The sequence below is a fragment of the Rana temporaria genome, chromosome 3 (genome assembly GCF_905171775.1).
Source record: "Rana temporaria chromosome 3, aRanTem1.1, whole genome shotgun sequence".
Taxonomy (NCBI): domain Eukaryota; kingdom Metazoa; phylum Chordata; class Amphibia; order Anura; family Ranidae; genus Rana; species Rana temporaria.
In genome coordinates, this window is record NC_053491.1 from 361,220,269 (window position 1) to 361,328,860 (window position 108,592).

The following is a 108,592-nucleotide window of genomic DNA, read 5'->3' on the forward strand; positions in this document are numbered from 1 at the left end:
AGTGACCTCAACATCATCATCCCCTCCATCCTCATCATCACTTGAGCCAACTTGGCAATACGCTGCGGCTGGGGGGACATGACTGCCAATTTGTTGTTCATCAGTGTTATCCCCTCTCTGTAGGCTCATGTTCCTATCTTCCTCAACCTCAGAACCAACATCAGAATCAAGTAACGTCTGTGCATCCTCAAGAAGCAAGTGTCTGAAGCTATGTTCAAATAATTCGGCCGACTCCTCCATGCAGAATGCTGGGGCTATAGCACGAGTAGCTGTGGACAAGGAGGCAGAATAAGCTGCTCTGGCAGCTGCGGTGGACTGCGCACTAATGTCAGCTTGGGTCATTTTGGTGTTTGGTGCGCTTTTAATTGAGGACTGGCGCTGACAGAAACTTAAAAATGTAATGCAATCAAAAAAACTGCAGCTGACAATTAAAAAAAAAAAAAGGGGGCAGAGAGGGGGCAAAAACCCCATGCAGCAACCATAAAAAAACAGGTATATGTCACTGTATACAGCACTAAGGCCCAGATTCTCAAAGGGCTTACGACGGCGCAACGCCTTTTGGGCCGTCGTAAATCCTAATCTGGGCCATCGTATCTATGCGACTAATTCTTAGAATCAGTTACGCATAGATATCCCTTAGTTCTGACAGGCGTAAGGCTCTTACGCTGTCAGATCTTAAATGCAATTTTTTTTCCCGCCGCTAGGTGTCGCCTCGTCGTTTTCCCCATCGTCTATGCAAATTAGCTATTTACGCGAGATTCCCGAGCGGACGAGGCAGTGAATTTACGACGTTTACGTAAGCGTTTCGCATTAACAACTAATGCTTAGTCATAGCTATGACTAAGCATTAGTTGTTAATGCGAAACGCGTCAGCTGTCTATCCCACTGTATGCTGTTGTGTGCTGTGCATTTTTTCCTTTTTACAATAAAGAGCACGTCTTTTTTCAACAAGACTTTTTGGAGTGCGGCTGTCCATCCATTCTCCCACCTGCTTAATTCTATGCATTGCCAGCACCCGTGTGATTCCTGAGTGGACATTGATTACCTGCCTGTGCTCACCTGGAGCGGCGGTCTCCCTACCTATACTAACACTACACTATACTGACACACTATACTAACACTACACTATACTGACACACTATACTATACTGACACACTATACTAACACTACACTATACTGACACACTATACTATACTGACACACTATACTAACACTACACTATACTGACACACTATACTAACACTACACTATACTGACACACTATACTATACTGACACACTATACTAACACTACACTATACTGACACACTATACTAACACTACACTATACTGACACACTATACTATACTGACACACTATACTAACACTACACTATACTGACACACTATACTAACACTACACTATACTGACACACTATACTAACACTACACTATACTGACACACTATACTATACTGACACACTATACTAACACTACACTATACTGTCACACTATACTAACACTACACTATACTGACACACTATACTAACACTACACTAACACAATACTAACACTACACTATACTGACACACTACAATAACACTACATTATACTGACACACTATACTAACACTACATTATACTGTTACACTATACTAACACTACACTAACACTACACTATACTGACACACTATACTAACACTACATTATACTGACACACTATACTATACTGACACACTATACTAACACTACATTACACTGACATACTATACTAACACTACACTATGTTATACTAACACTCTACACTCAGAGTCACAATAAGTGAACACATTAACTTGCTAGTAGTAGCAAACGAATGCTGGCCATACACTCCACAAAAAATCGTCCGAACAAACTTTCGAAAAACGAACGTTCGGTCGTGAGCGCAAACTATAGTGCCATCATGTAATGACCGATAAAACGTTCAGTGGTCATAAATAAAAAAAATTGGTTCGTTTTTTTTTTACATATACCTAGTGCAGAAAGTTCGGACGGGAGACACATTAACCTTCCGATTTATCGTTCGTTCGGCATAAAATTTGCAAATGTGTCCTTCGTTTTTTCGGCTCAAAAACGTCCCAACGATTATCGATTTTGTGCCCATTAACTGGCCGAAAAACGAAAGAACTGTCTGAGCGACCGATTTTCGGCCGAATTTTCGTATAGTGTATGGCCAGCATTAGCCTACTCTACCTATCTCCACTCAACACAATGCAATGGCTTGCTATAGGAAGTTGCCTTTTATAGTGTGGGTGGGACTTTAAGCACTGAGCCACGATTAAAAAAAAAATCATCATCAATTTGTCTAATCAGGGCTCTGACAGTGGCAATTGGTGAAGCAGTGGTCAGGTGCAAGGCTTCATCCAATTAGGGCCCTAGAATGCACTGTAAGGCTGGGTTCACACTACTACACTACTTTCATCCTACTTTGCCCTGCTACATTGGTCCTACATTTATCCTACATTGGTCCTACATCCATCCTACTTTCATGAACAGGATACTACTTTGGTCCGACTTCAATGATATTCAATGGGCCTGAAGTAGGATCAATGTAGGACCAAAAGTAGTACAGGGAGCATTTTCAAAGTCGGACCGACTTGTGTAGGACGCTACAAGACACTCTCATAGGGAAACATTGAACACAGAGCAAAGTAGGATGAAAGTAGTGTAGTAGTGTGAACCCAGCCTTAAGCGTGCAGTGCATTGTGGGGCGACCCCGCAAATTCAGGTATTTGCCGATTGGGCGAACAGGCAATGTTTAGACTGAACTTTTGCTTGGCTTGAACTGTTCGCTCAATACTAATTGTGACATGTAAGCAGAGCTTTTTTTCTCAGAAAATAGGTCCAGGAACTCAACCACGACCCGTTCAGATTTCACAAACAGTAGAAGGGTCTTAACCACTACAGATCCGCGCTATAGACAAAAGACGTCTGCAGTGCGGACCTGAAGTGCCGAGTGGACGTCTTTAGACGTCCTTTGTTTACATTACCCGCGCGCGCCACTGGGGGGGGCGCAGTGGGTAAACACTGTCCCGGCGCATGGCTGGGAAGCCGATGCGTGTACCTGGCGGCCGCGATGTCCGCCGGGTACACGCGATCGTCGGTAGCACAGCAGGGACATGGAGCTCTGTGTGTAAACACAGAGCTCCACGTGCTGTCAGAGGAGAGGAAACCGATCTGTGTCTCTTGTACATAGGGACACAGCATCGGTCACCTCCCCCAGTCACCCCCCTCCCCCCACACAGTTAGAACACACCCAGGGAATACATTTAACCCCTTCCTCACCCCCTGGTGTTAACCCATTCCCTACCAGTCACATGTATACAGTAATTAGTGCATTTTTATAGCACTGATCGCTGTATAAATGTGAATGGTCCCAAAATTGTGTCAAAAGTGTCTGATCTGTCCGCCGCAATATCGCAATAAAAAGCACAGATCGCCGCCATTACTAGTAAAAAATTAAAAATAAATCATAAATCTATCCCCTATTTTGTAGGCGCTATAACTTTTGCGCAAACCAATCAATAAACGCTTATTGGAGAAAGGGAATAATAAGTTGCGCTGATATAGTGAAAATTGAAAAATGATATTTCAATATTGTTAAGACCAGACCATCGCTAAAAATTATTGTGTTTTTTTCAAAATTTTCTGTCTTTTTCTGTTGATAGCGCAAAAAATAAAAATCGCAGAGATGATCAAATACCACCAAAAGAAAGCTCTCTTTGTGGGGAAAAAATATAATTTGGGTACAGTGTTGTATGACCGCGCAATTGTCATTCAAAATGCGTCAGCGCTGAAAGCTGAAAATTGGTCTGGACACGAAGGGGGTTTACGTGCCCAGTAATGAAGTGGTTAAAGGGGCATTAAATACCAGAATTGCATTACATACAGAGTGCAGTGTTCAGGGGGTTACAGAGCTGTCACTTGTAAACACAGAAACCAGACCTCTGTGTTTACAAGTGACTGTGGTGAGCAGACACCAAAGGGTCTGAGCTAGAGGTGGTGGAACTGAGTTCCCCCAAGTTCCCCCTGAAAAAAAGCCCTGCATGTAAGGAAATTATTTCTGCAGACTTGTAAGCTTACTGAGAGGTAACGTTTACATTTTACCAGTCATGAGAAAAAACAAAACAATGATAGTACTTTCAGCTCTCTTAAGGATTTCTAACACCCCCCCAAACTTTGACCATTTCATTCTGTGGGGGCTTCCTGGGAGAGTGAGTGCCTGTGTTCCGTCAGATTTCGTAAAGGAAGTGACGTACTGTCACGGCCATCTTGGTACACCCCGCACTAAGCCTACAGTCTGAAGTCGCCAAGCGGACATCTTTTACACCCAAAATCTTGCATTCCACACTTATTTTTACAAGAAACCTGAGCTTATATCATGAAGGACAGTATTTAGAAATCCTTGACACTGTTTTGATGTTGAATTTTAAAAGCTGATCTCGCAGGTTTTCTGACCACATAGAACAACGCTGCTTTTAAAATTTAACATCAAAACAGTCAGACGGATTTCAAAATACTGTATTTCACTATATAAGCTCAGTTTAGTCATAGAATTAAGTGTGAAATACAAGACTCCGGTGGGTGTAAAAAGATGTCCGCTTGGCGACTTCAGACTGTAGGCTTACTGCGGCTGAGAGCGGGGTGTACCAAGATGGCCGCGCCGGAAATTCATTTCTATTACAAGTTTTGATGGGTCGCCTAATCTCACGGAACACCTGTCCTCCCTTGTTTTTGATACATTTTGTTTTTTTATTTTCTTTAAATCTCCTTTAGCAAACAGAAGTGCCCCTTAAAATACAAGTCCACTTGGAAGGTGATGATTAGATGAATAAAAAATAATAATGCAAGCTCCATCCATCTCACAAGGGAAGAGTCGTTGTAGCCCTAGCAACAAGTCACGTGGGGCGGAAGCCGCTTAGCCAGCTGTTCATTGGCCGGGGCATAGCATGAGACTAAGCGACCTTGTCCCCTTCCTAAACAAATAGAGGGGGCGGAGTCTGGAGGTAACGTCTTCTCCCAGCGTGCAGCGCGGAAGAGGGAGTGGCTGACGGCCATAGTCTTCTCATAGATTTTTGTAAGGGGCGCCCTCATTGGTTGGGGCGGCCTCGTGCGATAGGCGTCATGGTGACGCTGCCAGGCAACCCGGGGAGGCGACATTAAGAGCGAGAGAAAGAACGAGCGGGGCGGCCCGGGACACCGAGACAGGTGAGGAGAGAAGAGAACGCTGTTTGTACTGAGCCCGCCCCCTTTTTCCGGCCATATGGCCCTCCTCTGTGCCCGGCGGCTAACCCGGATGTCCCTCAATACCTTTACCTGACACCTAAACATTTCCCTGCCAGTCTACTGTCACCCACCCTCTCCTACATTGTTAGCCTTGTACTGCCAACTATCATGCCCCCAGCATTCTCCATAGACCGTCACTATCCATACTACCCCTTCATCCTGGCACTACTCACCCCCACTTTGTCACTATTACCCCCTCATCAGTCACTCCTGCCCCCCCCCCCCCCTTACTGCCCCCTCTGTTTCTCTACTGTCCTTTCTCTGCCACTCTTACCCCCCCCCTTCTTTGCACCCTCATCTCACTCTATTTCTTTCTGCTTCCCCCTCCTTTCTGCTCTGCCACCCTTATCCCCTCTATTGCCCCCTTTCATCACCCTTATCCCCTCTATTGTGCCCTCTCTTATCACCCTTATCCCCTCTATTGTGCCCTCTCTTATCACCCTTATCCCCTCTATTGCCCCCTCCCTTATCACCCTTATCCCCTCTATTGACCACCCTCTCCTGTTACCATTATCCCACCCATTGACTGCCCCCCCTCTCCTGTCACCCTAATCCCACCCTCCTGTCACCCTAATCCCACCCTCCTGTCACCCTAATCCCACCCTCCTGTCACCCTAATCCCACCCATTGACTGCCCCCCCTCTCCTGTCACCCTAATCCCACCCTCCTGTCACCCTAATCCCACCCTCCTGTCACCCTAATCCCACCCTCCTGTCACCCTAATCCCACCCTCCTGTCAACATTATCCCACCCATTGACCCCCCTCTCCTGTCATCATTATCCCACCCATTGACCCCCCTCTCCCGTCATCATTATCCCACCCATTGACCCCCCCTCTCCTGTCACCCTTACCCCACCCTCCTGTCACCATTATCCCACCCATTGACTGCCCCCCCTCTCCTGTCACTTATCCCACCTATTGACCCCCCTCTCCTGTCACACTTATCTCACCTATTGACCCCCCTCTCCTGTCACACTTATCCCACCCATTGACCGACCCCCCCCCCCCTCTCCTGTCACCCTAATCCCACCCATTGACCACCCTCTCCTGTCACCATTGACCGCCCCCCCTCTCCTGTCACCCTAATCCCACCCATTGACCACCCTCTCCTGTCACCATTGACCGCCCCCCCTCTCCTGTCACCCTAATCCCACCCTCCTGTCACACTTGTCCCACCCATTGACCCCCCTCTCCTGTCACTGCCCCCACTGTTTTTTCCTCCTTACTTTCCCTTTCTCTCACTCCTCTGCTGCCCCCTCGTCGGTCACTCTTATACCCCCTACTTCCTGCTCTTCTGACATCCTTATGCTCAGCTATTGCCCCCTGTGGTCACTGTTAGACCACCCATCCTTCTGATCCCTTCTCTGTCACCCCCCCTCCTCTATACTGCTCCCTCCTCTGTTACTCCTGACTGTAACTTCACCCTGTTGTCATTTTTACTGTCACCCTCTACTACCCCCCTCCCCCAGATCCATTTTCCTGTCACCCATAACCCTCCTGTCACTCCTGCTCATTCTTCCCTACTGTCAATGTCAACTTCCATCCCAGCCATACTGCCCCATTTTTTTTTTTGTCTCTTTCAGTACAAACCTCTCCTTCTATGGCCCCTCTCCTGTCACCCCCATACTGGCACCACCTGCACCCTGTGTGCTCATGCATGTTCTAGGCAGTGTACAATGAGGGGGAAAAGTATTTGTTGCCCTGCTGATTTTGTATGTTTGCCCACTGACAAAGAAATGATCAGTCTATAATTTTAATGGTAGGTTTATTTTAACAGCGAGAGACAGAAATATTCAGAAAAACGCATTTCAAAAAAATTGATTAATGTCGATGATCTCAAGGCAGCAGGGACAATAGTGACCAAGAAACCAATTGGTAACACACATTACGCTGTGAAGAACTGCTCAAGAAAGCACATGTACTGTCCCATCTGAAGTTTGCTAATGAACATCTGAATGATTCAGAGGAGAACCGGGTGAAAGTGTTATGGTCAGATGGCACCAAAATCAAGCTCTTTGGCCTCAGCTCGCTGTGTTTGGAGAAGATGGGAATTCTGCCCATGACCCAAAGAACACCATCCCCACTGTCAAACCTGGAGGTGGAAACATTATGCTTTGGGGTTGTTTTTCTGCTAAGGTCAGGACAACTTCACCGCATTAAAGGGACGGTGGAGGGGGCCATGCACTGTCAAATCTTGGGTGAGCACTAAGGATGAGCTCCGGCATGTTCGCATAGCCCATGTGCAGAGCCTGCCAGGAAGTTGGCACTGCGCTACGTTAATCACAGGCAGTGAGACATTTCCTGATCTCTGCAGCTGCGCATCGGGACAATGTCTCACCGCCTGTGATTAGCGCAGTGCCAACTTCCTGGCGCGCTCTGCACGTGGAGTGTGCCATCACGCCCGAGCTCATCCTTAGTGAGCACTAGGGGTGCACCTAATGGAAAGTTTGGTACCGAAAAGGCAGGATGCACTTAGCCAAAAATGACAGGTTTTTAAAAAATATTTATATTTCTATATATAATTTATTATCATCGATTTAAATCAATATAAATTTGTTGGCCATTATTGGCACCTTTTAAGTGCAATAAAAGCTCAAGAAAATTGCAGTCTGCAGTCTCTACCCATCTCTTGTATCATGTCTGCAATCTCTTAAACACACAGCTAATAGTATCAGCAACATTTCCATTTGGTGCACCTCTAGCAGACATGATACAGAAGATGGTCATACTGCAGACATGATACAAGAGATTAATGCAGCCTCACCAGTGCCTGTCAGATGCAGCCTCACCAGTGCCTGTCAGATGCAGCCTCACCAGTGCCTGTCAGATGCAGCCTCACCAGTGCCTGTCAGATGCAGCCTCACCAGTGCCTGTCAGATGCGGCCTCACCAGTGCCTGTCAGATGCGGCCTCACCAGTGCCTGTCAGATGCGGCCTCACCAGTGCCTAAATCAGAGCAGCGATCTCCCTGTGTCACGGAGCTGTCCAATGAAACAAAAACAATGTTCCGCCTCCTGTGAAACATCACTGATTAAATTTCCTGGCATTGGATCAGTGTGCCGTCTATCACAGGAGGTGGGACATTGTTACTGTGGCTTCTCAGACAGCTCTGTGACACAGGAAGATTGCCGCACTGCAGGTTGAGGAAGGACTTGGCCTGGTCACCAGGATGACCCCCACCTCCGCAATGTGCAGCAGCACCTGGGGCCGACCCCAACACCTTTTTCTTCTTTTGGCCTAACGCCAAAAACAGTTTTCGCCTGATACGTTTTGGCGCACCTCTAGTGAGAACCTCCTTCCCTCAGCCAAGGCATTGAAAATGGATCGTGGATGGGTATTCCAGCATGACAATGACCCAAAACACATGACAATGATCTTCAACAAAGGATTGGCTCAAGAAGAAGCACGTGAAGGACCTGTCTCCAGACCTTAATCCCATAAATAACAACATGTGGAGGGAGCTGAAGGTTTGAGTTACCAAATGTTCGCATTGGAAACCTTAATGACTTGGAGAGGAACTGCAAAGAGAAGTGGGATGAAATCCCTCCTGAGATGTGTGCAAACCTGGTGGCCAACTACAAGAAACATCTGACCTCTGTGATTACCATCAAGGGTTTTGCCATCAAGTACCAAGTCATGTTTTGTGAAGGGTCAAATACTTATTTCACTCATTAAAATGCAAATCAATTTATAACTTTTTTGAAATGCGTTTTTCTGGAGTTTTGTTGTTTTGTCTCACTATTAAAATAAAACTGCCATTAAAATTAGACTGATCATTTCTTTGTCGGTGGGCAAATGTACAAAATCAGCAGGGGATCAAACACTTGTTATCCCTCACTGTATATAATGGCTCTTATGTATAGGCAGGACATGTGACTAGGTGATGGTATGCTCTGTAACTCAGCCTTGTGGCAGCTCTTAACATAGTTTGTGGTGCCTGTAGGGTGGTTTTGTCTGTGTAGATACCAGCTGTTGGTCCGAGTTGCCCTGTGGATTAAATGCTGGGTCCAGGTTGGGCATAGTACCCTCTTTTGACAGTTTCCTCAGCTGTGTAGACATTGTCTAGTACTGTGTGGCTGGTGCCAAGTTTGTGATGTCTGTTGTCAGTTTCTTTCCTGCCAGCTCCTCGTCTTTTGTAATCGGACCACCAGTCAGTGATGCCAGCTGCCAGTCTTTCTGTCCCCTAATTATCGTCTTTGTTTCTTTCCTCGTGTCTTACATCAGGGCCGCCAGTGTTTTGTGCATTTCGGTTGGCATTTATTTGAGGTGAATAAGTTAATATAGCATTCAGGAGCCTTTTGGTCCAGCGGTTTTAAAGTGCCAAGGAAGGTGCAGGTTTTTTTCCCCCCCAAAAGTGCTTCCTGTCGCCTGAAAGCTTTTCCTGCTCTTATTTGATGTTCTACGTCAAGGGTGTCAAACTCAAACGGCCCCCCTGTAAACAGTCAATGTTTGGAAACAATGAAACTGATAAGGTGGCAGAGGCTGAGATCATTTGTTAAACTGACTGGGCAGTAAGTAAATTGGCTCTGTGAGTGACCACTCTGCCCGACATCCTTCAACCTCACAACTGAAGGGGCCTGATGTCTGAACAGCGAGTGGAACTTATCGGCTGCTGTTGGGGTATTCTGACATCCATGGGCACTAGCGGTCAGAATATAGTAGCTGCCAGAGGGGACTCATCCGTCCACACTATTTAGATAAGACAGGGAAACATTAGATATTTCGCATTCGGACTGCAGGAGAAAAAAAATGTTTATTGCCAGCTTTACGGTTTACATACCCTTGATGTGTGTGTTTGTTTAAAAAAAAAAAAAAAAAGTACATAACATTTTATGTTTGCTCAGTTTTTATTATTCCAATACCTGACTACTAAACCACATGTGGTAAAGGTTGAATTTGATTGATGGGCTTCGGTGAATTGGGATTGTACATCTGTGGTCTTTGCTGCACCCCTTACATTTGCCTAAAAATACAACCCGACGCTTTCACCTGACAAACGTGTGTGTGTGTTTTCTGCTTGCTTGCAACAGAGACTACCCTTTTCCGCACAACCTACCCATAACCCACTTGCTGTCTATCTTTGCCACTCTAACCCTATTTCTTAAATCTGGAAGCTGACTTTTAGCCATTTTAGTATTGGGGTGAATAGCTGCTCTGCTCTGCCAGTGTTGATACCATTTTTATTTAGAACACTGCTCTGGCAGGAGAGGAGCCGATCAGATAACACCGACCCCTCTCTTACCCCTCTGTCTCTCTGTCCAAGAAGCCTCCGATAAGTAAATGCAGATCTCTGATCTGTGCTGTATCGGTAAAGATCTGTTCTGTAGTACAAAGTCAAAGTAGAAAGATAAAAAACACATTTGAAGCAGAAACCCAGTAAATCAGCTAATTGCATGGTAACAAGCTAAGGTATAGCTGAAGTTTAAAGGGGTTGTAAACCCTCTGTTTTTCACCTCAATACATTCTATGCATTGAGGTGAAAAAACTCTTGTAGTGCACCAGAGCCCACCTTTTACTTGCCTGATTGTTCCTGCACCGGGGACGAGCACACCCGCTCCAGCCTGTCTCTCGGGTCCTGACTGGATTAATTGATGGCAGTACAGCCATTGGCTCCCGTTGCTGTCAATCAAATCTAATGACGGGGCAGAGCCGAGTCCTGTCTGTCGATGGTCGCAGTGGCAGCACTCGGGAGCGCACGGCTGCCCTGCGGGAGGGCGCTTCTTCGGGGCACTCGAAGAGGAGGAGCCAGGAGCACCGCTGAGGGACCCCACAAGAGGAGGACCGGGGCCACTCTGTGCAAAAACTGCACAGAGGAGGCAAGCATGACATGTTTGTTTTTAAGAAAAAAAAAAGGAACCTTTTTAGTTATCCTTTTAATCTGCTTATGTTTTGCCTTTCCTGGTCCCCCCCCCCCCCCTCAACATGTTAATGACGTTTTTAAATAAAACCTTTCCATTTCCATTACATACTTTGTTTTAAACCCAGTGACATCATCGCTGGGTCTCTGTATGCAATGCAGGCAGATTATGGCGGGTGAGGGTTCCTGAAAATGGCAGCCTGCCTCATAGGGGTGCAACGGATCAAAAAACTCACGGTTCGGAACGTTCCTCGGATCGGATCAGCAAAAAAACAAGACAAATGCCGCCATCTTGCTACACCCCACACTCCTGCTCAGTAATGATTGAGTGAGAAGGGGGCAAGCGGACATCTTGTTACACCCCCTGGAGTTTCAGATTTTTAGTTATTTTCAACACAACGGAGCTTATATGCTTAAATACAGTGTTTGTAAATCCAACGGACTGTTAAATGTGAAAATCAGAGTTGTTCTGTCACATTAGCAACCATGTAAGATCCGCAGGTTTGCTGCTGCTTTTAAAATGTAACATCTAAACAGTGCGTCGCATTTACAAATGGCATATAAGCTCCATTTTGTGTTGAAAATAACTGTGAAATCTAAAACTCCGGTGGGTGTAACAAGATGTCCGCTTGCCCCCTTCTCACTCTATCCTTACTGTGTGGGGTGTAGCAAGATGGCGGCGACGATGTAACGGGAGCTAGGCCGAAGCTGCAGCCTTTCCTAAGGCTAATGACTGACAGGGGGGCCCACGGATCGCGTGTGTGTTGACCCGAAGGTGTTGATACGTACGGATCAATGAGGATCCGTTGCACCCCTACAGCCTCAGTACTCTTCTCATGAGCCCTCAGCCCTGATGCAAGCAGTGGGCTGGCTATTGGTAGCAGTTATGCAAGTATCAAAATGTATTGATGGGTGGCTGTTAGTCTGGCGGAGGTAGCATTACTAGGCAGACAGACAGCATTTGCATGCAAACTGCCCTAGGTAGAGCCCACAGGTGATGCTGAGGGTTTATGACTGAGAACTGAAATCCTGGATGCGAAGGGGGTGGGCCAGGATCAGCCAAGCCTGTGCAGGTATAGCTTAGAGAGGTTCTCAAGTCATATTTTTGTATTAAGAGTCACCTGTTGACTTTTATTAAACAGACACTCGCCTCTCCAGGGATCCAGTGATGCCCTCACCTGAGCCGTTCTTTGCATCCATCTTCTTCATCTTATCTGTAGGCTGCCACAAGCCACGCTGTCTTGGTAATGGTTCCGCTGTCTTCTTGGACCTGTGATGTGTCCCAGAAGACTGCAGGGAGGAGGTCAGCAGAAGCCGGTGAAACTTCCTGTTTAGTAAGATGTTTTTTTTTTTTTTTTTTTTTTATGTCCCACTATCCTAGAGATACAACAGAACGTGAGAGGAAATTCCTCCAAAGTGATGAAAAATGTAACCGGTGTCCTCTCACCTCCTGTTCCAGTGATTACGCTAATGTTTTGGGTTTCACGTTGGTTTCTGTTTGTGACAATGGTCCCCGGGACATATAAAGATGGCAAGAGGGCGGTGACGATGTAACGAGACAGCGCCGGCCGCCGCTTATCCTTTAAAGTGCATATAACCCCCAATAATATTTTTTCTCTTATTTGCTCCATTTTGGCCTATTGGGTGTATCATTGAAAGCGCTTTGTTGTATCTGTTTAATAGGGAAAACCGTATCTGATCCTGTCACATCGTCGGCAGATAATTTCCAGTACTCCCTGCCATTGCTACACTGTACTTGCTAGCAGTGTTATCGGCCTTGTCCATTCACTTCTATGTACTATAGAATACACATGGAGAAAAGCAGAGGGGATGGGGTTCTGTAGTGATAACACACTTGCTGCCCTAGGGTGACAACACTGCTCCTATATAGATATTGTGGAGGAGTGAATGTTGTCATCTTAGGGAAGGAAATGTCTTACTGGCAGGTTCACCAGGTGAAAATAAAGGAAAACCTCCTGGGGAAAAAAGAACACGAATGCAGCCACCACATCTAAGGACTGGTGAGCTGCAATCTATTACATTTCTGTTCTTTTGTTTAGATAAGCCGTCGGGTATTCAAGTTTTCCTTTGTAACTGTGTTTAGTCACCATTGTAAGAGGCCTTATTCCAGTTCCCTCACAAAATGGAGCTTCCACTTATTTGGTTCCCTCCCCCCCTCCGATGTCGCAATTGGCACCTTTCTGGGGGGAGCAGATACCTGTCTAATGCAGGTATTTGCTCCCACTTCCAGCGAAAGATACGCAGCGATCTACCTCATGTTCGGCCCCTCCTCTGTCCCCCCCCCCCACTGTCTTCTGGGAGACGCACAGGTCCCAGAACGTGCAGCGTGACTTGTGCATGCGCTGTAAAGCCGCTAGACTTCACTTCCTGAGTCCCTTATTTAAGATGCTGGCGCCTCCGACCGGAGCCGAGGGACGGGTTGGCTTCAGGTGAGGACATGGCTGGTGCCTGGACAGGTAAGTGTCCTTATTTTCTAAGTCAGCAGATGCAGTATTTGTGGCTGCTGACTTAAAAAATGTTTTTTGCAGGCAGAACTCCTCTTTAACCTGTCTGTCCAATAGGAAGTGGTTGGCACATCTGGGGCTGCAGCCACATCTGCTGATACTGAGCTGGAGTTGGACATTTTCTATTCCTGCCTCAGGTGGCAATTTGCACCTCCATTTAGTACGGTATATAATCAAAAAATGTTTTTTATCCTAATTACCCCTGTATAAAAACCGTGATCGCATTTGTTGGAGGAACCTAATTAGTTTTTTCTATATCATTGGAGTTTATCCAGCTTTGTATCTATCAGTTTTTCGTGGCTACAACTTCAGTAACTTCCGGCGACAAGTCAAATTTAATAAACTGACCGCGTCCCCTCAGTATTCTTTAAAGCAGAACTTGACTGCATCTGGGTACATTAAGCTGAAAACGCTATTTAAAAGAGAACTATGGCGAATCGACTCAGTGGGCTATAGCCCACTATTGACTGACGTGGCGGAGCAGCTTCAGACTCTGGAAGGATCCTAACAATATTGTTGGGATCCACCCAGCTGCCTGACAGTTGGCTCCACCTCTAAGCGCAAGGCAGAGAGCCAGCTGCACCCGCCCCTGCCCCAGTTTGGCGCTGACCATCTCTTTCCCCTAAAAGCAGCACACACCTGTCACAAAAATACCAGATAGGCACAATTGACCCTTTGATTGCCCTAGATGTTTAACCCCTTCCCAGCCAGTGTCATTGGTACTGTGACGGTGTGTATTTTTAGCACTGATCACTAATATGTCACCGGTTCCTGCAAAGTGGCCGATTGTCCACCACAATATCGCAGTCCTGCTAGAAGTTGCTGATCACCGTTATTGCTAGTATTAAAATAAATAAAAATAAATGTGTGTGTGTGTGTGTGTGTGTGTGTGTGTGTATATATATATATATATATATATATATATATATATATATATATATATATATATATATATATATATATATATAATATATATATATATACAGGGCCGGACTTACCATTGGCCTTGACTGGGCTCAAGCCCAGGGGCCCCACCCAAAAGGGGGGCCCCTTTAAAAAAAAAAAAAAAAAAAAAATTTTTTTTTTTTTTTTTTTTTTTTTAGGGGTCCGGAGGGGTCCGGAGGTCCCCGGGGGCCCCCAGGGCCCCGGACGGCAACCCCCCTTTTTTTTATTTATTTTTTGTTTTTATATATATAATATATATATATATATGTGTGTGTATATATATATATATATATATATATATATATATATTTTATTATTATTAAAGGGCCCAGGGGTCTCCAGGGCCCCGGATGGCAACCCCCCTTTTTTTTATTTATTTTTTTGTAAAAAAAATGTTTTTTTTTATATATTTTTTATTTTTATATATATAATATATATATATATATATATATATATATATATATATATATATATATATATATATATATATATATATATATATATATATATATATATATATTTTATTATTATTATTAAAGGGCCCAGGGGTCTCCAGGGCCCCCGGATGGCAACCCACCTTTTTTATTTTTTTATAAAAAAAATTACATTTTTTTTATATATATATATATATATATATATATATATATATATATATATTTTTTTTTTATTAAAGGGCTCAGAGGTCCCCAGGGCCCCATGTGGCAACCCCCCCTTTTTTATTTTTTTTATAAATGTTTATTTTTTTATTTTTGTTTATTTTTTTATTTTTTATTAAAAGGCCCAGAGGTTCCCAGGGGCCCAGAGGTCCCCAGGGCCCCCGGGTTTGGCAACCTCCCTTTTTTTTATGTATTTTTTATAAATGTTTTTTTTTTTATTATTAAAGGGCCCAGAGGTTTCTTTTTTCTTTTTATTAAAAGGCCCAGAGGTCCCCAGGGCCCCGGATGGCTACATATATTTATATATATTTGTTTTCTTCTTTATTTCTTCTTTTTTTTGTAAAGGCCCCCCCGCTTCTCAATTTGCGGCAGCCCCCACGCTTCTCAATTTCAGGCGGCAGCACCCCCACCCCCCTAGGTTCTCTGCTTCAGGGGGCCCATGCCTTAAGCTGTGCAAGGGGCCCCAAAATTCCTGATGGCGGCCCTGCGCATACCTCCCAACACGCACGGATTCTGTGGGACTTTCCCGCACAGACAGCTTCTTCCCGCAGTCCCGCAAAAGGGTTAATTTTCCCGCACTGCAAGAGGAGGCAGCACGGAAGCAGGAGGAACCGGAGTGGTGTGTGGAGGACTGTGGCTGCTGAAGGGAAGAAAGCCGAGAGCCGGGCTAATGACAGTCTGTGGCCCCGGCTGTTGGCACAGGTGAGAGGCACTCCCCCCCTCAACAACTGCAAAATCCCCCCCCGCTCAACAACTTTAATGCGCTCCCCCCCGCTCAACAACTTCAATTCGCCCCCCCCCCCGCTCAACAACTTCGATCCCCCCCAATTCTCGGCTCCAGGGGGCCCCTTCAACACTCAAGCCCAGGGGCCCCCACCACCCTAAGTCCTGCCCTGTATATATATATAATTAATTATATTAGTAGCGCAGTGCCATATTGCAAAAGTCTGGGGGGGGTGTAAATCTTCTGGAGGTCCAGTGGATAGTTTTGTCTTTTTTATTCAACCCAGCAGGGCTAAATGGGGGGGGGGGGGGGGAGACTGATGGCTCTGTAGCTGCTGTACTAACCATGCAATATTAGTACAGCGATTTTTTTTTTTTTTTCTGACAAGGACGGCTTCCCTGCCAGAACACTGGTCAGCGCTCTCAGCCATGGGCAGACATTTTTCAGTCATGCCATATCCAAAAGGCCAACTTCAGTACACACAAGATGAATGTTGGCCAGTTCAATAGATGGAACATTTAGCCTGTGTGTACTATCTATGGTAAGTTGTGACTGGGGCCTATAGTGTTGTCCCTGGAGTCTTGTCCACACTTGGCGGAAGTACAGGTTATTTTCTTTGCTTCTGGAACAAAGGAAAGGGGAAGTCTGTGCTGCAGGGGAAAAGCACAGATTTGCTTTAAAGGATATCCAAATCTAAGAACTAGAATATATTGCAACTTTTTGAGGTGGTTTTTATGTTTTTTTTTTTTTCTGTGAACCACAAAACTGCTTCCTATGTAGAAAAGATTAAAAAATTAGAGGTTTGTAATTCAAATGAGACCAGCGTTTGGTGACAACACTGCTCCTCCATAGGCACAGTACAGTCAGTGCTGTTACCCAAGGACAGGAAATGTTATTGGTGGGATCATAAGGTGCAAAGAAACCAAATGCAGCCTACCAGTCCCTTTATGTAGTGGTTTCAATATATTTTTGGGGTTTAGATGTTTAAGGACAAATGCAATAATTGGCATTCAAATACAGTAAAACCTTGGTTTGCGAGCATAATTTGTTCCAGAAACATGCTTGTAATCCAAAGCACTTGTATATCAAAGCATTTTTTTACAGGGTATAAAAGAGAAGAGAGGCACCTCTAAGTGTAGCAATAAGTTGCTAAATGTTATGCCTTCATGAAATGTAACCATATTGCTACACTTAGAGGCTCCTCTCTTCTCTTTCATACTCACTTGTGACATGACGCTACTCTTATATCAAGACATCGCTTGTATATCAAGGCAAAATTTATTAAAACATCTTTGCTTGTCTTGCAAAATGCTCTCAAACCAAGGTTTTACTGTACTTAATAAAAATCCCCCCTTGAGCGCTAGCCAGTGACTTTGCCTAGGCTGAGATGTCTGCAGTCTGCTGCAGGCAGGAAAATGCTTTTCCTCAGTCTCCTCTGTCCCAGTGCCCACACTGAAGCGTAACTTTTGTAGCAAGTGACAAGGTGAGAATCTGCAGCAGAGGCTGATTTGTGTCAGACATTATGAACAGCTGTGAACGGTATCGTCTGAGCTGGCATCTCAGTCCAGGAAGTAGATGTTGACCTTGGATGTTGCAACAATGGAAGATGACGCCATCCTTATGGAGAGAATCCTTGTCAGGGAGGAGTACTGTGATCTGTGAAAGGTAATAAATACCTGGAAGTGTTACTGACACAAACCTGGCATACTGCCCTAAATATGAAGAAATATAGTACATGTATAGCCAAGAGCATTTTATGAAGGCAGTGCTTGTCTGGCCCACAATGCTTCACAGGTAGCTGATCCTTTAAACTGTCTGCTCTTCACTGGCGCTAGAAGGACCTTGACACCAATACACCTGCGGAAGGATTTAGAAGCTTACATGCATACAAGCCAATTAAATGGTACAGCTTGTGCGTGTATCTAGACCAGAAGAGATGTCACAGATCGCTGCCCACGGTCACAGTTCTGCAGCACGTTTTATTCTGCAACAATGCATAGTCGGCCCTCACACTCCATATAATAATAAAACAAATATCCACTCCTGCGTTTTGTTACTTTGGGAGATACAAAATTAAATTCTGTATTAAAAGCAATGGTAAACCCTTAAAGTGGAGTTCCACCCATAAATATAACATTACATCAGTAGTTTTAAAAAAATGTCATTAGTCCTTTAAGAAAAAAAAAATTTTTTTTTAGATGCCTTCAAAGTGTTGTTGCTAGGCAGAATAGTTAATCTTCCCTCTTCCTGCACCTAGGTGCTTAAGCTTCCTAACCTACACCGCACAGACTCCTGGGAATGTAGTGGGTGTAACTTTCCAGGAAGAATCATTTCTCGAAGAATCATGTGACTTGGACAGCACAGGTGCTGAAACCTGATCTGAAACCTATTACACTGCTTGTGCAGCATGTGCGAGATCTGCAAGGCTGAAATCCAGGAAGTCATACAGTCTGGCTTCATGATGCCCACACTTAAGATGGCCCCAGTCAATTTCTCTTTTATAAAGTGTCTAAATGCTGTAACAACCTAACAAAACGGACCTTAGTTTACAGACTAACGTTACTAGAATACATTAAGCTTGTGTATTACAGGGGTATTTATATTTAAAAAGTGAAGTTGTGGCCGGAACTCCGCTTTCAGCAGCCATTTATTATATTGCAGCTTTCCAATTTTTAGATGTAGACTGCATTAGGCTCCATTCACACTAATGCTTTTTTTTGATGCAGGGAAGTTTTTTAACATGGTTTCCTATGGAACATGTTCACATCAATGCTTTTTTGTGCCTCTGCGTTTTTGGAAAGGGTCAGGGACTTTTTTTCCCTGCAAAAAGCAGCGTTTTGCATGTAATAGAATTCAATGGACCCGCATCCAAAACGCAAGTACCGCGTTTTTACCACGATTTTGCCGCGATTTGCATTTTTTTTTAACCTGTTTAATAGCTGGTTGTTAAAGGAAATGTAAAAAAATTTAAAGCGGAGGTTTACCCCCAAATATTTTTTTAACATTACATTTAGCCGAGTTGTCATAATGACAATCGGCTGTTTTTTTTTATTATTTTTTTTATCCCCGTACATACCGTATTTTTGCCGCCGCTTCTGGGTATGTCTTCTGCGGGACTGGGCGTTCCTATCTGATTGACAGGCTTCCGACCGTCGCATACAGCGCGTCACGAGTTGCCGAAAGAAGCCGAACAACGGTGCGGCACTATACGGAGCCTGCGCACCGACGTTCGGCTTCTTTCGGCAACTCGTGACGCGCAGTATGCGACAGTCGGAAGCCTGTCAATCAATTAGGAACGCCAAGTCCCGCAGAAGACATACCTGGAAGCGGCGGTGAAAATACGGTATGTACGGGGATAAAAAATAAAAAAAAACACAGCCGATTGTCATTATGACAACTAGGCTGAATGTAATGTTAAAAAAATAATTTTTTGGGTGAACCTCCGCTTTTAAATTGATTAGCTAAAAAGAAAAAAAAAAAAAAAACGCAAATCGCTGTAAAAACGCACGTCAAAAAAATGCAACAAGCCCCGCAAAAAGCACTGCAAAAACGCTCAAAAGCAACATGCATAGGTGTGAATCAAACCTTAGTGTTTTTTTTTTTTTCTTTGGCGTGCTTTTCTTTTTGCTTTTATCTGGCAGTCCAACCTGTAAAGCCCCTTTCACACAAGTTGGACTTGTGCAGTATGGTATTTGTCCGCTGGACTTGTGCAGTATGGTATTTGTCCGCTGGACTTGTGCAGTATGGTATTTGTCCGCTGCTCCCTGCTGAGCGGGCAGATGATTGGTCTGTGTCCGCTCCATCAGGCACAGCCCAGTCTCCTCTATGGGCAATCGGATGGAAAAGTATTGCCTGTCTGTTTCCACCTGATTGCCAATCCAATCCGATACACTACACTGCAGGGGAATGTATTCCTACCCCTTTGTCTTTAGAGAGATGGATTGGATGTAAGTGGGTGTTAAAGAAGTAAACCCTCTTCCTTCTCTTTATTTTTTTCAAAACGCCCTGCAAGACAAAGGCATAATGAGCTAGTATGCATAGTATACTAGCTCATTATGAAGTACTTACCTGAGATCGAATCCCCGCAGCGGTGCTGGTTGCCCTCCACTGTCGGCGCCATCTCTCCAAGAGTGACTTCCGCATAGTGCGGCTCCGGCACTGTGACTGGCCGGAGCCACGATGACTTCACTCCCGCGCGGGTGCCGCCACTAACGCATGATTGGCGTTAGAAGCGGCACACCTGCGTGCCGTTGTCTACATTCGCTGTAGACATCGGTGCCTTTCTTTTTCAAATATCGGCTAAACCGTGTAGGTTTAGGAGATATTTGTTGCACCTACAGATAAGCCCTAATCTAGGCTTGCCTGTAGGTTAAAGTGGTCTGTAAGTATTTACAAGCACTTTAAACGACACATGTCTGTTTACACCTGCCACTCAATAGAGGAGAATGGAGGGTCAGATGGGGTCTGCCTGAAATAGACAGGCGGACCAGTTTGGACTTTTAGTGTGAAGGGACTAAAGCCTCGTACACACGACTGGATTTTCCGACAATTCTTTGCCGTTTTGTATGCAAGACAATTCCCAGCCAACGCCCTTCGAACAAAAGTCCTACGCTTTGTCTTCAGAAAATCCGATCGTATGTACGAGGCTTAGGAGTGTTTTTTCAACAGAACAAGCTCACCTGCAAATGTAGCATTTAGAATGTTTAAACAAAATACATACCATATTTATCGGCGTATAACACGCAATTTAAGAGGGACGTTTCAGGGGGAAAAAAAGCGCAGAAGTGACGCCACGCGGCTCCAGGCCAGTCGCACAGCTGGAGCCTGCGGGCCCGGAAGGAAGACTGGTGAAGATGAATGCAGTGATCACGTGGGCTTCATTTGCAGGTGAGTTTGCTATAATGTGTTAGTATGCTAAATACTAGCACATTATGCTTTTACTTTGCAGGTCCGGGGGAAAATAAAGGCAGCACTTTACGTCCCTCTTTAAAGAACCTGATCATTCATATTAGACGGTATACTAGATGAGCTTACACTCAGGGGTCACACACTATTATACATTTATATAGCGCTGGCAGAGTCACACACATTGGGGCAGGAGATCTCCCAGCCTGTTCTTGGAGACACACATATTCCTGTCTGTGGCTAGCCCTTCTGTATATAAATTCACTATGTGTTGAGAAATTACAACAAATAAAGTAGGTAGGTTTATCAGTAAACGTAGGAACAGTATAGCACAGTCACCATACAGTATTGCCATGCAATATTCACAAATGTAGCGAATGAATATGGCTGCTCCCATGAGAATATCCTCAGTGATCTCTGAGGTTTTTATTAACGCGTCTTAAGGTTATTTCCATGATTTCTATCCACATCCAATATGCTTTATTGCGGTGAGAGGTAAGGATGTTTCCTGCATTTGAAAATGTTGCTTTCTTCAGTGCCGAGTTGATCCAAAGCGCCCATCCCTGGGGATTACGTTACTGGAGCAGCGTGCGCTGGCTCACTGTCCACTATGTGCTTTTATTTTCGGATTACGTTTTAGTCGCAGCTCCAATGACCTTGATAACCAGGCCTGTGCTCCTTGTATTGAGCTGTGGGTCAGAGGACTTAGGGAAAGTTTTATGGCAGCTTAGGGTGTATGTGTTGGTATAGAAACTATAACGCACCCTGTGTACATTTACAAAAAAAAATGGTGGTCTGCTTTAACTGGAATTGATATCGACGGTCACTAGCAATAATGCAGCAGTTTTTTTTTTTGAGTCCCTCAACAGTTTATTATATAAAAAGTGAAAAAATGCGCATACCAAAAATAAACTCTATAAAGAAGCTGCAAACTCAAAATGTTATACAACATAAAAACGAATAGTGAAAAATAGGAGTTGCGCTAAAAAAACCCTTATATGTAATTGACCATATAAAATAAAAAGAAATTAAAAAGAAATCGTGCTAAAAACACCTCGTAACGATGACCAAAAGGTCAAATGTGTAAATAGTCCCAATACAATGTGAACATACAAAATTAGTGAAAATATATAAGATTGTCCAATCAGTATGAAACGAATCCAATTCCGTAGCTAATGCTGGATCAATATCAGGGTAAACACGTTCAAGCTGACCCTTACCAGAAGAATAGATCCTTATGGATCAAACTAGGCAATCCGTGATGTATCCAATTGAAGATCCAACATAGGTCGGTTGAGAAGCTCCCACATCAATGGACTCAGCCCGGAACTTAGCGACCCTCAAGGGATCATTAATGCATGGTAGTGTGTTACAGCTGTCAGCAAAGAAGCATTCCAAGCTAGTCCTTTCAATCCGGAGATCAGGTAGCCAGGTCCCAATAAAAGATATACAAACTCACATAGTGAAGTACCGTCAGGATTTATTAAAAGTAGAGCAAGTAGAACACTTACGATTAAGAAGTTTTAAAAACAGCAGAGACAGAAACAGCCGGCCGGCAAACAAACGAGGTACGTCCTCAATACGCGGTGACGTCAGCACGTCAGCCTCCCAACGTTTCGTCTTCAGGAAGACTTGGTCACGACTCAACAGTTTATTACCTATAGATCTGTGTATATATATATATATACACAATCATCAAAAAGGCACAGTAACGGTTACAGCTCTTGCATAGATTCAACATTTTTCATAGCAGACATCAACTTTTCCCTGAGAGTAAGTACCCCGGTTCCTCAACGGAGGAACCATAACAAGTGCTCCAGGGTATTCACCGTGGACCACACTGGGCCCCATATCGTAGAAACACCGTAAACAGTAGAAATACCTATCGGTTGTAGTACATTCCACCTGTCCACACTCACACTCTCTCACACACACACACACACCCAAGCAACTGCCCTGGCCATCCACCCCCCACACCCGGATCATCCGTTATATTTCTACTTCCTTTATTAAGGTGACAATGCTGTTTGTGGTGCAGTGAGTTCCCGTTTGCAGCGTTGTCACCCTGTGAACAAAATAGTCTTGCCCTCGGTTAACACTTATGCACTTTTAGTGTGTTTGCAGGAAGTCACTCGAGTCCATTTAAAGTGGTAGTAAACCTCTGGGGGGGGGGGGGGGGAATAAAAAAAAAACACTGCAAGACAATGTGCTAGTATGCATCGCATACACTGTTGACGTCGGCGGCTGCAAGCAGGGTGAATATCTCCTGAACGGTGTACAATTAGGAAATATTATATATATTATTATAGGCTTACCTGTAGGTAAAAATCACGAAGTGAGGTATACAACCACTTTAATGTGATTTCCTATCGATCTAGTTCACATCTGTATGTTTGTAGGAAATGGTCAGGGACTTTTTTTTTTTTTTTAAGCAGCAGATTGCGTTTTGCGTGTAATACACACATGAAAAGTGCAACTGTTGTATTTCAGATGCATTGTGTGTGTGTGTGTGTGTGTTTATTTATTTTGGGCTAATGGGAAAGTATGACCGTTCTGTTCATGGTGTGTGACTTGAGTACCAGAGAGAGTAAAGTCAAAGTTGCACTACATGAACAGAACGGTCATACTTTTAGTTTGAACCCATTTGGGGTAGGTTGGTCTGGGTCATCAAGGCCCGAACTAAATGTATACACTAAGCCAGTGATGGCGAACCTTGGCACCCCAGATGTTTTGAAACTACATTTCCCATGATGCTCCACTATACTGCAGAATGCATGAGCATCATGGGAAATGTAGTTCCAAAACATCTGGGGTGCCAAGGTTCGCCATCACTGCACTAGGCCTTGACAGTTTTCTGTATTGCAATGTTATGTTGTATGAGTTTGATCAAATAAAAAAAAATTAAATTGGGGGGGGGGGGGGGGGGAGAGAGAAACGGTCATACTTTTCGATTAGCCAACCTTCCCCCTTCTGCAATACGTATCAAAAATGTTTGTACAAAATGCACAGCAAAACGCGTCATGGGGAGATTTAACCACAACTTGCATAAATGTGAACCTAGAGTTCAATGGACATGTCGATTTTGCAAGGAAAAAACTTGTACGCACCATATTGGTTGATCTGCAAAGACCACAGTAGGGTCAAGCAAGGCGACGTATATAAAACAAGTATCTGTTTGCCTTGGCGTGCCCCTTCCTGCAGACTGACACTCCTCTGTCAAGGCATTTTGAAAACTGCATATTTGCCTTTTTTTTTTGCTCTGCAGCGTGCTTCAGTGCATAGACTTGAAGTGTCATTTTGTGATGCTTTAATAAAGTTATAAAAAAGATAGGGCAAAAGATAAATGGTTCAGACTTCCCGAAGGAAGCTCGGGTCGGCTCTATTCGGCACCGGCGCCTAATAGAGCCGACCCGAGCTTCCTTCGGGAAGTCGTGACGCGATGTGTGCGCCGTCGTTTAGCATGTCAATCAATTGGCATGTCAATAGGAACGCCCACTCCCGCGGGATTCCCTACCCGGAAGCCACGGTGAATTCCACAGCTAAACGTTATCTACGGAAAAGAAAAAAAAAAAAGGTCAGTGTCATTTTATATGCACAACTGGGTTGGATGCAGTGTTAGAATTTTTTTATAGGGTGAACCTCCACTTTAAGGGAAGGGACTGATGAGCATATACAGTAAGTAAAGTGTTGCTATATGTGTGTATATAATAATAAATCCTTGTGACTGTCACTTTTTCTGGGCATGTAAATGTGGAAACAAATCTGAAGTCATGTGGGGGGAGGAGGCGATTCGCCTACTAACACCAATCATTACAGGGCGTTAACCCACACAGCTAACAAATTACAATATGTTTCCCTAGGGTGGCCTTTAATTGTAGAACAGAGGATGATGCCTGTTTTTCCTGTTGGAGCAATTTTTCCTGAAGGATGGGTAGAAGGTGAGAATATGTAGACGGGACGGGGAGCGCTGAAAAGCTTGGCGCACCACCTGGAATGGCTTGTTTTGATTGGTTGCCTACAGTACGTAGAGTTGTGGCGGAGAAACAGTCTGACTAGAATAGCTCACATTACACCATGTGACATGGATAAGGGTTCCTCGACACATGAGCTCTGGTTGTATGTCTGTTCAGTTTGAGCTGAATGGTGTTCTAGCCCTGGAACATGATTAGGTAAATATGTAAACTCTGAATTTCGGGAAACGTAGAAAAGCATCTCTTGTGCTAAATTCTTGATTCATGGTAGAAAAAATAGCAAATTCCCATGATTTTCTCTACTCGGCTGGTGGTGTTCTGTTACTTGACAATGTGTGGGATGCTTCAGAAATGTCTTTCATCGGCAAGCTCCACAATTAGTCTGTTCTGTACTACTTGCATTGTGTACTTGATACTGAATAAGACCTCTAGAGTACCAACATTTGGGCCCTATCGCAGTGGTGCGCTTGCGTGGTATGCCTATTTGTGTTTTTGGTGGACTTTCGTCTTCCCTGATGCCCAGTATGCACCTATGAAACATGGACATGTGATTTAACGTACAGTAAGGTGACCATATTTTTAAAGTGAAATACGGGGACATATTTTTTTTTTTTTACTAGTAATGGTGGCAATCAGCGACTCTCTGCCCGTCGCACAGCCTCTCAAGTCTTACTCTTCGGGCCCCGGCTACTACTGGATGGGGAGCAGAGGAAGATCACTCTGCCAGGGAAGGCAAGGAGATAGGCAGGTGGCTGGCCAGGATTTGAGCCAAGGCAGAAGAACATGCGAGCGAAGCTGAATGGGCCTGCACCCGAAACTGAAGAAATATTCCCTCCGCTCCGACCAGCACATGATCATCAGAAAGGGGCACAGATAATGGGGGGGGGGGGGCTTGTACAACCCCCCTATGCTAGTAGGCACGGCTGAGTGGGGGTGTAATTCAATTTTTTTTTTTATTTTAATTCTGCACTGACTGTCTTTGAAATTGCCCCTGCCCCCTATCAAATCCAATCTGGGGACAAAACCAGGGACAGACTTGGTACGGGGACAGTGTCCTCAATCAGGGGACTGTCCCCTGAAACTGGGGATGTCTGGTCACCCTAATGTACAACCAAAGCTCATTTGGCTGTACTTTTCCTGTGGATCACAGGAGTGAAGTTCGTTCTGCACTCCTGTGACATGTTTTCATTAGACAGTGGGCTGAAGTCCACTGCTGGCTGACATCAGCCAGTCCAGGCTCGGGCACGAACGTGTCAATGAAGTTGAGATCCACTCCCATGCCTGGACCAGCGCCCAGCTCAGTCTTTCAGCCAGCCGCTGAGAGCCTGAACCAGCCGCTCCCATGCTCCAGTGAGCGAGGGGGGCAGAGCAGACAGCGGTGACTGAAAGTCACCAGCTCAATTCTCAAAGCTCGTTGAGCAAAGAGCGATTGGCGCTGTTAGATCGTTCGGTTCTCACTATTATGAAATGCTTGCCTTGGAACAATGCCCTACAGTGCTTCCCGCGTTCCGCTCCCACGGCCGACATCTTTCACTGGAGTTACTACTGGGTTTGCAGGATCCAGCCCTGTGATTGGCCAGAGCTGCAATGACATCCCTCCTGCATATGCACGTGGGAGCCACCAGTCACGGCACAGGCCCTGGAAAAAAGGTTATTGGCAGATATTTACAGTACCTACAGGTATACCTTACCTGTTGGTGCAAATCGTGTAACAGAGTTTACAACCACTTTAAAGAGTAATAATTTCCATGTCCTTTTGTTGTGCTGGGGGAACCAGCTATGCTTTCTAGGTCTATGGATGTATGCAGTGCCACACAGAATGGAGCCCACACTAGTGCCCCCATAGCAGCCGGCTTACTATGGGGCCACATTTGAAGGGGGGGACGGGGGAGCCAGAAGTGCCGACAGGGGACCCAAGAGCAGATTCAGGACTGCTCTGAGCAATGGATTTGCACAGAGCAGGTAAGTATTTTTTTTTCTCCTTTTTAAAAAAAAAAAAAAAAACGTTACATTCACTTTTAATGATGCTGGATGTCCTCCAGCAAAGACATGAGAAGGGCTCAATCTAAATTCATCTTTTATTGCTCATTGGGAGAAGTTTGCAGTGAAATCGGAGTAAGCAGTATCTGTACAGGAGAGGAGAGGAACTGTAAGGCTGAAGGGTTTTCTCTTAACTACCCACACAAGCTTTAAAGGGGTTGTAAAGGTAAAACATGTTTTTCCTAAATAGCTTCCTTTACCTTAGTGCAGTCCTCCTTCACTTACCTCATCCTTCCATTTTGCTTTTAAATGTCCTTATTTCTTCTGAGAAATCCTCACTTCCTGTTCTTCTGTCTGTAACTCCACACAGTAATGCAAGGCTTTCTCCCTGGTGTGGAGTGTCGTACTCGCCCCCTCCCTTGAGGGGGCGAGCAGGAGAGTCAGGACGCTCTCTACGTTGCCGATAAAGGAGCTGTGTGTCAGTGGGCATCCTGACTCTCCTGTTCGCCCCTTTCTCCTCAAGGGAGGGGGCGAGCACGACACTCCACACCAGGGAGAAAGCCTCGCATTACGGTATGTAGTTACAGACAGAAGAACAGGAAGTGAGGATTTCTCAGAAGAAATAAGGACATTTAAAAGCAAAATCGAAGGATGAGGTAAGTGAAGGAGGACGGCACTAAGGTAAAGGAAGCAATTTAGGATTTTTTTTTTTTTTTTTTTTTTTTTTAGCTTTACAGCCCCTTTAAGTGGCGGGTGGTGTGGTGGAGGCGGTACCCATTATCTTATTTTAAGTCCCTTAAAAGAATCCTGGTGTAATGGGGCACTTTTTAATGCAGCTTTCCAATCAGGCCTGCCCGTTTTTCAGACAGATCTGATCGGAAGCTCTATGGTCAGGCTGATGTAAACGGACTTGTGCCCATTTACACCTGCCAGCTTCTGAGTGCGTCCAGGTCTTGGAAAAGAAAGTGGACTATATCCTTCCAGACCTTAACCAGATGGATTGGACATAGCCTGATGTAAATGGAAACAATCTCGTTTGCATCTAGCTGCCTATAGTTCTTCCGAGTCCACCCGCGTCCGCTGTGTAAATTCAGACAGACTGGAAGGGCAGAGATGTAAAAAAAAAAGCTGCCATCCGTCCCGTTCAGCTCCAATTCAGCAGAGCATCTGTTCATGGAGCCCCTTCTGAGCAGGGCAGATCGGCACCATGTGAAGGAGCCTTGAACCTGGGGGCTGCAGAGAGCCATTGAAATGAATTGATGGAACCTGTTAAAGCACGACTCAAGCCAAAAAAATGTTGCCGTTTCAGAGAAGAAACTTCTCCATCTATATTGGAGTCCCATTTCTTACATGCCGCTTCTTTTTTGGGGGGTCTCCATATATAATTTTTATTTAATTTTTTTCTTATGAACTTGAGCCCCCTTGAACTCTGTGGCCTGGTGTTATTGGCTTTGATTCCAGTAGTAGTTTTCAGCTTCCGGTATTTCATGGTAATACTAATTGGAGAAGAATAAATTAAGTCTTTGATTTATTGAATTTAGGACCAGAACCTAATAATGGAAATGACTATTTCCTTCTCTGTTTTTAATCACTGGGTTTTGATATGCCTGCCCACACAGACAATTTATTGCCCGGTGTGATGGGACAAATGTGTGCTATGCTGGCAGATAAACTTAGGATGCAGAAGTCATATTGGTTTGTTTAAAGGTGGCTATAGTCTTTTCTTCAGTCTTGCACAGTTGTACAGGTTCCTCTCCTCGTATTGCTTGCTCCGATATCACTGCACATTTCTAGGGTGCATTAGAAGCTGCAGCAAGTCATATAAATAAAGCCAGCCTCTTTTTCTGGTTAAGGATGTCCATCATCTAGTTCTTTCCTCCCCAGCCTGACTGTTTCACCCCATTCAATGAAATTCAGTTTTTCCAATAATAGGGACTTGGCATCATATGTGGATGTTCTCTAAGGTGGTCTGCATGCAAATGAAGCCTGCCCAGGTGTGCCCACTCCTGCAGACTTACACCCATCTATCAAGGCATTTTGCAAAACTACATATATGTACCCATGATCTAACCCATTGCTTGCACCAGGGTAAAGAGTGCTGAGACAGGGTTCTGTGATGTTTTTTTTAGGAACATTTATGTTCAGCACCTTGTCGGCTCTTCCCACTTGCTATGATTTGCCTGCATTGCATAGAGAAGCACAGATTCATGATGGGACCTTTGGGTCTAAAACAGGGGTGCCCAACCAGTGGCCCGCGACCTCCTGCTCTGGGATGGAATAGAATACTGTTATTAAAGGTCAGTTTATTACTAAAATCATAGTGTATATATGGGCATATCTGTTCTGCAGTGGTTACTGGGCTGCTTTCAAACTGATCCGCAGGTGCAGAGCATTTTACCTGCGGGGTACCTGCACTGAGCCATACACTTCTGTTCATTACCTGTGAGCTTTCTGAAAGTGCGCCAAACCTGCAGAATATAATATAATGTGCAGGAAAGCCAAAGGTACACTGCGTTACACTCGTGGTGCGGGTAAACTGCAGCGCATCAGTGTAAAATCAGCCTTGGGTCCCCTTTCACATGGTCAGTCTGTCAGTCTGACCAATTGGACCCTCCATCACCCTCTAAGTAGTGGCAGACATAAACCAACTTGTTCTACTTCCAATACGATCCGCTAAAATGTATCGTGGGCTGCATATGCAGAGCGGACATGGACATTCCATCCACCCGCTCCTGATCATTGTGGCCCATGACCGATTACCAAGTCGCTTAAGTGGCCCTCGCTCTTCAAAAGGTTGGGCACCCCAGTCTAAAATAAGGTTTGTAAGAAATGGTTAAATAAAAAGTGTGCGTGTGTGGCTGGCAGGGGGGCAATGTAGGTGGGCCAGGAAATGCAAAATATACACAGATTAAACTTCAGCTTTCTAGTATGAGTTTTGTGCCATGCTGGCCATCGGCAGAAAGATATGTGTTAATCGTTACTTTTTATTGGCTGAATGGATTAATATTGCAAGCTTTTCTGACAGCTCAGGTCATTTTCTTCAGGCATGATGTAGTACAGAAAGTGAAATTTCTTCTAATTTATACACTCTCGCATAGACAAGTATATTCCCCCTCTGCTGGCGTGTATAAATTATGAGACATGTCAGTTCTGTTCTACACTGTGCCCAGAGACAAGACTGCCGCTGTCCACAAGGCTTGTGGTTTTAATCTACTCATCCAGGAAAAGCTATTGCTCTTAAAACTGAACTTAAAGTGACCCTGTGCTGTGCCTGTGCAAGGAATTGGGATTTAAGATTAGTTAAAAGTGTGTGTGTGTGTGTCCAGGCAAAACTTTTTTCATTGGAACCCTGTCCTTTCGGTTTCCATTGCTGTCTGTCCATACTTCATGTTCTCCTTTTTTTTGTATCTTTATATCAAATTTAACCCAACAAGTATGGGAACACCCATGCGATCCGATTCTGCTGTTGCCCAAAAAAGGGTCCTGTGCGAGTTTCGTCTGAATGCGATGCAAATTCAGCCACACAGATAGTCATATGGCTGAATTCCACCAGCTTCGTGATGTCATAGAGGAGTGGAACAGGACTCCAGTGGCAACCTGTGACGCTCTGGTGAACTCCATGCCCAAGAGTTATGGCAATTAATTATTTTCCCACATTTGTGGCTTTTTAAATCAAAATTGGTGTCTGTGTATAAATGGTCAATGGGTTTGTTGGCTCTCACATGGATGCACTAAGCAGGCTAGACACTGAGCTATGAGGAGGTAGAACAATCAAAAGACCTGCGTAGCAAGGTAATTTGGTCCGACTTTGATGCGAGTTGAGGTTTATAGACCTCCAAGTTTAAACCTGAAATCGCGGCTGCAACTTTGAAGTTGCAGTAGTGTGAAAGGGGCCTTTGTGCTCTTAATTTAATACAGGTACTCGCTATAGAGGGATATGCTTTGTTCATATTTCATCAAAATAAACCTGGAAGCTGATTGGTTTCTGTGCAGAGCTGCACCAGATTTTGAACTCTCCAGTTTTAGCAAACCACCCCCTTTTCTCAAAGCGTAATAAAACCCATCGATTTTAACCATTTCCCCAAAAATTGTATTCCTGCCATGTGCCAGGAATGTAACAAATGGTTTTGTTGCTTGTGCTTCCAACCAAACTGTCAAACTATCAAATGACTGGTGCCATAACTGATCACTTGTGCAGCACCATAGTAGTTAAAGTTCAAACCAAGGCCAAGATGGCCGCTTCCTTGGCTGAAAACGATAGGGGGGTTTAGTTCCGCTTTTAAAGTAGAATTCCAGGATTGATTTAACTAATCTTAAAACTGCTGCCACCCACCCACCTACGAACACCTATACCAACTACCCTGTGGAAGAAAGATGCATGTACTTACTAATTTAGAAGCCATTCTGGGCCGATCACCTAATCCACTCCCCTCTGTCAGCTAGCCGATGCTTCAGGGGAGAGGTGACTGTATACCATGTATGGCCCAAAGTAAGCCGAAGGGTGGCCTAACTAACTGTAGGTTGGTGTAGGCAGCAGCAGAGCAATATGTAGATGGAGTATTAAAATATTTTCAGCTGTACAGAGTATTTCTGGAGTAAAAAGTTAGAGGAAGGAGGCAGCAGTGGGGAACATTGTAATAGAGGAGTGTTGGCGGATAAAGCAGAGTTCTCCAGCAGTGAGGAGTATTTTAGGAGAGTTGGGTGGAGGAAGGAGCAGAATCCTCCAGCAGTGGGGAATATTATGAGAGGAGTGTTAGAGGATAGAGCAGAGTCCTCCAGCAGAGTAATTTAGAAGAGTTGGAGAAAAGAAGTCCACCAGCAGTGCAGAGAGAGGAGAGTTAGATGGAGGAAGGAGTAGAGTCATGCCTCGTACACACGGCCTTTTTTTTTTTTTTTTTTTTTTTGGAAGGAAAAAAATAAATAAAAATTTTCCGACGGGATTCCTCTCAAGCATGCCTTGCATACACGCATTCAGGCCAAATACCGCCCGCCCAAAACGCGGTGACGTACACCACGTATGACGACACTATAAAGGGGAAGTTACATTCAAACGGCGCCACCATTTGGGCTGCTTTTGCTGATCCTCGTGTTGGTAAAAGTTTGAGAGACCATTCGTGCTTTTCAGTCCGTTGCAGCGTGACGAATGTGCCATCTCCATTACAAACGCTAGTTTTACCAGAACGAGCGTTCCCGTTACATACTTGATTCTGAGCATGCACGTTTTTTCCCCCTCGGAAAAGCATGCACACGTCCAGTTTTCACGGTGGGAAAAAGACCGCCGGGAATCTCTGCAGGAAAAAGAACGTGTTCTCTTTTATTTTATTTTTTTTCGGCAGTTTTCCTGTCGGGGAAAACTGCGATGGAGCATACACACAGACGGTTTTCCAAGCTAAAAGCTGTCATGGCAGTTTTCCCGATGGGAAAACCGATTGTGTGTACGAGGCAGGAGTAGAGTCCCATAGCGGTGTTTTAGGGCGCTCTTCGAAATCTGATCTGGAAATCTAAAACAACTTCACGTACACCAGAATATCTGCAGAGAACATGATATTTGTATTAAATCCTCTGAATTTTTGGCTTGCGTAGCTTTGGCGATGTAGAAGCGAAAGCTTTGCCTGGGGTGGTTGGAGCGCCATGCGTTGCAATGTAAATATTTTGTTGGCACAGCGTGGGCTTGATTGAGCGATTGGGTTCGGAGATACTGCTGATATTCCAACTCGTCAGCAGCTTCCGTATCCTCGTGATGACAATACATTTGATTATTATCACAGGGGATGAAGCATAAAATGAGATGAGGAGTGGAGGCATTTTATTTCCCTTGCAGCTGATATTTAATAGTGGAGCCGGGCTCTGTGGTTATCATTGGGAACATCTCTCAATTACAGCAATAGAAAACATTCAACACCTAATGTTTGGACTAGGAAATACATGAATTACACGGCCAGTTAAAGCGGTACTAAACCCAAAATAAACATTTATTCTATTACAGTTTACCAATCCTTAGATGAGTGGGTGCATTCGTTTTTTTTTTCTTTTTTATGGATAAAGCCAACCATTTACCACTGTCAGGGGTGCTTGCAATGATCATATTTTTATTAACGTAAAACCTTTTATCCCAAAAGTAAGATCTGGAGTTGAGCCTCAATTTGTGTAAATTTGCTAGTTTATCTATCACTGGAAAGCGACTTTCCATGGGGGCACCGCCGGAAAGGCGAGGCCTAGAGTGCTGGCGGGGGACCCTAGAAGAGGATCGGGGCTGCTCTATGCAAAAGCATTGCACAGAGAAAGTGATGACGTATTTATTATTTTAGTAAAAAAAAAGTGGATTGACACTGGGGAGTTAATTGCCCATTGTAGTCATAATTCCAAGACTCTTCCCACCATAGTTTGAAAGAATACTTTTATTTCCTTTACATTATGCAAAGTCTATAGCAAGGTTATATGATTTCAAAGCTGGCCTTGTCATGATCTATTTTTCATTGTATGTGTAGCAGTGTTCAATAATGTGCCTTAGTAACGCTTCCAGGTATTCGCTCTCAGATCACAGTACCCCCCCCCCCCCCCCATGACAATGCCTCCATCTGCTTTTGTCTCCTGTAGAATGGAGCCATGTTTATTTAGACATCATCCAAGATCAAGATCAAACAATTCAAGCACTTATCTGCATGCTCATCCCCAAGCATAAATTCCCCCTCCTCTCAGTACAAATCTCCCACCTTGCTGAAATCCCCCCACCAGCTCAAATCTTATCTCTCCTAGCACAAATTATCTACCCCTTAAATTTCCCCTCCAAGCACAAATTCTCTACGCACTCCAAATCCCACCCCTTCTAGCACAAATATCCCCCAATCATCCTTACTAGCACAACCCCCCTCACCCTACAACAAATATTTTTTTATATTTTTCCTCCTACCATATTACTTTTATAGCACAAATCTTCCTCCCATATAATCACCACTCCTAGCACACCTCCACTAGAACAATTCTTATTTCCTGCACCCCTTCCCAACACAAATACCCTCCCACAGGGCTCAAGTCCTGCGGGAACGCGTGGGAACGGAGTTCCTGCACTTTTTTCACAGCAGGAACGCAGTTCCCTTTGCAGGACTAGAGCAGCATCTAACAGCCAAGCCGCCCGAGCCAATCCTTCACTAAGCGGTGATGCCCAGCTCGAGTCACTGTCAGGGGCAGACGAACCTTAGTAATCCTTTGTTACTGGCCGCTTCCTGTATATGGATTAATCGGGTAGTGTGCGGGTATTCCGTCACTTCCTCGATGCCGCAATGTCCTGGGAGCTTTTGTCATTGTTCCCAGGAGACATTGTGGAGGTCTACCGCAAGTTATTGTGGGATTTAGAAACAACTTGCGGTTTAGTAATTATGCATATGAGCGTATCATTTTTAATTTTTTTGGTGGGGGAGTGGATCTTGGGTGGGAGTTCCCACACTTTTTCCCCAGGACTTGACCCTTGCCCTCCCAACAATCTCCTTGTGGGCCCCCCCACCTCTTGTGATGGCACAGTGCCCAAGGCAGCCTCTCCTCCTGCCCACCCCTTGTCCCGGCCCTGGGTCTACTTTTACTTTTTTTTTTAAGCAAAGTTTGCACATAACATTTAGGATGGGTTTGGTACCAAACGTGATCTTTGCTCCATTAATGTAATCGGAGCCACCCACCTCACCTGCTGGTGCCGTTTTGCATTCCTCCCTGACATTTGCACTATGTGATGTCATTGTGCCTTGTCGGAGCAGAGGTGATATTTGTAGAATGTAAGTTTGGAGGCTCCCAGAGGTTAGAACTTTGAAACTGATATGTATTGGTGTCTCGTGGTGTTGCACCTTCTGCTCCATTCTACCGTCATGTTTACTTCGGCACACGCTGAAAGTGTATTTTTCTTTTTAAATGAGTAGAAGTTTCCAAGCGTCAGACTTGCGTACTGGAAGTGATAGACTTCACTTGTCTGCTACATTCCAGGGAGGTTAAATAAGATGTTCTGGAGCTGCACATTTCATCACGGCTTTCTCTACTGACATTTTGTTACAGCTTAACCCATAACGCCATGGAATTTCCTCCATATTGCAGACTTCGTCCAGATTCATAGCCTGGTGCCAGTTATAGCAGAATTAAACCCACCAAATTGAGTTTTTCTCAAAACCCTTGCATCAAAGCATGCCATGAACGAGAACGGTCAGTTACTGGTGTGCTTATGCCAGCTTCTAACCGAACTGTCAATCCATCCCGTCAAATGGCTGGTGTCATAGCTGATTACATGTGCAGTACCATGTCCACTGCAGATCAAGCGAGGCTAAGGTGGCAGCTTCTTTGGCTGTAAAGGGTGGAAGGGTTTGGTTTTGCTTTAGTGCCCATTCACGCCACAAAAATGTCCTCCAGATCTGTTTCTGGATGTGTTTCTGCATGTACATTAATGTGTTTTTGAAGCGTTCAGGTGCATTTCTGATGCATCTCCTGGTGCATTCCCCCCAATGCAACACACTGCACTGGTGTACACAATGCCATTAGAACCTACTTCCAATGCATTTTTGATGCAGGAAAAAAAAAAACCTGCACTGCATGTGATGTGAATGGGCCCTTAACGGGGTGGATGTAATTTAAATCAAGTTTAACCACTTCAGCCCCAGAAGATTCCCCCCCCCCCCCCCTTAATGACATGCCATTTTTTTTCCGATACGGCCCTGCATCTAACTGACAATAGCGCAACCGTGCAACGCTTTACCCAAACAAAATTGACTAACAAATAAAGCTTTCCTTTTTGGTGGCATGTGATCATCTCTGCGCTTTTTATTTTTTGCGCTATAAACAAAGAGCGACAATTTTGAAAACGATATTTTGTATTTTTATTTTTTTTGCTTTAAATATCCCCAAATAAAATAAATACGTCTTCATCAGTTTAGGCCAATATGTATTCTTGTATATTTACATTTTTGGTAAAAAAAAGCGTATATATTGATTGGTTAGCACAAAAGTTATATCGCCTACACAATAGGGCATAGATTTATGACATTTTTATTTATTTTTTTAACTGGTAATGGCTGTGATCTGCTTGGGGGTGTTTTTAATATATACATTTTTTTATTATTATTATTCGGGACTGCGGCGGACAATTCGGACACTGATTACTGTATAAATGTCACTGGCAGGGAAGGGATGAACACTAGATGGCGATCAAGGTGTTAAATGTCTGTTTCTAACTGGGGGGTCGGACTGACTAGAGGAGGAGACATATCGCTATTACTAGGAACAGACAGTCTGTCTCTCCTGTCAGAACAGGGGATTTGTGTTTACATACACAAATCCCTGCTCTGGCTCTCGTGCCCGTGATCGGCGGCCGCACGCATATGGCGATTTGCAGGAACGAGCCACTCTGCCAATGTAAATGTGTGTGTGTGTGTGTGTGTGTGTTGGTCGGCAAGTGGTTAAAGAGCAACTTTCAACTCTGTCCCACAGTGGCTCCTCCTCTGACCCGCTGTTGACTCGCTGACAGTCCCATTTACTTTATTGGGACGGCTGGTGATGCAGCGGTGACACAACACGTTGAGGGGCATGGCGGCAGCAGGCGAGTGGATGCCCGCTAACAGGCGCTGCAATTAAGGATCTGAAATGACAGGTGCTCTTTAACTGTGAGGACTTATTCTTGCTGGTAATTAAAATCTTTTGATATTTGCAAATAAAATGAAGGTTTCCTATTTAGAATAATAAGCTGTCAGGATAGTAAAACAGCAATATCGGAAACCGATTCAATCATACAGTTTGTAGTGTACATAGATTTGCAAAACAATGGGATAAAGGAATATTCCTGAACTTTGTTTTATCTCATGGTTACTGTGAAATTGTGTGAATGCATCAATGCAGTGCATGTTATCTCAGCTTGCAGAGCTTGGATTCATTGAATGAGTTTCAAAGGCTTTCAGCAGATCGGGATCAATAAATCGGCTGTGCCTAAAATGGAGAGCAACTGAGCATGTGCGGAGTGGGGTGAGGCAGTTTATTACTGTTTTTTTTAAACGGTATAGGCACTTTTTTTTTTTTATGTTTCACATAGCTATACCTGCAAAAGGGAGCCATGCTTTAGTCATTGAACAGGACTTTTACATTTTTGACTAAAGTTCCTTTTTAAAGCGGAGTTCCACCCATATAAAAAGTCAGCAGCTACAAAAAGTGTAGCTGCTGACTTTTATTAATTGGACACTTGCCTGTCCCAGGATCCAGCGATGCGGGCGTACGAAAGCCCCGCTTCTCTCCCCCTCCTCTGTGGCTCCGGCATCGTGACTGATGGCACACTGCGAATAAGCAGGTTAGTGTATGCTACTGCAGAAGAGATTTAACTTTTGTAGTGCAAGGACCTGCCTGATTGCATGCAAAGTGTTTAGATTTACCAAAGCCATATAATATAAGGGAACATACATGGCATTAACCCAGCTAGTCGATTTTGAAATCCTGAATGCATCTACCAGTTGCTTTTATTTTAGCGATGCGATTTGTCGATCAGGGTCGTTCTATAATTTCATCTTGCTGTGGGACCATACTTGGGTCAACCAGCGCTCTGATATCCGCAAGATCCGTTTCCCCCAATATTTGTGTTGCATGTGAATGATTCATCTTCAACAACAACTCTCCCTAAGTGATCCTTGGGGAAGGCCTTGTGAACAGTTCCTGTTGAATTGACTCGCCTAAGGGCTGTCTGCACTTGGGGAATTGCATACTAGAGTCACTAAGCCTAAAATAAAGGACAGCTTCCATAAACAGAACCGGAAGTCCTAAGTGTGTGTATTTGTGATCAGACTTTCTTTGCGTTCTTAAATTGTCCAATATGTTGGGTGACCACCACCCAACCACGTTTTTCTTCTTAAAGCGGAACTGAAGGCATTTTTTGATAACTTGGCAAGCAGGCTATTTATCGCAGTCCTGCAATAAAATACAACTACCTGCCAGCTCACAGCATTCTGCGCCATGTACACTGAGCTGCACATGCACAGCTCAGCTTGTATTTCTGGCACGGCCCCTGTGTACCGGAATGATTGACTGTGTTCATGTGCAGGAGTTATGTTATCCCATGCCAGCCAATGCCAGTGTTGTGGGGAAATGGTGGATCTACTGGCAGGATTAACAGGCAAGAAGGCTATGTTCAGGGGTATACAGAAAACAAGCTGCTGTGTTTGCTGTTGACGGACTGCAACTTGTCCTGTTTTAGTCTGCCCAGGGTTCCACTTTAAGAAACACTGTTGTGTTTTTTTTTTTCCTTTATGTAAGGGAACATCTCCCTATCTTCCAACATGTCATTAGGTCAAAGTGTGTGACTTTGAGACTAGTCAGCATGTTGGATTATGTCACCTTTTAGCTCTCCTTGGTAAGCCCATTGTGGAATTATTACATCCAGAAAGGCAACTAGCCCAGCATCTCTTTACAGCAACTAGGTTGACAATTGCGAGAGCATGGAAAACCCCCACACTTGGCTTTGAGTCTCTATCTCGTCCTAAGGACTCTTTTCACTTTGCATTTATTTGAATAAAGCATACAGTCAGGGCTCATGTTTCCCCCATCCGGGTGAGGGCTTCCGGGTTCAGATTAGCTCTGTATGCTATAACAATTCATTGTATACCTGTACTGTCGGTTTGTATGACCATAAACATTTTTGTAAAAGGATTATGTCACCTTTTTGCTGTAAACATATTTATGATTTTATGATTACATTTTATTACCATTTGTGTAAACCATACTGTAATTGAATTTTATTGGCTGCGAAAAAGAAAATATCCTGTTAAATGTGTTTTTATGCGAACGCGTTTAATAGGTAATGCTTGTAAAGCGCACAATTTGTGTACAATTTACCACCCTTAAAATTATGTGACTGGATCAGACGGCTAAATAAAAAAATGAAAAACTTGGCCCTTACTATTCTAGCCAAAGGTTTGGCTTTAGATATGTACATTTTCCCTTATTTAGACAGTGGGTCTTATCACTGGGTCTCTCTGATTTTCTTTGTAATGATGGCAGATCATGGCTGATGGTGTGCTGCACATAGCTTTCTGAAAACATCACAGTATCCTGCCTCAGTACTCCTCTGTTCCCTGCCAGCTCTGCAGTGAGAACTGAGTGATCAAACACTGTTGATTGCTCAGTTATCCCCTATACCAGGGATATGCAATTAGCGGACCTCCAGCTGTTGCAGAACTACAAGTCCCATGAGGCATAGCAAGACTCTGACAGCCACAAGCATGACACCCAAAGGCAGAGGCATGATGGGAATTGTAGTTTTTTGCAACATCTGGAGGTCCGCTAATTGCATATCCCTGCCCTATACTCTGAGCCATGACAGTCAGTCACCGGCTCTCTGCTCTAAACTCCAGCGCTCACTTGGAGTGCTGAGCTGGTGGGAGCGGCTGGCTCCGGTTCTCGGCAGATCGTTCAGAGTTTGAGCCAGGTGCTGGTCCAGGCATCTGGGTGGATCCCAACCATATGGTCAGGATCTTTCCTGAGCCTGGACCTACTGTCTTACATCAGCCGACAGGGGGAAAAGAAGATTAAGAAACAAAGTTGAGGTGCAAACCTAAATTCGCAAGGTACCATAGCCTCCGCTTCCAACCTGGGTATTTCAGGGTGCTAAAAAGTTGTAACCGTGGATTAAGGCTCTCTGTTCGGGGAAGGACTTTGAGACTAATGCCGCGTACACACGGTCGGTTTTCGGCATGAAAAGAAAAATACGTTTTTAAAAACGTCATTTAAAATCATTGTGTGTGGGCTTCACATCGTTTTTCGACTTCTGAAAAACGTAAAAAAAAAAATTTCGAACATGCTGCATTTTTTAAAATGTTGTTTTTCGGGTTGTAAAAAATGATTGTGTGTGTGTGTGGGCTAAAACAACGTTTTAAACCCGCGCATGCCTCAGAAGCGAGTTATGAGATGGGGAGCGCTCGTTCAGGTAAAACTACCATTCATAATGGAGTAAGCACATTCATCACGCTGTAACAGACAAAAAAGCGCGAATCGTCTTTTACTAACAAGGAATCGGCTAAAAGCAGCCCAAAGGCGAATAGAACTTCCCCTTCAGAGTGCCGTTGTACGTGTTGTACGTCACCGCGCTTTGTTCATCATTTTTTAAAAACGATGGTGTGTGGGCAACGTCGTTTTTAATGATCAAGTTGGAAAAACTTTGTTTTTTGGACATGCTGAAAAATGTCGTTTTTTTTTTTTCTTTTCATGCCGAAAAACGACCATGTGTACGCGGCATAAGTCCTTCCCCCATACAGACAGTGCCAACCTAAGCGGAGGGCCATCCCAGCGGAAGCAAATCATGTGGACACAGGCAATCTGCATCAGGATTAACAAAAAACTTGTACCAAAGCGTCGCCTCAACTCAAAACAACATCGTATATAACCATAAGGTGCCCATTCAAAATGTGCCAGGACTGCAGACACCCACACCAATCTGGGAGGAAAAAAAAGCAGTAATAAACATAAGCCGCCAAGAAAAATACGAGAACAAAATTTGGGTAGTGGCTGTAGTATCAAGTAGGTAACTTTAGCAAGGGCTCTAACGCCAACAAAGCTACGTCTAAACTAGTCGCCCAAACACTAGAGAAGCACTCCTGTCTGTCCTTGCATGTCGCCACCCACTCCTCCGCATCTATGATTTTTTTCCCCTTGCCTCCCGATTGGAAACCTGAGCCCTTTTCAAGTAAATGGAAATCGGTCTCTTAGCCACATTATAAAAGATGCGGTAGGGCTTTTAATGACCAAGTAGTAGAGTTGGAATATGGAGCAGGAAGTGACCTGAGGACAATGGGCTATCTACATCCAAAACGGCTTTTATCTGACAATAAAGGACGAATCGTGGGACGCTTCGACCACGAGTGCAGGAGAATACCACGCTGGCCACAACCTCTCCAACAAAGACCTGTGCCTGAAGGGTATATGCGTGACAAGGCTGAAGGTACACAATACCAATGCGTCAGCAAGATATAATTGGTCTCCTGAGTCTTCCAGTCAGTAGAGGTAGAGTGCGTTAATTGGTAGAGATGTGTAATTTGGTCATCTGAATACTCTGTTCCAAGGTCACGCTCCCATTCTTGAATAAAAGCTGGTTTTGTGGCAGTGATGGTGTAACTCTGTCGTTTTTTTTATAGAGTTCCGAAACCAGGTGGGTAGGGCTCTTTATAAACAATCACTCAAATGGGGTATGAGTAGAAAGTGTCCTAATAGAGAATCCACAGGTAGCAAAGGAATGCACCTGTGCCACCAAAAATCTATGAGGAAACTTCAAAATCCTTCCCTAAGGGTGCCCAGAGAGCAGCCTGCAGGCTAAAAATTTACCACAGCTAGGGTTGCCATGGTCCAAAAAAAACATGCATTCCACAGGAAGCCACCTACTGGGATACAGAGGGAGCCAGAGAAAACAATTGGTTAAGGCAGTCCCAGACTTGCACAGTGTTAGTCATATTTGAAAATGTCATTGACGGTACCCTCTATTCTTGGGGCAACCATCGGGCATAGAATAGATTACGGCCCACCAGGCATTTCTCAAAGGAGACCCATAGCTTGGTATGAGTGTTGAAGCTCCAATTCAAAATGCATTGAAGAGCAATAGTCCTATAATGTTGTCTCAAGTCATGGAGTACCAACCACCCACCCTTTTGGATCATTGAAGCATGGCCATTGCTATACGTGGCTTCCTCCTCCCATTCCACACACATCCTATGAGCATGCTCTGAAGCTGAGCAAAAGGTTATGGGCAGCATTTTTATAAGGAAGGCATCCTAGGGAGGACATTCATTTTAATAATGGTGACCCGTCCGTCACAGCTACGTGAAGGTCGTGGGGTGTTTTTTTATTTTTTGTCTGTAAATCCTTTCGTGAAAATTTAAACCTTTTTTACAAGTCCTCACCCATGATGTAAGCAGTGAGTTGGCTCTTGGGAGGAGTTGAGCAAATATTAAAAATACCTTGATGGGAGGATTGAGCGTTTTTTTTCCCCTTCTTTTCACCATTTGCATGCAGACTGTCCTAGATGGTGCCCACGTGTGAAGCTGAGCCTCCTTGATTGAAAGCACCGAAATCCAATGAATGAAAGGGGCATGCCAGGGACAGTCGGGCAGTGGGGGAAAGTGATTGATGGGTGTCCTCCAACCAGGAAGTTGAGGCCCTTTCACATAGGGCTGTTCATGTGCAGGCTCTGCTCAGCGGGGATCGCTCCGTCGATCCCCGCTGAGCAGGCAGATGACAGGTCTGTCTCCGCACCGTAGAGTCCGTTCCGTTGTTATCTGATCCGCCAGATGGATGGGAAAAGTAGGGTTTTCCTCCGTCACACTTTGGTGGGTCGGATGTCACCGCTGACATCCGTGGCTCCATAGAGGTGCACGGAGCACTTGTTCAGGTCCGCCTAAAAATCGGACCTGGGCGGTCTGCCCGTGTAAAAGGGCCCTTGGGCAGGCTTTTAATTGCTGCAGTGTCTTATGCACACTGTGAGAGGCCTAGAGTGTGCAGTAAGGAGAGGAACCTGTACAACTGGACTGAAAAGCTGGAGCTCAGATGTAGCAACTTTTCATTTTAAATCTCATAAATTTGAACCAGAATTTATCAGCAGAACAGTTGTGTGAAAAATGAAATATTTAACTTATTAGGTACTTCTATAGCGGCATCAATTTACGCAGCGCTTTTACATATACATTGTACATTCACATGGGTTCCCTACCCTCAAGGAGCTTACAATCTAAGGTCCCTAACTCCCATTCATATATGAATTAGAAGTGTGCTGGATACTCTGAATGTATCTAATTCCCCCTTACAACTTATTGCTGAGCATTTCTAAGTGGCTGTCTCCAACCCCCCTCGCTTCCTAAGCCCTGCCCTGCTCTGCCAGTTGGCTAATCAGCTCTGAGCGCCTTTTCCTCGTTAATGCCTAGGACTTTTCTTGCATATTAAGCTGCTGATTATGAAAGCCATGTGATTCGCGTCCCCCTGGCAGTGCAGTGTGTTTTGGGTATGCCCTTTTCTGCCAGCTCGGCAGAATCTTCTCCGAGGTCAGAGCCTGTGCAGGAGAGGCACTTAGGACCCAGATGGTTGGCTGTGCTTTATCTGAAACAGAGCGTGCCCTGTTAAATGTTTCCCCTTCCAGCAGATGTGTACAGAGACAAGAGAGCACTTCTCAGAACGTCAGCAGACTCGCTTCTCCCAGCAACTCTTCACTAAACCAAAGATTTTTCTTTAAGCGTCCTTTATTTCGTTGCGGATTTACAGAATTTTGCTCCAGGACTGCAAACTCCTTCAGTCACTTTTTCCTCTAACGGATACTATTACTGGGCCCCCCTATACGCCACCATTACTCTGTGATCAGCTGTTTCCTAAACTGTAAAGATGCTAAAATTCTGCCTTTCATGTGGTGCGTAACAATTTTTATTGCTGACTTTTTCTAGATGACTGTAGAATTGTGTTGCGGGGTTGATGTTGCTGTGTACAACCACTCTGGTGTCGTTTAGAAGAAAAGTTTTGATATTTGGCTTTGGCAGGAAATGTCCACAGAAGGAATAAAGCTTTCTATTTTTTGAACTTTTTTTTTTTGTGAGTTCTAGTGACATTGTTTTTCATTTATTTTTATGGTCACCCCAACGCTATATTTTTTTAAAAAGAAATCCACCTTGAGAAAAATGGTTCGTCTTCGGGGGAAGTGGGACAATCCTCAATGCTGTGAGTGAAGACTTATCCGTACGTCATCGCTGTCGTTCTCCCCGCTAGCCACTGATGTATGTGATACCTTATGATTAAAATGTTAACACAAAGCTTCCCCAATCTTCTTTTTTTATTTTTTAATACTTCATGTCGTTTTGAAGTCTTGCCCCCCCCCACATTTTATATTTAAAGGCGGGGGGGGGGGGGGGGTCTGTTTTCAGATATTGTAGCCATAGGTACAAAATGTTCTGACATTCATAACTGTGAAACAAGTCGGTGGAATTTTAATTCTTAAAGTGGGAGTTCACCCGAAAAACAATTTTTAACATTAGATTGAGGCTCATTTTGTCAAGGGGAATCGGGTGTTTTTTTTTTTTTTAAATCTAAGCAGTACTTACCGTTTTAGAGAGCGATCTTCTCCGCCGCTTCCGGGTATGGTCTTCGGGACTGGGCGTTCCTATTTGATTGACAGGCTTCTGACGGTCGCATACAGCGCGTCACGAGTAGCCGAAAGAAGCCAAACGTCGGTGCGGCTCTATACGGCGCCTGCGCACCGACGTTCGGCTACTTTCGGAAAATCGTGACGCGCTGTATGCGACCGTCGGAAGCCTGTCCATCAAATAGTAACGCCCAGTCCCGCAGCCCATACCCGGAAGCGGCGGAGAAGATCGCTCTCTAAAACGGTAAGTACTGCTTCGATTTAAAAAAAAACACCTGATTCCCCTTCACAAAACGAGCCTCAATCTAATGTTAAAAATGTAGTTTTTGGGTGAACCTCCACTTTAACACAATTGGACTAGACAAGGATCAAAGGTATGCTTATAGCCTTTGATGATTCAATTCCAAAGGGGGAAAGGGGGTTCATAAATAGTCAATCAGCACCCCCGATTGATTATAAAGGAACCCCAGCTAGCTGTTCTAACATAGGGCTGTCGGCAGGAAAACGTACCTGGTGTGTACCTACTGCGCATAAGACTTCCAAAGTTTTTGTTTACAGGGAAAGTTTTTAGACCCGTTTTTCATTTTTGTTTTTTTGTTTTGTTTCTTAGTACAGTGCATTTAAAAGTTACCCCTTCCTTGTGTCCAGCAAAATTCGCCACGTTTAGTTGCACAAGATATTACTTGTGTCTTAATGCCATGTTCTTTGTTGTGTACCCCTGTGGGCAGTTCGTTTTTGCGTGCAGCAATTAAAATTTTTGCACTAGAAAAATGACCTACCTCATTGAGAATTGTTAAAGGGGTTATAAAGGTTTTTTTTTCCCTAAATAGGTTCCTTTTTGAGTGAGTGAGAAACTTATATAGTGCAGCACATGCGAACTGAATCGCTAGTGCATTGTTGGTTCACTAACCTTTTTTCTTTCGATTTCCCTTCTAAATGTTTGTTTTTTTTCTTTGTCTGAATTTTTCACTTCCTGTTTCTCCTCGGTAAGCTTGCCCCCATCATTCATGGGGGTTAGTCAGTCAGAACAGCTTACTGAGGAGGAACAGGAAGTGAGAATTCGGACAAAGAAAACAACAATTTAGAAGGGAAATTGAAGGAAAAGATAAGTGAACCAACAATGCACTAGCTTAAAGGAGCCTATTTAAAAAATAAAAAAACAAAACAAACCTTTACAACCCCTTTAAATGGCCCATAGTGAAAATTAGCTTTGTGCTCTGCTCTCCCTCTCCAGTGCTCAATGATGGCTCTGAGTGGCTACATCTGTTGTCATGGAGAGAAAAAGAGGTGGTGTGTCTGACCATGCTCGTTTTACAATAAATCGGCCAGAGTGGTCACTCTGGGGCCTGGTGAGACTGCTTTATATTTGGACACTAACTGGAACTTCAGTTGGGCTCATGCGATTTTTATTTTTTAAACTTCTTGACTTTGTATTTGCTGCTGTGTATAATGAGTACACAGCATACGTATGTATAAAAAATGTGTATTGGCATACGTTTTTTTTTCTTTTTTCTAACCCATTAGCATATGATCGTATTGATTGTTATTCTTAAATATTTTTTAATATGCTTCCTAGGTGACGCATTTTTTATTCTGTGTAAGGAATATTATGAGTATTAATGCACTTTTACCTATTATGCACGACAGGCCGTAATGGTTTAGAGCAGGGGTCTCCAAAATTTCTAAACAAAGGGCCGGTTTACGGTCCATCAGACTTTAGGGGGGCCGGACTGCGGCAATTTGGAGTACAACCATCAGTGGGAGTAAACAATGCATCTTTAGTATAAAGGGAAGGAATATTGCTCCATCATTGGTATCGGTGGGAGGAACAGTGTCCCATCATTGGTATCAGTGGGAGGAACAGTGTCCCATCATTGGTATCAGTGGGAGGAACAGTGTCCCATCATTGGTATCAGTGGGAGGAACAGTGTCCCATCATTGGTATCAGTGGGAGGAACAGTGTCCCATCATTGGTATCGGTGGGAGGAACAGTGTCCCATCATTGGTATCGGTGGGAGGAATAGTGCCCCATCAGTGGGAGGAATAGTGTCTCTTCGTTGGCATCAGTGGGAGGAATTGTGCCCCATCATTGGCATCAGTGGGAGGAATAGTGTCTCTTCGTTGGCATCAGTGGGAGGAATAGTGCCCCATCATTGGCATCAGTGGGAGGAATAGTGTCCCATCGTTGGTATCAGTGGGAGGAATAGTCTCCCATCATTCGTATCAGATGAATAGTGCCCTATAATTGGTATCAGTGGGAGAAAGAGTGCCCTATTGTCGGTGTTAGTAGGAGAAAAATGCCCCATCATTGGTGTCAGTGGAAGGAATAGAACCCCATTGTTGGTGTCAATGGGAGAAGTGGTGCCCCGTTGTTGTCACCACCAAGAATTATGCCCCATTGTTGGTGTCGGTGGGAGAAATGGTGTCTTGTATCAGTGAGAGGAAAGGTACCTCAAGGGCCGCATAAATGCAAGCAAAAGGCCGCATCCGGCCCCCGGGCCGCAGTTTGGAGACCACTGGTTTAGAGCATGAACGAGTATAGTGGGTTATAACTAACGATTATATAATGCTCATGCTCCCTGTGGTCACTGCAAGTGGGGTCATACCTGATGTATTATGGTCATGGGAGGCTGAACGCGTGCAGGCGCAATATGATACACGTCCGGGTCGAAGGACGGACGTAGTATAAAGGGGAGGTTACTAGACGTGTAGCCTATTGGAGAGTGACTAAACTGCTCGGAGTGGTTACACGGCAAGCTATTCATGCTCCACAACGTTCGGACTACTGGCCACCAAGTGTCCAGTGTTTTGAAGTGGAGAGGCGAGCGGAGTGGGGAGTGAGACTTATGGTTTACTCTGGGTCCGCCGAGACCATAGTACATCACGGTGCCACTGCAAGCTTGTCTCTGGTTTTGGATTTTTACTGCTGAAGTGCTTCTATTTGCTTTGATAGATGTGAGTGCAATGTGTGAAGGCTACTTGTGCTGTTTTTAATAAATAGTTTTGATATACTTCACTAGCATGCGAGTGCAAGGCATATCCTATTGGTAGGCGCAATTCCTTGGGGTGTGAAGTCACTGAGCACTTATGGTGTGGTGGAAGGTCTCGAGCAAGATTTTCAAAGCAGATTGAGTGGACACTTTGGCCTGGATTCAGAAAGGACTTACGACGACGTATCTCCAGATACGCCGTCGTAAGTCCAAATGTGCGCCGTCGTATCTATACGCTTATTCAGGAAAGCAGATACGCCTGAATTTTGGCAAGATACGACCAACGTAAGTCTCCTACGCCGTCGTGTCTTGGGTGCATATTTACGCTGGCCCGCTAGGGGGGCTTCCGTTGATTTACGCGTTTGAATATGTAAATGAGCTAGATATGCCGATTCACGAACGTACTTGCACCCGTCGCAGTAAGCTACGCTGTTTACGTAAGGCGTACGTCGGCGTAAGTTTACCCCTCATAAAGCAGGCGTAAGTCATGTTAAGGTATGGGCGCGGGAACAGCGTCGTAATTTTACGTTGTTTACGTAAGTCGTATGTAAATGAGGCTGGGCGCGGGAACAGCGTCGTAATTTTACGTTGTTTACGTAAGTCGTATGTAAATGGGGCTGGGCGTAGGTTACGTTCACGTCGCATGAATGGAGCCGGCGTATCTTGGGGAGTAAATTTGACGTGATTCTGAGCATGCGCCGTTCGTTCGGCCATGCATTTGCATGGGGTCACGCTTCATTATAATACAACACGCCCACTGCCTTGCTACTTTGAATTACGCGGGCTTACGCCGGCCCATTTACATTACGCTGGCGTAAATATGGGAGCAAGTGCTTTGTGAATACTCGGCTTGCCTCTCAATGTTACTTTGGCGTAGCGCTTATAAGATGCGCTTCGCCTATCTAAAGATGCGCCGATCTCTCTGAATCCGGGCCTATGAGTTTAATCACTTGTGGACTTGTTTTGAGTGGTTATCACTTATTGTTTTTTGACCACTGGATGAACGTTATGAACACTTATTAATATTTAAATTTTTACACTATATATGCAATTTTTTTTGTTTATTCAGTATACGTGTGATATACTTTTCACAGGGTTATTTACTCATATACTGAGTTAGAATTGTTCATTCACTGAACACAGCGCTACTATTTTGTGCCACATGACTGATATCCTTGTCAGATTGTGTGTGTGTGTGTGTGGTGACATTTGTACGTTGATGCGTTTTGAATCGCATAGAACATGGCTTGTACAAGGTTTTGCACGATGAGATCGAAACGTGTTGTGTTCTTCTGTGATCATAGAAATGGGTTGAATTATTTTCTTAGTATTTGGCGTTTTTTCAAGCAATTTTATTTTACTTGATTAGAGTACAGTAAAGCACACTTGGGGCAGTAGGACTGCAAGAACATGAGCTGAAGTGGATAAAAATGGCAGTGAGTGTGGCCAGAATATTAATTGCGTGTATCTTGCCACCCAATGGTCTGCTCCTGCCACCTGTAAAATTACAGGCCAGTTTACTAAGCACTTTGACTTTGTGACAATCATGTCATATTAATGTATTTACTGGGTACTAGGGTTTAATGTTGTGTCACCAAGTGCCGATAAGCAGACCCATCATAAAGGGTAAATCAGTAACCTTTATTGCACATCGGTGTGTATATAAGCAAGGTGATGCATGTTCAGTTCTCTTCCTGAGTTGTATTGCGTTCCCCCAGAATGTTCCCGTGTCACCAGTGCCCTGGTAATCTGTTCTGTTTTTTTTGTGTGTTGTATTGCATTTGTTTTTGTTGGCTTGTGTCAGATGTCCTGTTTGTTTTGTTTTTTTGCATGCTGGCTAACAGACTAAACTTTTTTTTTTTTTTTTTTTTTTTCTATTTCAGATCTTCCGCGTGGCGCTGCCCGTGCAAGCAGCAAAACGTCTGATACGGAGGGGCCCCCACATCCCATGAGCACACAAGATCGAGAGGAGGAGGGGAGAGCTGCCAGTCCGGAGTCTGTCCTGAGACTGCGTAAAGGACACATGCCAGTCACCTCCGAGGGCACGGATTCACAAAATGACCAATATGACGATAAGTGTGTCCTCCTGGCCAACTCCCCTCCATCTTCCGACCAGGACAATGTAAGCTTTTTTTTTCTTGCTGTAAAAGGAGTGGTGTTTGTTTGTGTGTTTGTGTGTGTGTGTGTTTGTTTGTTTGTTGCGCTCAACTTTTTAACTTTTTATGTTTGTCTTTCTTCTTTTTTTTTTTTTTTTTTTGATTCTCTGCCAGTTCAGCAGGGACTGGACAAAATTCAAACCATGTATTGGCAGGCTGATTGTACTTAAGTAGATCACTCAATCATCGTGGGTACAATTAGACTGTCGGATTTTTCATGCGATTATTGCCAGCGCCTATTGCTGCTAGCAGTAATCGCTGTATGTTCTCCTGGCCCCCCATATGACCCTTCCCCGGTGTTCACAATGATCACATGACAGTGAGCTGATCCATTGTTTACCCAACTCGTGATGGGGAAGGAGGGGGGCCACTTATGGGTCATATGAGATAATTAGTGGGCTGCATTCATGCTGTGATGAATCAACAGTTGTGGGACCATGAGTCACAGGTGCATGCTTGGAAGTGCACATGTAAAAAATGGCTGTGTGTGTGTGTGCGCGCGTTTTTGTGTGTTTTTTCCTGTGGCTTAAACTGGACGATCGCGTGCACGCGCACACACACACACACAATTTGTCTGATTGTACAATACCCCTTGTTTGTGTAAAAGCCGGTCACTCCATTTAGTGTACAGCCAGGCAGTACTGCATAGCAGTTGTCCAATTTTAAAGAAGCTTGTGCAGTTGTGTATATCTAATGTTTGTGGGCAACTTAGAATCTATTGTGAGGAGTTTTTTTAATAGTTACGATTTTGTGGAAATGATGCCATTAGAGTCTCAAGCTGCAGTCTTATAGCAAAAACTGCTCAGGCTTATTTGGGGTAAAGCTGTCATATAAAGTCCCTGGCTGTCATGCACATTTTATGGCCTCATTGCCTATTGAGTCGCTGACCAAGAATAAACTTGCAACTAGTGAAGGCTTAAAGTCCTTGCCTATATGCCTGTTGTAGGACCACTAAACAGAAAAAAAAAAAAAAAAAATAGTTTTAGTAGGCAGAGCTGTGAATGACCCCTCCTCAGCCAGCCAGTCAGTTATCTGGTTTTTGTCTGGTCGGGCTAATGAAAGCTGCTTTTTGATTGGTTATGTCTCGCAGGTGCACATTTGCACTTATTTTTGTCCAGCAACTTTCCTGTGCTGTTGCCAGCATTTACAGTACTGGTACAGCAAGGCTCGGAGATGGAATGCACTTCTGAGAACGTAATCTGTTTTTATGGTCATGTGAACTTTGAGTACCCTGTGTAGGACAAAGTGCAAAACAGGGACTGGTCAAAGTAGATGGTGTGACTTTGTTGCTGCTTCTTATCTATCGCATGTTCTTGTTGTGTTGAACAAGCTGTACTTCCTGTTGTCCCTTGATGATATTCCCAGAATTTGTGTGCTTTCTGTCCTGGCTACTCCACCTCTCCAGCATGTCACAGCTGGGCACTCCTGAACCAAAGCTTGAGCTGTCATTCGGCACAGTGTAGAAGGTTGGTGCACGCAGGATTTCAGGTACCGTATTGACAAGAGACAATAACCGTAATAATTTAACTATGATAAAAATAATGGCATTGGCTTTGCTTGTCCCTCCTGTAGTATAGTTTTATTAAATGTTGATCCTGCCAGTAGACCTGTTAGATTCTGTTCAGCAAAAGGGACGCAATGGGGGTTGGGACAAACCATATAAGATGTCTGCTTTTATGTTTGGTGTCTTTTTTTTTTTTAAACCCGTTGCTGCTTCAAAAAGTGTTTGTGCACTTTTTAGCCTTTTCGCACCAGATGTGTTGGGGCAATGCTGGCAGCTATTTTCAAAACTTCATACATAGATGAGGCAAAAATTTTGTTTGTGTCTGTTCACAACACTGCATTGCGGTGGTGTTAACTGAAAGTTTTTTTTTTTTTTTGTTTTGTTTTTTAAGTGCAGCAGATTGCAACGCAAACCACTACATTGCAATGTTGCTGCAGTGAATAAAACTGAAATGTCACTTGTGAAAGATCAAAAGAGAAAAAAAAAGACCAGATCTGCGCATCGGCACGGTCTCCCAGTGTATGTCTGTGGCCATCTGTTCAGGGAAGCTTGTTTGTGTGAACAAGTCCTTAAAGAGGAACTGTAGAACTGTAGATGGAAAATTGGATGACGAAGAGTAACCTTAACCCTTCTGTTTCGTGCCAATCGAAAGAAACATCCCGCAACAACATGGACACCCCCGCCCATTCTGGGTAAAATCATCACCCCTAGCACCAAAGTCAAAAGTCTCGGAGTCCTTTTTGACACCTACATGTCAATGGATGTACAAATAGGGTCAGTAGTCAGCGGATCGCACCATCTGCACCATCTGCTGCGCCTACTACGCAGACTCATTCCCTTTATCCCGAAAGAAGACATAGACTTGACTATGCAAATGCCCTTTATCTCGGACTCCCAAAGTACCAAATCACTCGTCTGCAAGTCGTTCAAAATACGGCCGCTCGACTCGTGACTGGGAAATCAATCTCACCTTCTCTGAGATCCCTTCATTGGTTGCCAGTAATAGACAGAATCACTTTCAAGGCTCTGTCTGACGCAAGTGTGTTCAAGGAAATGCCCCCCAATATCTATGCGAAAAATTAAAAGCTCACAACCCCAATCGCGTTCTGCGATCGACTAACCAAAATCTACTCCAGATACCCAAAGCCAGATACAAGTCCAAAGGAGAACGAAGATTTGCAGTCCAAGGACCTAGACTATGGAACGCGCTACCAACCAGCATCCGATTGGAGATGAATTACCTGGCCTTCAGAAAAAAAATCAAAACCCATCTTTTCTGAGGGCAAAAGTTTAGGGAATGGATACTAAGCGCACAGAGGCGATTCAGTTCGCATGTGTTGCGCTATATGTTTCTCACTCACTTACCTGGGCCCCAGGCTATGGCTGAGTCCAAGCTTGGAGCTCTTCAATCAAGAGGAAGAAGTGGCGTAACTAAATGTAGATCTCTGGTTCTGACGCAGAATGGTGTGTGAAACCTCTGCAGAGAGACCACTGCTCACACCTACACCAATGTTCTTTCTCTAGACAGCATGCTGCAAGGAAGCAAACTGTAAATGGTTTCACACCTTTTTTGTTTTGGCGTTTCTGCAATGTACTTAGAAATGTAATAGCTAATATCGCCGATCTCCAGCCTTTAGTGAAGTTTTAAAGTGGTTATGAATTTAAAAGGTCGTTTATGGAGAGGGAAAACCGGTATTGGAGAATGCATCATTTTAAACGCTTGGCCAAATGCTCTCTTCCTGGTCTCAGGAGATTCTGGGAGCAGCATTTGCCATTGGCTTTGGCTGCTGCTAGTCGCCCTGTGAGGGAGTGGGGAGTGTGGCTGAGTTGCATCTATCAATTTGGCTTGGGAGTGCACCCGTACTGGTCAGCCATGACTAAGTCTGAAACGTGTTGGCTGTAATTCATGTTTCAATGAAGCAAAACCGCTGTTTGGAGTTATCCAGAGTGTTGACTTGCACTTGCATCGGTGCCTCCACAGCACACAGCCTGCTAAGGGGCACCAGCAAGGAAGGGGGAGCAGCAGCTGGAAGCGATGTATAAAATGTGGGTAGCTTACGCTATATACAGTGCTGTGTTCTGGCAGCGGGATTGGGGTGGGGGGGCGAGATTCTGACCCTTTCCAAAAAACACCCAGGTAGAAAACGCACAGATGTGTACGTGACCCATAGGAAATCATGTTAAATGGGCTGTAGTGCATTTCTGCAAAAATGAACTCGCTAAAACACAAAGTTTTGAACCAGGCCTAATGCCTGGTACACACGATCAAAATTTCTGATGGAGAAAGTCTGATGGAATTTTTTCATTGGATATTCCGACCGTGTGTATGCCCCATCGAAATTTTTCTGTCTGAAATTCCGACGGCGTTGGAAAGAGAACATGATCCGTTTGTATGGAACTCCGACAGAGAGAAAAAAAAACACTCATGGTCTGAAACAATTCGACGCACGCTCGGAAGCATTGAACTTAATTTTTCTAGGCTCGTCGTAGTGTTGTACCTTACTGCATTTATGACGGACGGAATTTGGCGTGTCCGTGCGTATGCAAGACAGCTTGAACGGAAACCCGTCAGTTTATTCCGACAAAACGCTGATCGTGTGTACAGGGCATAAGGCTCGGTTCACACCTATGCCGTTTACTTTTGGTCATTTTGCAGCGATTTGTGTTTTTTTTTTTTTTTTTGCCAATTTTTGCTGTTCGATAAAAAATAAATAAATTGCGGTAAAATCACTACTACACATGCAATACATGCTTTTATGCACACAGTTTTGCATTTACAAAATTTCCCCATAATACGCAGTAGCTGAGAAAGCATAGATGTGAATGTGTCCCATGGGAAACCACGTTGAATGAACTGTAGTGCGTGTCTGCAAAAAGCACCAAAAAACGCATGGTGTGGACAGGTCTAAGGCTTGGACATGCATTAGTCAAGGTGCGTGTGTGTATGTGTTGCATTTCGGTCCATTTGTGGCTGACTTTAGGCTTTTAAAATCACACGGAGTTCAAGTATTGGTCATAAAGTTATCAGAGTACACCATCTGTAAACTTCGCTGTCTAGTATTTGAGGTCTTTAAATTGTATTCCTGACAAAGCTGTTTGTAAAAAGGAAGAAAATCTAAGTTTTCCCAAAGGCTAAAACCCAGCCACGGATTGATGCGGCTTGGAAGAGATGTGCTGTGTTAATGTAAGCGCGTCCATGGCGTCGGCGAACAAAGGATGCCATGTGTCGCACCCAAGGACCATCGCCTGAGGAGTGCTGGAGGGAACAGGGCTGCAATCTGCACACACAAAAGATCTCATTTTCTTTGCAATTCTCTTCTGCGTTGGGTCTAAAATAGACTATTAGGCAACACAGTTTTCCTGCAAAAAAATGGCATGCTGGTTTTATACCCAGCCCTGTGGGGAAATGATAACACCAGACATTCTCTATCTATTCTATCAATTCATCTACTAAAAAGCAGTAGTCTGTGTGTTCAGGGCAGATTTAGCTGTCCCCCCCCCCCTTTTTTATGCATGTATAGTATTTTAAGCTGGACTCCCAGGCGAAATGCATAGTTTAAATGAATACAAGGGGATGTGTTTTTCCTGCCAACAGATTTGCATTTCTGTCTACCCAGTTCTGAGATTTATACAACTTTGCAAGGCAATTGTTGGTTTACAGAAGGCGACTAGGAAGGAAGATATTTTTAGATGCACCTCACAGGAAGTGACGAGGGCATTGCATTTCTAGCAAGATCAACAAGTATTTGCTGAAAATGTTCTTGGCGTGAAAAAAAGAACAAAACTCGAATGCATGGGTCTTCAAACTACGGCCCTCCAGTTGTTCAGGAACTACAATTCCCATCATGCCTAGTCATGTCTGTGAATGTCAGTGTGTTACAATGCCTTGTGGGATGTGTAGTTCTACAACAGCTGGAGGGCCGCAGTTTGAGGATCCCTGCTCTAATGCATCCACAACATTTGAAGGGCTGCAATCTGCAACATATTGCGTTTTTCATCTTGGGTTTGGTTATCCTTTTTTAAAGCACTATGGTTCCTTCCTTGCTTTCATCATTCTTATGTTTCAAATGGATCCTTTCCATTCCAATCATTATTGGGCCTCTTTGCTTTTCTATGCAGTGCAGGCAGAACATGGCTGGTGGGAGGTACATGGGTTTTCTGATAACCTCACAGCACTTCTGTACTCCTCTCGTGAGCCCCCATCCCTGACACCAGCAGTGGGCTAGCACCTGGGAGCAATTCTGCACATATCAAAATGTGTTCATAGGCGGAGTGTATTTGCATGCAAACCACCCTGAGTAACACCCACACTTGATGTTGAGCCTCCATGATTGAAAGTACAAATGACAGGTTTGGGGCAGAGATGGTCAGGCTTAGGCCCTTTTCACACTGGCTGAGTCTGCCAGCAGATCCGCCCACTCAGCAGGGGATCTGTCCGCTGATCCCGACTTAGCAGGTGGTTGACATGTCTGCTCCGCTGATGCATATGCACTCCACTGACCATGGTGAGGCCTGTTCTGATCATACCGCTGTGTATTCTTGGCCACCTTGCTGCAGATCAGTTTCAGGGTCTTTCCAATCTGGCTTAGGCCATCTTTATGTAGAGAAATTCTTCTTCTTCTTTTTTTTTTTTTTTTTTTTTTGAGCTCCTCGGAGTTCTTTGCCATGAGGTGCCATGTTGAGCTTCCAGTGACCAGTATGAGAGAGAGAGAGAGAGAGCGATGACGCCAAATTTAACACACCTGAGACTATGCAACACGAACAAGTCACATAACAGGGAGGGAAAATGGCTAATTGGGCTCAATTTGGACATTTTCACTTAGGGGTGTACTCTTGTCGCCAGCAGTTTAGACATTAATAGCTGTGTGTTGAGTTATTTTGAGGGGACAGCAAATTTACACTGTCATACAAGCTGTACACTCACTACTATACATTGTAGCACAGTGTCATTTCTTCAGTGTTGTCACATGAAAAGATATAATAAAATATTTACAAATATGTGAGGGGGGTACTCACTCTTTGTAGATACTGTGTGTTTTCAAAAAAACAAAATCCCAAATTTTTAACCATTGAAAAGAGGAAGTAGTTTTGGTGGCACAGAAAGTTCAGGCATATGTCTGGGGGTAAGGATAGGGTATGGAAATAATTCTGGGTAGAAGATCTTGTTTGGCGATGTGGCCCTGGCATTAACTTGCTTGTATCCTTCTTTCCTTTTTTTTTTTTTTAATATCTTTGGGGAAAATTCGATATAAAGGGATTTTATATGATGTGCTATGAGCTACAATTAAAATGTAGTAAATATTCCACAATGGGAGTGTGCCATACTCTTCAGAGGCAGCGTAACGATCTACATGGCTTCAGGACACAAGAATGCCACAAACTAATTACAAAACATTGACAACTATGTTTGAATGTCTCTGAACGCTGTAGCCCAGAACCATATTGGTGTAATATAGAATTCTCCAGAGGAAGGATGTAATATTGGAAAGGTCTCTCACTGTCCTTGTGAACACTTTTTTTGTGTTTTTATATCCCCCTCCCCCACCTGACTGCTGCATATGGAACGGTCACATCTCTGCACTGCCTTCAATGAGAGTTCAAGGTGCCCTTCTCTCTAATGTCCACCAGCATAGCCCTTCATACTGATATTTGCAGAGTGATTGTTTAATACAATTTTCCTGCTTGAATAGCTCAGCCTGGATCCATTAGTTTCATTGTAATCTTCTACGTTTTTTGTGTTCAGATTTTATTATCAGCCACAGTGATGAGAACTCGGTCCTCGCTGCAATGTGCTATAGAGTTGAAACAGACTGCAGGGGGTGGTTCCGCCTGTCCCATTGGGAAGCATTTTCTCTCTCAAAGATATACGTGGAAGCAAATGCATTTTTCCAGGGAAGTTTCCTTTTTAACCTGGGTACACTGCTCAACCAGCTGAATTTCGCGCTGTGTAGCCCTCTCTGGTCAACAGAAGCTGAACGTTAGACAGGCTTCTGTCGGACAGCTCTGCTGGAATACCAGCATTCACGATAGCAAAGCGGGGGGGATTTATTGCACCTGATTGGGTAGCTCTGGGGGAAATGAGTCTAAAAAGTGATGTGAATGCAGGAATCTCCCCCGATACACTATTGTATTCTGACAAAACTTGAAAAGAGGGCATGGACACACACAGTGCGTATACCTGGAGTGGCTATCTTCCCTCTCTTGATTGTATTCGGACAGTGGGGACTTCCCCCATTAAAATAAAATGATGCACCTACGCCCGCTACATATCACAAGGGCAAAGCGATTTGTATGCAGTGCAGGAAATGCACATGGAGCCCGATCTTGATCCAGCGGTGTGCCAGAGATCAGCGGTTCTTTCCTTTATCACTGGGCACATTTGACAGCAGCAGGAGCCATCCTGTGGCTGTCAATCAAATCCTGTAATGTAGGGGGGGGGGGGGTGATCAAACTCGGTGTGTCATTATTAGGAATTGGGTTTGCATGGTGGCACACCAAGAGAAGGAGCCAGGAGTGCCGGTGGGGTACCCTAGAAGAGGAGGATCGGGGCTGCTCTGTGCAGAACCATTGCAGAGAACAGGTATGTAATAACATGTTTAGTATTTTAAAACAATACCCGTTACAATCCCTTTTAAGCCGCCGTCTCTTAGCAGCAGCTTGGCAGCCTGCTGCCAGTGCTCCTCCATGCCTGTCAGGACTTAAGACAGATTTTCATAATTGGGAAGCATTATCTCCGCATTATCAGATTGCAGTAAAATGTGCCATTACTGGTTGGATCTTCAGGTACAAAACTGCAGCAGGTTCACAAAGACTTAATGCCAGACTTAGGATGGCCATACGCTGTTTGAATCTCGGCCGGTTTGAACCGTTGATGGGCAGGCTGAAGGTACCAAGTTGATCTTTTTTGTTTTTCTTCTTTTTCTTTTTTTACTTGGATACATCCAGCCTGCCGGATTCTTTTGCGATTATCGCTAGTGGCTGCTATAGCTGTTGGCGATAAACATGGTCTTTTCCCAGCAGGGGGAATCGAGCCAATTTCTTTCCTTCAGCCCGTAAAAAGAAATTCACTCTGTGTATGGCTGGCCTGGCTGAAAAATAGATTTTGGATGTCCAGTCCAAGTGGCTAGAGTCCTACAAGAACAGTCACTTTCCACTGGCATGTAAATAGAGCTACGTGAGCGCAGTATACCGCACTTGTCAGTGTTTTTGTGACTTACATGGAATGTTTTTTTTTTTTTTTTTTTTTTTATGTGCAGAATGTTGGAGCTGTGACATATCCCTTGTCCTGGAACTGTCCAGCACTGCTGATAAACAACCATGTTTACCACCAACACAGAGGCTGTATTTGTCTGACCTCACCATGGCATTCTGCCTATTCCCCCTCCTTCTGAGATCTACAGAATTCAGAGTCCACATTGGCATCATCGGTTTTTGCTGTTTAAGTTGAACAGTGGGTACTTTTCTTCTGGATTCCAAGACTTGGGGACAAGACCTTGAACCACTAGCATCTTGCCTTGTGACAATATTTGCATTGTTTCTTTTTTTTTTTTTTAACAGCCCACAACTGGTACAAAATAGTACCAGTTCTGGCCAATTCCCTATCCTGCCAAAGTCACAAGATTTAGGGTGTGGGAATTGCATAATCCGGGTCCAGTGACGGCTAAAGTCTAGACATAACCAATTCTTTTTATGGCTTATTAAATCTTATCTGATTTGGAATTGATGACTGGCATAGCCTGGCACACAGCTCTTTGATGGCAGTTGTGCAGTAAACCACAGGACATTTGTGGGCAATAGTCCCTATCATTTTATTCTCCATATAGTGTTGGCTCTGAGCACACTAACCAACAGACATCGAATGTGTTGACAAGAAAAATAAGACCTTCTACAGAACATACCTTGCCTAAAATGGGACATATTGCAGCTTAATATATTTAAACACTCGCAAAACTTTTATTACATTTTTAATGCTTTTTTATTTTTTTTTCAAAGTTCCATCTTCCACTATTGCACAAAAAAAATGCAGTTACAAGCTAGATTTTATTCTTCGCATTAATTGCATTCTGCTGATCCTGCTAGTAACACGCTTCCTGTCCTAGGGTGACAACGCTCTGTACTGTATGAATGGAAGACTGCACTGTATGAATGGAAGACTGCACTCCTGATTTTCAATCTATAAACAGATCCTCTTCTTTACATTGGAGGGAGAGATGTTGGGTTACTCAAGCTAGCTTGGAACATCATTTGAGATTTCGGTTCATTGTACAGGATTTGCAAGGTTAATGGCTTTCTGGCGGGATCAACAGGAATTTTTCTGTACTTGTAGGAGTGTAGTTGACTTGGCAGGAATGGCTGCCATGGCAAGGATTTGTCCATTCCTGATCTATTCATTCCTACCATTTTATTTATTTTTTCTGGGGTCTCCAAACTTGCTAAACAAAGGGCCATTTTATTATTCTTCAGTTTCTTGCATCAGTGGGAATAAACACCTCGACATTTAATAGGGGGAGGAATAATTCCCTCATTGGGGTGTCAGTTGGCAGAATAGTGTCTTGTATCCGTGAGTGGAATAGTGCCCAAAGGGCCACAGTTTGGAGACCACTGACAGTGGATTTTGGTGTAGACATAATTTTTAAAGGGGTTGTAACGCTTTACAAAAAAAATCATAACATGTAAAGCTTTACAACCCCTTTAATTATATCTACACCAAAATCCACTGTCAGAGGTCTCCAAACTGTGGCCCTTTGGGCCCTATTCCACTCACGGATACAAGACACTATTCTGCCAACTGACACCCCAATGAGGGAATTATTCCTCCCCCTATTAAATGTGGAGGTGTTTATTCCCACTAATGCAAGAAACTGAAGAATAATAAAATGGCCCTTTGTTTAGCAAGTTTAATTAGTTTTACACAGAGCCCTGAACCTTCTCTTATGGGGTCGCCTACCAGCACTGTCAACTTCTCTTCTCCATCTGTTGCCATAGAAAACTGTTTGACCATCTCTTGCGTCATGCCCATAGTCTTTTACGGTACCCTATTGTGTCTGACACTGAAGGTTGTGTGGCCCTTTTGGTGATTGTCAAGAGTCGCACTTGAAGGCCTCCTATATCAAGAAAGCTGAAGACCACTGGTCTACAGACACACACAGTACGGCTCGGCTCTGACCCCTCTGATGCCTCCTCACAGGATCTCTAGCACAGAAGGTTTGTTTTACCTTAAAGCAGAGTTTCACCCAGAAATGTAACTTCCACTTCACGTATCGACCCCACCCCCCCCCCCCCCCCCCCCCCCCCCCCAGTCTCCTGGGAAACACACTATTCCTAGGAGAGAGCAGGGACCACTGAGGGCGCGCCGCACTACTCGCGCATGCGCAGTAGGGAACCGGGCAGTGAAGCCGCAAGGCTTCACTTCCTGATTCACTCACCGAGCATGGCGGCGGCAGCATTCGAGGACCGAGCGATTGCTCAGCCTCGTCTGCCGACATCGCGGGTGCACTGGACAGGTAAGTGTCCATTTTTTTAAAAGTCAGCAGCTGCAGTATTTGTAGCTGCTGGCTTTTTAAAAAAAAAATAATAATTTGTGTGGACCTCAACTTTTAAAGTGGAAGTAAACCCTAATTTTCAACCATTTGATGGCTTGACGGGTCGGTTTAAAGCACAAGCAAATGTGACGGCATTCCCTGAATGCTGGGAATGTAACTTTTTTTTTGCCATTAATTTTATGGGTTCTGCTTCAATGCATGAAGGTCATAAAGGCTTTAGAATCACTTTAAAGCGGAACTTTACCCATAACAACTTGCTAAAAAGCTTTGCAAGGAACACACATTCCACATTAATTCTGCTACCAAATGGAGTATGTTGTAAATTGCCTCCAGCATTGTTCTTGTTGGAGGCTGCCATTTTGCTGAAGCCCAGAGCCCCTCAGTAGAAATAATTTATAAAGCAGAACTAAACCCATCAAATTAACAGTTTAAAAATAGTTACATTCCTGGAATGCATATTTGCTGAACCAAACTGTCAAACCATCAAATGGGTGGTATCGTAACTAATCGCATGTGCAAAACCATGACAGTTACAGATCAAACAGAAGCAGCGTCATTGATTGTAAAGGATTAGAAGGGTTAAGGCTGTCAGCTGGTTGGCCTCCACAAAAATGGCAGTGCCTAAAAATGGAGAGCAACTGAGCATGAGCAGGGTGATAGTGTATTACTGGATTGTGCACAGTATAGGCACTAATTGTTAATGCTTTACATAGCTATACCTGCAAAAGGGGCCAGCCTGACGTTATCTAGTAGGACTTAATTTTCTGGCTAAAGTTTGACTTTAAGTCTGAAGTGGGTGATAAACGATTCACCCCCCTCCAATAATACAAGACTGCAAAGCAGATGTATCATGTGTGGCTCACCATACAAAAATGTAGGCCGACACTACTTTAAAGCAGGGCTCAAGTCGTGCGGGAACGCGTGGGAACGGAGTCCCAGCACTATTTTCACAGCAGGAACACAGTTCCCTTTGCAGGACTAAAGCAGCCGAGCCACCCGAGCCAATCCTTCACTAAGCGGCGATGCCCAGCTCGAGTCGCTGTCAGGGGCAGGCGAACCTTAGTAATTCTTTATGTTACTGGCCGCTTCCTGTATATGGATTCATCGGGTAGTGTGCGGGTATTCCGTCACTTCCTCGATGCCGCAATGTCTCCTGGGAGCTTTTGTCATTGCGGAGGTCTGCCGCGAGTTATCGCGGGATTTAGAAAGAACTTGCTTGCGGAAAAAACAAAAACATGCGGTTTTTAGTAATTATGCATATGAGTGTATCCTTTTTTTTTTTTTTTTTTTTTTTTTTTTTTATTTGGTGGGGGAGTGGATCTTGGGTGGGAGTTCCCACACTTTTTTCCCCAGGACTTGACCCCTGCTTTAAAGTAATTGTGAAAGTAAGTTTCCATAGGAAATGGGTTTAAAGTAACATTTTTCTTTTCACACCCTTACATTGTGACCTTGTCATGGGACACGTGGGTCTGTTTTTTTGCTTGGATGGTGCAGAGTTTGTGCTGAGGTTACCAGTTCATATGTAGATGAAGTAATAATCCTAAATAAATGTAAGATCCTTGTCTAATGTCACATTGAAGCAGCGTGTATTGTCTACAAACCAGGTTTAGTCACATTTCTAGAATTTTCCCACCACGCTTTTCAGAATCGTTTTGCTGCAAGATCATTTATTTGGAATGTTCTAGTTCTCCATGGACTGCATGGCCACTAAGGCCCCTTTCACACTTCACACTGACATGTTTTTCATGAAAAATAGCGCTGCTATACCGCCTGAAAAAATCGTGCCCTGCAGGCTTTAATGTGAAAGCCCGAAGGCTTGCGCTAGCAGGACGCTAGCAGGACCGCTCCAAAAGTCCTGCTAGCAGCATCTTAGGAGTGGGGTGTTTACCGCTCCTATACCGCTCCTTCCCATTGAAATCAATGGAAAACCGCGGTAATACTGCCGGCAATGCGCCTCCACCAAGGCGCATTGCCGGCGGTATTGACCCTTCTTCAGCCGCTAGTGGGGGTTAAAACCGAACCGCTAGCAACCGTATATCGCGGTAAATACGACGGTATAGCGGCGCTAAAAATCGTGTCGCTATACCGTCACCGCACCTCCACTGCCCTGTGTGAAAGGGGCCTTAGACTTTATACTCCTGTGAAGAAACTTGGGGATAGTCTTGATCTCCACGTCCCCCAGCTGCATGGGTTGGCTGTGTGTATTGTGTGAATTACAGTTCTTTAATTAACCTCTTTGACTGCTTTGTAGTTTTAGGCAGATTTGGACACCCAGATTAAAAATACCCCAAATATTCGCAACTTGGAACACGCTATCAGCTGGTTAAGTCGCAGCCTCATTCACATTGGTGCTTTTTTGTGGCACATTTTCTAAAGCAAAGAATCTCATTGCTCTCAATGGGCCCATTCACATCTGAGTGTTTTGGTTGCCACATGAACATTTAAGTACAAGAGCTTCCTTGTAGCTTTGTTTGACTCTATGGACTTTAATATGAGCCTCTAAAAACAAAGCATGTGCAAATCCAATTTTTAAAGTCTATGGGGCCACAAAAATCAAGTACAAAAGAAAAAATGTCCTCTAAGCCATTTGGCTACACTCACTCTTCGGTTTCAAATGCCTCTTATGCTTTGACATGCCTCCATAGAACCAGGCTGTCCAGATAGTGTGAACAACTGCTGACTTGGCACCATCCAGGCAGCTCGACTCTTCAATAGGATGCAACCGTTGAATCCAGCGCAATTGTGCTTCGGGTCATTGCCATGGGGAGAGAGGTATTGTTTTTTGTTTTTTCAGGCTTTCTTTTAAGAAAACAATGGCTTTCCTAAGCCCTGTCTCTGCGAATGCCTGGGAGAACGTGAAATAAATAGGGCGAGTCTAGCTAGGACCCAGCTAAGTGGCACGGAGGAGAGGACGTAGGGAGAAACCAAAATCGCTTAATAAACCAGCTGTAGTACCCCAAAACCTCCATTTGATGTCGGCATACTACTGAATAATTTCATAGTAGGTAAGGTTGGATAAAGACCATAGTCCATCCAGTTCAACCCGTGTAGTTGTACATATGTCGGTGTCTATAATTTCCCATATCCCTGTGTGTGTTTAAGATGCACATCCACGAGTCTCTTAAAAATGTCCATACTCTCTGCAGCCACCACCAATTGTGGAAGAGGGTTCCACATCCTTATTGCCCCAACCGTGAAAAACCCCCTGCACTGTTTAAGGTTAAACCACTTCTCCACCAATCTCCTTGTGTGGTCACGTGTCCTCTTGCACGCCTTGACTGAATAGTTTTTTTCCTATGTTGGGATCGCCATTGAGGTATTAACCACTTGAGACCCGAGCTATAGACAAAAGACGTCCACAGCGCGGCTCTCAAGTGCCAAGTGGACGTCTTTGGGCGTCATTTAAAGTGCATTACCCGCGCGTGCCACTGGGGCGGCGCGCAGCGGGTAAACACTGTCCCGGCGCATCGCTGAAGAGCCGATGCATGTACCTGGTGGCCGCGATGTCTGCCGGGTACACGCGATCGGCGGTGACAGCAGGGACGTGGAGCTCTGTGTGTAAACACAGAGCTCCACGTGCTGTCAGAGGAGACCGATCTGTGTCCCTTGTACATAGGGACACAGCATCGGTCACCTCCCCCAGTCACCCCCCTCCCCCCACACAGTTAGAACACACCCAGGATACACATTTAACCCCTTCCTCACCCCCTAGTGTTAACCCCTTCCCTGCCAGTCACATTTATACAGTAATTAGTGCATTTTTATAGCACTGATCGCTGTATAAATGTGAATGGTCCCAAATTTGTGTCAAGTGTCCGATATGTCCACCGCAATATCGCAGTCCCAATAAAAATCGCAGATCGCCGCCATTACTAGTAAAAAAAAAAAAAATAATAAAAAAAAATCATAATTCTGTTCCCCATTTTGTAGGCGCTATAACTTTTGCGCAAACCAGTCGCTTATTGCGATTTTTATTTTTACAAAAATACGTCGAAAAATACGTATCGGCCTTAACTGAGAAAAAAAATAGTTTTTTTTTTAAAAAAAAATTGGGATATTTTATTAGAGCAACAAGTAAAAAAAATATATATATATTTTTTTTTAAATTGTCGCTCTTCTTTTTTTTGTTTATAGCGCAAAAAATAAAAACCGCAGAGGTGATCAAATACCACCAAAATAAAGCTCTATTTGTGGGGAAAAAAGAACGTCAATTTTGTTTGGGAGCCACGTCGCACGACCGCGCAAATGTCAGTTAAAGCGACGCAGTGCCGGAAGCTGAAATTTCACCTGGGCACGAAGGGGGTTTATGTGCCCAGTAAGCAAGTGGTTAACCTAATGCAATACAACACAGAAAAAATACATATACGTGGGAAATAACACTAACTTTGATCTGCATGTGTGTTAAGTATCTGTGGCTAAAAATGCTTGCTGGCCTGCCTATTGCACATATCTGAATGGCTCCAGTGCTGCTTTGAGTCCCTACCCTAGAACAAGTACAGATGTAGAATGTGTTTTTTTTCCCCACCAATATCGAAGCCAGATATTCTGAAGTTCCTATAAATGTACTTTATTATATTGCATTTATTTCGTGCCAATTTATGCAGCGTTTTATACATACTAGGGCCAATTTCAGTTCTAAGCCACTGACTGTCTGCAGCCACATCTGCTAATTTTGGGCAGTAATTGGAAATGTTTGGATTTTCTGTCTCAGGTGGCGGTGTGACTTATAATTAAAAAATGATTTGTATCTTAAATATCCCATGTAATAATGGTGATCTCATTTGTAGGATCCAGACAGTCTTCATGGTATTATAGATAATTTAGCATCATCTCTGCTACAGATCTGCCCATCACTAATTTTTAATAAGCCGCTCCCAGCCTCAAAGTCACACCAGAAGGTTAATGTTGACTGTATCGGCGCTACTAAAATCCACCACTGTTTATCTTTGGTAATACATCTATTGCAGCCAGTTTTTTAGCAGGACATTCACAGTGCTTTTGGATGGTGCACGTTCTTGCCACATAGTGCTGTGCATCCAAAATGGAGCAGGCTGCCCGTGGGTTCATAGAGGGCTAGGGCTCAAGCACAGAAAACCATATACTGTGGTAACGAAAATCGGTAAATTTCTCACTGCGTTCCTTCCCTGCTGAACTCTGAACACTGGCTTTACAAACAAGAGACATATGCAGTACATCTTTACAATACATGCAGATTCCCCCATGATTAATTACCGTATTTATCTACGTATACCGCGCACTTTTTTGCCCTGAAAATCAGGGCAAAATCGTGGGTGCGCGATACACGCCGATACCCACTTTCCTGCGCAGAGTTTGAATACTGCGCCGGCATATACCGAGCGCAGTACACTCGTGTATAGTCGGGCAGTCTCAGGTCCTCTCGCGCTGACGTCCTGTACGTACAGGACGTGAGCGCAAGTGTAGCCGAGACTGCCCGACTATAGACGAGTGTACTGCGCTCGGTATATGCCGGCGCAGTATTCAAACTCGGCGCGGGAAACGAGCGGGGAGGACGCCGCAGAAGGACACCGGACCAGACGAAGAGGACACCCGAAGCCGGACCCGACGAGGCCGCCGATGGACGCCGTGCAAGACACCAAAAAGTACAAAAATCTTTTTTTCACAGGAATTTTGGGGCAACTTTAGGGGTGCGCGCTATACCCCAATAAATACGGTACCTTTTGAACTGCCAGAAATCCAGAGAGCTCCTAACTCCCTGTAGTGAGCCGACATGGCTTTCCCTGCTGCACTGAAATCTCAGCAATGTTATCCGCTCTGCCTAATGGACTAGAGAACTCCATCTATCTCTTTCCCTCTCCCTGCTCAGCTCTGCCTATCCTCTGCCCCATGCTGCCCTTAAAGGGGTTGTAAAGGTTTGTTATTTTCTAAATGGGTTCTTTTAAACTAGTGCATTGTTGGTTCACTTACATTTTCCTTCGACTTCCCTTCTATAAATGTTTTTTTTCCTTTTGGTCTGAATTTCTCACTTCCTGTTCCTCCTCAGTAAGCTTGCCCCCATCATCCGAGCCGTTCTGGCTGGGGGTTAGTCAGCCAGAACAGCTTACTAAGGAGGAACATGAAGTGAGAAATTCAGACAGAAAAAAAAACATTTAGAAGGAAAAGGTAAGCGAACCAACAATGCACTAGCTTGAAGGGGCTGTAAAAGGATTTTTTTTTTTTTTTTTCATAATAAGCCTCCTTTACCTGCAGACATTCCTCTTCACTTCCTCATTGTTCGTTTTTGCTCAGAAGTTGCTCTATTTCTTCTCTGTTCTGTTCACTTCCTGCTTGTCTGATTGTTACTCGCCACCGCGAAGGGAGGCTTTACTGCGGTGGTCAGTAACGTGCTCACCCCCTCCTGGGAACTACATCTGTGCGGCAGAACGCTCTCTACGTGTTAGACTTCAAGGAGGTGTGAATTACTGGGCGTGCCGCAATTCATACTGGGAAATGTAGTTCTTACATGAACGAGCGCAGCAAACCAGGAAGTGAATGAGAGAACAGAAACTAGAATGCCGGAGGTGATATAAATGAAGGAATTGAATAGGTATTTACTTGTTTTTTAACAGAATCATTACACTATTCTGTCTACCTTGCAGACATTGGCCCGGATTCAGATAGAATGGTCTATCTATGGGCGGGCATAATGTATCGCAGATACGGTACGCCGCCGTAACTTAGGGCGCAAGTTCCGTATGCAGAAACAACTCGCGCCCTTAGTTACGGCGGCGTAACGTATTTGGTCCAGCGTAAGCACGCCTAATTCAAATGGGGATGATGTGGGTGTGTTTTATGCATATTAACTGTGACCCCGCGTATTTGGCGTTTTGCGCCGTTCGTGAAAAAATCCCAGTGCGCATGCTTGAAATTACGCCGCAAGTCGTCATTGCTTTAGACGTGAACGTAACTTACGTACAGCCCTATTCGCGAACGATTTACGCAAACTATGTACAATTTTCAAAACTCAACGCGGGAACGAAGTCCATACTTAACATTAGCTACGCCTCATATAGCAGGGGTAACTTTACGCCGAAAAAAGCCTAACGTAAACGACATAAAAAAATGCGCCGGCCGGACGTACGTTTCTGAATCCGCGTATCTACCTAATTAGCATATTCATTGCGTAACTATACGGAAGCGCCACCTAGCGGCCAGCGTAATAATGCAGCCTGAGATACAACGGTGTAAGACACTTACGCCGGTCGGATCTTAGGGAAATCTATGCGAATCAGTCGCATAGATACGACCCCGCAACTCGGAGATACGATAGTGTATCCGGAGATACGCCGTCGTATCTCCTTTCTGAATCCGGGCCATTAATTTTAGGCAACATTTTTCTTTCCTTTACAACTCCTTTTAAAGGAACATATTTAGAAAATAAAAAACAAACCTTTACAACCCCTTTAATCACGAGAAGCTGCCCACATGCTTTGTGTAGTGAAAGGGCTCTTGGGAGATGTAGTTCTGGGGGAGGTTGCCCACATGAAGGGGAACTGACCTTACCTGCAAGAATTTTACAAGTCTGATGATCATGTCATAGAGAATCAAACGCTATGGGACCGAGGTAAAGGAAAAACGAATGACGAGACATCTAGAGGGGGAGAGGAATGCTTTGAGGTCTGGTGCTGGCCTAGATTTGAATCCTTTATTGTTGCTAGATTCAGCAGGCTTTTCAGTCTTTCTTGGTAGAACTTTGGCCTCTTGTCACATGTCATCCCTCTTTGGTATGAGAGGGTGTGGAAACAAAATGGATGAATTTTTCTCGGGGTGAGATTTATTATTTCAGAAATGGCAATAGGGATTTAGTTAAGACCATGATCTGTATAAAATAGCAGGATTTGTATATTAGAATCACTTAGCAGGAAAGCTGCACCAGCAAGGCAAACCTTCATGTATGACCTGTGCATTTCTTTGCATTTGTCCAGCTTGTGTACTTGTGCCATGTTGCTGTATGACCTTGCAGTCCCTCCAGAGTCCAGCCAATATCCAGGAAACCAATATTAATTATTACTAGATCGCTTGCCACTTCAAGGACAGCTTGTGCTGGCGGCATTGTCGGGTTGGCACCTCATCCTAGAGTGGTTTTAACGAGAACGTAACGAAGAGGCAGCTTCGGCTGTGGGAAAATCATTCCGTGGAAGGACAATTTCTTGCTGTAGAATTGGTTTACCAGGAAAATACAATATTGCTGCAGGCTAATTGGACACCTGGGAAGCTCTGGGTAGTGCTGGAATAAATTGCTGCATCAGATCTTTTTCTGCCCTATGGACAAAGCGTTCCAGATGTACTTCTCAGCTTAGAACGCTAAATCGGTAGACCTTTACGTTGCCTTATTTATTATGGCGAAATGCAGTAACCCATAGTGACCAGTTTGCTATTAACTCTTATTGATTAAGTACACATTGTAGCACACTAGAGTCCCCGAGCTTTAGGATCTATGTGTATGATTTGCATTTGGGGAAATGTCTGCTTAAAGTGTGTGTAGCTGGAGAGATCTATTTATTTGTATATGTACATACATAGGAAGTATTGGGTCAGTGGAATACTTCCAATATGTGCAATCCTGTGGGATCACCACCGTGTCAATTCTCGCTAATCTCGGCACACTGCACTGTTCCACTTTTTTATTATTTTTTATTTGATTAACTTTATTGAATGGTCGGACGTTTCTTTAAGCTCAAGTGATGGATACTTGGTGCGAGTCAGTGGATTGCCTTATACTGTGCTGCACTGGAAAAGTGTTCCAACGTGCGACCATTCGATTGACTTCTCTTAAGCAGGAACGGCCATAGATGGGTTAATATTTGACCAGTCCTTGCTATATCGGCCAATTTTTTTTTTCTTTTTTAATCCCTCTATGGCCATCTTAAATCTTGGTCTCTGTGCAGTGTTGACTGTGTTTGGAAATGTCTGACACAGATCAGCCTCTCGCTTTGTGACTGTTGCTCCAATGTTGCAGGGTAGGGCCCGCTTAATCCTCTTGTATTTTATTGTATTGTCTCCTTTTTTTTATATTGTAAAGCGTTGCGCAAACGGTGCTGTAAATAAATCCTATAATATTATTATTTATTATATTTCACTGGGTAGAAGTGGTTGTGGAAATGCTTTCTCCTGCTTGCCACTCACTGATGACCAAGTCACCAGCTGAAGCTCAATGATACTTTTGCTGTATAGTGTGACTTGTCATGACTTTGTGCAGGCTTAGGCCCAGATTCTTGTCCACTGGGCGTATCTCTGCGGCGGTGTAACGTATCCGATTTACGTTGCGCCGCCGCAAGTTTTTCAGGCAAGTGCTTTATTCACAAAGCACTTGCCTGTAAAGTTGCGGCGGCGCAGCGTAAATCACCCAGCGGAATTCAAATTCAGCGGGTAGGGGGCATGAATCATTTAAATGAAGCGAGTCCCCGCGACGAATGAACTGCGCCGTCAGTAAAATATCCCAGTGTGCATTGCTCCAAATGACGTCGCAAGGACGTCATTGGTTTCGACGTGAACGTAAATGACGTCCAGCCCCATTCACGGACGACTTGCGCAAACGACGTTACTTTTTTAAATTTTTGACGCGGGAACGACGGCCATACTTAACATTGGCTGCGCCTCATATAGCGGGGGCAACTTTACGCCGGGAAAAGACAAACGTAAACGTTGTAACATTATTGCGTCGGCCACGCGTACATTTGGGAATTCGCGTATCTAGCTAATTTGCATACTCGACGCGGAAATAGACGGAAGTGCCACCTAGCGGGCAAAAAAAAAATTTGCAGTTTAGATCCGACGGCGTAAGAGACTTACGCCTGTCGGATCTAATGGATATCTATGCGTAAATGATTCTAAGAATCAGTCGCATAGATACGACGGCCCAGATTAGGACTTGCGACGGCGTACATGGCGCTGCGCCGTCGCAACCCCTTCGAGAATCTGGGCCTTAGTTACTAAACATCCCACTTTAAAGCTGACCTGTTCTTTAATCCCCCTCCCACCCAGGATATGCTATTCTTTCCTTTATTCCCATAACAAATATTTCAGCACAAAGACCTGCCCAGTACTTTTGGGTATGGAGCTGCATATAACTGCCTCCATATGACAGAATTGGTCCAATCGGCAATGTCAACAGAAGAGTTTATAGTCCTGTGTAAACTATGACCTCAGCGACTTGAGCCAGTCATAGCTGGAGAAAATGTTATTTTGTTGCATGAAATAAATTGCTTGCTTTCCCCCATCAACACAGTCAGGCCCAGTTCACATGTGAGCATTTTGTTGCAAAAAAAGTATTGTTTTCAATAGCTCAATTGATTAACTTGGGTACATTCAATCTGCCCATATCTTGGCCCGTTCCTGCTGAACTGACCGAACATTGAACCATCTATGGTCGGCTTTGTAGCTTACACAAGACTTTGCTTTCTCCTCCAGTGGCAGAATGCATGATGGGGAAAACGATGGGCATGTAAGAATAAGATGCTGGGGAGTGGGGACTAATTATAGTGGATGTGTAGTTTGTGCTCCTCCTAGCAGGTTCACTTGATTTCCACCTTCCCTCCTGATAAACATCGTTGGCTAATTCACTTCTCACGTAAATACAAAAACAGGTTAGTCCAGTTTCACATTGAGGGCGGGTTTGAAATCCTGCAAGTTCAGCTTAACTCGCACAATTTCAAACTGGCAATGCAGTCCGACTTCGGGGGCAATTTGACAGACATCTGTGCAGGTTCTGCACAGAAGTCTATTTAAATCGCCCCAAAGTTGCCAAAAGTAGTACTGGGACTACTTTTGGGAATCTGTGCAGCACCTCAAAGTTGCCGTTGCACCTATTAGGCTCCATTCACACCTGAACGCGGCGTATTGTCCCGCGATTTGCCGCAACAAAATGCGGCGTTTTTTACCACGGTTTTCACTGGAGGGGTGATTTACACATTGTCGGCTACGGCCGAACCCCGAAGCCGCCTGAAAAAAAGGGTCAGGGACTTGTTTTGAGCTTCAGGCGTACAGCGTTCGGCGTGGAGATGTGAACCATCTCCATAGCCGACAATGTTAAATCACCCCTCCAGCGTATTTCAGGCTGCAATAGTGTCAGGCGTGAAAACGCCTAGGTGTGAATGGAGCCTTAGCCCCCGTTCACACCTAGGCGTATATACGCCTGTAGTGCGACGCCGCCCCTGAGACGCTGGAGGGATGATTTCACATTGCCCTCTATGGAGATGGTTCACATCTCCACGCTGAATGCCGAACGCCTGCCGTCTGAAAACAAATCCCGGACCTTTTTTTCAGGCGGCTTTCGGCGTTCGGCATAGGAGATGTGAACCATCTCCATAGAGGGGGTAAAGGCTGCATTCACAATCGCTGCGTTTTGTCGCCGCAAATCACGGTACAAAACGCCGCAATTTGTCGCCGCAGTTCGCGGGACAAAACGCCGCGATTTTGTACGCCAAGGTGTGCATGCAGCCTAAGGATGGTGCTGTTGCCGGCAATTTGACATGTCAAAACGCACCGATGTGAACGTGGGCTTAGTCCTGGTTTGGCTCCCGGGAACTGGGACGAGACCTTGGGCTACAACTGTTTTCTGATTATTTCATAAATTACTTGCACTCTGCGATTGGTACATAATAATTGAAGTGACGCCCAGTTTTGACAAAATCTTAAGGCAATGACCTGATCAATGTCGGATGACTGCTAAACTCCAGATAAACTGTCGTGTTTTGGTGTATTAAATCTGAATTGCTTGCAGATTATAAATGAATTGTACTCCAGTAATGGCTGGGCAGGAAATGCCATTAGCTGCTTTTTGATGATAAGATTTGTGAGTGAGAACCTTGTATAGCGCAACACATGCAAACTGAATCGCCTCTGGGCGCTTAGTATTTGGAAAAAGAGGGATAGGATCTGACTGGTCTAGACTGAGAAATAGTATCTCTAACAAAAGCACCTCATCCCAAATTTATATATGGGAATGTCGAACAATGGCGGGACTATAGCGGTGCATGCAAAAACAGTAAAGAAAAATAGAACAAATAATGTAAATTTTAATAATTTATTAAAAGACAACGTAGTGTCAGGTTGAAGGACATATCATAGACTCTACAGGAGCCCACTACATAAATCAACAACCTGATCAAATGTAACAAAGTTAAAAGGTTTCCATAACAGACATAAGTACTGTAACAGAGATCACAACCCGGTTGGTAAACCCTATATATTTCGCCTGGTTAGGCTTCTTCAGGGGTGGTTGAGATCAGAGTTTGGATTCTGATAATAACATACAGAGAAAAAGAAGGTTAATAATTTGTACACAAATACATTAGATATACATAAACAATAAATAAAGTCGCTCTGTCAGTGTATATCACATAATGCCCACCTGCTGGTCCGTAGTGGAAGTAAGAAGACAACAGGGTGTATAATACCCTGATACCATCACATGCCTGAAAGATCAGGCCGGATGAACACGAGTTGACAGCCACAAGGGTACCCTAGGCAGGAAAAAGTAAGAAACCGCTGCAGATGGGATTCACACAGTCCCCAAACATCGGAGAGGCAAGGGGCAGCACCCAGAAACAAAGTGGCCAACTGTGGAGAAGAGTAGTAATATAAGTATCTATTGTAGAATACTTAAAAGAAATATTTATTTATGAAAAGTAATAAGATATACTGTACACTCACAGTGCTTAGGTATACAGGTATAGCATCTGTGGAGGCTTGCGCCTAGCTTGAGACCGGAGGCTAGTCAGATTTGTGACAAGCTGATCCAAATATTATGTCAAAGAGTAAAAAAGAAAACAATTAAGAATCAGGCAGAAAAAATGAATAAAAGAGAAAGAGAAAAAACGGGAGACAGAAAAATAAAGTAAGACATATAATTTACTTTAATTCTGTATTATATATTTAAATAATACAATTATCATAATCATCAGCAGAAAGGCTGTTCCATAGTAGGGTAAAAAGATCCACTCAAGAAGAAAAAGTATAGTGAAGAATAATAGCAAGCCAAGAAATTACATAGGAAACATATTTATCTAGTAAGCAGCTGTTAAGTATGGTAAGGAGAGTACCTGGTTAGTCTGTCTTAGCAGCACGAGTTAGCTCCACAGGAGTGCACAACACACTGACGCTCCACAGCAAGACAGAGTCCAGATATACCCCTTAGCCACTCCCACACGTCCGTGCGTCATAGGAGGCGCGGTCGGGCGTGAGCGGACACAGAGTGTCAGTGCACCGACACCCAAACTGGTGCTGGACAAACGGCCTACAATCCCCAGCAACCCCTGGGTTGGAAGGCGTGGACGGCCGGGTAATTGGCCAATCACAGCGCGCCGGGGGAGGGGCACCGCCGTACAACGGAGCGGCCCCTAGGCAAGGAGATAACCCAAGTCCAAGAGCCGGGAGTGGCCGAATCGCCGATGGAGAGGGAGGAGAGTCAGCAAACAGGAGGGGGAAAGAAAAGCACTGGCAAAAACGGGCTCACAAAGTACAGCCCTTGAGTGTCCAAATGGAAGGGGACAGAAGGTGAAAAGTCAACCGCAGCAGCATCATAAATCCTGCAGAGTGATATAGGATAATCCAATGGGCAAAGAAATAGCAACTCGGTAGATCAAAAGGATATGTTAAGGCCCGTACCTTAAAAAAGCAGGGTCATTGAAAAAAACCAGCATGGATGTAGGCAGGGTGGCAGAGGCATATATACAATAGCAGAGCGATTCACAACGAAGTTCAAACAAATAGACAGTGTTCATAGATCAAAAGAAAAATTATATAGTTGAGATCAAACATATCTGGGGCAGTCATATATATAAATAGTATTTCCTGTATACATATTGATTAGCAAAATGCCAGAATAGCCAGGGAACGGAGGTAGACAGAAAAAGGGGAGAAGAACAAAAGAACAGGGGAAAAAATAAGGAAAAAAAGAAGGAAAAAAGGGGAAGACATATGAAGGGGGAAGGTGATAAAAGAAGGAAAGGAAGAAGGGGAAAACAAAGATAGGGCGCTTAGTATCCATTTTCTGAGTGAAACCTTTGCCCTCAGAAGAGATAGGTTTTGATTTTTTCCTCCTGAAGGCCAAGTGGTTTACCTCCAATCGGATTTTGGTTGGTAGAGTGTTCCATAGTCTGGGTCCTTGGACCCGTTCTCCTTTGGACTTGTATCTGGCTTTGGGTATCTGGAGTAGATTTTGGTTGGTGGATCGCAGAACGCGATTGGGGTTGTGAGCTTTTAGTTTTTCGCATAGATATTGGGGGGCATTTCCTTGAACGCACTTATGCGTTAGAGTGTCTTGAAAGTGATTCTGTCTTTTACTGGCAACCAATGAAGCGATCTCGGTGTTTTTTTCCCCGTCACCAATCGAGCAGCCGTATTTTGAACGACTTGTAGATGGGAGGTTTGGTATTTAGGGAGTCCGAGATAGAGGGCATTTGCTCTTCTTCGTATTTGCTCAGTATGTAGTCGCCTCTTTCTGGACCAAGCTGGCAATCATCTGATAATTGGGACAATCCTGGAGCCTAGAGGTGATGTTTAGATGTCACCTGGAAGCCTTTCCTCAAGCGACTATGGGTAATACTCTGGTTTACACATTTCGAAGTGCTCTTTATGTTGTCCTATTGAGGTTTGTGTTCATGGTCCTGTTCTATACTTTGCTCTACTTGGAATCAGGACTAGTAGTCATAAAAGCAGGACTTTCCATGGCCAGACTCTTATAAACTGTTGTGTTGTTGGAGGATGACACAGCACGAGGTCAGACTTTTACTAAATTCCGCAACATTGGGCTGAAAGGCTTTCCCTCGTCATCTGTAGAGAGAATTCTTCCATGTGGCTGTCAGGCAATGTGTAACCTTTATACACACTAACCTCTGTACACATGGTCTGATCAGTACACAGCCTTGTATGGGGCCGGAAGTCTGAACTTCTACCGAGTTTTATGTAGTCTGGGTATTGACATCACAGCTGGCTGTGTCCCTGGACTCCGAACTCTCCCTGATGTTTTACTATAGATAATTTATACTGTACATAACACCACAAGCAAAACAAATTGTATTCGTAAGGCCCTCCCAATTACCGACCATGTAAAATACCTGCAGTGCTGGGGTCCAGGGTTCTGTAAACTAGGTCTTCTTTGTAGCTTTTTCTCTGGGGGGCTCAGGTCTGCTTGGAGAATCCAAAACTTATCTGGATGATTTGCATGCCCCCCTTTTCCCTTATAGGGTTGGTGCAATCTGTGGTATATGACTGTGGCAGGGGAATTGGATGTAAGCTCTTCTGGGCTTGAGATGGATGGGAATGATCGGACCCACCTGAATTACAATGTAGTTATTGTTGACGTTAAAAAATTGGAGTATTTGGAGATCTATACTTCAAGACAAGGATTTTTGTTGCTTGCATATACCAAATACTGCAGGGAAAAGCAATGGGTTCACTTTAATGCCTCAACCCCCCAGAATTCTTTCCGACCTTGCTCCTCACCCCTTTGTTTAGCCACAAGGGGAGAAGAAAATACCCATATGACAGGATTACCAGGTTTAAACAAGTGTAAAAAAAAAAAGTATGCACTGGCTGCATTCATTTTTCTTTAGGGCTTTCACACTGCCACCGGATTTGCCTGCTCAGGGGGATCTCTCCACTGATTCCCCCCCCCAAGCCCACCCTGTGAAGGCAGATGACCGGTCCATGTCCACTCCACAGATGCAGACACAGACGCAGCCTGCTTTCCTCTATGGGTGTTTGAATGTAAACAGATTTCCTGTCCATTTTACATACGACATCGGATACGCCTGATGCATTGGGAATAGATTCGCCCAGCTGTCTGTTTTTAGCAGATCCGATGTCAGCGGGTTTAGACGGACACATGTCTGTTTACAACCTCCGCTCCAAAGAGGGCAATGGATGGTCCAATATAGTACACCTAAAAAACTGACAGGCGGACCGATTTGGCGGTGTTAAGAGAACATTCCCTCCTACCTCTTATTTTAACTTACTAGACAGTGTTTTGACCTTGGGGGGGGGGGGGGGGGGGGGATGTGAGGAAAGAGTCCCGTATCCCTATCTCCTTTCACAATACAAAGACACAACAGGAAAAGTCCCTGCACCAACAACGCTTGTGTTGATGTGGGGATCTGTCAGGTTTTTTATGTCCAACATGCTGGTTGACTGAAATAAAAACTGCGTATACCCCGCTTTACACTTGAGGGCCACGTACTGTAATCTTACAGAGTGGCAGACAAAGCACAGCCTACGATGCTAATCCCCTATCATTGTCTTTGTATTGCTTTATTTATTCTAGGAGTGATCTCCCTAGCCTGCAATGTATTTGGTTTCATGGCAGCTGTTTAACAGTTTGCTCGCAGCTATTAAAAGGATGTTACAAAAACATGCTTATCTCTGTATTTCCTTCAGGAATAATTAGGATTTTGGAGTGTTTCAGGTCCATATTGGAGAACCTTTTTTTGCTCCAGTCCTTTACAGTGTGTTCCATGATGCCCCCTGGCCAATCTGGGGGGAAAAGTGCAACCACGGGATGTATTTTCCTGCCCGATGGCTATTTTTCTTCAGACAGTCTGGTGCCTGTTACGCTTCTCCTATGCCTATCCATAGACCGACATGCAAGACTGCCCAACGCAGTTTCACAATACTTTGTAAAGCATCCCATACAGTAAGCTGGCTGTGTAGATGATACGATTTTCATTCTTGCAACCACGTGTATTGTGGTTTTATAGGGAGAGCATGGGTATAGGGAAAACTCCTGGGGTGGGGGAGGGGGCGAGGCGAGCCGTAGCTGACGGGAGAACACAGTGATTATTGCTTGTGGCTGTAGTCGCTGTCAATTGCATGCAAAACATCTGACCTGCTTTTTGTACCCAAGTTGATCAATGGATTGACTTGGGTACCATCAGCCTGCCCATATATAGTTTGAATCTCGGGTAGTTCTTGCTGAACCTGCCGAGGATTCAAACGTACATGGCCGGCTTTAGTCATTTATTTTGTTCAACCAGCAGGTTACTGGTGAACAGGTTCCTCCAGCCACACATTTGAACGAAATGTGTCCGGCCTTTGCTGAATCGGCTGAATTTCGATCCATGTATGACAGGCTTAAGATCGTTCGGCAGCCATATAGTGTTGGCTGTTGTCCAGTGTCTGGAGATGTCTGAAGAGGCCCTAGAAATAATATGGCAGTAGAAAAAACTATCTGTATGTGTTTATTTCAGTCTCACCCTTGTACAGGGAGGTGGTGCCGCCTTTCCTGTTTTTTTTTTTTTTTATTGTTTTGGACGAGTGAGGGCTTGCAAATCTGGGCGTCTTGTGATTGTCAGTTGGTGATGCATATTGTTAACAAGGCTTTAGTACAGTATGTCTTTCAATAACCTTCAATTGGTTACAGATTGAAAAGGCTAATGTGGTTTCCACCTAGTTCTTGACAAAGAGGACCTGTAGCGCAGGGACTGACGCACTATTGTGGAATGTGCAGTAAATGTCCAAACCAGTTCACCCTCCATATGCTCCCATTGGAGATAAATCTAGTGCACGCTCTATGTGCTTCTCCTGGTTGTCAAGTTTGAAACCACAGGTTGATCATCACAGCCAGAGATTATAATTGGTCTAAAACACCTTTTGGGTGATGCCTTTCAATACTCGGGTTTTCATAAAATCTCTCAAGATCCATTGTGTTTATATTTCATAGTCATAGTCCACCCCACACTCTCGCTTCTCTCTTGGGGAATAATGTGAACCCTGCTGGTGCTGCCCCCTAGTATAGTCACATCATATCCCAGTAGGCAAGAGGTTCCATACCGCACAGGCGCACATCAAGTTCCGTCATTAATGAAGCTTCTCTTTAACCACTTAAGGACCGGACCAATATGCTGCTACATGACCCAAGGGGTTTTTACAATTCGGCACTGCGTCGCTTAAACAGACAATTGCGCGGTCGTGCGACGTGGCTCCCAAACAAAATTGGCGTCCTTTTTTCCCCACAAATAGAGCTTTCTTTTGGTGGTATTTGATCACCTCTGCGGTTTTTATTTTTTGCGCTATAAACAAAAATAGTGCGACAATTTTGAAAAAAATGCAATATTTTTTACTTTTTGCTATAATAAATATCCCCCAAAAACATATATAAAAATATTTTTTTTTCTCAGTTTAGGCCGATACGTATTCTTCTACCTATTTTTGGTAAAAAAAAATCGCAATACGTGTTTATCGGTTGGTTTGCGCAAAATTTATAGCGTTTACAAAATAGGGGATAGTTTTATTGCATTTTTATTATTATTATTTTTTTTTTACTACTAATGGCGGCGATCAGCGATTTTTTTCGTGACTGCGACATTATGGTGGACACTTCGGACAATTTTGACACATTTAAATTGCATTGTTTATTGTGAAAATGACAGTTGCAGTTTGGGAGTTAACCACAGGGGGCGCTGTAGGAGTTAGGGTTCACCTAGTTTGTTTACAACTGTAGGGGGGTGTGGCTGTAGGACTGACGTCATCGATCGAGTCTCCCTATATAAGGGATCACTCGATCGATGCAGCGCCATAGTGAAGCACGGGGAAGCCGTGTTTACATACGGCTCTCCCCGTTCTTCAGCTCTGGGGAGCGATCGCGACGGAGCGGCTATAAACGAATAGCCGCGCCGTCGTCACGGATCGCTCCCCGAGGGAACCCGACCGCCGCAAGTACCGGGGGGGTCCCGATCGGACCCCCCACCCGCTAGAAGGCAAGGACGTATATATACGTCCTTCTGCCTGTACGTGCCATTCTGTGGACGTAAATAGTCGTGCGGTGGGCGTTAAGGGGTTAAAGCGGAACTTAACTTGTTGAGCAATAGCTATGAAAAACACCCTTGCTAACATTTCTAGCAGCAGCCATCTTGAGTAAGGGCAGGTGATGCCTGTAACATTTACTTCCTGTAATCCCTCTGCCCTTATCTCAGGCATGGGGGGGGGGGGTTTTGGCCGAGAAACCCCCTTCTCCCCCCCCCCCCCCCCAAAGACTCCTGGAATGTATGACGTCATTTTGACCTAGGCCAGGAAGCAACTGAAGTGTGTGTAAAAATAAAAAATGTAAATATAATCTATCTTGATGTACATTTACTAATGTTATCAGCGCAAGGATTAAAAATGGTTATTGTTGATTAAGAGCGCTTGGTTACCACCTCTTGTCCTTTTGAACCAACCCGTTAAACATAGAAACTAATGATCAAACAGACGGCCACAAGGGAGAACCAAGGTGTTCCTAATTGACCCTTTACAAATACAAAATCTGCTTGTTAAAAACACACAAGGAGCACATGCAGAATGCGAGACTGTCAGGCCAATTTAGTATTTGATATGGGCCAGGATACTGCAGTCTACTAGATGCAATCAGAAAGTAGCGCAGACATTTGTGCAGCGCTCGTCAGCAGTATAATGTGTAAACGTGGCTGATGTTGTTCTCTTCTTTCAAGATATTACTCATTAGAAGACAGAAGTGCTGAAGGCTGGAAGTCATTTAATAAGACTGATATTGCTAACTTATTGCAAAAGGGATCTCTGGAGTAACGTTAGAGGTGGGGAAAATGGGAATATGAAAAACAAGGAGCAACTGCTTCCTTCATAAGCATACTATGTCAGTAGCTAGCTGATGCCTTGTCTGTGTATTTTTTATTTGGATGTACAGTCATGGCCAAAAATATTGCCACTCCTCCATTTCTGTCAGATAATGCACCACTTCGCCCAGAGAATTGTTGCAATTACAAATGTTTAGGCAATTGTATGTTTTATTGTTTGTATTGGTATGACACAAAAAAAGAGCAGCAAAAAGCCAAATCTGACACCTTTCACACAACTCCGAACAAAATTATTGGCACCCTCAATTTAATATTTGGTAGAACATCACTTGGGAAAAAATAACTGAAATCCAATCACTTCCTGTAACCATCCATTAGTTCTTATAGGAATTTTGGACCACTCTCAGATTGGAAGGGTTACTTTTCACGACTGCGGTTTTGAGATCTCACCACAGGTGCTCTATGGGATTTAGATAGACTCATTACTGACCAGTTCAGTACTCTCCAGTAGACGCGTGCACTGCCGAAAAAATTCATTCGTTTTTCGTTTCATTCGTTCGTTTTTTTTTTTTTTTTTTTTATCTTTTTCCGGAAATTCGTAATCTCTGGAATTTCTCCAAAAATTTGGGAATTTCTCAATTAACGAATTTTGACAAAATTCGTTAAACAAATTGCACATGTCTACTCTCCAGCGCCTTGCCTTAAACCATTTCTGGGTGCTTTGGGTCATTTATCCTACTGTAAGACCCATGACTTCTGACAGAGACCCAACTTTCTGACAGTGGGCCCTACATTGCACCCCATAATTTTTTGGTAGTCTTCAGATTTCATAATGCCATGCACACGGTCAAGACACCCAGTGCCGGAAGTGTTAAAGCAAACCCACCACATCAGTAAACTTCCACCATGTTTGACTGTAGGGACTTTTTTTTTTTCTTCTTCTTTTAAAGGCCTCATTTATTTTTCTGAAAACAATAGAATGATGGGCTTTACCAAAAAGTTGTAATTTTGATCTGTCTGTCCACAGCACATTCTCCCAAACAGATTTTTGGCTTCCTCAGGTAAGTTTTGGCAAACTTTGGTCAATTTTTCTCTTTCGTCCACATCCAAAGATTGGCTACAGTGCCATGGGCTGTAAAATTCTTGACAATGTTGCGTGCAGTGGACACAAGAACAGTAACATCTCTCGAGATTGACTTGAGATTGTCCATGCTTTTCCACCATTTTTGTTCTCCAATCCTAGACAACTCTTTGCTGCCCTTTCTCTTCTCCATGCTTCATGTGGCGCACACACAACCGTCCATTTTTTGAGCTTTTCGTGGAATGTGTAAGATTTGGCTTTTTGTTTCTCCACTTTTTTTTTTTTTTTTTTTTTTTTGTCATACCAATACAAACAAAAGAAGCCTGAATGTCTGTCTAAATCTTTGTAATTGCAATTTTTTTTTAGGATGAAGTGGTGAATTATCTGACAAAACTTGTTTGGCCTAATGCAGTTTTTTTGTTTTTCTCTGGTTGAGCTTCCACATAATTTTATAGACAAACTTCCGTTCAAATATTTGCTTTAGCCAAAGAGGAAATAAATGGCTTTGCAAACCCCGTCAGTAAAAATGGTGACATCATCCCTGTGCTGTGCTTAGTCTTTTTTTAGAGAGCAGAGCTATGGGAGGGGCCCAGCCAGCCCACTGATTATGGGCTGCCTGCAGAAAACTACAGGAGGGGGGCGGAGACAAGACCAGTCACCCTGCACAAGGAGAGAGGGCAGCAGTGACCGGTCTTTATTACAGGAAGCTCCTACACAGAGGTAAAGTTTCACACTGGATTATTGCACAGATCCAAAAGAAATACACAAGGGACACTTAGGTTCTAGTATGAATACACATGCTTCTTTGTATTTACAATATTTGCTTATCCTGGCATTTAGCTTTATGGAGTAAGGTGCGTGATTATTTGTAATTTGTTGTACAGAGACACAGACCGCAGCTCCTGCTATGCCTCTTCAGAACAAAACTGAACACTTTAGTTGAAAACATTGATATTTTATTAGTTATTGTTTTGTCTAATGTTTCCCATGTAAATATTAGGAGGAAAAACGATAATTGTAATTGCAGCAGCATTTAATGGTTTCCAGGTACGATTACTTTTTGGTGGTTAGTTACGGTAATGTACAGCTCGGAGGCTTCGTGTGACTTGATACATGGTGGTGCAGATCTGGTTTCCCTCTTTCGGAGGTTCCTATGGAGGGGGGGACAGCACACCCAACACCATCCTGAAACATTTAAAACTTTGCAGAGTGTATTAGTCACCTGTCCTTTCAGTGGAGAGCTGGGATTATGCCAGTGATATGTGATCCGCCATGTGATACCTACAAATCGGTCGCACAGCCAAGGCGGTGCTTTGTAACTGATACAACCTCCAGTGCTGCAAGCCACACGCTCATGGTCTCTGGCTGTCCTCTAATTATTTACCTGCAAAGTCACACAGCTGTGGTCCATTACTATATGGCACGGTCACATAACCCAAGTTCATTATCATTTTAGAATTCTAGCTGTGTGTGTGTGAAAGATAACCTTCTATGGTGTCCCCTTGATTGGAGTTCTTTTACACATGGGCTGAATTATGCCTGGCCTATCAACACTTGCCCACAAGGGGGAGTTTGTTGGTAAATGGCCTTGCAACATATGACCCCATTCACCCTTGTGAATGGGGCCATTTGTGATTGGCCTTTGGAGACCCAGAAGGTCTGTGTATGATCCACCAGGGGCTGATCATCTGTAAGTAATTGCTACATGAGCAAATCCATGTTATTGTCCGCAAAATGCTCCCGGAGCCATTTTTACACCCACTAATCTGTAATCTGTCTGTCGGGTATTACCGCTGAATGTGCGGTAATACCACATGTACAGTAGATTCGGCTACATACTGTATACCGCGCTGAGCCAATCACGGGGAAGTAATGTATTATATTAATGAATACAAAGCCTGCCCGGATTGGCAGAGGGTGCAACATCAGCCCGCGCCTCTCTGACTCTCAAAGCCAATCTGAGCAGACTTTGTGTTCTTTAATAGAATTGCTTACCGTGTTTGGCTCAGCACGGTATACTGTATGAAGCTACATAAAGTGTTGCCACACATCCAGCGGGCTGACAGCTTGGGGACGTTCGTTTTGGATCAGCTTGGCCCAAATGAAGTAAAGGTACCCCACGTATAAGACGACACCTGCTTTTTGCTGAGGTGGATAACCTAACAGAATGTCTTTGGAGTGTGGGGGGAAATCTGTGCAAAATTAAGGACAACATGCAAACTCCATGCAGGTCGCGTCCTAGTTGAGATTTGAACTGAGAACTCCAATGCTGCACAGCAGTAGTGCTAACCACTGAGCCCCAGTGCTGAATTTCATCGATGTATTTGGCGGTCTCTCTGTAGATATGCTATAAATTGTACAGCATGAATAACCCTTTTAAATACACAGCTTTGAAAACTGGAACGGCGATTTAGTTTTCACCAGAATGTTTAAAAGCTGACATTTAACGCCTTTGGAATTGAGACGCATTGAGAGAGCCGGTTTCATTGACTGACTGTTAATATCTAACATTTAGAAATCCAACAGTTGATGGCCGCCCTGTGGGAATTCGAAGATCCTTTAGATAATGGCCTGCATATTTGCATGACATCAAGAGATAAAGATAGTTCTGTGTTATATAGGATGACGTCGTGCAGGAGATCTGGTGGACAGGTATTCACATATATTTATAAAGGAGCATTTTTGCACACCCCCAATGTCTATGGCAGCCCCCGCTAGCCCTGTTGTGTTTATTGACCCGCTTGATGGTGTTTTCTGCAGAGACATCAGCCAGCCAGGGCCAAATACAGCTTCCCATCACATTAAGTTCCACTTATAGGGACTCTCGTCCTGATGTAAAGCACTTTATTTCTTGTGATCAATCAATATGGATGTCTTGTGGCTTATAGAAGTTTATAGATCCAAGCTCTTTGGTTCTACATGAAGATTGCATTTAGTACACCTCAAATAGAAGGATGTTTTCTGAGCACGTACAACCTACCACCTTCTCCATTTGTGGAGGTTGTGTAAATAGCGGTGTATCTTCCAAAGCTTTCTTTGTGCTGCTTAGGAGTTTGCAAGCTAAAACTCTAGTGCGTTTTTTAGTGTGCATGTGTGTTTGAATTTGTATGGTTCACATGAAATGTTTTGTGTTGCGTTTTTTTATGAGCTTGCTGTGCCATTGTTTTAAAGCGACGCTCCAGGCTACTGCAGAAAAAAAAAAAATGAAGTCCGCAGCTACAAATACTGTAGCTGCTGGCTTTTAATATTCAAACTCTTACCTGTCCAGGAATCCAGCGGTGTCTTCACCCGAGCCAACTTGCAAATCGGCTATTGGCTGCTGCTGTCCCAGCCATCTCCACTAAGGAAAACCTTACTGCGCACGCATAAAGCGCGCTGCACTCTGATTGGGCTGGCTGCAGGGGAAGGGGGGGGGGCTGAACTTCCCGCTGAGTTTGCCTGAAGTGGGAGCAGGTACCTGTCAAAACCAGGCAGATAAGGGGAGCTTCCGCTTTGAGATCCTCATCTCAAGCATCTTGGAATTCCCAGAATACGTAGACAGATTTTTTTTTTTTTCATAGCCTTGGCACATTAAGGGCTCACTCACTATATGGCACCCTGGCACACCTTGCTAACGGAAGTGCGTTCCAATGTGGCACGCTGCCAGAAATGGTGCATGCATGTCAGTTGCAGCATTGCACGTGGCAACACACTAACGTCCGTTGGCAAGGTACAGTGGGGTGCCATTTATAACGAGTCGCACACTTTTAAAGGGCCCTTGTAGAGCAAAATTGTAAAGCAGTCACTGTGCTGTACTACCAAGCAGAAAGCAGTGCCTGCATATTGTATGTACTGTGCACATATCACTACAAGCTATGCGCTGAAAAAGTTTTAAAGTAAATTAAACACTAATTGCTGGTAAACATGATGAGATTATTGTACGAACGATCGTGGCGTTTGTGTGTGTGTGTTTTTTTGTATGCTAGTTTCGTATCGAAAATGGAAGCGTTTTACTAAAGTTATGAAAATTCTCACAGGACAGAATAAAAATCCGGAAGTGATGTAATGTGTTGTAGTATATTGTGTAAAATGACAAATAGTGGAACATTTTAGGGGTATGAATACTTTTCAAGGCACTTTTAAAATGACATTCTGAGATAGGGAGGGGCTGGCGTGTGCAGTTGGGTTGCTCGAACTGTTTATATCCCTGACCCTTTCGGTTTTCTTTGTTGAGCTGATTCTTTGAGGTTCCGCTGCAGTGCCATATCTTACTCTGGCGTAACCCGGTCCCTATTAGAGTTCAGCCTGATCTGTACATATCTGGCATTTCTGAAGTGATGTCTGGAAATGCGCAGAGACACTTCCCTACAGATCAGGGCTGATTGGGGTGGCAGATATGAGCCAGTGTGAACTCCCCTAGCCTTAAATGTCATCCGATAACCACTTTGAAGGCTGGGGCATCTGTACGGAGATGTAGAGGGCACTTCCTCTAAGCAGCAGAAGCGTGATTCAAGGATTTGCCAAGCTGACAATGTTGCGTTCTAATTAGGTTGTCTTCTACAGTAATCCCTGTGTGGGTCACTTGAGATCCTAAAAGCTTGAATGAGTCTGTAAAGGCGGCTGTTGAATAAATTGGAGAATATTTTGTTATAGTAGATTGTAGCATGGGTGGTAGGACTGTTTAATTCGGTATCTAGCATTTGCCTATGTTTCTTTACATCCCCCCCCCCCCCCCCCAACTGGCTTAATGGATGATCGGTGACCCATCTTGTCGTACAGGTCTCACCCACCTTGTTTTCCTAGATACAGCCAACCTACAGATGCACTGCACATGTGGTTCTTGGGAATTGTTGCTTCTATGTTGTATTTTTTGTATGGACCTAAATGTGAAATATAAAATGTATTGATGCATAATCTGGAATGTTTGTGTGATTTAGCTGTGTTTTTTTGTTGCAGAAATCGGAGGAATGTGACAGCATAGAAGAACCGGTGCAGGAGGATGAAGGCTTTATGGGAATGGCGCCTCTCCTGCAGGCTCATCACGCCATGGAGCGGGTGGAGGAATTTGTCTGTAAGGTATGTGGGCAGATCTTGATATCCTAATCCAAGGTGTCTGATTGGCCAATGTTTAACCACCAGCAGTCTTCTGGAAGAGGTAGGAGAGGAAGTCGCACTCTTCCACATCAGAAGTATGGGATATTTTCTTCATCTCTGGCAGCTGGAATGAGTAGGGGTACTTGCTTACCATTATAGCAGCTTACTGCTATAGGAGATAGAAAAGAACAGTCAAACAAACTGCGTAACAATGTAATAAAACTTTGCAAAGATGGAAAAAGATATCCAAAGCCTTGCATATGCCAGCCAGTACTGTTTAATCATTTATTAAGAAGTGGAAAATTAGGGGCTCTTTTGATACCAAGCCAAGGTCAGGCAGACCAAGAAAGATTGCAGCCACAACTGGTGGAAGAATTGCTTGGGATACAAAGAAAAACCCCACAGGTAACCGTAGGAGAAATACAGGCTGCTCTCCAAAAAAACAGTGTGGTTAAGGAGCACAATTCAATGATACTTGAACAAAAAAGAGCTGCATGGTTGAGCTGCCAGAAAAAAGCCAATGAGGCATGTCGAAGTGTTGGGCATATTGTAACCAGGCTTTTTTGTGGAACTTGTACAGTAAAGGCTTCTTTCTGGCAACTTGACCATGCAGCTCTGTTTTGTTCAAGTATCATCAAATTGTGGGTTTTTCTTTGTATCCCGAACAGTTGTGGCTGAAATATTTCTTGATCTAACTGACCTTGGCTTGGTATCAAGAGAGATCCCCACATTTTCCACTTAAAGTAATACTAAAGGCACAGGTATTTTGTTTTAAAAAATAAGAAACCTGTCATACTTTCACTGTGCATTTTTTTTTTGCACAGAGTGGCCCTGAACATCCTATTCTGGGGTCCAACTACGGCTCTCCGCTCCTCCCCGCAATAGCTAACCCCCTCTGGGAATCTCTCTCCCGAGGGGGTTAGCTTGTGGGCGCGCTCCCGTGTCATACACTCGGTGTACATAGCCGCCGAGTGTATGGCTCGGTCCGGCGCCCGCGTCATTGGATTTGATTGACAGCAGTGCGAGCCAATGGCTGCGCTACTATCAATCTATCCAATGAAGAGCCGAGAAGCCCGAGCAAAGATCGAGCGTGTTTGCGATACAGGACTTTCCAGGGCACAGGTAAGTAAAACGGGGGGCCAGTAATTGACAGATGTTTTTTCACCTTGTTTCTTTAAGGTGAAAAAGCATGAACCTTTACAACCCCTTTAAGTGATTAAACAGTACTGACTGGCATATACAAGGCTTTGGATATATTTTTATATCCTTTTCCATCTTTGTAAAGTTTCATTATCTTGTTATGCAGGTCTTTTGACTGTTCTTTTCTACCTCCTCATGGCTCAGTGTCTAGCCTGCTTGGTGCATCCATGTGAAAGCTAACAAACTCATTAACTATTGTGTCTGTACCAAGGCCAAACATTCCAGGGTATGTAACCTTTTTTTTATCTGCTCTCCTCTACTCGCGTCTGTCAGACGCGAGTGAGGAAAAGCCAATCAACGGCTCTTCCTGTTTACTTTGTGATCAGCCGACGGAGGCTCTTTACCAAAATCGGTGTAGCGGTTTGTCAGACTGACACACCACCGATCGCTGCGATGCGCGCCCCTCCCCGAGCGTGCGGCGGCTGTTATTCTGCTGGACGTCATATGACATCCAGTGAGTATAACGCAACCAGTTCCCGGACGTCAATCTGCTATTGACCGGCTGGGAAGTGATTATATATATATATATATATAAACATTTTGGCATGATCCGTTATATTTTCATTATTGATGCCATAATTTCACCATTTTTGCTAGGGTATGCAAACTTTTAAGCACACCTGTAAGGGGTGAAATGGGCAGCATTAAAGACCTGACAGAGGATTTATCCCTGCCCTTCTACACTTAATGCCTTGGCATTCGGTCTTATACGCATCTCCCTGCAATAAGGAAAGATGCCTTTGTTCTGTGCTGGGTATTTGCCAGACATTGATCTCTGTGGATGGAGGCAACAGGCCACTCGTTGGATCCTACACTGTCTGCTGGGACATCAGCAGCAGGTAACATGTAAACATTGCTCCTCGCTTTCCTTCGAGCCTCAGAGCCTCGCATCTTAAGTGACGTCAGATTCTATTTCAGCACAATGTCGCTGGTGATTACAGGCTAGAGTTCACATTTCCTGCAATCGGGATGAGAGTTTATGATGTGGTGGGGGAAGAAAGATTTCATGGAGAGGTATCCTAAGGACATACTCCATGGAGTCATAGTGAGGTTTTTTTTTTTTTCTTGAAGATGCTCCATGTGATCTCAAGAGTTAACTTGGAGCTTCCGTCTTATCCTTGGTGAGCCATGCATACTTATTGTTCATAAGGGTTTTTTTTTAACCATTTTTGGGCATCTTTAAAGACGTACTATCACCCGTGGGTTTGGATCTTTCACAGGGAACACATCTGCCATGTAAGCCATAGCCAGTCAGAATTTCAATTTATGGAAGTTTGATCAATAAAAGTGATTGCTGTTTGGTTGCTTGGGTCACCACTAATTGTACAATCCCTTTTGGATTTATTGATGGGATTTAAAGTGAAGTTTGAGATGGTCTCCCTTTGGCAGCTAAGGGTGTTTGTTTATTTTTTTCAAGCTTGGGTTACTTTAAGAATGACTTTGGGCCCTGAGCCAAAGGTAACCAGATGCCTGACCATTGCAGCTCGGGTAACTGCCTGACCTCATGCTAATAATGCATGCATGCTGTCTCTAGAGTGCATAACGGCACTGTACAGCAGAGGTCTCAAACTGGCGGCCCTCCAGCTGTTTCAAAACTACAAATCCCATCATGCCTCTGCCTGTGGGAGTCATGCTTATAACTGTCAGCCTTGTAGTTTCACAACAGCTGGAGGGCCACCAGTTTGAGACCCCTGCTGTACAGGGTTCTGCCTTTTAAGCCAGTCATAGATGGTTCAAATTAACCATGCACGGGCAGGTTGATTGTGCCCAACTTGATCGCTCAACTGGGTGCAACCAGTCTGTTGGCTTTTTCAGTTTGTCTGTGTTCTTCCAGCTGGGACGGCTCCAACCCCCCATGCCACTGCCGGGAAAACACAATAGCTCTGTGGTAGGATTCCCCCATCAACAATGACTGTGTTAATGGGGGAATCGAGCTAATTTATTTTTATTTTTTCTTCCCTGCAACCTGTGGTTACAGGAAAGAAAATTGCACCATCTGTGGCTGGCTTTAGGCCCCTTTCACACGATCGGACCGTTCAGGTCCACCTGTCAGTTTTGACGGCGGACCTGAACGGCCTCTCCATGAAGTCCTATGAAGCGTCGGGTGTCAGCGGAGACATGTCCACTGACATCCAACCCGCCAAAATCGGACGGATGGCAATACGTCCCCATCCGTCCATGGCAGATCGGGTGAGATCTGATGAAATCTCTCCATTGCAGAGAGGGACTTTTCATCCGCCGGCTCAACAGATAGATCTCCCGCTGAGCAGGCGGACTCTGTAGCGACGGAGTGCGCCTGTGTGGAAGAGGCCTTGTGGTCATAATTACTGATCAGCTGGAGGCCGGTGTCTGTACCGACATGAATTTAGGCAGTTAATAGGGCAGTAGCTGTCAGACCTTACCTCCTGACTTTTCAAATTGCCTTGTTCTTGGATTTAGCACCAATGTGAGTGAGTGAGAGACTTGTAAAGCGCAACACATGCAAACTGAATCGCCTCTGGGCGCTGTATTCATTTCATGGGTAAGGAACCCCTTGACCTCAGAAGAGATGAGTTTTAATCTTTCTCCTGAAGGCCCAGTGGTCTGACTCCAGTCGGATGGTGGTTGGTAGTGCATTCCACAGGCGAATGTATTCTATGACCTATTTTGCTGCATCCTATTGTGCCACCCATGGCACATTCCCTCGCTCAGTACATTTTAGGTGAGCTTCTGCCAACTCCCAAATGTTGAATGCATGCGTCCACCGTGGTGTGTTGCCTTAATTTCTTTTGCACCTCTTACATCTTTTCCCCCATCTATACAGGTGTGGGAGGGTCGATGGCGAGTCATCCCCCATGACGTGCTCCCTGATTGGCTGAAGGACAATGATTACCTCCTACACGGTCACCGCCCACCCATGCCTTCCTTTAGGGCGTGCTTCAAGAGCATCTTCAGGATACACACAGAGACCGGCAACATCTGGACCCATCTTCTCGGTAAGCTTAAAAAAAAAACACGCAGGGAATCGCTATCCCCCATTCATCTGTAAGATAAGGTACGTGGTGGAAGAGATTATGTCCAAAAGGAAACAAAATCATTCAGAGTGCAGCCGTCGGGCTTCTAGAAATAATTGGCCGCAAGAATGAATGTTGCCTGTTATTGGTACCCTGGCACAAATAATTTTATATCAAACACACAAGACGCTGTTTCTGCGCTCTGACGTTTCTTTTGTAGCTGCAGAAAACGCATATTTGCGCATCTCTTCTGGGTACCGCCATGTACTATTGTAGTCGCCAAGCAAGACAGACATCCTGAGTTGAAATCTGTACAGAACACACGCCCCACTGAGGTCACACTGGCTATAATTGCGTTATTAACATTTCCCTGTATTTATGGATTGATCTGCATCCTGGAAATCACATCAGTGGTGCAGTGCATATGTTCTCATCATCCTAATTCTAACTTTATCCCCTTCTCCTTCATCCATCCACAACATTATAGGATGGAGACAGAGCACCATGTGTGCCTCACCCCTCCTCTCTTGTGTAATTGTGAGTCATTGTTTTCTTAATAACACCCAACACTATGCTGTGGTATAACTACCCCTCCCTGTGCCTGTTATTTCTTCACATCCATTGTATCACGTCTCCATTTCCTAGCTTCCCACCCCATGTAAAAACCCACAATGCACTTCTGTGTGTTGTAACTGGGAAAGGCAGGTTGACTTAAAAAACATGGCAGCTGTTCAAATCAATGGGTAAGAAAAATAGGAAATGGGCAGGACAAATTCCCCAGCACTCCCCCAGCAGTACCGCACTGTTTAGTGTACTACCCTGCCTTCCTGTGCTAGATTTTACATTGATCTGAACGGCTTCTATTTTTTATTTTTTTTGCTTTGTTGTATTCGGTTATTGTTCCCTTCTTGGCCTGACCAATTCAAGTGTCTTATCTTTTTTTTTTTTTTGTTAGATAGGCGCTAACTATACCTGTTAATCCTGCCAGAAATCTTGAACTTCCTGTGCTTTCTGCCTGTTCAGAAGGAGGGGTTATGGTAATGAGAAGGAGGGATCCTAGCAATGAGGGGTTATGTGGGGAGGGGGGTGGATGAGAAAGGTCTGTGTGCTTTGTAGTCCATTGAAAATTGAAGTAGGCAGGAGTGACAGACCACTCATGCTTGGGATCTCGGAGTATGATGAGGGGAGGAGGAGTTGTGGTAATGGAAAGATGGGAAATGAGTAGGTGGACAATGAGAAGTCTGTGTTCTGTTCTGTAATCCACCAGAAGTGGGCAGGGCTGACACCACATGCTTGATGATAATTTGAAGTTGTGTTGCTATGTCGGGTAGGGGCACACTAGATTTCTGGCTTCAACACATCTTTCTGTGATTGCAGCGTGTTTAGAGGGATACTACATAGAAAAAGCTGTATGTAGCTGTATTCTAGAGATGTACTAAATATCTATTAGTTTTGACTTTAAATATAAAAACAAATGTTTTTTTTTTTTTGCTCCAAAGACTTTGGTGCTAGTTTCAGCTGTCGGACACTGCACTTAGGACCTCAGTTAACCACCATTAAGTGTCCAAACCTCTCAAGGTATAGGCAGCTCTTGCCACAGACAGGGATATTTTTGTATTTTAGGTTAAAAAAAAGACGAGAATGCCATGAAGTATGTAGTCCTTTTTGTATAAAAATGCAGAACTTTACCCATAACTTGATATAGAATGTTCAGTAGCAAGAAGCGTACATCTCACAATAATAGATTCTGCTACCAAAGTTGGTGTGCTGTCAATTGCCTGCAGCGTTGTGCCTGTTCCCTTTTGCCAGGGGGCTGCCATTTTGCTGAAGCCCAGAGCCCCTGGGCAGCAGTAAATCTTTAGGCTTGCCAGCAGATTGGCCTCTAAAAATTTGGCACAGGCAGAAAACTGGAGATCAACTGAGCATGTGCAGAGCAGTGAGAGCCCGTGTATTACTGGATTTTAAAACCATATAGGCACTTGCTTTTGTTTCACATGGCTATACCTGCAAAAGGGGCCAGCCTGAAGTCATCTAGCTGGACTTAATTTTCTGACTAAAGTGCCACTTCACTAAGGGGTTTTCTCAAAAGTAAAGCCATAACTTGTAAAATTCAACGTTGGGTTTAAAACGTAAGGCTAGATTCACAGAATGTTTCAGGTATCAAAACACCATTGGCCAGAAATGCATAACATGTTTCTAGGGCTACCTGAGACTACTACATACTTCATCAGGACAAGGTGCTATGTCCTTTTTTTTGTTTTACACAACCGGCTTCTTTTCTGTCCAGCCTTAAGTGCTGAAGAGCTTTTCTGTTTCTTAAGGCAAGTTGACTTTCCAAAAATCTTAGAAGATCCTAAAATAAGCTGTAAAACAATCCTTGTGGCCAGTCCGGTTTTTATAACTGACAATATCGGCAGCTTGATATTTACAAAGACCTTTTTTATATCCACCTCCTCTTATATTGCACACTAAACGATTGTGTGTGGATAACACCAGCCCATAGACTTCAGCCATCTGAGATCATCTCGGGCCCCTAGATGTGTCTGTGACCTATTGGCAAAGCCTATTGAAATTTTAGGGGGGGGGGGGCTGTCTCCAAACTATATTCAGACCTGTGCTGGAATTTAAAACGGTTGGATTATAGACGACACTGAGAAATGAAAAGTCCCAGCGTGCTCTACAAATCGGGAGAAAAAAAAGGGTGCAGTTGTGGGTGTAGTTGCATTGTGGAAGGGCTGAAGACTTTTTTTTATCTTGGTTGAACTGGTTATAGGCACACAAATCTGCGTTTGTGATACAGTAATTAGACACAATTGCACAAGATACATTTATTGTACAGTCCCTTGATGTGTTCAGGGTCCAGTTATGGAGAGAATAAAGGCCATCATGCCACTAATGAAGATACTTTTACAGATGTCCCCGAGTGCAACTTGCAAATTATTAATGCGTTCCTTTTTTTTTTTTTTTTTTTTAAGATGGTTCTAGATTTATTTCGGACAATATTCTTTGTTTGCATTGTAATGTCCATCTGTTTTGCCAGTGGCATGGTGGTATTTAGAAATAAGAGGAAGGGTGATGAATATGTGATGGGAGATTTAGCCTAAACAAAGGCAGCTGCTCGCCGCAGACTGTATACAAGCTGCTTCCTGAACCTCCCAGGGTTATCTGATCATCTGTACTGGTGTTAGTCTGCCCCCTACTGGCAGCATTATAGTGCTACTTCTCTGCAAAATGTTTGGTATGCTGAGTGGGGATAAGGACTGTCTTCCCAAGAGGAAACCCGCATCTTTCCTTTTTTAAAGCACTGTAAAAAAAAAGAAGCCTTCCCTTTAAAAATGACACTGGTCCAAACCAACATTTTGCTGTTCATCTTTATTTGCTTGGTTTTTCACTGTGTGTGTGTGTGTGTGTGTGTGTGTGTGTGTGTGTGTGTGTATGTATATGTATATGTATATATATATATATATATATATATATATATATATATATCAATAACAGAACAAAGCCGCGCCACAGATTTTAAAACATTAGCGATAACAAACTCTGAAAGTATGATAAAAAAATTGTCAAAGAAGTCCATATACATCATATAAAACCACTATAAGACAGTCCATGCAGGAGTGATTTTATCCCCTAAGCAACTGGACATAGATTCATGGAGGTTAATATACTGCAGGGATAGATCTTTCATTCCACACCACCAGGTGACATATAGGCAATGTAATTGAACCCTCCACCGTAATGATAAGCAGCTTACCAGAAGGCAAGCAATACGATCAGTTGGCTGTAACCCAGCCACGGCCTTTGGCTCCTCAGGGATCCCGGACGGAGCAAATTAGTCCCAGGTATACGATACCAGCCAATCCGACAGGTTCAATTAAAAATGGGAATAGAAAGAAAGGCGCACATAGCGTAACTCCATAAAGTAAACGCTTTATTTAAAAAATTTGATATACTCACAATCAGGATGATTTTAAAACCGCGTGTATAATATACAAGCAAATGCCGGCCGGCAAGTAAGGAGCCCTCCTCCTCAGCGCGGTGACGTCACTGATCAGCTGCTTATCATTACGGTGGAGGGTTCACTTACATTGCCTATATGTCACCTGGTGGTGTGGGAATGCAAGATCTATCCCTGCAGTATATTAACCTCCATGAATCTATGTCCAGTTGCTTAGGGGATAAAATCACTCCTGCATGCACTGTCTTATAGTGGTTTTATATGATGTATATGGACTTCTTTGACTATTTTTTATCATACTTTCAGAGTTTGTTATCACTAATGTTTTTATCACTAATGTTTTAAAATCTGTGGCGCGGCTTTTTTGTTATTTTATTGCCATTTGTGTATCACGGGACAAAACGCCGCAAATTTGTCTGCCTAGATGTGAATGGAGCCTAAAAGTTTTGGGCCATATAAGTGAGATCCTGAAATTCTGACTTTACCTGGAGTGTCCCTAAATGACTACAGATGATTGACGGGCTGAGATGAATCCAGCACTATAACTTGCCTTTTGTGTTTGTTGCAGGTTGTGTCTTCTTCCTATGTCTGGGTATTTTCTATATGTTTCGGCCCAACATGGCGTTCATCGCTCCGGTACAGGAAAAGGTGGTGATTGGGGTCTTTTTCCTGGGTGCCATCCTTTGCCTTTCATTCTCCTGGCTATTTCATACCGTGTACTGCCATTCGGAGGGCGTGTCCCGTGTCTTCTCAAAGTAAGTTCCAGACCCGATATGGAGAAAAAATATTGTGTAATGCTGCCTTTCCCTTTCCTGTAAAATGTACCTTTTTTGTCTTCTTTCTCTCACTCTTCAGGTTGGATTATTCTGGAATTGCACTTCTCATCATGGGCAGCTTTGTTCCGTGGCTTTACTACTCGTTTTATTGCAACCCACAGCCATGCTATATCTACCTAATCATCATCTGCGTCCTGGGGATTGCCGCCATCGTTGTATCGCAGTGGGACCTCTTTGCAACGCCTCAGTATCGTGGAGTGAGGGCTGGTAAGCACCTCGTGTTATAGAAACCACTACAAGTGTAGAACTATGAGCAAACCTTTTATTTTGGATGGAGCAAGGGAGGGTTATAACTGTCTCATTGTAGAGATTTTCGTTCACTTCCTGTCCCAAAGCCAAACTGGAAGTGAGAGGAAATCCCTGCAAATTAAGGGTATTTCTTGGGGGTCCCCCAGGTCATCAGAACTAGTGTCCCTATTGAAAGATTTCCCTTCTATTACATTTCTGGGGACAATCCAAAATGTTAGGCTTTTCTTTTACTATCGCTTTCAATGATCATGGTAAATGGGACAAATAGAGAGCGGGGGGGGGGGGGTAAAAATAAAAACCTGACAAGTGTTATAATCCCGCTCCACTTTATCCAAAACTGGAAAAAAGTTTTGCCTTTAGTTATACTTTTAAAGTTTAATGAAGATACAGGGGGACAAAAAAAAACAACCTGATGTGGTAATGGCAATAACAGACTACATGTTATGTCTTCAACAATTTTGGGGGGGGGGAAGCTATTTTTATTTTACTTTTTGCTATAATAAATATCCCACAAACATGTATAAAAAAAAAAAAGAAAAATGTCCCTCAGTTTAGGACGATACATACTCTTCTACATATTTTTGGTAAAAAAATGCCAATAAGCGTTTGGTTTGCTCAAAAGTTATAGCGTCTACGAAATAGGGGATAGTTTTATGACATTTGTATTTAGAATTTAAATTTTTTTACTAGTAATGGCGGCGATTTTTTTTTTCTTTTTTTTTTTTTTATCGTTACTGTGACGTTATGGCGGACACATCAGACACTTGTCCCCATTTTGTGACCATTGTCATTGATACAGCGATCAGTGCTATAAAAATGCACTGATTACTGTAAAAATGACAGTGAATGGGTTAACCAGTAATGGGCTAGGAAGGGGTTAAGTGTGTCCTAGGGAGTGATTCTAACTGTTGGGGGGGGGGCGTGGCTATGAGCACCACGTCACGTCACTGATCGCTGTTCTCGATGAGAGGGAACAGACGATCAGTGACATGTCACTAGGAAGAACGGGGATATGTAGTTACACTGACATCTCCCCGTTTTTCAGTTCCGTGACACAATCGTGGGACTCCGGCGGACATAGAGTCCGCGTGTCCGGAGCTTGCAGCAGGGTCACGCGTGCGGCACGACAACACGGTGGCAAATTTAAAGGGACGTACCTGTAAGCCTATTTGCCTGTCCGTGCCATTCTGTCGACGTATGTGTGTGTGTGCTGGTCCTTAAGTGGTTAAAGAAAAATAACTGAACAGCTTTGTCCAATGTTCTAGCTTTCAGCAGATTGTTGGAATCTGTCTGCCCCTCTTGTCATTCCATGAAATTCAGGGAGTCTCCACAAAAGGAAGTGAATGAAAGCCCCCCAGTGGGGACACAGAGGGCACTAAAAACATGACTTGTTCCAACTAGTCGGTCAACAACCAAAAAAAGAGAACATTTTAGGATGTTTAAACTTAACTCCGTCCTTTTACAATTGTACGGGCTCCTATTTTGTAGTGAATTTGCTTACTCTGATTTCACTGCACACTGTGGGTTCTCACAATGTGCATTGGGAGCTGCAGCAAATCAGTGCACACTTACAGTATTTATCGCGGTATAGCGCGCACCCCTAAAGTTGCCCCGAATCCTGTGGAAATTTTTTTTTTTTTGTACTTACAATTGGTGTCTTGCGCGGCGTCCATCGGCGGCCTGTCGGGTCCGTCTGCGGCTTCGGATGTCCTCTTCGTCGGGTCCGGCGTCCGTCTGCGGCTTCGGGTGTCCTTTTCGTCGGGTCCGGCGTCCTCGCATCCTCCCCGCTCGTTTCCCGCGCCGAGTTTGAATACTGCGCCGACATATACAGAGCGCAGTACACTCATGTATTGTTGGCAATGCTCAGGCAACTCTCGCGCTGACATCCTGTACGTCCAGGACGTGAGCGCGGAAGGAGCCGAGACTGCCCGAGTGTACTGCGCTCGGTATATGTCGGCGCAGTATTCAAACTCGGCGCGGGTATTGGCGTATACCGCGCACCCATGATTTTGCCCTGATTTTCAGGGCTAAAAAGTGCGCGGTATTCGCCGATAAATACGGTAATTTCCTGGCTGGAGGATATTTATCACCATCTAGCCCTTTGCACCCCAGCATGCCCCCTCTCATTCATTGGATTTCAGTTTCAATGCCATTCATGAAGGATCTGCATCACGTGGACATTGCCTTGGGCAGTCTTATGGACATCCACGCAACAAGGCATTTTGATATTTACTGAACTCTTCCCAAGGGCAAGCCAACTGCTTGCACCAGTGCTGAGGGCTCTTGAGAGGCGTGCTGAGGGCTCTTGAGAGGCGTACTGAGGAGGGGGCTGGAATGTTTTCAGGATACTATATACAGACACCCTACTGGCCCCTCCCACCAGTCATGATCTGCCTACAATATATAGACGCACAGAGCCCCAGTGATGACACTACTAGGTCTACAATACGGTCTGTAATGAAAAGGATAGGTGTTTAAAAATGTAATTAGCACATTGATAAGGTAGGGGAAAATCAGGGAAGGAAAAATCTAAGCCAGAGTCCTAAAGAAATATAAGTTGTAACTCCACCCCTAAATTCTATAATAAACCTGTTATTTTTACATAAGGAAGCCGTTGCCTGTACTTCTCAGGCTGTCTTTTTGACTATAGTCCTAGCTGCTGAACTTAATCCCCAGAGAAGCGTGCACTGGCCTGTCAGGGAGGATCTGGGAGATGTTGTTGGGTCAGACGGCGGCTTTTGAGATTTGTAATTGGAGTGTTTTCATCATCTTGGCTCTGCGGTGTAATCTCCTACCCTCCATGCCATCCAATACTTCCTGCTGGGATCTAACTCCTCATACCGCTAATACTCGGCGTGTAAATCTCGCTCTACCAGACTCCAAGAATCATTTCAGAAATGTTTGTAATGTCAGTCAGCAGTGATATAGAAGAAGTGATGTTCAATGCATAATTTCATTGGGAAATATTCCCTGCATTACGGAGTCAGAGGGGCAACACCACAGTCCTCTTAAATTAAAGTGCTGCCCCACTTTTGTGTTAAACTCCAGTCAGTACATACGCAAGTTTTCAACAATTTAATTAGTTCATCTTAAAGCTGAATTTTAGCCAAAAGGAATATAATCTTATTAGCAATGTATGTTCCTTTGTACCAAAACACTCTTCCTTTCTTACTGCAGTCCATTTACAGTTCTGTTCCACCAAAGAGGTCCCCTTTGCCCCCTCTGGTTGTATATCCTCCTATCTGTTTGCTGAAGGAGACCTGTAACATCACCTTCTTCCGGCGGGTACAATTGCACCACTTCCGGCCATGACCTGCCCACAGTCGGTGAACAGGCCTAAATAACACTGGCGTGCATGCCCAGCACATCGGTAGGTTCCCTTCGAATTAAGGGAAGCTGTCGCATGCAAAAGAAATGGCTCAAAAACAAAGACATTGTTTCAAGCTGAACTCCAGGATTAGCGCCGCTATTTTTAGCAGTGGCGGTAAAGCGGCTCTATACTGTCGGAATTGCGGCGCTATTAACCCCCGCTAGCGTCCGAAAAAGGGTCAATACTGCGGTATCCCATTGTTTTCAATGGGAAGGAGCGGTATACACACCGCTTCAAAGATGCCGCTTGCAGGAGATTTTTTTTCCCCTCGGGCTTTCACATTGAGAATGCTGGGGCAGGAGTATTTCAGGCGTTATTTATGCGCTATTTATAACACCTGAAATACGCCTCAGTGTGAAAGGGGCCTTAAAGTGAAAGTAAAAGCTAATACCGTTTCCGTAAAATTGTTGCTTCTCCACTCTCATACCCATATTGCCTACTGTTTGCAAAAGCACTCTGTGTGTCCCCCCCCCCCCCCCCCCCCCCCCCCAATGTCGGTTCAGTCGTGTGATCTGTGAGCCATGACTTGACAACAGGGCTAAATTCCCAGAGCCTTGCTGTCTTCCACCAGCCTCCATTGCCCCTCAGTTGTCAGCGCTCCCACCCATCCGCTGCACTGAAACAGGGGGGCCAGAGTTCACAGATTACATGACCACACTGAAGCAAATTAAGCCTAAATTGCATTGGCTTTTCTTTTTAAATTCAAAGGCCCAGATTCTCAAAGGGCTTACGACGGCGCAACGCCATGTACGCCGTCGTAAGTCCTAATCTGAGCCGTCGTATCTATGCGACTGATTCTTAGAATCAGTTACGCATAGATATCCATTAGATCCGACAGTTGTAAGGCTCTTACGCTGTCGGATCTTAAATGCAATTTCTTTTTTGCCGCTAGGTGTCGCCTCAGTTGTTTTCCCCGTCGAGTATGCAAATTGGCTAGATACATGAATTCCCAAACGTACGTGCGGTCGACGCAGTGCAGTTACGAAGTTTACGTTAGGTTTGCGTAAAGTTGCCCCTGCTATATGAGGGGCAACCAATGTTAAGTATGGCCGTCGTAAGTCGTCCGTGAATGGGGCTGGACGCTATTTACGTTCACGTCGAAACCAATGACATCCTTGGGACGTCATTTGGAGCAATGCACCCTGGGATATTTTCCGGACGGCGCATGCGCAGTACGTTCGGCGCGGGAACGCGCTTAATTTAAATGCTCCATGCCCCCTACCCGGCTAATTTGAATTAGGCGGGCTTGCGCCGGGTGATTTATGCTACGCCGCCGCAACTTTACAGGCAAGTTCTTTGTGAATAAAGCACTTGCCTGTAAAACTTGCGGCGGCGTTACGTAAATGAGATACGTTTCGCCCACAGAGTTTTACGCCCATCTACGAGAATCTGGGCCAAAGTGTTTTTATTGTCAAAAGGTGAAAAGTGGCCATGATCCTGAAATTCAACTTGTAAAGTGACCACACAAGGTATTTTCCTTCCCTTATATGACCACACAGTCTTTTTTTCTCTAGCATAGCTTGTTTATAGGGCAACCATAGCAAGAAATATTTGCTGCCAATAGCAACAGATAATACAGAGGGAACTCGGAAATACAAAGTGCTGCGGCAATGCCACTGGGGGACTTGGTGTTTTCCTTTTTTGCCTATAGAGCCACTTAAACAGCGGTACTGCAATCCCCCTTATACTTCTCTATTATAACATGGCTTGTGAGTGTGTGCACATCTGTAGCAATACATTATGACTCAGAACCAGTTCAAGTTTTTATTTATTTTTTTCCCCACTGCTTTGAGTGCTGAGGATTTTTCGTTTTTGCTCATTCGTATGCTTGTCACATGATCTGGTTACATGCCTATTCTTATGTCTTCCTCTGCAGGTGTGTTTGTGGGTCTGGGCCTCAGCGGGATCATCCCCACGTTGCACTTTGTCATCGCCGAGGGATTCCTGAAAGCCGCTACCATGGGCCAGATTGGCTGGTTGATTCTTATGGCGAGCCTGTACATCACAGGGGCTGCCCTGTATGCTGCACGCATTCCCGAACGATTCTTCCCTGGAAAGTGTGATATCTGGGTAAGAGCTGCAGACCATGGAAGTGTCGTTTATTGGCTACTACAGATTGAAATGTTTTCATTTTACCTGAAGTAATTCTTCATATTTTTACATTTACACCTACAGTATATAATTGTGACTACTTTTAGTCTCTAAATATAGTCTTTGCTGTTAGCTGGAGATTTATCTTCACTTCCTGTCTAGTGAAATCATTGTTGCTGGAACAGGAATCAAGGGTAAAGCCCTCTAACATTGCATGAGATGGCAGTAAAAAAAAAAAAACCTGAAAGAGGTTTTAGCCTTTGCCCTACTCCCTTTTTTTTTTTTTTTTCTTTCTTTCTAGACCTACACTTTAAGACCAAACTATTTTTAAAGTTTTGGGATGAAGGCATATGACTTGGAAATCAACTGCTCATGATGGCAGTCGTGCACAGTGCAGCTGTCAGCAGCCATGGAAAAGATGATGTTCATACAGGGAATTCTATAGACAGCTATTTTAAATAACCAAAGATAGTTCTAATCTAACCCTTTAACTTTCTTCTCTCTTCACAGTTTCACTCCCACCAGCTGTTCCATGTGTTCGTCGTGGCTGGAGCTTTCGTCCACCTACACGGAGTCTCCAACCTCCAGGAATTCCGCTTCACAGTGGGTGGCGGTTGTGCAGCCCAGGAGGTGCTGTAGGAACCTGCCGCCATGAAGGGGGGAATGCAATACAGTCCACGAACAACCTACCACACAGCAGTGGGAGAGCAGTTTCTCACTCAGCTGTGCAAAGGAGCAAAGGTGAAATGGAGGCAGACGCACAAATGCCCAGACAAACTGTGGAACTAAACCATCTTACCTCAAACATACAGCACCGAGTGTATGAAGTTTAATTTATTCCTGGGGAGCGGGTCGCATCTCTTTTACCCTTTCCGATTTGGCGGGGAGGGGGGGGTTATGGTCTCTCCACACTGACGCGGTTTAAATTATACTCTGCAGCTTGAGCTTCCGACCGAAAGATTCTTGCGTGTCTCGTGGTCAAATGTCCAAACATCTATTTATTTTTGTAACTACTTCTTCTGGAACGGGGTGGGGGTCTTTAATAATTTTATTATGTTTGTTTTTAACCTCTGGTAAGGTTCTCGATTTGTATTCATGGTGGTGTTTCTGTTCTGTGATAATTTCTGGGAAGACTTGCAAGTGATGGTCTGCAGATCTGTGCAAATAAAACATACAAAAATTTCTAATTTTCTCTTTAAAATGTTTCTAGACTTTTTCAGAAATAGATGTGACAAGTTTTAAAGACAAAATTACAAAACTTCTGTTTATGTTTTAAGGATTATTTGTACCGTTCACTGTTTCATGGACATGTTTTGCACAAGCGTGGCGCAGGGTGTGCTGGTGATTGGCGGATTGTGGGAGTCCATCCTGAGACAAAGCACAGTTGCTGTCTTGGGGGAATTTGTTGGGTCTTACTCTATAAATGGATAAAATAAGAAGACCATGGAAGGGTTTTCATTTTAATGGAGGCCTAGGATGTGACCCCATAGCGGGACCACATTTACCACAAACAAAAGGCTTCCTAAAATATCTTACACATTGGATGTGGAGCAAAAAACTTGTGGCTGCACAGGGTACGTTGGTGGGTTTTTCACTATAAACTGATAAAGTAAATATAGCTTATTTAAAAAAAAAAAGAACTTGGGACAAAAACTCTTTGGGGACCCAGTGTGGACCCATTGCAGAGCCACAGCCAGTGATAACAAATAGATCCTCAGTGGATGTGTAGGAAGAAATGGGGCACAGTGTTGAGCAGTCATGTTGAATCCTCTTCTCTATAACACATGGATGTGAATACATTTTTGGTTTCATATTCAAATCTAACTTGAGGCAAAGAGTTAAGTGATGTGATTAGTGATTTTTTTTTTTTTATCCATGTGTTTGTTTTTTTGCATGCTCCCTTTGGCAAAAAAATGAGCTGTGGGGTAAGCCTGAGTATAAATCCAGTTTCCCACCTGCATGCCGTTTTGTTCATATCTGGACATTTAGCCATCATTAAGGTCTACATCAATAAGACTTGGGGACATTTAAAAAAAAAAAAAAAAAAAACTTTTACAGGCCAAGACTCGAACAGCTATTGGGCTTCAGTTCATTTAAAAGTGGGCTATCATACGATATAAAGAACACAGACTTTATAAAAGAAATGCACAGTGTTCAGGGAGAAATAAAATGCAAGATTTTCAGTCTGGTGTTTTTATGGCCTCTGTTAATTTCAGGTTAGTCCCCCCTCGACTAGAATTCTTCCTCTTTTTAGTAGGGGGCACTATTACCTATCACTAATTAAAATATATATACTCTCACAGCAGGAGACTGGCACCTGTTGTGCACAGCAGTTGGCAAGCCATGGATGGTTCTGGATCCAGTGGTAGTACATACCCAAAGGTTATCTAAAAAGAAAAATTCTAATTCAAACACTTACCTGTAGAGTAAAGGGTACATGCTTACATTTTCTGCTGCTGTTACCGATCAGTGTTAAGTGTGTACCTCCTTCTGCCCTCACGTCACTGCAGGAGAGAGTAGGGATATGGGATCAGAGGAAGAAACTAGTGAGAGCTGTGGGGGACAGTGGAGATGAACACTCCCAGAAATGTCAGTTTCCCAGTGTAATTGGGGTAACCAGTTCTGCACAGAACAGGGTAAAAATGTACCATTTTTACAGGTACAGTATGTGTTTGGCCAGGAACTCTTTAAATGTTAAATATATATACTCCTCCCCCCCCCCTTTTTTTTTTTTAAGGATTTTGTAGTTAAATCATCTGTTAAATGCAGACTGAACAAATAACACGATGCCCCTTCTTGCTAAGATGTTAGAAGTTAGATAAGTGTTGCCTTTAACACCAGATTCTTGTCTGTGCTGCACCAGGGAAGGAAAAGGAGGCTGCGGTTGGAATTGCTAGCAATGGCATTTGTTTCTTAGAATATTTGATGGACCAGTCTTTGTATTAGGCAGTGTAGGGAGATGTTTACAAGCGTTTAGGATTATGTCGTCAGTTGCATCTGGATTGCTCTGCGCATGTTTCTGTTCTACATTGTATTATAATATCAGTATTGATTTATAGCAATCGATTCTGTAGGACAGTGGTCTCCAAACTGCGGCCCTGGGGCCAGATGTGGCCCTTTGCCTGCCTTTATCCAGCCCTTGGTGCACTATTCCTCTTACTGTAATGAGGCACTTTTCGTCCAACTGACACCCAACAGCGAGGTATCATTTCCCCCCCTGACACCAATAATAGGGCATTATTCCTCCCCATGATACCAACGATGGGGCACTATTTCTTCCCCCAATACCAAATATGGTGATGTTTATGCCCACTGATGGCAGGAACATTTCCACTACTACTGGCCACTTGCTGGCCCCCCTAAAGTCTGAAGAACAATAAACTGGCCCTTTGTTTATAAAGTTTGGAGACCCCTGCTGTAGGAGATAGAGGTGGGGCCTTTGCAACTGTGGTGTGCATTTCCTAGTGCAGTTGGCTACAGCTTAACTGTTCATGGGGTTACTTAGAAGTTAAATTATACCTTCCCATTCACGTGCCACATTTTTAGGTATCCCAATAGTGAGGGTGATGGTTTAATTTCTGACACCACATGGGCAGTTGTCATAGATCAAGATATTCCTATAATATTCTTTAGAACAGTAAATGTGATTTTTGACACTATTAAAAGTATCTGGACCAAGTGTGATGCCAGTTGGGTGTCTTGACCCAAGTGTTTTTTTCCCAAAAGTGTAATGGAGAAGGGTTTGATCTTCAGTCTGTAATATTAGTGCCTGTATCTCAACTGGGGAGATTTTTCTGTTGTGTATCAATGGGAAGGAAAGTGATGGGGCACATAGACAGCAATGTGACCCTCTGGGAGGACCAGCAGTCGGTAGGACAAGAAGCAAGAAGAAATTTCATCAGGGACAAAATTCTGGTAGATTTGACCTGTTCTACAACTAAAGACAATAACTGGATTTCCACTTTCATAACTAGTTATTTTGGCAACTTCTACATTGATAGAGATGTTGGAAGGAGCAAGTGAGAAGCTTTGTCTGTCCATTAGTACCTACGTTGGCATCAACTGACAATACAGCCTTGGACCTCACTGATAAAAGAATACCATCTCTTGGCCACAGAAGGTGGATCTTGCTTCTGCTTCCCCCACACTTTGACATACTCATCCCACCTCCAGTCCTAATTTATGCATTTTTTAAGTTCATTAAAACTTTTAGAATAAGATTTTATTCTGAGTTTCTCACATAGAATTGCAGTCCTCTTCCCCCATCCTTATGTACATTTCTTCCTCGTTTTCTTCTCAACACAAATCTTGGCGCTCCTGTGCGTTTTACTGAAGGCAGTTGGCTTTGGATTTCGGTATCGAGGAGCCAGGCGCTGTCTGGTATCTGCTGCGTCTGAAGTTCAGGTTCACCATTAGAGTTGTGGTTAAGGGCTCGTTCATGTCTGCAAATGTAACACATATTTGTCGCCGGTGTAAACTGATGCTTGTAGTTTTCCGTTTTAAACACACTAAACTGCAGCTCATGGATGTGAAGCCACATAGAAATTAGTGGAATTTCTATCTTAATGTTTTGCTGAAGCAAAATGGGACAGGTTTGAGTAGACATAGTGTTGTGCAATTATAATTACATAGATTATATGAATTTTTTTTTTTTTTTTGTACACTTCTGCTACTTTATCTAAACCCATTGTCCTTTCTGGTTAGTCTTTTTCTGTGCTTTTCTTCCATGTCTTTGTACCCTCCAGCTGAGGTTTTTTTTCCCACTGTTGGGATAACACAAGATGGCTTTAGAGAGCCAAAGACCATGGGGAACAAATCACTTGGGCTCGAAGATATTTGATTAAATAAAAGAAAAGTCATAAGTTGTGTTTTAGAAAAAATTGCAGGACATTGTATACAAAGAAATAGCCTAAAGTCATCTGATGGGGGTGGAAACGTTTTAATGTTTGATTTCATGACATCTACTTGAATGCTCTGCATACAGAAAATGTTCCTTTTAAATGCTAGGATAAGTCCAAGACCTCCACAGATCAATGTGTTGCAGCAGATCCTGCCTTGTTCAGCACACCTCCCCGAGATGCTGGCCCATTTTACATCTTGATTGCCTTACCTGTCTCAGCTCTCATGTGAGGGAAGGAGCATCGGCCAGATCTGCCCCATACGCCCCCGTTCAATATAGGCTGTCACCTGTTCACTCCCTGCTTCAGTCCTCAGTACTATGTGGCCTTGTTAATAATCTTAATGTTTCTATGGTTTACTGTGAGACGCAGCAAAGCACACTGAGGGGGTGAAAGGCGATTTAGGGGTCTAATTCTCATTTCTCGCTGTAATATTCACTTTCTGGTAAATAAAGAAAAAAAAAGCATTTTAACATTGTATTGGTCTTGGCTCTTCTTAATATTTCAGAATTCTTCCTGTATGATTCGTTGTGTGGTGAGGTTCACAGGAGAATAGGTTGAACTTCTATAAATGAAAACGCACCAATTCCTTAAAGCAGAATTAAGCTCAAAACCCAAAATGTTATTTATTGCAGCATACCAATTATTAGATGTGGTGGCTGCATTTAGTTTTCTTTTCACCTGCTTTCTTCTCCCTGGCCAGATCTCCGGGTGAAAACGGAAACGTACCTCCCTGTATTCTACAGATCCTACTCCTGGATGAATGGGCACAAGAGGCAGAGCAGACCATAGTATTGTCAGTGAGGGGGAGAAAAGTGTGTGTGTGTGTGTTTTTTTTTTTTTTTAAACCATGCTTGTTGGATAAAAATAGAAGAAAAGAGCCTAAAAAGGAAACAAATGCAGCCCTCGCATCTAAGAATTGGGTAATGGCAATTTAATGTTTGCTTTGGTATTTTTTTTGCCTCATGCACACTTGAGCTCAAAAATGCTTTTACAGCCATTTCTCTGCCTCTAAAACTTCCCTCTGTTAACCCATTATGTGTCCTTGCACACTATAGGCATTTGGAGGCAGAAAAAAAAAAACCCTTGCTTGTGCATTCCAGAGGAGAATTTGGGCAGAAAAATACCTGATGCATGTTAACGCTATGAGGTTTTTTATTTCAATGGCCAGAATACATTTTTATAGTCTAGTCAATGAAATGAAACGTTATTCAAAAAAGGGCCCCAGTGGGCATGAACCTTAAGGTCCCTTTCACATTTGTGCGACTTGGGACTGCAAATTGCATGACAAGATGTACCTCAGGATTTCCAATGAGTACAGTTAATATATCTGTGCGACTTTCAAGTCGCAGCGACTGCAAAGTATTCCCTGCGCTACTCTGATTTGACTTGATTGCCTTGGATCAAGATTATGCAGATATTGCTTCAAGTCGTGTGACTTTCGGGTCATACAAGTGTGAAAGGGTCTTAAAGCTCAGTTTTGAGAGCAGTTTTCTTGCAGAAAGAAAATTATAAAACAGAAGGGGTTGCTTGTGTGATGTGTTTTTTTTTTTTTTTTTCTGCCTTTTGAAAAGCTGAGCTTAAAATATGTCTCTAAACAACCTAATGTGCATTTTGGTTGCTACAAGCAACTCCCGAAGTAGGGTGTTTTTTTTTTTTTTGCCGTGTACATTAACGGAGTTGTAAAGGATTATTTTTTTTTTTGTTTTTTTGCTGAAATGACTGTTTACAGGGTATAGAGACATAATAGTTAACTGATTCCTTTTAAAAATAGATAAAAATCAATCATATAATGTACCTGTAGTTTCAGTTTCGTTTATGCATCTAGTTTCATGCTTCTGTGAAGTACAGAGCCAATAGAGGGCAGTGATGGTTTGTAAAATGAAAGTGATTGGTTCTGAGGGGTTTTAGACACACAGTAATCACACCTCCTTGATTAGTGCCACAGAGAGAAAGCTCCCATGACTTTTTTCATCAGGAAACGGACTGTTCAGAACGGAGAAGGATTACAGCAACATCAAAGCAAAAACGAACAATGAGGACATGAAAACAGGACTGCAGTAAGGTAAAGGAAGCTAATAAGATAAAAAAAAATCCCTTTAGTGACCCTTTAACTGTTTGTAAAGCCACTGTATCCTAATCATACACTCCCTGCTGTTGGCTAACAATGTGTGTCCCAGTGTATGTGCTTTATAAAAAATATGCAGATGTCTACCTTATTTTAGAGCGCCTCCCGTCACTCTCTCCTCTCCCATGCTGACAACTACAGCGGGAGTGGGCGAGAACTCCCACTGACGTCAGTCGGAAGGAAAGTGGCGAGCAGCCACGTGCGTGCCGAGAGGCACTCTAAAATAAGGTGGAAATCTGCATGCTTTTTGTTTTTTATAAAGCACATACACTGGGACACATTGTTATCTAACAGAGGGGATTGTATAGCAGCAGGAAGGGGCGGAGAGCAGAGCGGCACTGTCACTAGCTGACAGGCAGGGTGAGAGGGAGACAGAGGTAAGGAGAGCTGCAGATGATGGATGTAAACTGACCAGGGTGTCAGGGCTCAGTAGTCATGATAAACTGTGGTCAGGACCAGGCAGGATCAGCCCGGTATTTTAGGAAATAGAAAGGGCCAAATTACACAGTACATGCACTGTGCTGCATAACATGCTTTAAGGGAACAGGATCAACTTATTGTTTTTTAAATTTAGGGTTACAAACACTTTACCTTGCTGGGTGTGATTCGTAACTGTATACATAGTTGCTGCCATCTAATGGTGTAAACCAGGGATCCTCAAACTACGGCCCTCCAGCTGTTGTAGAACTACACATCCCATGAGGCATTGTAACACACTGACATTCACAGACATGACTAGGCATGATGGGAATTGTAGTTCCTGAACAACTAGAGGGCTGTAATTTGAAGACTTGTGGTGAAAACGGAGCAAAATATGTATGCGATATATAGATTGTGCTGACATCTAGTGGTAGACAAACTGTCCAGCACAAACTATGCAGATGACCTGACCAGGAATTACTTGCAGAATTTGCCACTGTGGCCTTTTTCTTACCAGAAAATGTATTTTCCTAATGATTCAGTCAATTTTAAAAGGCACAACAGAGCCTTGTTTTCCC

At 44.0% G+C, this 108,592-nt stretch overlaps 1 protein-coding gene and 1 long non-coding RNA gene across 7 annotated transcripts; one reads left to right on the forward strand and one right to left on the reverse strand.

The window, feature by feature from the left end:
- Positions 1–5,088: 5,088 nt before the first annotated feature.
- Positions 5,089–105,944, forward strand: ADIPOR2 (adiponectin receptor 2). 6 transcript variants are annotated; one of them, XM_040345307.1, is made up of 8 exons: positions 5,089–5,224; positions 48,852–49,090; positions 85,731–85,850; positions 89,872–90,043; positions 94,591–94,777; positions 94,878–95,065; positions 100,354–100,547; positions 101,079–105,944. In XM_040345307.1, the coding sequence occupies exons 2-8, from the start codon at positions 48,917–48,919 to the stop codon at positions 101,205–101,207; spliced, it is 1,164 nt and encodes a 387-aa protein (XP_040201241.1). In that variant the 5' UTR covers positions 5,089–5,224; positions 48,852–48,916; the 3' UTR covers positions 101,208–105,944. The 6 variants fall into 6 exon arrangements, with proteins under 6 accessions (XP_040201241.1, XP_040201239.1, XP_040201238.1 ...); XM_040345305.1 differs by lacking the exon at positions 5,089–5,224 and adding an exon at positions 42,804–43,252; XM_040345304.1 differs by lacking the exon at positions 5,089–5,224 and adding an exon at positions 43,268–43,557.
- On the reverse strand, positions 72,250–73,313 carry LOC120932708. Its single transcript, XR_005748028.1, has 4 exons — positions 73,232–73,313; positions 72,843–72,922; positions 72,541–72,749; positions 72,250–72,428 (listed from the first exon to the last, which is right to left on the reverse strand). It is a non-coding gene; the product is annotated as an uncharacterized LOC120932708 (long non-coding RNA).
- Positions 105,945–108,592: the final 2,648 nt, after the last annotated feature.

Bases quoted from the DNA above. Each gene is read 5' to 3' on its own strand.
- ADIPOR2 (XM_040345304.1), top strand. From the start codon at position 43,467: ATGGTCACCCCAACGCTATATTTTTTTAAAAAGAAATCCACCTTGAGA. The intron at 43,558-48,851 runs GTGAGTGAAGAC...TTTCTATTTCAG, and splicing joins GTGGGACAATCCTCAATGCT to ATCTTCCGCGTGGCGCTGCC. The intron at 90,044-94,590 runs GTAAGCTTAAAA...TGTTTGTTGCAG, and splicing joins CATCTGGACCCATCTTCTCG to GTTGTGTCTTCTTCCTATGT.